This window comes from Dermacentor silvarum, chromosome 10 (assembly GCF_013339745.2).
Source record: "Dermacentor silvarum isolate Dsil-2018 chromosome 10, BIME_Dsil_1.4, whole genome shotgun sequence".
NCBI classification, from domain to species: domain Eukaryota; kingdom Metazoa; phylum Arthropoda; class Arachnida; order Ixodida; family Ixodidae; genus Dermacentor; species Dermacentor silvarum.
In genome coordinates this window covers 7,536,406-7,658,301 of record NC_051163.1, presented here as the reverse complement: position 1 = coordinate 7,658,301, position 121,896 = coordinate 7,536,406, and the positions used below count along the sequence as shown (strand labels likewise).

Sequence of the window (121,896 nt, the reverse complement as noted above, 5' to 3'; positions counted from 1 at the left end):
ATGAGTGCCATGAAGGAAAAATCCGTTTCGTAGTTCTTATTGTAAATAACCCTATGAGCGGCACGGGCTATAGAGTGCATGCGGTATATATAGTTTCGGAAGGCGATTAGCATATCTATTGGGTGAACACGAAACGCAAGGAACTCTTGAAATGGACGGAACGTGCTTCGACGCGTAGACAACCCGAGCACGCGTTACTGAGCTCGCCGAGATTCCTTATGGAAGTAACTCGCGTCGTGCTGCAGGACTGGTCAGCGGCGAGGGAGAAACAAAATGGCGGCCGCCGCTAGCAGCGCGGCGCGGATAGCCGTGACGCTGCTGTGCTTCCTGGTGTCGTGCACCCTACGCTGCTAGAAGCCAAATCCTGAACCCGCCGTACTTCAACCTTGCCGAGGGCCGCAACATCTCGGCCACGGCCACGTGTGGTGACCAGGGCACGCCCGAGCTCTACTGCAAGCTCGTCGGCGCCAACCTCGACAAGCAGGACAACCCGAACATCAACCTCATCCAGGGACAGGTGGGTGTGCCTCTGTGTGGCGACGCTATATGATAAGGCAGCTGCAAATTCTATATAGGGAAAGAAGTAGAATGCGACAGCCTTTTTGCATTGTAGACAAGGTACAAATTACAAGTCAGGTTGTGATGCCGCCTGAAAGGTTCAGCACCACCCTGCGATGACGTCATGGATTTTGGCAGCGGCTGTTCGGCGATGGTTGTTTATTAATAGTCATTATATTGAATTTTAGAAATGGGAGCGATGAATCACCTAATCTTGGAACGTTTGTAGATTTTTTTCTTGCGCGCAAAGGGCTCTAAAGAACGACGCGAAAATTGGCGTCAGGCTGACGGTATTTGTGCCGCGGTTTCGGTGTGATACTCAGTAAAGGTGTATTAGCCTTTCATTTTACTCGCAGGAGTTTAAATAGAGCAACCTTCCAGTATATACTGCTTTCTTTTATAATAGTTCCTTGTACATTCTCGGGGCTTATATAGGCTCAGATATCGCGCAAACGTCACGACGTTCAATGGTGGGTTTTGCCTCTCGCTCGACGCAAATCGCTCAATAAAATTGACCATAATTTATGGTCCAAGGTCCAACCTCTGAACTCCCATTTGAACCTGTTTGGATTACAGAAGGAGGGGTTAAATGAGTCCACAAGAGGAGCTGTAGCCACCCTTGATGATTTTACACCCTTAAGGCGTAATTTTTTGCCAAGCGACAGTAACCGTCAGTAACCTCGCGGATCTTTCCCATTTTTAACAGTGCGACAGCGTACCAATTACTTCCTTCACCGAGTGTCCTTACTATAATAGTTACGCCTTGTGATGCGTACCAAAACAATAATCGTACTCGTACATTACTGTTGGGAACGCTGCGGCGACCAGAAGTGTTCGTGGCAGAAAAGCATCCGGTAGTTGGGCCTCACGCTGGACCTCACGGGAATTCGAATTTACATCCAACTGGCAGAGACGCCATCGTTTCAGTTGAGCTACCAAGAGTAAAGCAGATGTGTCTGTTTAATGCAACAGCGCCCGCTTCTTCAGCCGAACTGTATTAATTTGTCCACTCGTCGTGCAGGTGTGCGACTACTGCGATGACCCCCGCCGCGACTACCCTCCGCACGTCTTCGAGGGCGACCCGCTGGACCAGCGGCGCGAGCACCCGGCACGCTACGCCATCGACGGCACGGAGCGGTGGTGGCAGAGTCCACCACTCTCCCGTGGAACGCGCTTCAACGAGGTCAACCTCACCGTCGACCTCGGACAGGTGAGACTCTCTCTCGTCGCGCTCTCGGCATCTGCAGCGCGCCCGTTGGCGTCGTTCTGTGTGTCCTTCTCTTCAAGTGGTCGTTCCCTTCCCTCTAGCTGCGCTGTACAACCCGATGCCCATTGTACAACCCGCGATGCCCATTGGCGTCGCGGCACAGGATTGGGAGGTAGGCAAGAATCGGTCACTTATGAAGAAACAGTTCGTCAACGAAACGGACAAACAAATCGGCCTGTAATAGACTGAAACCACACACACACACACACACACACACACACACACACACACACACACACACACACACACACACACACACACACACACACACACACACACACACACACACACACACACACACACACACACACACACACACACACACACACACACACACACACACACACACACACACACACACACACACACACACACACACACACACACACACACACACACACACACACACACACACACACACACACACACACACACACACACACACACACACACACACACACACACACTAGAGAGAGAGAAAGAGAGATATAGTCATAATAGTCAGAATCATAAACGAACAGACAATGACACCAGGAAAGCACAGGGAAAATTATTTGTAGTTTATTATTATAGTAAACTACAGTTTATTATTAGTACCAATGCGTAGGCGAGTGCATCCCGAGTAGGGTACGTACTCAAACGTACGTCAAACGTACGTCAAACGTATGAACGTACGTCCGTACGTATGAACGTACGTATGAACGTACGTCAAAGATTGGGCTAGTTGGTTCCGCATGGTTAAAGTTATAACAGCGTGACTTCTTGAACGAGGGCAAAAGAAAAAAAGAAAGAGTAAGAGAGAGAGAGAGAGAGAGATAAGGCCAGTGAACAAGGGCAGCGCTTCTCTTTGTCTGTGTTATTATTATTTTTTTTCCTTTGTTCTCGTTCCAGAAGTCGCGCTGTTATATCCTTCATTTAAGCTCACTGATGCGCTTGTGCACTTAATTCTAGGATACACTTATAGCCCTGCGGGTCAATTCATGTTTCTCCTTTGTAAACAAAGGCGCTTCAGTGGTAAAAAAAAAAAAAAAGAAAGAAAACAATAATAAAAGAAAAGAGGATGAAGCACATATCTACTCTTGCACTCTGTCCGGCGCTCTCGAGTCGCCTTTGCACGGAGTGATCCCCTTTTTGGCGGGACGGAAGCGCGCTCGCTTTCTTATTTTCTCTTTGCACTATCTCCTCCCGTCTCGCCGACACAGCCCTCCCCTTCAGCAAATGGTCCAGGGCCGTGGTGCTGATTCTTTTTCTATCTCTCTTTTGTACTTGGTTTCGAACTCTCCGCAATGTGCCGTTTTGCCCGCGGCGTTTTTCTTGCGAGGGAGGGATGGGGCGCGCCCCTGCGGCCGACTTGCGGGCTCAGCGAGCGAGGACCGTTTCTGGGAATAGCAGCGACGCCGGCATCCAAGCAACGGCACCCCAGGAAGGGCCGCACCGTATGCGGGGGCTGCTACGTGGTGTGCGTGCGTGCGCTTGCTGCCCCTGCGAGTGGCGGGAAGTACGGGCGGCAGACATTTGCGTCTTGCAGTGTTTGCATTTCTTACACGTAAGATGAGGTATACAATGTCGGTTCATATGTATCTTTATAGCACACCGATCTGTTAATAGAATCGTTAATTCTATATTTGACGAATTGTTTGGTTTACCTTTCATTGATTCAGTCATTCAGTATATATGTACCACTGGTGCGTGCCAGTTTAGATCGGTGTGCTTCTTAGATATGTGTGAGCTGACGTTATACCTTCATCTTTTATGTAGGAATCGTGCATGGTGGGACGTGCCCATTGTGGAGGATTGGCAAGAAGTGGCACAAAAGTCCGCTACAAAAATATCACGCGACTAACCGTCCGCCCGCCTAATAAATTAGGCAGCGCCCTCAAACATGCTCCGTGACAGTTAGCAGAGGTGCCGGCGCTCGTCCCGCAGCGACACCAAGGCTATAGAGGCCAAGGCGTCGCGCTGTCGCGGCCGGGGCGCGACAGCGCTATAGCTTTATAGTCACGTGATATTTTCCATTTTTCGCGGGCTTTCTTTATCAGCCGGAAAAAAAATTACGTGCAAGGAGTACGTTCCTTCCTGAAAGTAGGCCAGTTTTAAGTTTGAATGGCATCACCAAAATATTACTGGTGGCTTGCTCTAATAGACTGTAAACAATATGCAAGTGGGTTTAACACCGTAGCTGTTTAAGCTCGAGGTTCGGCTACAAATCGTTCGCAGAAACTCCGCCCAGCTATGACGTTACTGCGTTGTCTAGCAATCACTTGGCACTGGTGCGCCTGGCTTGTCGGAGCTACACTGTAGCAGAGCTCCGCACAGGTGCCGTGACGTCACCGCTCCGACTTCTGCATCGCTTCTCCTAGCTGCGCCTAGCTCTGACGTCACTATGCGTCGCCTAGCAACCACCTAGCATGTCTGCGCCCGGCCGCGCCACGCTGCACCGCCGCTCCCCAAGCACGCGTATGCGTTGGCTAACGCATGGAGGGAATCTGTAGGGTATGCTCGAGCTGTGCTTGTCTAACATTGCTACGTGTATTGTCCGTGCAGTACCAACACAACTTCTTGCTAACGCCGCCAAAGCAGTTGCGTACCCAGGATCTCTGCCAGGGGGGGGGGGGGGGGGGGGGGTTGACAGTTTGCCAATACCATCTAAATAGCACTAATTTCAATTTCTTCACGGGAAATTGTAAAACAAAAAATGCGCTTTTTGTGAGTGTGCAGACGATTGCGCGTCTTAAATCTTAGTTGCAGTACTCAAATGCGCAAGGAAAGAAAAGGGGTTAAACAAAGGAAGGGGATTAAGTCGGCCTCAGGGGGGGGGGGGGGGGGTTACAACCCCCGAATCCCCCCCCCCCCCCCCCCCGTCGTTGCGCCACTGCGCCAAAGTGTCTTCCCCCCCCCCCCCTTGTTCTTTTTCGCCTTTCTTTTTGTTTATGTGTTCTAAATTCAGGTTAATGGTGCGAACAACCGCGCAATTTCTTGTTGGCGCTCTTAGGCGACGCTGTAGGGTTAATTAAACGCTGAGAAATGGAATACAGGAATATGCATGCGCATTTATATAACTACAGTTCCGCAGACGAGATAGAGAGAGAGAGAGAGAGAGAGATAAATGAAATTCAGCGAGGAAGCACTGTTTGCACAAGCATATGGAACATAAGCGTCGTGACGTTGAAGCACCCAAGTCATACAAGTAATACGGTAACTTGCGCGCAAAATACATAACGAAAGAGTAAGTTAGCATGTGCCCTAAAGTATAACGCGGCGCTACGCAGAGCAAACCCACGTGCGGACGGTTTCCTCGGAAAGAAAGCGTCGCAGTTTTGTTCAGAGATCGAGATTCGTCGTGGCAGCGCGCGCCGTGCCTTTGAGCGTGACTGCCGGCCGGTCGTTCTCGTCGGTTCGCCGTGTCGTAATCGGCGGCGGCGGCTCATATGCAGCCGCTGAGGCGGTCGCCGGCGCTATCTTCTCACGGGTCTTCATCGTAGCTGAAATGTGACTCCCGTGCGACGTCGGCGCTCCCCCGCCCTCTCCACACCGCACTGTCGCGCAAAGGCGTTCGCAGCGACCGCCAAGTAAAACAAGATCCCCGTATACACGCGGCGTTGAGGGAAGCTAGGAGCGGCGCGTTCCTGTCGTGGCGAGAAATGCGAGGAGTCGCGCTGTAAGAACGCCTCCTTATCGGACGCCGCGAAGAAGCGGTCACTGTATACGCGCGCGCGACTCGCATGAATCGGTCTGTGCTGGCTTATCTCTGCGGCTTCTTCGCCGACCGCAAGCACTGCGCGTCCGCTGCTCAGCGCCGTGATTAGGGTCCACATGCATCTTATCGTCCGAACGTTGACGCCAACTTTCTAGTATCTCTTGTGCCTCGAAGGTGGAAATGAAACACCCGCGTCGGTGCAATATGCCTCGGGTGTATAGTAGCATATGCTGCATTCCCGGCCGGGCGGCAACGGGCCATCCAGATATTTGATGAACACCAGAACTGCATAGGCTATGATGATGAAAGGACTCTCTTATTGTGTGCTTCCGTAGCGTTCAGCGTACAGATCATAACATATGTCAACCATTATTCGCTGAACTGAAACACTGACAGATATAACGAATAACCGCTGTTCTCCAGAATCGTACCCGCTCAGTGGTAGAACAAACAGCAACGACTTGCAGTCGTGAATTATTTCGTGAACAATTTTTCCTTGCCTACAGGGCAACGAAAAATTTCTCACGATCAGCTGCCGCGCAGGAGTCTTATATAAAATGGACACCATTTTGACTCCCTTAGCACACCTTCAAAATAGCTCTCTCGTGTTGCCGCTTGTTTTGCCTACTCCGTATTTCTTTACGCTTTTCCTTGTTCATGGAAGAAGGGATGATGTTATATTGCCATAGTAGAGTGGCATCTACAAGATTTCAATCTTGGCTGAATTATGCAATCTCACCTCTCCTCGCAAGAAACAGAAAACAACAATTATCACTCAGCCAACATTGAAATCTTGGCTGAGTGATATATATATATATATATATATATATATATATATATATATATATATATATAGTCCAAACTCGCTGAGATGCAAGCTGGCTTACTCGATATGTCTATACCGCTATTTAATTGATTGAAACAAACGCGCACACGGAGCGGGCGTACGTTGCTGTGTGATGCAATTCATTCTATGTTGACCTATCCTAACTCGCACGGTTCAGTACTAGGGAGTAGCCAGAAACCCGACCACCCGACCTTTTTGCGGCAGCCACTAGTTCTGAAACCACGGCGCATGCGCGCATATAGAGCCACCATTCGATCGACCCGTCTCATCGGCCTCGCATTCGGTTTCCGGCCTGCTGTGCAAGCAACTTCAGTGTATCAGCGATGTCTTAGCCCTTGGGGCGCCTTATCGACTTCGTTAGAATTCGAATTAGCGAACGTTGCTCACATCCGCGTTCCTCTAACGCGCGTTTTCCTTGAACCGGAACGGTTTCCACAGCATGTGACTAATCGCTGTCCTCGCCTGAATTTCTTTTTGAATTAGAGGTTGTATTTAAAACAGAGATATCTTTAATTCGGTGCCACCCGAAGAAACGACTGCACGTCGACTGCATACAACTCAGAGCACTGAGCAACGCGTGATGACTGCTCACAGGTCACAGACCCCAGTTCGAATCCTAGCCAGATAAAGCCAACTCTTCGCTGGACCGGGACAAATAAGTAGTAGAGTGTACTAGAATGGGTTACACTCTATAAATAGACTCATTTTCCGGCCTCTTCTGCCGAATAATCATGCTGATGATGATACTTGCTACTGACGGCACGCAAATATAAGCAAGCGCGCATCAACGTCGCCCGCTTCCGACTGGCGTGTCTTGTCTGGAGTATGAGCTCGCAGCGGTTTCTTGCGGTCGACGTCGCCAGCGGAAGCGGCCGGATGGCGCCGGATGCGGCAAATTGGCACCAATTCCGCCTCGAGGCCGCCGTGTTGCGCGCTGCGACGCGTTAATTAGTTAGACTTAATTGAGACGTCGCTATGGTTTTCCCGCAAGGCCGCCGGTATCAGTCGGCGACATGTACATGCCCGCGCGTGTTCGTGAAATACCAGCAATGACATTCATCGCTGTGAATTGATGAATCGTCAGGGTCCGAATCCTGCATGCAGAATAAATAAATAAACGAACAAATGAATGAATGAATTGAATGAATTAATGAATCAATGAATTAATGAACAAACAAATAAATAAGAAAGAAAGAGAAGGCAATGGTTAACCTTTGCACACCGTTAACATGGTTTTCTAATGAAAACATAATGAAAAGATGTTTTTGACGGCACATTGCTCGCGCTGAAAAATAACTTATCTCACTCTATTAGGGAGAACAAAGTAGACACTTCGTGTAGGCTTTACAAGTATATACAGGCAGGCGCAAAAGGAGGTAGGGATGAAAGTATAATCCCGACAACTGTGAGATTGACCTGTAAAGTCAGATTTATAATGCCGGATGCCTTTTTTTTTCTTTTTTTTTCGGCAACATTCCTGCATGCGAACCTTGACATGGTTTTGAATGTGTCTGCACATTTGTAACGGACCTACTCCTTGAAAGCTCTCTTCTCCGCAACAAGAGTTCTCATGCAGAGAAGCCTTTCTCTGTAATTTGCTGTTTCTTCTTTCGCAGATGGTAGTCACTATATCATAAGTATGTGTACCTTTCTGTAACCAGAAATGTTAACATATAACAATGGTAGGCACGGTTATAGGTAAATAGAGGCAAATGTATTAACTGAACTCATACCTCGGTCATCACGCACGAGAGTGGCGCTCTACTGACTGCACCATCAAGGCAATGGAATCCCTAGCATGTAGCATGTGTGCCCCACTCTGCTTCTGTTGAAAATTGCAATGTCCAATAGCAAGCACGTGCAGCTGCAGTGGAGCAAGCATGAGCAAGGTAGTGCAGACAGTGAAAGCGGATATGAATGCATATGCAGAAGTATACGGGCAAATCTAAAGACAAATAAAAAAGTCATAGATAGTTAGGTGAAAGGTTGTTTAGTCATTTGAAGGATGTTCAGATGAGCATGAAATGTTTGAAATGGAGTTGGCTATACTGTTACCTGGGCATTTCTTGCTTAACATACTGGCTGGCATAAGGTCATGGTTACACAAACCAGCTCTTCCTTTGAGCGCTACTTCCTGGTGTTTCTCAGTGTAAGTGTACATGGATGACCAACATGCTTGATCCAGAATTGCATAACAAGCATGACACTTTGTGGTTTGCAGGAATTCCACGTGGCCTATGTCTTCATTAAAATGGCAAACTCCCCTCGGCCGGGTGTGTGGGTCCTGGAGCGATCAACAGACAATGGCAAGACCTACAAGGCCTGGCAGTACTTCGCTGACAGTATCGATGACTGCAGGACCATCTTTGGACCAGATGTGGAGGACTCCATCAAACGCGATGACTCTGTCATTTGTGAGACAAAGTTCTCCAAGGTGGTGCCCCTTGAGGGAGGGGAGGCAAGTACTGATGCTGCCTGTACTTTAGCACGCCATACAATCAAAATGACCCTTACCCTATTGGTAACATTGACGTAAAATTTGAAACATTTTTGCTTTTGTAAGTAAACATGGAATGACGCTTTCTTCTCATGGTTTCAAGATATGTACGCCACTGTGAATATAGTTCTTATGAAAGCAATATGTGCAGTTTTCTTAGATTCTTTCATAACTTTTGCAGTGCAGTAGGCCTTCAATTGAAACCTGCTGCTGTGCATAATGTTTGGCAAATGCACGAGCAAGCTCTATATCTTGTTTAGAGCCATATTTAAAATTTATCTATGGCACTATAGTCAACACTGCTTGTAGTTTCTAGAAAGATTTACATTTTGAAACCCTTGTTGGTATAAGATCTGCAGCTTACCAGATTTCCACTTTAACACCACTCATGCAGATGGTCATCTCTCTGCTGAATGGCCGTCCGAGTGCAGATAACTTCACATATTCACCTGTGCTGCAAGAATGGACTAAAGCAACCAACATACGAATGCGCCTGCTGCGAACGAAGACACTTCTCGGTCACCTGATGTCAGTCGAACGTCAGGACCCCACAGTCACCAGGAGGGTGCGTGACTCCTAAGAACTTTATGAAATGTGTGTTACGAGGTTTTTGACTTGCATAGAATGTGTGTTACAAAAATTTGATGTGTACTAATTTCTCAAACACAAATGTGTATGGAGGCACATAAAATGTAAGTAAAAGTAAGTAAGTTTACTCTAAGTGAAACTATCTTACCTTGTTAATCACGAAGTATGCAAGCTATCATGGTATAGCGACTAATGTGGATCTGGTGATGCACTTACATACTCTTTAGTTATATACATTCCTGTAATGCAATTTATTGACATTTGTTAGCACTTTCAAGTAATTACAAGTGGTGAGGTAAAACATATAGTTTAGCAAAATGTTAAAGCGAGGAATAATTGATTTTTGTCAATTATGTTCATTTTATGACAACAAAGCTATTCAGTATCTAATGCAGACATTGTAGTGGTGTTCTGCCCTACATAAGCTGTTCTTGGTTGTGGTGTTACATTGCTATCAACTCACAACTGTTTCTCACTTGTTTCTCTGATTACACTATCTTGCACCATCACTGATTATTTTTGGCTAGAGTCGCACATTCATTTAGCTACAAGTAGGCCTACATTTTTTTTCTGTTCTGTGCTTATGTGGTCGACAGTCATGCACATGTAATTATGATTCAATGCTTGCCATATAGTCACTCTAATCCTATTGATATATGTCGACCGCAGTACTTCTACAGTATCAAGGATCTCAACATTGGTGGCCGGTGCGTGTGCAACGGGCACGCTGACACATGTGACATCACTGACCCAGCAAACACGTACAAGCTCAACTGCCGGTGCCAGCACCACACATGCGGTCACCAGTGTGAGCAGTGCTGCCCTGGATACATGCAGAACAAGTGGCAGCGAGCCAGCATTGACAACCCCAATGTCTGTGAACGTATGTGCACACTTATCATAATCATAAGGATATTATCGTGAATTCTATAAAGCCTGACGTATATTTATTACTGTTACTGTATTACAGAAACATACAAAATCTGGTGACACTGTGATGCCTAGTAGTGCTGTGGCCAGCCAAAATGTCCAGAATGAATAAACGAATGAGTGTACATTCTGTTTATTTATCGGTGTTAAGTGTTAAAAGTTTAAAGTTATAAAGTTTACAGAATTTGATTGTCATTGAACCTATAGCTGGAAAAGCTAGTACAACTTCAAAAATAATATAAGTATATGATAAGCAGTAGTTTCGCATGTCAACAGGAAAACAACATGACAAAAGAATGTTAAAATTGCAAACACTCGTTAAAGCACACGTGATTCTGTTTCAAAAACGCAATTCTGCTTGAGAATCAATAGTGAAATTAGCATTTATGTTCACAGTGACATAATCTTTGTAAGGCTACTTCTGGCCTTGTTCCTTTTGTTTTTTTTTCTTAGGAAATTAGTGCAGTGATAAAACAATTTTTTCAATGCATTATAGTTAAAAATGCTGTTACAAAGTGTCATCACAATCAATGCTACGATCTTGCATGCACCCTGCCACTCTGGCAATGGCAGGGAATTTATACCAGTCTAGAACTTTCTGTTGTCAGTGAAAAGGTGCAACTCATACATTTAGTTCATGTGGCTTGTTCATCATGTAATGTAGCACATTTATTGTGAAGTGTGTGCAGGGATTGTTTTGTATTTGTTTCGTGATGTCTTCAATCATCTGTGTTTATTCCACTGATTGCTGTTCATATATTGCCTGTAAAATATATATAATCAATGCAAGATGAAACTGAAGTGAAAACGTGCGGTACAGTTTAACCTTGTTATAATGAAGTCTCATCTGACACAAACATACCTTTGTTTTATCCAATATTCGTTATATTGAGGTCTGTCTGTAATTGTTTTGAGTATCTGAAATTTTGAAATGCTGGAAGTTACTTTTGCCTGTATGGTCTTGCTCTCGCTTTGTCTCTAAGACGGAGGTGCAAGCTGAAGCTATTGAAGATGTTGTAATGCAGATACTATGTCTCATGCTTTTGGAAATGTCATGCCTTAGCTAGCTTTTGCTAGGCTGACCCACACAGATGTTTGTATTACTTTTGCTCTAGACCCTGTATACAGATGTATCAGACTGCAGATAACTTGAGCTTCATGATGGAAGCTTCAACACATGTTTTCGTCTTGAGCAGCACATCAGGGAAGTGAGATCATTCTTTGATGTTTCAGCTGGTCCCCTTGGTCTCATTGGGGTCTTAATTCTTTCCATGGCAATAGACGCAACCAGAATTGTGCTATGTCGCTAGACTTCTCACTCGTTGCAGTTATGGTCAACAGCATGCAACTGAGGGTCATATGCTGAATTTCACTAAGTGAAACAGTTTCTTCTGTAGCCTTACTGTGCACAGAAATATCAGCTGTAGCAGAGTGACGAGTCTTGATTCTCATTGGTTCTCTGTACAATATGTTTGATTCCATGGTGAAACAGTACTGTTTCTATTGATGTGCAGCCTGCAACTGCTTTGGACACTCGAATGAGTGCTACTACGATGAAAAGGTGGATGAACAGCAGCTGAGTTTGAACATTCATGGCATTTATGACGGAGGTGGAGTCTGCCAAAACTGCCGGCACAACACAGAAGGCATAAACTGCAACAAATGCAAGCCTGGCTTCTATCGCCCTTACAACAAGCCCTTGAATGCCACCGACGTCTGCCAACGTATGTAGTGTGCTATGTGCATGTAGCAACTATGCAGAATCATCATGTGTGCATGTGGGAAGTCCTCTGGCTCTTGATTCTCAAGATTGCAACTAGCATTAAGGCATATGAAAGTTGGATGGAATACTGCCTGTGATCTTACTCATGTTATTGTGTTGTCAATAGTTATGGTGCTTAAAGAATTATTGGATATCAAAATCCATGTGGCCTCATTGTTTAGAGACTAACTGTTCCTTTCTGAAGCAGTACTTCGGTTTAACTTCTTAGTAGCCTACATAATATGTTACTGACATTTTTGCATGTGTTGCACAGGTAATGTTTGTAAATGTAGTTCTGAATCTGAACTCATTGCTGATGTCTTTAATTGTTACTGTACCTAAAGAGCCAGATGCTTCAAGGATTTGTAATTCGTTGTATGTTTTGCCATTTGGAAAACGAGCCTGCAGTTACACAACTTGTTGCGCAGTGGTAGGGCATTGATTTTAACTTTAAAACCTGCGATACTCACCAACAGCTTGGTGAAAATTTTGCACCAGAAAGACTGAATGAATGTATTTTGTCTGTACTGTGCAGCTTGCCAGTGTGACCCGACATATTCCTCGGGCAACTGCTCAGAAGGGTCAGGTCAGTGCGAATGCCGGCCGGAGTTCCTGCCGCCAAACTGTGACCAGTGCAACGTAGGCTACTATGGCTACCCAACCTGCCGTCCTTGTGACTGCCATGCAGAAGGCACTCAAGGTCGTGTCTGTCAGGTCAGTGGAGACTCGGCTGCTAGAAGCATCCATACCATGTGGAACCAACGCGGAAGGTCATTTTAGCTCTGGTATGTGGATGCGATTAACTTGATTGCCAGTCTTTTATCTTCGGTTTCCTCATGTTGTAAACAACACTGCTGACGTTACATGCAAACTTGATCCAAAGTCAGCAGGGCGGTTTTACTGTTTTCAGACTGACCATAAACATTTAGAGTTGCATATAATGAGCAAGTACCCGTATTAAAATGCTTATGTTACAATATCCTAGAGCTCTTCACAAAAGAAAACGATCTGTGGCTATTATTTCACGTCTGAAAAATATTGTGGGTACGGAAAAAGTCTTCTACTGCTAGAATCTCTATTATGAGAACAATCTATTTAACCAGCTAATTGAAAGACATATGAGTACTGTATGGTGTCTTCATATCTGCTACCACATTTCAACGATGAGGTTGGCAGCCTTTGGCCTGTGAAGTGTGTTTCTTTCCAACTTCTGAGGGAACACTGAGTGTAACGAGTTATCTTCCTTTTTTTTATGTTTTTTTTTATTTGTTTCAGGTGAACGGAGGCCAGTGTCCATGCCGCCCTTACTATGAGGGAAAGAACTGTGACCGCTGTGCTCCGGGCTACTATGGTTTCCCAAACTGCCAACGTGAGCATAATATATGCTCTGTAATAGCTCTGTAGAAGTCGCTTATGCAACTTAGATGGAACATTCGCGGAAGAGTTGCTTTGTTAAAACCACTTAGATTTAGAGAGGCTCTGTGAAATGATTTTAGGTGAAAGAGGTGGCTGAAAAAAAGTATGCTTGCAGCACAACACTGTTATCATTGAAGCACATGCCATTTAGCATTTCTTATTCTGGAGCATTTTTCGCTTGTTTTATACATGCATTAACAGATATAGTTATTAATTTGTGTAGAATGCACAGAATTGTCTCCTGTTTTTCATTGATTTTCCACAGATAAGTAATCTTTGCTTATGTCCACATTACACTGATGTCTTTGCAAATCTGCACAGCCTGTGACTGCCACCCGACGGCTTCCTTGGGCAGAACCTGCGACGACACCACAGGGCAGTGTCAGTGCCGCAACAGCTACGGAGGACGTCAGTGTCAGGAGTGCCAAGTGGGCTTTTACGACTACCCGTCTTGCAAATGTGAGAAACTTGTTCTTTATTTCTATATTGGCTGTGGCATTACCATATTTCTTGCATTGGACCCACACTGAAATTCACATATCACTCAGTGTGTAGTATGCGCATATCTTACCTTGCGGTGCATCATCGTTTTGTACAGCATTGTGCAAAAAGTGTACATAGGATAACCTAGAAGCAAAGATGTGACACCTTTCCATTGCCTTCTCTGCTGTCCTGCGCGGGCCCCAATTGTGCTATGTCGTACAAAACCCATTGCCAACTAGCTTATCACTATGTCCTTCTAAAAGCAGATTGATTCTATGTGAAACTCTTGACTGCATCACAATATCTTCTTCTTACCATAAAGCCACACTGCACTTTAACAGGAATCGAAAGCATAAACGGGAATGGCTCTGCACATAAAGCTATGTTATTTCTGCACATATTTTTGTTGCCCATAGTGCTGTCAAACTTCGCTATAATGAAATTGCATCAGACAAAGAAATACCTTCATTGTAGCAGACGTTCATAATAAACTCGCATGCTGTGCTTGGGGGAAAAAATTTGCAAATTTTAGTTTTACTTCATTGTGTCTGATAATTCATTAATCAGTGTTTCTTACAGTGAGGTTCTACTGTATAGGATACTTGCTTGCTGTCAGTACTACACAATATCTGCTTCCTACAAGAGAAATATGCTAAACTAAATTTGCTGCCTACTTTTTGTGCATGTGTGTGTGTGTGTGCGTGTGTGTGTGTGGGGGAAGGGCATAGTTACAGAGTGGAATTTCTTTTTGAATGCCCCAGGGGTATTTCGTGTACAATTTTCATCCTTGATCTCTTTTTTTTTATTGTCCAGCCTTTCATTTTCTCACCCCTTTTTCTGTGCCTTTCAGAGCACAAATAGGCTATTTGTCTATTAGCCTGAACCACACAGGATGCCCTAATTTGTAAAAATTAATTAACATGAATTGTATATCAGATATTCTGTTAAATAGTTATAAATAGTACATAGCACATGGTTCTGGTTTCCAATTTTTTGACACACAAGTTGTGAACTTAGTATATGTTCACATGCCATATAGATTTGGAATTTGTGATAAATTTTCTATTCAAGGCATGCAATGAGGGAAAATAGCATTTTCTGAATGTTTTGCACAATATATATAACCAGAACATAGTAGTTAACACATTCGGTTTGATGATGGCCATTGCAGTGTGTGCCTGTGACACCACGGGCACATTGGACGATGTCTGCAGCAACCAGACCGGCCAGTGCCTGTGCAAGCCTGAATATGGAGGGGCACGATGTGACCAGTGTGCACTGGGATACTATGGCTTCCCCAACTGCATCCGTGAGTGGTCTTTGAGTGGTGAACACGAGGAGTACATTGAACGTTGCCTACTATTGCGTGGCTATCAACTTGCGTCATTGGTAAATTTTTAAGAACAGTTGTTGAGAATAATTGTCACAAAAGTGACTTTGTGAAAATAGAGGTGTTAAATTTTGTTGTTTTTCTGACCTGAATTCTCTTGAATCTGAAGCATTGAAGTTTGAACATAGCTTGTCGTAAATGTGCAGCTTAATGGCTGAAATTTACAGATTGTCTGATGAAATGATGAACTTATGACTAGCTTCGAAGTTAGTTTGAAGAAGTTAGTTTAGCTTTATCATCATCATCATCAGCCTATATTTATGTCCATTGCAGGATGAAGGTGTCTCCCTGCGATCTCCAATTACCCCTGTCTTGCGCTAGCTGATTCCAACTTGCGCCTGCAAATTTCCTAACTTCATCACCTCACCTAGTTTTCTACTGTCCTCGACTGCACTTCCCTTCTCTTGGTATCCATTCTGTTTCGTTTAGCTTAGTTAGGTAGCTTAGAAGTTAGCTTGAAGTTGAAGCTGAAGTTAGCTTTGAGGACTGCTGTGTGATATTTGGCATTGTCTGCCATCACACAGCTGTAAACTTGTGTGGGGGATAAAACAAAATAAAACATTTCTAAATTGGGAATGAGCACCACAAGATTGATTTCTTGGAAACTGAGGTATTAAATTTCACCTTGTTTTCTCACCCACAATTGAAGTTGTGCAAAGCATTTTACAGGTAGCTGGCTATGGCATCGACCCTGCAGTGGTGCTGCTCAACCAGTTCGTTGAACCAGTTCTTTGACTCTCTCAGTGACTTTGAGCAGGTGTTCGAGTAGAGCTTGGACATGCTCAGGGTCAGAAAGAGTGTGGGCTTGCCTAGCTGCTCAATCACTGCGAACACGTTCGTCTTCCTCTGCACCCAGTAGTATAACCCAGTAATATGCCATCCTCGAGTTGCTCAAATAAACCCCTGAGGAATGCAAAGTCCGATTCGACACTCTTTTCAATGAAGCTGTGGCTTTCTAAGAGCTTCCATGTTAGTGTGAAAAGCCAGAGTCGCTGTAATGACGCTGCCACAGTAGCGCACCCAGGATCTCTGCCAGGGGGGGGTTGACAGTTTGCCAATACCATCTAACAGCACTAATTTCGATTTCTTCACGGCAAATTGTCAAAAAATGCGCTTTTTGCGAGTGTGCAGACAATTGCGCGTCTTACATCTTAGTTGCAGTACTCAAATGCGTAAGGAAAGAAAAAGGGTTAAACAAAAGGGGGGGTTAAGTTGGCCTCAGGGGGGGGGGGGGTTGCAACCCCCAAATCTCCCCCCCCCCCCCGTCGGTGTGCCACTGCGCTGCCATGTTGGAGTTTGGCACAGTGTTGTTGTACTCAGACTTCATGTGCAGCACCAAAGAGCAGAACTCAATGCTTGATTAAACAGCCTGGAGAGAAGAGCCATGGAAGACCGGTGCGAGCAATTAGGTGGCAGCGGTTTGCTGTCTGGTGATCGAAAATCAACGCTCGTGGGCAAACTTGCTTTTGAATCGCTGTTTGACGGAGGCAACCACCACTCGGTGTTGCACAGCCGAGATACCCTGATCTTCTTATGCGCACCACCTGGCTCAAGCACAGGTAGTATGCGAGAATCAGAGACGAGAGTCAGAGGATGAAGCTCAAATGACGACGTTGCAGTGACGACGCCATCGCGAACATGAGCCTAAACCCAGCGACTTGTGCTAGTGCTAGCTAAGTATTAGCTAACTAGCTGACTAGTGCGCTAGCTAGCTATCTAGATATATCTATACTAGATGAATATATATATATATATATATATATATATATATATATATATATATATATAGAGAGAGAGAGAGAGAGAGAGAGAGAGAGAGAGATAGATAGATAGATAGATAGATAGATGGAGAGATGGATAGATTGATTTATAGATATATAGATAGACTGATTGATTGATTGATTGATTGTTTGACTGATTGAAAGTGGCTGAACTTGGCAAAGAATGTTCCACATTGAAATCGAAGATTGAATTTAGCTTGTAGTAAATACTTGGCTTAACGGATATGAAATAATGAACCTGTAGTCTGCTTTGGATACACATTCTGCAATGAATGTGCTCCTATCACACCTTTCAGTGTTGTTTTTAGAACCTGAGCGGTGCTTCTCTGTATTTTTGTGCAGCTTGCCAATGTGACCCCAAGGGCTCCCTTAGTGAAGTCTGTGATGCCTCTGGAAAGTGCCCCTGTCTGGTCAGTTTCACTGGACTTCAGTGTGACCAATGCGCACCTGGATACTTTTCTTACCCCGAATGCCACTGTAAGTCTGCCATAGCTGAGTGTATACAAATTGACTACCTCTAATGACAAATAATTTTGCAACTCTTGCTGTGAAAGTCCAGCTAGTCCTCTGAAACATCGTTGACTGGCACGTGCAAGCCATTTAGTAATTACTGTAATTTTATATGTGAAAAACAGCTCATTCTTTTTTATTTTGTGATCTCAGCCTTAGTCTTGATATTCTTCTGACTATATGTCTATATTATGAGTGGTTGAGATGGTGCCAATATAAGAAGTTTATTTACCATATAAGTACACTGATGTACATAAGCGGTGGGTATGGCTGAGGGAAGACAATAAGGGAGTGTTTGAAGGCTGTAATTAGTATGTGGGTGTGGAACTGTCCAGTGTTCATTGTAGCGATTCAGGCAAATAGTGGGATTCTGGTGTAAGTTTGCAGCGTTTCTGATATGAATAGTACCTTTAATTATATCACATTTAAAAGAACCTTTAAGTTTATATATATATATATATATATATATATATATATATATATATATATATATATATATATATATATCGACCTAACAAAAAAAAATTGCATTTCCAACTTTCTGCAATTGTCTTTTTCTTTTAAATTTATTCTTACGTGTGTGGCACCATTTGGGTAGGATTATATCTTATGCATATAGCAAAAGTAGATATGTCACATCCTAATACTCTTTGCCAGTGTACAAATTTCGCTCTTTATTACACACCAAGTTCCTCTGCATAGACAAAAGGACAATTTGAATGAGGTTGCAGCCTGTGCCGTGTAAGTTGGGGGTGTGCATTGCTTGTTGCCTGCATGTAGCAATGTGCATCTGTGGCAGAGTACACATAGCTTGCAAGTGAACATACAACACTATTGTGCATTGGGACATTTGGACTCTCTGTGCTATGATATGCAGTAATGCTAGCTGCTGGACCAACATACACAGAGTGCTCGAAATGAAAGGCTGGGCACAGGCAAGAAAAGACAACTGGCACTTGTCAGTTGACAGAGCTTCACTTGTGATCTCATCTAGGGTGCCTCCATAGGAAGCTCTGCTTGTATGTTGTGGGTGTGTGGTAACTTCATACAACCTACTCAACTGTCAACACTACAGAAGCAACTTCTTTGCTTCAGGAGTATGTAATTTGAAATGGCCTGCTGGTCAGCAGACCTTCAAGTGGTCACCACATGTTCTTGCTTTGATTAAGAAGTTGCAGTCGCTGACCAAGTTAAGGTGAAAAACACAGAGATGTTTCGAAGCTCGTACGGGTTCCTTGATCACACCAGTCTTCATCATCATGTTACCTGCACCAGACAAACTTTCGTCAAATTCTTGACTACGTTCTTGCTTTTCTTCCAGCTTGCGAGTGTGACACTTTCGGTGCTGTTGGTATCTCCTGTGGCAACGATGGAACATGCTTCTGCAAGTCAAACTTTGATGGAGAGAAATGCAACAGCTGCAAGAAGGGTTTCTACAACTACCCGCTCTGTGAAGGTACAGATCCCTGCTATTTTCTTTATTTGAACATGCTCTCCTTAACTTTTTCAGTTGCATAATTACATTGTGGTTTATATTGTTAAAATGAACATGTGAGTGCTCATTTTGTGTAAATTGCCATGCCATAGAGTAACTTGTAGTGCACTTTCTGCGATGTTGAATTGTGGGAGTTTGTCATATCTGAAATGCTGATGAAGAACCGTGCAGTAACAAAAGTATTTTGCACAAGCTAACATTTTGTAATGTTTGATGTATTATCAGCCTGTCTGTTGTTCAGGTTTAATTGCCAACATTGTGTTGCTTAGCTGAATTCAGTACACACATTGGCTACTTGCGTGTACCTTAAAATGCTTTTTTTTTTAACCAGGCTGCAACTGCAACCCTGCTGGCATTCTGCCTACATTTGGTGGATGTGGCAGCCTGACCAGTGGAGAGCTGTGCGAATGCAAGGAACGTGTCACGGGTCGAATCTGCGACCAGTGCCGCCCACTCTACTGGAGCCTCAAGCCCGCTAATCCTCAAGGCTGTGAAGGTTTGGACATCTTTTTTGCTCCTGACTGTTAGCCACATGAGCGAACATGCCACAGCACTGTCGCATACGTACCATTGTGGATAGATTAATTGCAAATGGAAAGTACAAAGTTGAACATGTCGTATGGGCTATAACTTGAGAGAGTGATTTTACACTGCTGTATATTTGGTTGCCAGAGATGGTGTGGGCCCAAAACTCAAAATCATGACATCAAAACAAGTCAAAATCACGACGACACCACATAAAGCGGCAGAAGTATAAACGAACAAGTGTATTCTGGTTAGTCCTTAATTGTTCGCACTTTACTTGTTCATGATAGAACAACTTGAGTAGGTAAATTGATCTTCATTCAGGCTGCCCTGTGGAAAACTATCTGGGTGAATTAGGTCCATAAGGAGAAGAGTGCCTTGCTCCAGTTGATGGTTAAAATACTTAAGTATCCAGTTGATGTGGTTAAAATACTTATGTATGATGCTATGTTAAAATAACAGACTGCTCTGTATTAGTTGGATCAACTGACAGATATAAATGCTGTCTTGAATTGAAAGTCACTACAATGCTCCAATATTTACCTTTATTTAACAGCGTCATGATACAGAATTGCTTCAAGAGAAATCACAGTGGGAAGTAAAAATCTATTGCTGGTCCTTTAACAATTGTGTGAAGGAACATGCATTCTGGCCTGGTAAATGAAAGCTTGAGTGGGAATATTTGATTTGTTAGCACTGTGTGCTTTGCCATATCTGTGAAAATGTTACACATAAGGCACTGGGTATTCTCAAAGCTCTTTCCCATCTTGGAAGTGTCGTGTCATAAATAATTGACAGCTATAGCTTCTAAAAAGTGGAGGCCAGAAGGGATGTTGAGAACACTGATGTTTTGTTGCAGAGTGCGAGTGTCACATTCCTGGCACTGTGGGTGGCCTTGGTGTATGCGATGGACAGAGTGGTCAGTGCCTGTGCAAGCCCAATGTGGGACAGCGACAGTGCACAACTTGCCTGGATGGCACTTTTATGCTGCGGGAGGACAACCTGCTAGGATGCCAAGGTAGGCTAACACTTAGCATCGTCTTGTGCCATCATTGCTCATAAGGGAACGTTATAGCTGCCTTTTTGTAAGAGGCCTTGAGGGCTGCTCCGTGTGCTAGTTTTCATGTGCAAGGGTGGTATTCATAAATAAAATACTCGCCTGTAATAGTGTGAGTGAGCACAATAGTATGTTTCGATGAGGAGTGACTTGAAGTAAAATTGTGCCACATATAATGACATTTTACATAGACAGTGCGCACATAATGTATCAGGTACACTCTACCTGTGGCTAAAGCAGAAGGCAAGCTCGGTTTGAGTCACACTCAGTTACTCCACAAAGATCCGCAACTTGTAGTGAAAATAAATTGCAACTATGCAGGTTTCGGCAAATAAGGCAAAACAATGGCATACACTCAAACAATGTTTATTGTCAAGCACAAAAGTACTGAGCAGTAGGTGGAGGGACGTCTTCTACGTAAATGATAGTAGTGAAGGGTTCAGTTCAGGCCTCGTCGCATGTGGCCAGGGGCAATGAGCTCGCCTGCAGGAAGGGCAGATAATAATCCAGGTCATTGCCTTTGTAGCCAGAGAGAGACTGTTTCCCTTCATCTGGAACGCTCTTTTATACCGTTTTGCTTTCCTGCTACAAGAGGGCCATCCTCTGGAAGCAAGTGCCACAGTGTTACGAAGATGATGCCCCCCCCCCCTCCCCTTTTTCGTTTCAACACCACGACTTTCGTCAAACAAACCCGCCTAATCCCATGAAATTGCTGCTGCTGCTGCTTAGAGGATCAAAATGCCGTGCATTCAAAGATGAGCGATGTTGCAACAGTGATGAAGTGTGAGCATCATCACCTTGTCTTAACGCTGCAGCTGTTGTCAAGCGAACCTGCTCAATCCATAACTGCTACAGACTGTCTGCTGGTGCCATGGCACGAGCACCTTCTCCAGAATGCCCCCTAAAAAAAAAAACACAAAGGTGCATTGAAGTTGATTGTAGCTACATGCTCTCGGTGCTTTTCACCAGGCGCACCGCATCTTTAGTGGAAAGGTAGTCGGGTAGCTAGTGTGTTGGTCGGAAAAATAGAATGCTTGGCAGGGCAGCTTACTTTACTAATTTTGCACGTACCTGTTGAATTTTATGAGTTTCGCATTTGTACCCCTACTCACCAGTCCAGCAAGGGGGGGGGGGGGGGGTAATTAAGAAAAAAAAAAGGGAGCCAGGGTGGCATTATATAATCAGGGTTTCCAGTCCCATTGCAAAAGTGGCAGCATGCAATACACAACCGAGAGTGGTGCAACAAAATTGTACCTGATGTAAATTAATCAAATTGTGCTGGCATATCCCACTGACAGATCTATAAAACAATGCAACGGGTACTAAATAGTTGGGAGTAGAATACCAGAGCTCATTATTTGTGTACCAAACTAGGTTTTGCGATTAGAATATTTGAGCCTGATATATAGGCCTTGGCAACAATCCATGACACAGTTTGAATCATAGTAACAGGTTGAAGATACTGTACTGATGAATAGTACTGCTTCTTGCATGTTATCATTGTGGATCTTTGATGTGAGAATTGGCTTTTGACTCAGCTAAGCAAACTGGCTGTGGTGTTGTTGAAAACATTTTGATGAGTAGCCCTGCACTGGCAGTTAGTTGAGCAGCCGTCTCACAGTTCGCATGCTTGCTTTGCAGACTGTGGCTGTGACGTGGGTGGATCGGTGGGCAGCACGTGTGATCAGCGGAACGGACAGTGTCCTTGTCGTCCACGGATCACCGGGCGCCGTTGCTCAGAACCTTTGCAGGCGCACTACTTCCCCACATTGCACCAGCACAAGTACGAGGTTGAGGATGGTCACACGCCAAGCGGGGTGAATGCCCGCTTCGACTTTGATGAGGTGCTCTTCCCAGGATTCTCATGGCGAGGCTATGCCATCTTCTCTAATATCCAGGTGAGGTGAAATCCAGGTGACTTGTTTTCATTGTGCTATATCAGTCAACATGGTGTTAAAAAGTGCAATAAGGTGGAATGAGCGCACCAGCTGGCTTGTAACACAAGGATCATGTAGGGATCACACGATATACTACATGGCTGCCATTTCGATTCTTTGCCATGTGCATGACAAATGATTCTGGCTTCTCCTAAGTTGAGTGTCTTCTAAATGCATCTAAAGATTGTTTCATAAGTGCTGCTTATTACCTATTGTGAAGCAAGTTATGACTGTCTTTCTTTTTGGATGTATCTTCTCGAGATTGTTGACAATAGAATAATAAAATTAGTGTGTATAATTTCCACCTGGAGAGCAGGCAAGTGAAATGAAATAAGCTCTTCATTTTTTCTTAGCAGTATGACAGATCAAGCTGTCTTGTGGCAATTACCTCTAGTTGATTTGTAGCAACTTTTTCTGTTCCACAAATCAAAATGTAGATTTGTTTGGTTGTAGTCACACAGTAGTATGGCTTGTTGGTATATTTGGCAAAATCTAATTTGGTTCTGTCAATAAAATGTCTTATTTCTCATCTAGTCAGTCATACAAGCTTGCCTTTCTAGCAGATGAGAAAGGAAAAACTTTTCCAAGTTAACCAGCGGAATTTGCAGCTGCAGAGCTGAACCACATTGCAGCACAGTGCTTGCCGATATTATCGTAGGGTGCCTGTTTTCAGCTGCATTGTTTCTCTTTTCAGAAAGAGATCCTGCTTGATCTGCACATCCAGAAGCCAGGGCTGTACCAGGTCATTGCACGTTATGTCAGCCTCAATGGTGACAATATGTACTCCAACATCACCTTCACTCCCGACTTTTATGGAGGTAAGAGCAGTGTGCACAGTCGTGTGTAAGTTATCAATGACCGTTTTGACGTACAGTTTCTGGAGCGCTTTCCTTATAGGATAAAAGAAAAAGCAATAGGACTGCAGTGACATTTCGATTCCCTTAATTAAGTTACTGTGAACAGAAACCTTCAATAAGTATGCAGGCTATTTGAGCGTAGCCACCAGCCGCCTGTACTTGGAAAAACCTCATCTCCCCAAGCTGAAAGAAACTCTATGCATATTAAGAAAAAAATTTACTCGCCATCCCGGCCCTGCGAAAGGGGATGTCCAGCGAAGCTGTTGAAACTACAACTGCTGAGGGGGAATGCTTCATTGCTTTAGAGTAACAGTAGTAATGGTAATTTAGAGTAATGCCTAATGGGAGTAACGGCAATTTTGGCAGCACGCTGCCGCTGGTCGTAATGCCGTTTCCTTTTCCCTTTGCCGCTCCTCGTAGTCACGCTGCTCCTCAGGAGTCCTAAATATGTGTTGCGTACCCATAGCAGTGCTACATCAACAATGAAATCAGTTTCTAGGCTGTTTCTTTTATATATGAACAGCTAGGGACGTCATTCCACACATTGCAAACTGCTGTCAGCGCGGCAGCTTGCACAACAGTAATCTTTACTGGGAAATTTATTCAGGGAGCACTACGTGCTTCACATTGTTATCAGGAGCACCTTATTATCAATTATGTGGTTCGGATGCTTGTTTTGTGCTTGTTCTTTATTGAAACGAAGTATGTTCTGTATGTTGTATGCGTGATTCCAAAGAATGTATGCACTTTTCGCTTCACTTTGCCGAGTGCTTGAAGCCTCTGCCTTATGGGGGTGCGAGCCACTGCTCCTGGCCCTGCACTGCTACCGGTATCGGCCCACATTTTTGCTAACGGACACGTACACGAAAAATGCCAACCAACGAGAGGCTAACAGCTTCACTGTAAAAATAGTCTGGACAGGCAGACACCAGACAGTGGTATCTTCAAGAGTACTTGTTGGATCCTATTAAGACGACGTCTTGCTCACTAATTCTTGTCATCAGCACCATGATTGTATGAATTGTTGTCATTGATAAACTTGTCCGTCCTCTCTTGTTTCATGTGGAATTTGCAGAGACCAGGCAGAGCGAGATACTCATCCTGCCACCCAGCAAGGAGCCACGCTTCCAGGCTGTCGTTGGCCCAGATGGTGTAACTGCACTGCCATTTGTGCTCAACCCTGGCCGCTGGACCCTGTCCATCAAGGCACAGAAGCCGGTGTTCATGGTATGTTCACATATTTGTAAATTACTCTTTGCTGCGCATGTTCATTTTCACGAAGCACGTTCATCTTTGTTGCCAAGTCATTGCCTCGTTTCTTCTGCTTCCTTATCTTTGAGCTATCTTGACATGCCTGAGCACTTGTTATGAGCAAGTTGGGCAAGCTTTTTGCTCTTTTTGGAGTGTCATTTTGGGTGCTAAATGCACTGTGGCACCATGACTTCCTATGAATGACACCAGTATTCCACACACCAGCAAATGTAGAAAGAGAAATGTGCATCCCCTGTTTGTTTTTCCTGCATTGTGTTTCACTCCTACATGGTTGTGTACATACACTAGTTCGATGAAACCATTCTAGGTGAGGAGGTGAAATTATGTCATTTGCAGGCATCATGCATGTATGCCATATTGTAAAAAAAAAAGAAAAAAAAAGAAAGAATGAGCTGCCCATTGCTGACAGTGACTAGCTAGCTGTTAGGTTTTTGTGATAGGGTGTACACAACTGTTTTTCAATTAATATATCATTCGACCACCATCACATAAAACAATGGGAAAACCTTTGTTTTGGACAGGACTACATTGTACTTCTGCCAGAAGCCTTCTATGAAGCCACACTGCTACAGGAGAAGGTCAAGCAGCCCTGCCTCCAAGGGCAGGCACCTGAAGTGGCATGCCTCCAGCTGCGCTACCCAGCACTCCCTGACGGCGCCGTGCCTGTTTCAGCAGCTCAGGCTGGTTATGTTGAAGACAATGGACAGCAGAACCCCATCAAGCTTATGGATGACCAGGACATCTTGGATGTGAGTTCTTGGGCCTTTGATAGCTTTGACGACTCTTTACGCACTCATCACAAGGAATTGTGCCATGTGAAACGTGTCTAACCCTCATAGCTTAGGATATTGTAGAGGGATATCACTTTCAGTGCATGCCAGTTTGTTTAACTGGTAGAAATAGATATGGTGTGAAAAGTTCCCGGGCAAGAACATTTCTCCTGCTGCTCTTATTATCAGGTGCACTGGCAGGATGGTAACAGAAATGTTGTAACGTAAAACATCTCATTTGCTACAGCAGTGCATGTTCTGGATGACATTTCCTGCTAGAATGACAGTGATGATGATAATGGCAGTTTCATAATATAATATCTGGGTGACCTGATTGTAAGTTTGAGCCAGGCAAGCTGAACTGCACTATGCCTCTAAACTGGCACTAAATTTGTTGGGTTGCATCAATTAAATTTTAAAATTTTAGAATTCAGAACATGAGGGCTTGAAGTAAGAAAGCAAAGAGTAAGAAAGTTATTAAAAAGTTAATAAATATTCAATCTCACACAGTGAAAAGTAAAACTAGCTCTCTTCTTACAGGAACTTCGCAGTGGCCCAATGGCACATTTGACAGAAGAAGAGCACGCCATGACCTTGGAACTGAAAGCTCCTTCACCAGGACGATATGTGTTCCTGCTCTTCTACCACTCGCTCGACAGCAATGACTCCCTGCCAGCAGATGCGACCCTCTCAAACTCCGACGCTTTGGCCACGGGCAAAGTTAATCTGCATCGGTGCAAGTACAACATGGTCTGTCGACAGGTATGTGCTTGATGCCTCACCGCGATGCTTCTTTTTGATCTCAGAGAATGAATCAATTCTTTTCTAGTGCAGTGATCACCATTATGCCATTTTTCACTGACCATTCTGTTTTCAAAAAAAGTCTTGAAAGACAATATAGTCCATTGCACCGCCGCCGGTTTTCTGTTTTTGATGTCTCAAGTTTGAGATGTGGTTAGTGAGCTTTTCTTGTGTTCAGTGCCATTTGTGCACTTCAGAACTATGAAAGATTTGATCGTCGGGCACTGTCGATGCAGTATAGCTTGGATTACTGCAGATCCAGTAAAGCATTGATTATCGGTAATCTGGGCTGACATTGAGGTGCTACAAAAGTTGCATGCAGAGTTTTCTAGTTGTATCATATGCAAAACTTCATAGCCCCCATGTTTTGGAGCCCAGACAAGCAAAAAAGAAAAAGAAAAGGAAAAGAGCCATAGGCGTTAAATTGCATCTCCTATGGACAACAAAACTAGCTAAAAATGCCACTCTCCCATGCACCATGGTAGTAAATGAAAAAACTTCAATAAGCCTAGCAGTAGCACTATAACTAAAATGAATTAAACAGAATCTTTAGTCGGCATTCTTTTTTTAAATTGTTTATTGGTTATTTCAGTGCCTGCCAACAGCTGTAAAGCCTTGGCAACAGGTCACTAGTACACACAAGAGCATGAACATAGTAAAATATGAATACAGAACAGCATTTACACCATTATTGCTTTCTAAAGTAAATACATATACAAGGCATGAGTTTGTATAAGAAACTTATGAAAAATATGTACTTGTTAAACTCATTTGCGTCAAGCATCCTAGTTGTGCACCAACTTTACGCAGACACTCAATTGAAAGCATCCATGTCAGATGAACTGGCACTGTACACTTGCTACAAGCATGTCATGGGGCAAGTTAGAGAAGGATTAGGGTAAAACACGTCAGAACACCTGCTCGCTTTCAGTGACAGAACCCGAAACTGCAACAATGCTAGTAACATATGACAATGAGCCCACGCGTCACTTGTCGCAAGAACATTAAGTTACCCGTGAGTCTCCTGTCATTCAAAGAAAGCATACTTAAGTCAACTAAAAGGCTTGAGTAATATTATCGGTGTTATCGAATATATTGGTCGTAGTAAATGCTAACGAATCGATGCTGGACGGCTTCTAGCTATTAAGTTACTTTGATGGGTACTAATAGGATTCCACACAGTAGAAGCAAACTCTAATCGTCCTGACTAGTACGCAGAACAATATTCTCAGGATATGCCAAAACTTCTTTATAAGTCTAGATATTAAGCCTAAATGCCTCATGGCACGACTGACCGTACAGGATACATGAAGACGAAAATCCAGCCTGGAGTCTACGTAAGCCCCAGGGTCGTGAACATCAAGCACACAAAGAATACTATCACCTGACAAAGTGTAATTAAAATTCCTCTGCACACGCCTTCTGGTAAAAGACACTGCACTCATTTTCTTCACATTAATTTCAAGTCTGTTAGTAACGCACCTTTGATGGATAAAGGAACTGTCCTCCTGCAATTTATAGCAGTCATTTATGAAATCTAGTCTTCAAAACAATTTTAAATCATCAGCAAACATCAAAGTTTGTGACTCAATTTCGGAACAAAGCAAATCATTAACAAACACTAGAAACAAAAGTGGTCCTAAATTGGAGCCTGGAGGTACTCCCGACAAAGACGTAAATGGGCTGGAAAATTTATAAAAAAATTTGACCAAATTTACTCGATTAGAAAGGTAGCTGTTGAACCACTTACGGCAGAAATCACACAAACCTTTTTTGTGCAGTTTAAGGAGCAGTAGCTGATGACACACTGTCAAAAGCTTTCACCAAATCAGAGTGCACTGTGTCCACTTGACTGCGGTTGAATACGGCCGGAGCAGTGTAACTGACAAAAGCATTTATGTTGGTTTCTACTGATCTGCCTTACACAAACCCATGTTGAAGGGGAGAAATCTTGCCCTTAAAATATGCATACAATCATTCATGTATTACCATTTCAAACACCTTTTAAAACCCTGAAAGAAGAGAATCAGGCTGGAAGTTTTTCACATCACAAGGATCGCCGCCCTTGAACGCAGGGACTACAACTGTTGTTTTCCATTCAAACGGGAAAAACCCACTTTGTAAAGAAAGATTAAATACGTAGCTCAAAAGAAGAATAAAGATTTCTGCGCAATATTCGATTATAAAGTTAGGAATGTTATCATACCCTGTCGAAAATTTCGCCTTCAGCTTTCTTATGCAATGAGAAACCGCGAGCTCACTGACAACAAGAAAGACAAAAAGCCTGAACCATCTGCCAGCATGAAGTCATCTATCGGGGCTATATTTAGGGATTGCATGATTACGATGCTGAATAAAAAATAAATAAAAGTAAAGCATGAAAGGAGGTTGAAAAATGTCAACTGGAACAAGGAACATCAGGTGCATCACACATGGGAAAAATTGGAAAGTTTCATAAAAACAGGTCTAAGACACTTTCAGCGCAATCAGGTGTCACATTGTGTGGACAGAAGCCATTGTAGTTTACAAGGTCGACAAAAAAGCCTGCCTTTTCACGAACTAAGGCACACTCGCTTCCAGTTAAACCTGTGCACCAGTCAACCTTTGGCAGATTAAAATCTCCATAAATATGTGCTTTGTCTTTTGAAAATTCAATTCGATCCTGTAGTGTTCTAAAGTAGCTTGTAAAGACATGGACATTAGAGCTCGGAGGAAAGTAAGCACAGTCAACCAAGTAGTTTGCAACATCAGACCCTGGTAATTTCAGCCGCACACATTTGTTGTACAATTCGAGGTCTTTCCACCTAAATGGATGACATTGCGACTTGCATGCTGCCGCCAAACCTAACCGCATTGGCATACTTTCTGTCCGCTCTGAATGCAGCAAACTGATCAATGAAATAAGACTTACTTTTGGACAACTCGTATAACCATGGCTTCAGTATGCAAATAATATCATAACTATACCCAAGTAAATTTGCAAAAAAAACACACACTTTTAGTTCTCAAATCTTCTGTATTTTGGTAGTAAACATTAACCTGACTCATTATCAGATTGTTATAACGTTGGAAGAAAATGCCAAGAGGGAGACGGCCTTCCGCTGAAAGGGCGACACATGCAGCCATTTGTCCAGACATCGGGTTTGTTGACAAGTTCGAAAGATTCATTGTTTAAAGATATATGAAACGAACTGTACATGGGGTACCTGGTTTTCAGACTGTGATGCCATTTCAAGCACTTTCTTTTTGGCAGCTAATGCATCGAACTGAAATTTCATTCTTCACTCACTGGTCGCTTATATAAGTCAATTACCCCCCTCATATTGACAAACAGAATTCAAACCAGATTTTTGGAACTGGCATGATTGAAGAACTCTCATATGTATGTACTTGAGCAGGAAATACTCTTGTAATCATTCCACATTCTTGAATGGTCAACTTGTACATTACTCTCTGATGATTGGTTTGATATATTTGATGTGACTATAAGAGCAAGAGGTGATAGTGCATATCAGAGTACTACATTGAAGCTATGCCATTCACATTCAGGTTGTTGTTGATCACCTGAATCGCGTGCTGGAGTTTGGGCTGAAGGATGATCCAGTGCGCATAACCATCGACCTTGGCGAGGACTCCAACACTGAGCTGGCTGTGGAGAGAATAGTGGCTGTGCCAGCACTCCAATGGCATACAGACTATTTGCTTCCTGGCAGGGAGTGTGTCTTGCGTGAGGGAGAATGCCAGGGACTGCCTTTCCCTGCCTTCTCTCCTGCTGCAAAGGTATGCATGAGCTGGTTTCCTCCCCTCAAGTAGTATTTGTTAACCCTTTAAGCATTGAGGACGAGCCTAGCTTGTCAACGCGACACTGGTAAACTTTGCTTCGGACGAGCTGAGCTCGATTGAAGCAAAGCTTGTCCATGGCAATATTCCCGTTTTCAAAGCAATTCGGACAAGCAGAGCATGTCTACTTACTTTTTGTTTTACTTCATGGATGGCTGCACAGTGTCACTGCTCAAAAGCAGCATTTATCGCACACTTTGCGTTTTACCACATAGATGGCAGCACTTTGCCAGCGCTTAAAGACCAAATTTTTGAAATCTCGCCTGCAGAATTGTTGATTTTTTAAGCAATGCAAAATAAAGCAAAATAAATCATTTTCCTCATTTCCTACTGTACCGTATATGGCATTGACAAATAAATATATATTGCTTAGTGAAGAGCTAAAATGAGGTTTGCACACGTAAAGAATGAAGTAAATTGGCTGAAAATGCTTTAGTAGTGTTTTAGAAAAAGAGCAGCTTAAAAATATGCCATTAAAAAAAGAAACAACATAAGGCCACTTTTTGTCAGAATAATAAAACACTTAAGGGGTTAACATAGCTGACCTTTGTTATTTTGATGAGCTTTACTAGTCAATACTGCTCAAAAGCATCAAAACATTCCTGTGTATGTTTAGTGCATCTCTTAATAGAGTGAACTCATGCCACGTACAGTGCTAGTTTGTGTAATCCTTAAAGATATAAATGGCAACCATGACTATCAGTGCAGAATAGAACTTGTAGTTGCGCTATAGCCCAACTACGTCATGGATGGTCTGCCACCAACAGTATAATAAATGTGTCTACAATCACCTACTCAGTGTCATACGCACAGTCATCACTTGACGAGGTCAATCATGTGATATAGTTGTGATCAGAGCAGTGGCAATACTTGGTAAAATCGTGCGAGTTTTGAAAGCAGCTAGTGCTGGTTCAAGATGGCAATGATGAGCTGGTTTTAAAGGCACTTATTGTCATCACATTAGTGCAGTCTCATAAAGTTAAAAGTTCAAATGTGCCTATTGTCTAGCAACGTTCCGATCTTATTCAATGAAAATGTCTTATGCACGTGGTCGTTTTCCCCAAATGGTCATCAGTTTTATTTTCTTGTTTTGAAAAGAAACCTAGAAATGTGGATATAAAAGTGAAAGTGAAAGGGAAATATGAGGTCGTGTGAGTCTTTTATGCTTTTATAATTTATACTATTCATCACTTTAATGATTCTGCACGGTGATTTCATCTGGGTAATGCTCACTACATAAACTGTGCTGTTGCTTAAAGTGAACAAGCAAGGAAAGTACACCAAGGACTGTTCTTACAAAGCAGGCAGTGGGGTTCGCTGCACACAAAGTGCTTGGCTCTTTTGCCCACACAAGATAGAAAGAAATTCAAAGCTGCCTTGCTGTCTCCGTGGTGGGAATATTTACGAATTTAACTTCTCTGTCACGAGAGCAGCGCCTTCCCATTTCTCTTTAGTTCTTGTTATGTTCCAACTAGTGATGTTTTATCTGGCTTTGTATTCTTTATACAGGTTGAATTCGAGAGTGCAGAGGATGCCATGGTGGCAACTGACCTTCCAACGACCCTCAAAGACAATGGAACTAGCCTGGTTCTTCTTGACCACCGTAATCCAATGGTCACCCTTAATGACACTGTGCCAGAACCGGGACCTTATGTGCTAGTTGCACACTACTTCCAGGCAAGTGTACTTTTACTACAGCACTAGCTCCTTTAGTTCAGTTTCAGCAATGCACAGTGTGCATTGCTGAAAAGATACGTAGTAGAGGGCAAGAAATCGAGAAAGCTTTTGACTTTTGTGTGTGCATGAAGTTTGTAGTTTGTACAGGCTTTTAGAGCTAACTATTTTGAATTCTAAGTTTACATATCTGCAGAGGCTTTGTTTTGGAATCTGTGACTTAAACAACTTCCTTACTTGGTGTGCCTTCTGGCATAGCTAAAAACACTCTTCATCACCTGGGGCATGTTACTGCTTCTGGAATAGCTGTTATCTCATCTGATGCTTCCACATACCTACCTAATTGTTGGCTTTCCGATGATCACAAATTCTCACAGTTTCTCAAAGCTCTGTGAGAACACAGCACTTTCATCACTGCTCTATATAGAGTGGTCTTGCTGGCCAAGGACAGGGAGCATGAAGCTGTGATAGCTAAGTGTTTGCATAGAGGCAGTTCTTAAGAAGCACATGCTCATTTAACATTGTGTGGGTTTATGTGCATTGCGTTTGGCTTCACAAATTTTGAATTGTGCAGGACTGGTGCAGTTTTTTTTTCTTCTTTTTTTGTGTGTGTGTTGCCATTGTGCGTCTGCAGCTGCCTAAGGTGCTTTGACATCAAAAGTGCACTGCAATTTCGTGCAGCCTGACCACCCTGCCTTCGAGCTGACGACCGTCCTGGAGAGCGGGGGTCACCAGCGTGAGACCAAACTGCCCCTGGAGCACTGCCCCTGGACTTCAGGCTGTCGGGCTGTGCTTCAGAACCCCCAGACAGGCCAAACTGCCTTCCCCCTTGTGGACAACTTCACGCTCACCTTTGAAGTGCCAGACCAGAAGTCAGCCTGGCTGGTGGGTGCACATCACTGTTCTCAATACACTCTCACTGTTGTTTATCTAGATATGATAAAATCATATCGGACGTTTCAAACATATAGCCCCAAAGTTGGTGCTTTGCAAACATATAGCTTTGAGGTTGGTGTTGAAAGCAGCGGCCACGTTGTTGAGTATTACTTTATTAATTTTGTGTTGTTAGCGCCTCCTAATACATCAGTGCCTTGCATGCAATACTCTACTGATAAATGAGTGAGTGATAAAAGGTCTTTATTAAAACTAAATGAAAAAAAAAGGGTGTTTGGATGGCCTCAGGGCCTAGGCACTAAATGCATTTATAAAGCTTGTTGCTCCTTATAAAACCTAGGATGCTAAAAACTCAAGTGTGAGCTTGTGAATACCAGTACACAAGACACCCTAATAAATGCAGATTACCCACAAAAAGAAATATACAAGAGAGTACAACATAGACATGTCACGTACCTATGATTGCAATAAGCAAACAAGAGGGTATTTCACTAATTAAAAAAATTATAGCTACAGTGAGAACCAATACTAGTAAAGTTTTTATAAGGACAGGGCTTCACAATTTGATGCCTGAAGGGAAAACTAACAAAGAAAAGCTGTACTGCACAAAAGTTTGGCAGGCCAGTGGTGTTGGGCAAGACTTTGCCAATGGTCTTGTGACTTACAGCCTAAATAGGAAATGATAGAGTACTTGTTTTTTTTTGTTTTTTTTTCACTCAGAACTGTAGGCAGAAGGTTACCTATTGTATGGTATACATAAATAATGGGACGGTGCACATGAATAGAATCCATTGTATATGGCCGCACATTATATTTTCATATGATTATCATTTGTGCCAAAACAATTATTCAAATGATTCTAATAAGAAGGTTTACTTTATCATCTCTTCACTTGGATCGCAATAAGAAAGTTGTTGGGCATAATCAGAGACCACCGAATCCAAATGCTCGTGATGAAATTTTGCCCAGTTTTTTTTATTAATGTGAAAGCATTATATTGCTCATGAAATGGAAAAACTGGTGGCATTCCTGGAGATGGTACAGAAAGTCACGTGGTCATAGCCAATCAAAAGGAGGCACCCGCCATGTGGGTGCTGGGTTCCTTCAAGCACCGCCAAATGGCGCTGACCTTCGCACATCTGCCACTGCTGGCTGTGCTGAGGAAAGAAAAAAAAAGAACCAGAAAGCTCACCTTCGTGCATAGCGTTTGCCGCAAGCGTTTCCCGGTAAACATTACAGTTACACAAGCTGCAGTTGCCGGGAAGAAGCAACTGTGTGGCTGGTCTATATATAGCGCCGCGCGTCACAGTGCTGCCAGTCAGTGTGGTGATTTCGGTGAGTTCTGTCATGCAATTCGAAGGACAAACCTTTGACTTCGACTTCTCAATCAGTAGCTGCACCTGGCTCCTTTTGACGTTCACGCAAGTACGCGAACGAGTCCGCAGCGTCATCAGAGAGATGTCACAATGCTTTTGCATTCATCCACAAAGGGATACCTAAGTGCCCTTGCATTTTTCTTATTTTGAAGCCCCAAGAGTGAGCTCCTGAAGTGAAGAAAATGACTCCTCACAGTGTTTCCAGACATTCAGTTCAATCTAACTTTCTGGCCTTAAGCAGGCACTACACAAAAGTTATCAGAAGCACCTTGTGGGAAAGTGCGAAACGTTTGACAGTGAGACAGGAACAAAGCAACACGAGGACGAGCGCTAACTCACAACTGCAAGTCCTCGTCCTCATGTATTTGTGTTCCTGTCTTTCTGTCAAACGTTTCACGCTTTCACAGAAGATGTTTCAACACCAACTAGACCAATCAGTTACCTTATCACAAGTACATATTTCATGTTTTTCCCAGCATTTCTGTTGACACCTTGGTCATTAGGAGAATAGGTAATTATACTTTTAGTTGGTTTGGGTGTTAAATAATTAAGTGCAGTTAACAAATTCTCAAGACTAAGACAACTGGGAGTAACGCACAGTTGATTTCATTTGTTGCAAAGCCCTCCATTACTCTTCATTTCTTGGTGACATTTAGCTGGAAAAGCTAGTTACTGTGTAGCCATGATTTGTCCTAGCAATCATTCTATTAAATGCCACATACAAGCACTTGAACTAGCACAGAAATGGGCGGTCTGTTTAAGCAGACATATCTGGCCATCTGTGGTGTAACTCAACATTTTTCACATGGCATGCAGGACCACTTGATGCTCATTCGTGAAGACCAGTTTGACAAGTCAATGCTGCAACCTCTTCCCCTGGATAAGGCTGTTGAATTCATCAAGCAATGTGGGCAGAACAGCCTTTACATCAGCACCGACACCAGTGGTATATGTTCCTCTAAGCCCTCTGCTCTTAGTTTTATTTTGCAACTACAGGCAGAAAATATAGAAAGCAAGTGATAAATATTGTTTCTGATATCGGAGTTGTCTGATGTTTTATGTGTGGAAGTAATGACAGATCATTTTCAAATTTGCTCACAAGGCAAATAAAGAAATGAGAGGTGTCGACAAAAAGCACTGCTATGTCAAAAAGTACTCACACAGAATTAAAACGTTTTGTGCATGATAAGCATGCATGATGTGCACACACTGAGCATCTTCTAATACAGTTAAAGACAAGTGATAGTGGGATGAATAGGATGGCTTAAAACATTACAGATGAATAGCTTAGCACAAGGGACGAAATAAAAAGAGGCAGTAGCTAGCTCCTCATACATTTGTGCCTCATCTAAATCCAGCTACGTTTTGCAGTGTGTCAAACACTGCATAACTAGTGATGACAACTGCAAACTAGCTAGGATGACAAACACTAGTGATGTGTCAAGCACTAATTGGCATAAGGTGATTTCGTGTATTATAAAGTTCATTGCTTGAAAGAGTACAGGCACTGGCTATTTAGTTTAGAAAAGGGTGATTTTGGTGATTATGCAGCACGATCATGTGTGTATATAGTGACAAGTAGTGTGCTTTTGCAAGTACGTGCCTAACTGTAGGGCCAGGTGAGTGTTGACCTCACATGCACTAGTCTAGCTCTTTTCATTTCTTAATCTTACTGGTCACGTGTGTCACAAGCCTTGCAATTAAGAAAGACAAACAGGAACTGCTTTTTAGACTGAAATGCATCCTTTGTTTCTTTTCACAGACTTTTGCAAGGAAGCGGTATTTTCGGTGACTGCTGAGTACAACAATGGGGCACTTCCCTGCCAGTGCAACATCGATGGCTCATTGTCTTTTGAGTGTGAGCGTTTCGGTGGCCAGTGCCAGTGCAAGGAGAACGTGATCGGCCGCACCTGCTCCCAGTGCCGCACGGGCTACTATGGCTTCCCTGCGTGCCAGCCATGCGACTGTCCCAACACTGCTGTGTGCCACCCGGTCACTGGCCAGTGCATTTGCCCTCCTCGTGTCACTGGCGAAAAGTGCGACACCTGTGTGCCCCTCACCTTTGGCTACACTCGCATTGTCGGATGCGAGGTGCGTCTTCTCGCAGTGTCTGTCTACTGTTGTTGGCTGTATATGAGGTGGGCGATGTTTGCAGTGCTGGGCTTTAAGCTTTTTTCCTGTTGCCTCTTGACTGCCTTATCTTAAGGAACTTTTTTTGCAAGATTATTTTATACTCCATTTACTTGCTTTGAAAAACTTTAATCAAGTTTCTCTGCATCGCATCTTGCAAGTTACACACACATTTAAGCATGTTTCTAAAAAAAAAAAAATGCGGGTCTGTCTCGCACTTCTTCTTATTTCATTTTCTTTGAAGCAAGTGGGCCGTGTTCCTCTTTCAGAGCTAGTTACCAGCATCTCTCTAAATCTTTTCTCTGTGTTTTTCAATTTCATTATTAATTATAATAATGTGCAACTTATAGCAAATCACACACATAGGAATTGCACAGTGTCGTCATCTTTTATGGGAAACACATTATTATTATTCACAATGATAAAACTTCAAATATTTATTAGAAAAATATGCCCAACGTGATGCTTAACACAAATATATAGGGTGTTTTTTTTTTAGCTGCACGAAATTTTTGAAAATTGCCTGTGGAAAATAGCACAATTCTAACTCTTGATCTAAATTACTCGATGAGGCGGCCATTATTTCTATGAAAAATCTAAATGCTTAATAGAATAATTCATAAAAGTACACTAATTAACATTTTGATTAATTACTTTACAGCACATATTTTAATCTACGAATTATAGCCGATCAGCTCGCAAGGTAGATCAACTTGAAACGAATTCTCAGGACTGCACCAGTTTTGAGAGATTAATTTTCAATGTGTCCGACGAAATGCATTGGTGTTCCAGTTACCCTTTTTAAGAAAATACTGTTTTATGCATTGAAGCACAAAAGTAACTGGAACACCAACGCATTTCATCGGACGCATTGAAAATTAATATCTTCAAACTGATGCAGTCTTGGAGTATTCGTTCCAAGTGGTTATGCCTTGCGAGCCCACCGGCTATAATTCATATATTGAAATTTGTGCTGTAAAGTAAATTAGCATAGTGGGTTTAATTATTATTTAAATAAGCATTTTGATTTCTCATAAAAGTAATGGCCGCCTTATCGAGTAATTTAGATGATGGGGTAGAATTGTGCTACCTGCCACAGGATATTTTTTAAAATTTGGTGCTGCTAAGAAAACATCCTGTATATTTATGGAACATTATTTTTGGAAGCTGTAATTTCGCAATGAAGCTCCTGTGAGTGCTTGAGCACTTGATGAAGTGCTTGCCCTATATTGGATGACCTTGTGCATCAGGGAAGTGATTAAAAGGCAAACGAGCATGTGCTGCCATTGGATGTGATTTTTCACAATGTTAGATTGTGCTAAGACTGCTGACTGTTTAACACGACAAAAATTATTGCTTTGAGATATGGCAAGGCATTGTCCGTTATGGCTCTCATAAACGCTGTGATACAATGTGTAAAGCTTTGTTGTGCTCTATTCAGCCAAAGAATAGATATCATACTTTATCACTAAATCTTGTACAGATGTAGCTTTCCATGTGCAGTTGTGAAAGGAGATGTGCTTTCCTGTACACAGGAATGTAACTGCAACCCTCATGGAGTCCAAGGAGGCAATCTCCAGTGTGACCTGCAGAGTGGACAGTGCAGGTGTGTGTGCAATTTAAGGGCCAGCTCACATAGCCACCAACTACAGGGGTGGCAGAGCCGCCTATGATGCCAATGCATACTACACTCCCTGCGACCCAATTGTAATTGTCAGGCCTCTGTCGTCCACATCTGAGGTTTCCTTTAAGTTGTCCCTAATTTATCACTTGTGAATGTTTTCAATTGACTAAAATCTTGTTTTATTACTGCTCGTGTGGGCGTGCTCCGCTTTTTATTAAATAATTTTTTCCCATAACTTCTACGAATACTGATAATCAAGGGAAAACCGCATCAAAGAGGAATTTAGCAAACTAATATTAATTTCTAATGGCATACGGGCGGCTTCTACTACAGAATAAATATTTTGCTAAATGTTCACATTGCTTCCAACATTGCTCCGCAACTTTTTACAGCAAAGGAACTAGTGCAACTAGAAGCACATGAAAACGTTATATGCTTGCTTTAATGGTGTCCTGGGAGAACTAGATCATTCACAGAGTTTATGTCTAAAGCTTTAGACATGCTGATAAGCTAGTTGGTAATTCATGACTTAGTTATATATAGGAGTGTACTTGAAAAAACATGAACACAATAAGTGAGAACATCCGAGCTCTTCATTCCTTCATCAAAATTTATTCATCAACAGCACGAATGCATTATATGGCTATTATCCACTGTGGTTTCCAATGTCCCGAAAGGACTCTACGTCACAACATGTTTACATTTGCTGAAAATGGTGGCCATGTTATGTACAATGTAAGCAAAACATTAACGTTTCTAAATTAATAAGGAACTCTGCAATGAATTACTGAACTGTTGTTTTCTCCCTATTCTCATGCGTTATAAAAGCACCTGTGGTGTCCTCGATGAATAAATGAGTCACCTTGTTTATATGCCGTAGATATGGGGGAATGATATGGGTGATGTGCAGGCAAAGTGTTCCATTCAATTGCAGTGTAGAGCTTAACCCGCCATCCACCGATATCAAATTTGGTAGATGGGTGAACATCATAGCCCATATGCATGCGAAGTTAAAAGTGCATTGGTGAAGTACAGCCTTGGCTGGAAATTTCTTAAGGAAAAGTAAGAAGAGCTGGGCGAGTTGTTGCAGTAACATGATGAGACAGCTCTAAACACGAATCCAAAAAGAATAAACAAATAGCAATCAAGTGCTTGAAAGCATTGTAATCTGTGGGGAACGGTGCCAATGCACAAGTCATATTCTGGCAACGTTTTAAAGTGTGTGATTTTTTTACAAGCAACTGAAATTTGTAATGCAACGTACTACTCAAAAGAAAAGCTTCCCTGGAAATTTGGCCATGATTCCACAAGATTGCACGAGTCTGCTGTCTTTTTTTTTATTGGTGGAAAAGTTTACAAGCATTTTTGTGTTTGTCTCAAAGATCATAATTGAGAAGCAAAGCAAAGCTTCTTTTTTTTTTGTGTTGATGATGCATTTCTTTGTTGTTCAGGTGCAAGACCAGCATTGTGGGCCGCACGTGCGACGAATGCAAGTGGGGTTATTGGGATTTCCCGCGCTGTCGCCTCTGCAACTGTGACCTCCGTGGAACAGTGGAAGAGATCTGCAACCAGGACACCGCGGAGTGCTTTTGCAAGGTGCCCATATTTTTCTCAGGGCCAGACCTTTTTATTGGTGCAGTCAAAGATTCAAAGTGTCAGTCAACAGAACATCCATGCTGAGTGGACATAAAGAGGTTCGAGGCACTAGCTTGGCATTCTACATTTTGGAGTGCACATTAAGTTCCAATTTGCACCAACCATGCGTTAAAAATGTTGTTATATGTTTTAAAAGTAGGCCCTAGCTGATTGTGAGGTGAGTTCAAAGTGTGTGCATTGCATGACACTTCTTGTACATTTTATTCAGTGTTACGAAAGCATTTTCTCAGTGGTCTTGTTCCAGGAAAGAGCATATTCAAGGTTATAATCATACTTGCAAGTGCACTGAATGAACAAAACAAATAAGTAGGAAGCAAGTTACCTGCTAGCTACATTTCGAAAGGGTGGCTGCTTGGGCTGGTTGGTTAAACATCCTTTAGACTAGGAAAAATCCTTTTTAGTGTGCAAAACGTGCAAAGGAAAGAAGAATGCAACTGTCCTGTCACCTTCTTTCTTCCTTTCTTTGTTTTGCATGCTAAAGAGGATTTTTCCTTATCTAAAGAATAGCTGCATTTGCTATTGGATACCCAAGTTAGCAAAATTTATCACCTTGTGATTTTTATTGCTTTTTGTTGTTCGATCTTCACTGATAGGTTGTCAGCAACACAATAAAGCTACAAGTACATCTGAGAGCATAGTTGATTTCTTTTTATTTCATTCCAGGAAAATGTTGAAGGGGAGTCATGTGACACTTGCAAGCCAGGAACCTTCTTCCTGGAGGAGAGCAACCCTGTGGGCTGCACGAAAGTGTTTCTGCTTTGGCACTACAGACCGCTGCAACAGTGCCCTGCTTTTCCGAAGCCAGGTGGGTCTCAAGGGGTCTTTAAGGCGGTGCTTGTATGGTAATTTTCACCTACACCAATTGCATAAGCAGTGTGAAAAACAGGACAAACAGGCCGGTGATCAACACTATAGTCAGTGAATGGTCAAAAACACAGCTGAAAATGCCACTTGAACAGTACATGCTCACATGTGCATCAGCATTTTTTTTCACCTTGGTGCCCATGTCCCTCCCTGCCTTCACCTTGATCAAATGTTGCTGGGGTATGTAAGCCACTTTTAACCTTGGGGAGGAGAGGGAGGCTGTTGTTAGCTAGTGTAGGAGGATTAATCCATGGAGATAATCCTCCTCTGTAGGAGGATTATCTTTGCCACCAGTGTGGTGCATATTATCAGCTGTGGTGCACATGTTCATACTCCTGCAGAATGGCAAGGGGGTTCTTTGAATCCAAGGCAAGGTCAGCATAATTCTCCTTCTAAACCTTTTTTAAGCTTCCCCACAGCACTGTCAAAGACAATTCCTCTTGTCGAAATGTTGATTTCAGTAACATACCTTGTTCTACCATTGTTAATCATTCCATAGTACTGTGTGTATGATTGCACTGTGAACTGTTTTCTTTGTTCATACACCTGCTGATCATGGCTGATTGTGCAGCTGTACACAAGTGAGACTTGTCAATTACTGCTGACCAACTGGGGCACTTCCTCTTTGTGCTTGTGTGTTGAACAGGGAAGGGTATTCCAGGGGTGCACAGGAATGGGGAGAAGATACGCCACACTTTTTTTTTTTTTTGGGGGGGGGGGGGGGAGCTTCTCCAGCATTGTTTACCTGCCAGAGACTGTGGTGCTTCATACTACCAGCTCCTTTGCATTGTTTATGCTTCTCATCATGAAGCAACAACCATTAATCAAGAACCTAGTGAAAACCTATCTTGGTTGTTTCTGTTCATGTGTTCTCCGACAACCACTACCATTTTTTTGTGTCATTTTTCATGCTGCTTGCACAAATGAACAATACGAACAAAACAAATAAACTACAAACCTGGTCAATGTTAACTAATATCAGCAGAATGCATGAAAGCCACGAATTGTGCCTTTTGAAGATGCCACCCAAGAGATTGCCACATCACTCTTGAAACTGCATTTTAAACTGTTTCAATTCTTTAAATAGTTTTTTTCATGGTTAGCTGCATTATCAAAGAGTGCGCTTGACTGAGTGTGACTGCATGTCAATAATGCAAAAGGTGTGCACAGTTAGGTGATGTCTGCTTAGTATCTGCAAATCGTATAAGGAAGGGTAAAGCAACCACTGTACTGCATTGCTTGACATAACATCATGTTGTTACATCCATTGCTCATTGTGTTGCCATCAGAATTATGTGCATGAGGCAAGCGGGTGCTGTTGCTTCATCAGCCTTTACAGCAGCCACACTTAGCCTCACCTTGTGGGCATTGTGTGCAGATTGTGGAAATGGATGGCTGGACATCTACCGGCCTCAATGTGCTTGGTGAGTTGACACGTGAAGAACTGGAAGCACCTGTGTCATCTTCACCCAGCAGCGTGGAGCTGACTCCACCCGCAGAGTTGCCCGTGGGCTCCCTGCTCTATTTTGTGGCTCCCTCACCATACCTCGGAAACAAGGCATGTGCCATTCCACCTGATGCCATCTTTCCTTTCTCTGTTCAAACATCTTTTCAATTTGCAACTGCCCTAAAAAAGTGGTGCACCAGGCTACAAAATCTAAAATTACTCCTGTAAGCAAGTTTCTTGGAATGAGAAATGTTCTTGAAACACTGAAACGCTAGATATAGCAACGACTTTATCTGTTCAGAGTACACATTCCGCTCTGCAGCTTCCCCTACATTGAGTCTTCATTCAAATATCAGTGCCATCAAGCATTGCACAGCATCACCTGTGTTTTGTATTTTGCACTACAGAGGTATCATGGAACTACAAGTTATTCATTTAGAAGCAGAAATATATTTATCACACATACATTTCATACTATAGACATTAAGTTAAACCTAAAGGGATCTAAAACATAAGTTCTTTTGTCAATTCAGTCAATCCAAGTCAACTTAATAGAAGTTCACTGAATCTCTGGTGAAATAAAAAAGGTCCCCAAACTGTTCAGGTTGTCATGGAATTCATCTTAACACAGTTCATCCTATAGGGATGGTCTAAGGTATTTTGACTGCAGGCATTTAAACACATTGCCATTGGGTAATGACATTATAGTCACACTGTAGGGTACAGCAACTTCTCTAATGTCTCTTCCAGGTTACGTCCTATGGCGGAATGCTGTCCTTCAGCCTTTCAACAACCGTGGATTATGCTGTAGACTTTGGCAGCGTTATTGGTCCAGACATTATCCTTACGGTACTTCTTTTTCTTCTATGCTCTCTCCTTCCTTGAAGTGGTAGCTTCAATCATTTTAACAACGCCTTCGCTTTGCAGGGAAACAACTTCACTTTGGTGCACGAGCACTTGGAACAACCCGCGGCAGGTGTTCCACTTGAATTCAGCATCAAGTTGGTTGAGGTAAGCTGTTAATTGATATTGTCAGAAGGCTACATTTCTTTATTGCATCACGCACATGTTATGGCAGCAAATCAGTTGGTTTGAAGTGAATGCGAAAACTGCCACATGTTCAAAGAGTAGTTCCTGTGGAATTGCATTTTGAGCAAAGTGGGACTGTATTCTTGGTCGGTCATTTTCAGGGATACTTCACTTCGGCATGACAGCACCAAGCATTCTACCTCGCTGGAGCCATATGGGTGTCCTGTCAATGCATTTGAGAGCTATAAGACATAAATGCAATGCTGTGGCAGGTGGTGTTTAGTAAAACCTGTAAATTTATAACGCGATAATACACTGGCCCACTGAGCAGCTATTGCTCCATCGTGGACCTAAAAGAAAAAAAAAGAATAGTTACGAAGCTTGGGCAGCATGCGCTATGACAAAGCATGGTGCGCTAAGGGTTAAGGACTTACAGGCTGCTCTGCGAGCCACTGTATTATCACTCCGCGAAAGAAAGCATACGGTGTAAAGTACAGGGGTAGGCACATTTCTGGAATGCCAAAATCCTCTCCAGTTTTTTCTCAAGAGCGTAGCTGCGGCCACGGCTCGGATGTTGCAGCTCATATTGAGTGCAATAATACATAGAGCAAAGTGAGTGAAAGGCACATTGTCTGCTATGGAACACAGAGTTGCATTTTCACATGAATTGTTCTACATTTTCCTACCAGGGCGAGTTCCGTCAGCTAGGTGGGCGCAAGGTCACGAGAGAACAGCTTATGGTGACCTTGGTCAACCTCGATGGCCTGTACATTCGGGCTTCCTACTTCCAGCCATCTCTGCAGGTCAAGTACGTAAAATGAATAATTGACTTACGCAGTTCACACTAGACGTGCGATACAAAACCTGCATAGCTCATGTTCATGGTCTGCATGGGCAATTTTAAGCCTCAGTCGTACTAAGTCCTTAGACTGCTAATATATATACTTGTTGGAACTACCATAACTTTGAGCCACATACAAATCTTGGAGAGTATAGTTTCAGCTTGGAAGTATGTCTTGTGTCTGCACTCCTTTCAGGTTGAGCAATGTAGCTCTGGACACAGCACTCTCGACGTACCTTGCTGATGCTGCCCAATCCTTGACTGTGGAGCAGTGCCACTGTCCGCCTAGTTACAAGGGGACCTCTTGCGAGGTTTGTTTTTGTCGCTCACTTGAGGGACATTTTCTACACTATAATTCTCAAGCTTTCGGCCATTAAGATTTAGCGCAGGGCCAACTCCAACTCCAGTCGATAAAACAAAAGCATGCAAAATTATTATTATTATTATTATTATTATTATTATTATTATTATTATTATTATTATTATTATTATTATTATTATTATTATTATTATTATTGGTGCTTTTAATCAAACTTGTAGCATATAGTAGGAAAAATGACATTTCAGTGACTTTCCTATGCACATATTTTTTAATTAGACCATGGATCAAATTAAAAAAAAATTGATTGATATGAGAGAAAGTTTGGAAATAGTTATATTAACAAGCTCACAACTCGAGTTTCTCATCAAATAAGATATTGTAATTCTGTAAACAGTACATTCAAGGATGCCTTAAGCAGACAACTTTGACATATATTTCTTTGAAGGTTATTAAAATACTGTTGTTTTTAGTTATTAACAAATGAGTGGTCTTTTTCACAGTCATCTGCTGTATGTCAATTTTGTCCAATTTAGACATTAAAGCAGATGCTGTTTACAGAACATTTCTATACTGTAAACTTTTATGACATAGTCATCGAACTGTTTACTTGATGCCTTTTTTTATTTTTATTTTTTCTTAAATTTTAAATCACTCAGTTTAGAAAAAAAGCAATGTGATACCATAAATGCACAAGCTCATTATTTGTGGTCACAACATGCATGCTTTAGGACTTGATTCGACCGTGATATGTCATTACCACTTGTAAATTGTCTCATTTTCCAAATGCCAACCTTGCCACACCATCCGCAGGAATGTGCACCTGGGTACTACCGCTCAAGGACGGGTCCTTATCTGGGCTTCTGCGTTCCCTGCCAGTGCAACAACCATGGGGACACTTGTGATGTCGTCACTGGGAAATGTTATGTGAGTTGTTTTTCTGATAGCTCTGACAATTCCATTTTTTCATTTGTCCTTATAGTTTATGCATCTCTACCTTGTTTGTGTCCAATGCTCTGAGAACTTGAGGAACTTTAACTATTTCCCCGAGAACTGCCCTACAATAAAGGCATTTTGTGGTCTTGGATTCTAATTGTTCTAACCGTGTACTTTTTTTCTCATATTTATTTTTAGAACTGTCGAGACAACACCTATGGTGACCACTGTGAGAAATGCTTGCCTGGCTACCATGGTGATGCCACCAGAGGCAACCCTGATGACTGTCTCATCTGTGCCTGCCCAATTCCATTGCCATCAAATAAGTACGTGGTTCAGCTGACTACCTGTTAGCTAACATATTGAACATGCTGTCGCAGCTCATTGACAATCATAGAAGTGATGATCAACTCCGCAGCCACGTTACAGTGCTCAGCTTATGGTGGCTTTTCATAAAGCTTTGAAGGTGTACATTTTGTTACGGATAGGGAGAGCTTAGCTCAATCTTATCACGTAATTGTGAAGTAGGTTGCTTTGTGACTTACTTTTTCATGTCTTTTTAGAAGCTTTTTTAATCAAATAGGCACTGATGTAGATGTATCAGAATACGAATGCATTGAATAGTTATGCTATAATGTTCTATCTATGTTGTATCTGTATGTAAATACACTTAAACCTCAATATAACGAACTTCAACGTAACGAAATTCTCAATAGAACGAAGTATTGAACTTTTTATCACTTCTTGTCCACAGAACAGCATGTATTTAGCACTTCAATATAACGAAGTGCGTTTATACACAATTTCAATATAACGAAATTTTGCTACTACCGCAAAGGAATACCAAGACAATAAATGGAAACTAACGCTGACGCATATTGTCAAATGGTTGAATTACAAGCGGCTTTTTGTGAATGCACCTCTCAAATCACTCTCCACGCGACCAAGAGCTACCACCGAGGAGCAGCGTCATGTTGCATGATAAGATCTCATCGCGCCCCTCGCACTGCATGCTTTGGGTGCAAGTGAAAGCTTGCGAGGGTGAGCTGAGAAGCATGGTGGCTTGATGAGTGCTGTCTTCCCGCACGAGCAAGGGAGAGGGTAGCGAGAGGAAGGGCGAACGGAGTGGTGGACAGGTTTCTTCTTTGCTAGCATGACTGAGCACATACGCAGCCCTCACGCCCTGTTTTACATGTCATCCGCTGCAGGTACAAAAAGTGGGCATGCCGAGATGCCGTGGCATCATGTGTGCTGTCTTCCTGCGCGTTTACTACTGGAGGTTTTGTAATCTCGAGTTTCAGAGATGCATTGAAGCTAGAGGCAGACAAAGCATTTGCTCCCTGCTGCTGGCACTTTTCATGACAGCATTGTCCCACTGCGGGCAATGCTATCAGCCGTGGGGGCAGAGAGTACGCAAAAGCGGGCTGGTCTTGCTTCGTTTGCCGATGTAAACATATCATTCACACGGCATGAAATTGTATCTTTCGTCACTGACTCTCAAGTTCAACAAATTGAATTTATTTTTGAATTAGCTTTCTCCGAGTGCCTGATAATTTGGAAAATTTTGCGGCCCCTTCCATCTAAGAAAAATTCATCAGCCACTGTACTTATTTGCATAAAGGGTTGAATTTTAATGCAATAAAATTTCAATCTAACGAAGCAAATTGCCGATTTTACAGACTTCGTTATATCGCGGTTTAACTGTAACATGTTTTTTTCTGGTGTCTGCAATACTTTTTTCTGTGCTATTGCAGCTTTGCCGAGAGCTGTGAGGTGTCTCCAAGTGGACAAGAGATCAGCTGCAACTGCAAAAAGGGATACTATGGAGCTCGATGTGATGTGTAAGTGTGTACGCAGGACGAAATTATGGGACCATTTATTTTCGAAGGCTTTCTTTCTCTATTTACCGCAATTACTAATAATTGGGTGCAGGTGCGATGCTGGCTACTTTGGTCAGCCAGATGTGATCGGCAGCAGCTGCGAGCCGTGCCATTGCAGTGGCAACATCGACCCTGAAAACCCTGCGTCTTGCGACTCGGTCACTGGTGAATGTGTGCTCTGCCTGAACAACACCTTTGGCCCAGCATGTGAACTCTGTGCACCTGGCTTCTATGGTGATGCCATCATGGGAAAGAATTGCCGCAGTGAGTGGCACTCAATCCTTTCTAGAATTTTTCTTCTACTTCTTCAGATGTGATAAGCGAAGCAGATGAATTTGTTTAGAAAACTGTTTCATTGTCCCAGGATGCTGATCTAGGATGCTCTTGATAGATATTATGCTTTATGCATTCCTCTTATAAGCGTAGAGTCACAGTCTGATAAAATTGCTGGAAATTTACTTTCTTTACTACAGGACATATGTATTTATGTAGCTTTTCTTCTTTGTTTCTACAGAGTGCTCCTGCGACAAATGTGGAATGTACTCCTGTGACCCAGCTGCAGGAACCTGCAGGTGTCACGACAATGTGATTGGAGAACTCTGTGACCAGTGCGCTGTGAGTGCTTATCCTGCATCTTACATGCCTCGGAACTTATCCAATCGTGCACATATGTCAAAATGTCACATTGTTGTACCATTATCAAAATATCACTTCAACACACCAATCTCAGCACTTCTTGACTGGCTTAAGTGCGAGGACATAGTACACTGTTTGCAACATTTTCAGTCACACATAAGGGCACTACACATCTAAGCCCTCCTTAAAAGAAGAAGAAGCAACTGTATTATTTACAAACTGCCATTAGCAAGCATGTCAAGTTTGGTGCCATGCACTGCTGTTCGTAGGACGCATGCCAATAATTTCATAGCTTCAGAATAAGGCTTAGAGGGGCACGATCATTAATGAGAAAACATTTCAAAAGAGCTGTCCTTCTTTGACTTGTATCAAAGATGCAGGTAGTAAATAGTACAGGTGGATTTACCCTTGTAGGTCTGCTGGCTATTACTCTGTCAGCACGTCTCTGCCTTTAAAGAGTTATTGCCACATTAGCGGTCTGATGCTGAGTCCTGTCCTCGAGAAGTATGGAAGTGGCCTCAGCTCCTTCCAGCTTGACAATGTGGGACCATGTAAAACTTCCATAGTGCAACCATGGAGAGAGCATGCATTCAAAAGTGATTCATGATTTGTGTTGTACAAGGGACAGTTTTGGAGAAAATATATGTTGCCAGAGTGATGTTGCAGTCAGCCCACTGTGCAGAGGTGGTGCAGGTGTGTTCATTGTGTCACTGAATTGTGGTGCAGCCAAATCACTGGGGCTTCAGCAGCTGCCAGGGCTGCCGCCCCTGTGACTGCGGCTTGGCTTCCCAGTCCAAGCAGTGTGATCTGGAAACAGGCCAGTGCCCCTGCCAGCCAGGTGCTGGAGGTCTCCGCTGTGAGGTCTGCGAGCCAGGATTTTGGCGTTACTCCACCAGCGGTTGCATCTGTGAGTGTTGTGATGCCCATTAGCCGCGATTGCATGCAGATGCACTTCTTCTTTCTCATCATCAGCAGCATTATTTGCCTATTGGTATTAAGCTCAGTAATACCTCGTTATGTGCAATAACATTGGTTGGGTATGTGAAGGAGCAGTCGTTAAGTAAACCAAACACAAAAGAGGGTTAGTACATAAATTAAACTTGTAAAGACAGGGCAAGCGGTAGCTGTGTAATAAACAAATACAAGGCTGGCAGTTTTATTGCAGCTAAAGGCTGGAACAGCTAGTGAGAAAATGTCTTAGTTTTGTTGGGTTGTGCTTGTCCACTGTTTGTTCATAAATTTCATTCCATTGAACCGTCACCTTGAAAGAAATTATTAGACAGCTCTGCATTGTACTGGTATATTTCTTATCATACAAGAAAAGAAACGCCAGAAGAAAAAGGAAAGCTGATATATGCTACATATTGCGCTGGCTTTAAGGCAGTCAGCATTAATTAAGCAGAACTGTACAAAGCTTGCCATATTTAGATGTGTTGTGTAAAAAAGAAAAATGTTATTTCTGCCTCACTTCTGTTCAATCATCTGGCATTGTGCTAAACCCCATCGTCATGCAGTTTTATTGAGTTTCCTTAACTACTTGTGACAAATTGGTTTTACACATGGTGAAACGCTGTACCTGTAAATCAATTAGTTGTGCTTATGTGAGCTTCTCATGCTGTATCATGTGAGTCATAGTATCAATGGGAAATGTGACGAAATCCAAATGTAAATGTGTGTATGTCAAATGTGTCACATAGACTCACTGTCACGTACACTACTACTGATGCCCAGGCAGCACAAAAGGCAAATGGAGCATGTCTGTAGTCTAAGTGTTTATGTGCAACTTAGCGATAGTTAGCAGCCGAGCTGCAAATTAAGCATCTGTATGGCTAATTGTGGCCACATCCCAGTACTGCATTTCATGCAGCTCTCTCACGCACAAAAGGCAAATGGAGCATGTCTGTAGTCTAAGTGTTTATGTGCAACTTAGCGATAGTTAGCAGCCGAGCTGCAAATTAAGCATCTGTATGGCTAATTGTGGCCACATCCCAGTACTGCATTTCATGCAGCTCTCTCATGTGGTGTGGTGACATGCACATGTGAATCCGAGCTCTGTAATATGCCAGTAGCACACACCACTTGCAGTCTTTAATAATTCTGTTTTAGATATCCCGGCTGTGCTACTTGCATGATTCACTCTCCCCTGCACATTTATATCATCTCTTTTGTAGCGTGCAACTGTGCTGCCAAGTTCTCGGCTGGTGCTGTCTGCAACCAGGAGACGGGTCAGTGCCAGTGCTTGCCTGGAGTAGTTGGGGAGAAATGTGACAGCTGTCCACACCGATGGGTCTTTGTAGAGCGACAGGGCTGCCACGGTGAGTATGTAACATTCAGTGAGAAGTGGCTATTCACTTGTTTTTTTCTTTAGTGTCATTCCAGTGTGCGTTCAGATACACAAGACTATAGCTGACACTGCAAGATTGCTGCTTCCACTGTGATAGCTTGTGTTGTGCAATACAACCAACTTGTAATATTTGAACTCAGATAATTCAAAACTGCTGTTAATTCACAGTGATTTCAACATTATTGCTCCTGGAGCACTAAGATCAAAGCAACTAAGATCAAAAAAGGCTTTTTGTTAATTTGGTATATGTAAAGTTTTTCGCTTCCCAGGGTTAAAAAACATGTCCAAAGGCAGCCAACAAGTGGATAGGCATGCAGCATGAGCGATGGAAAGATAACCATGTTTGGCATTCAGGCTACTGTATCACTGTGAGATTGTGTCACTGACCCAGCCAGTAACATATACAGCAAAAGGCATAAAATTGTTTTCTTTATATAGCTTCTTATCATAACTCATAGTTCTGTTTATGAGCATATTTTATTAGTTTGTGACTGAAGTGTACCACACTGGATTAGGCCCGTCTCATTCTAACTGCTCTATTGATAGTGCCAAGCAAATTTTGTGTCAAGGGATGCTGGGATAGGGTACTGCTGATGCATCCCATCAGAGATTTGACTGTTAATTTAGTTGTATGAACGTACATCATGCGCTGTTTAAGGGAACCTTATCAACACTGGCACATTGTACATCATATGTGCAGAATGTGGCGAGTGTGTGCATGCCCTACTGGACGACACAGACCAGTTGGCAGGTCTTTTGGGGATATCCAGTTTGAAGTGAAAGACTTGTCAGCCACATACCTGGCCAACCAACGGCTGCAAGTGGTCAACCAGACTGCCCATGACCTCCAGGTATGCACAGGCAGTAGTATGCCTACATAGTTTCTAAATTTACTTGTTGCATGTCATTATTTGGTTTATTTTGGTATTTGGTATTCATGTGCTGAACTGTTCCGATTGTTCTGCATAACATGGGAATTATGCTTAATAAAATATAAATGATACAGTCTGTGCATGTGAAAATAATGCAGTGTTTATCAGGCACTTAGCAGTGTTGTTAAAAGCACCATAGTCTAGGTAATTTCACTGCATGATGAATTCAATTCAGCCACTTTACTTAATAATTGGCAGTGCTCCTTTGCATACAACATGCTACAAAGCTCATCCGGGTTTAGGCAGAAAATTGCGTGGTTACAGAATATAGCATCATGTGTTTTGAAGCTAGTAGTGCTTTGCACAGCTTGCTGGACATCGATTTTTCTTTTTTATTACAGCTTCAGTTTGAGACATTCCAATTGGAACGCGAGGCAGAAGATGCCAGTCCCTTAGGACAGAATGTCTCTGACTTGGAGACTTTTGGCAATGCAGTTCGCAAGAGTGTGAGTGAACAGCCCTATTTCATATGCTTTGCTCCTTTTGCATGAGATAAAAAATTTCCAGAATTCTACTTTCATTCTTTACATTTGTAAAGTAGAGATATGCTGATGAAGCAGCGATACCTGGCATTGATTCACATGATTGAAATCATTCATGTGCTTTTATCTTTGAGAAATTAGGTTTCTGGTGTCGTCAGTAAGACTGACCACCCACGTGTTTTATTAGCTTGTTAAGAGACTTCCTTCTTTGACATAAAGGGAACAGCAAATTAATTGGTGACTCTAATAAAACATGCCAGCTTAAAGAGTAGTACCATATTTACTCTTACAAGTACATTTGCTTCCAGAAAAATGTACACGAAAACCAAATGCGTGTTAAATTCGAGCACGACTCCACAACTAAAATAGTGGCGGGCTACCATTATTGGCATTAGAATTTTCTGTCATCCAATCCTGTTCACACGTACGCCGCTGCAGCTGTGGCAGCAGCCCACCCTGTAAGTGCGTTAGGCTGCCGTAGTGTGCAAGGCATTTAAGGAATGCGATATTTAAAAGTCCCTACACAGCACTGAAGATGAGATGCTCTGTCAGTGTTAGTCATATTGAAATGTTCGACAGCAATGACAAGTGATGCCTGGTTTAAGTAGCTCCGATGCAATAATTTTCCAAGTCAGAAGAAGTCGCCATTGCTCTCCAACTATGAAAAACTGATGAGTGGAGTAGGAAGGGCATCGCATTTATTATTTCTTGAAGTGTGAAAATCACTATGCATGTTACAGTTGAGGGCATTGCAGTTTTTATTTGTAGCCATGAAAATCATGTGCACGTTACAATAGAGTAAATGTTAAAATCAAGTAAATACAGTGAATCTATAAATACGGTGAAGTGGTAAAGGGCAATCATTGTCATCCACTTGACAATTGCAGGAAGCTACGAAGAAAGCTCACATTTGTCTCTCAGAAAGAAAGCTGCCGAAATTCATAAGAATTTCTGCAGAACTGATTTGCTACATGCAGTGTCCCAGCTGCACACTGATTTGCCAATTAATTTGGCCTCGCTGCGATCTATTAACCTCCTGGTAAGCTGAGATGGTAAAGTGAGCAGTCCAGAAAGGCATTTGTCTCCATTGTGGAGCTTTCTTTTTGAGAAACCAGTATGGATTTTCTTTGCAGCTTTGTGCTGCTGTCAGCTGGATGACAGTTATTCTCTTTCATGAGATTTATTCCACCAAGAGCATTTCCGCAGAACTTATTTGTTGTAGTTCAGCAATGTTGTCACGGCTTTATGTGAATTAAAACTTTGCATCTGCTTGTTAGATGTCGGTGATCCTCTCTTCGGCCAGGACAAATGACAATGCTGCATTTGCAACTAAGATGGCGGCTTTACAAGAGGAAGCTGATGTCAACAAGACCATAAAAGAAATGCAGGGTAAGAGCACATTCGCACTCATAATGATTGCAGGTTTGATCATATGAAGAACAGGCCGTGAATATCAGTGAGAGGATGTGTCACGAAGCACATGGGCATTCTTCTGTGCAGATATTCTGTACAACCTGATGACATTCTCGGAAGGCATTAGCACATCATCTGCTAGCAGCATCGAGCCCATGCTTCAAGAAGCGAAGCGCATCACTGAGCGGCTCAACGATACAACCTTTGTTCCTGAATTTCGGCTGTCTGAGGATGAGCTGGCCGAGACCCGTGAAGGTGTGATTTATTTATTTGTACTGTAAACTCTTTATAGATCCATTGCATGAGTCACATTAACCATCATATATAAGCACACACACAAAAAAAGAGGTGCTCCTATGAATTCACAGTGGCATTAATGATTATAAAGACAGAGACGATTAGCAAAAGAGTCAGTAAAGATTTCTTTTAAATCAATTCATCTGTCTGGCTGATTAAAGAGTCAAATATTTACAGTCTCTAACCTCTGCGTCTGTAATTCGCTACATATGAGAGGATCAATTTTCCAAGACTGAAGCTTCACCATGATGCTTGCCGTGGCAAGGGCTATTAGCACACTAGCCAATCATTTTTTTAAATGCAATTAATACTTTGGACATGCCCAACACATGGCGCAGCTATGTGTTGTATAGGGCCAATACATGTGCGGATGATGGCAATGAGACAGATTGAAATCGTGTGTGATTTTACCGTGTGTCTAATGCCTACAGTGCATAGAATACCAAAATCATGTGTGGGAGGATTGTTCTTTTTTTATCCATTTCATTACGCCTAAATATCTAAGCCGAATCTGTTCTGAATATTCTGATTGCCATCCGATTTCTCAACTTCCTCAGTCCTGGAGCAAGCACAGCAGTTCTCGCTGCCTGCGGTACAGAACAATGCAACACTGGCCGAGCTCAGGCGCAGCATGCAGCAGGACCTGGAAGACCGTCTGCACGAGTTGGCTAACCACACGGCACGCGCCAACACCATGATGCGCAAGGCTTCGGGGCTGCTGCACAAAGCTAACAGCTCACCATTCAGGGTACCTTAATTGCGTGCAATTTAGGCTGCATGTTGGATGCATTCCATGGTGGCAGGATTTTCATGTAGTATTTGTGCTTCTTTGCCTTTACAGGGCCTAGTCGCTCAGAGTGAGGAGCTACAGTCCAAGGCCCAGGAGCTCTTGAGAGAAGGCGAGGAGTTGCTGCGCCAGTGCTCTGGCTTTAACTTGGATGCAGACAAAGCCCTTGATGTGAGTACCTTGGGGCTTGTATGTAGTACATACCAGAAGACTGAATTAAAATGCATATATTACATTTTCTTCTACATATTAATGACAATTAGCAATTTTACAACATTTTGCATATTGTCTGTGCTCAGATGACATTTAGCCAGTGTTGTATTCATCTTAACGAACAATCATTGATGGCAGTGGGAGTTCAGACATTTCAAGGGAGAGAGTTTAACACCTAATTTGTAGTGGACTAAAAGTACTAAGGTCAGTACCTTAACTACTCTGGACTGTGTGAATGCGAAAGTAGCCTGTTGAATTGGGCATGTTGGTACATTCCTGAACTTGAAGAAAACAGCACTAAGAACAACACGACAGGAGACACACATCTTCTCTCGTCATCATCCTGTTAGCATTGTTTCCTTCAAGTTCAGGAATGGAATAGACAGCAAAATATAGGATGATTATGCTAAAAATGCACTCTATCCCTGGGAAGTTGTGAACCAATTCTCAGTAAGCAGATGTTATATCTTGGATGGTTATGAGGAGAGAGAAGGAGTAATGACCCGATTGCATTGCATTACTTTAGAAATAATGACCAACTGTTGGGCTGAAGACATCCCATGGTGTGTGGTTACAGGCGCTGGGTGACAATGAGCGTCGGCTGCGTGATTCAGTGGACGAGCTCAAAGAAACCTTGGCCAAAGTGAAGAAGCAGACTGACGACGTTGAGCCAATTGTCCATGATGCCGTTGACCACGCGCAACAGCTTGAACACCAAGCTGAGGAATGCAAGAAGTAAGCTTCAGTGCCAATAGAACTGTTCCCTGAGCAGGTTGAACAGGCTGTCATTTCACAATTAGCACCAGGCCCGGCCTGTTCATTCTGGCCGGGCTCTTTACAAGATCCACCTGCACATGTGCAAACATCTTGTCAAACCTAGGTGAAAACGTTTTTACTTCCAGCTGGATTATGGAACTGAAAATTTCATCCAGCTGGAGACTTTTCTAGCTGGGAAAGCAGCTGGAAGAAATCCAGCTGGATGAAATTTCTGGTTCCATAATCGAGCTGGAATGTCTCCCAACTGGAACATTTCCCAGCTGGATCCAGCTGCAAGAACTGCCAGCTAGAATTTGGCTTGAAGAGGTTCCAGCTAGAATCCAGCTAGATCCACAGTCCGGAGTGGTACACAGCACCGGTCGCTGCAGCTGAAAAATGTGCCATTTTTGCCTTTAGATAAAGTGATCCCGGTTCTAATGCTGCGCTCCCCCAGATTGATCACAGACGACTGCTGACGTCAGTGACTTTCAACTTACTGGAAGCTAGAAAAAAAATAAAAAACAGCTCACCCGGCTGGGTGAGCTGTTTCAAACTGAAATTTTCCAGCTGCAGATGAAGGCTCCCGCTGTACTGCATTTTAAGCAGCTGGAAATGGCAGTTTCCAGCTGATGTAAGCACTTCTTGGCTTCAGCTGGAAAAGTTGGAATTGTCATCATCATCCTGCTGGGAAAAATGCAGCTCCAGCTGAAACATGTTATTTCCAGCAGAACAGTCTTAAGTTTACAGCTGGAATGCACCTCCTCCAGCTGGATATTGGTGCTCCCGCTGGATATTCAGCTGGAAATGCTCCGTTCCAACTGGAATCTATGTCTTCATTTTCATGTGGGAAGGTTCAAGCATGCCTGCTGTTCAGGCTTCGTTGTGCCTTACTTAAAATGTTCCTTATAGTTATAGGACAACTTGGCACAAATCGTGGCAGTGTGATTTGCTCTCTTATTATGAATTGTGCTCTGTACTAGTTTATTGATTGCCTATCTTGTAAGTTAGTGGCGATTGGATGCTGTGGATGCTGTGTGTGCTGTGGAACTTGGATGCCCCCAGGGCCCCCACTGTTGACTCACCAATGCCATGTCTTTTAATTTCTCTGTTGCATTGCTACTTGCTTATTTGATGTATTAGACACTCAAGTTCTTGATTTGATGAGTCATCTCGTGTTTGTAGCACAACCAGTGTTGCAAGAATGTTGCATCACCATGTACCAATTAAAGAAACATACTGAGGTGCAAATTTGGTTATCAATGTACTTAATTTATATTTTAATGTGAAAGCATTATTTGCCCCAATATGCTGAAAATCTGGCGGCGGTGGCGGCGGGACCGAGCGATGGTACCAAAAATGGCCGACGGTGCAAAGAGTAAAAACACATCAGAAATTCCCGGATTGACGTCAAATTTCTCAGGAAGGTTCCGGTAAACAAAGTAAATTAATTGCTTTGAAAAGAGAATCTGGTACATTTCGGTCCGGGTGGGAATCTAACCTGGGCCGCAGGTTGCGAGATGAGCACGCTTCCCCGACACCACAGCAGCTCCACGATTCTGGCTGACTAAAGGTGTGGCTAGTTCGTGCGTGATTGCCCACGTCACGTTGCGACCATCTGGCTGACTAAAGGTTTCACCGAAGGGATTATAATGCTTTTGCATTCCCACACTTAAGCAGTCTTAAGTGCCTCTGCCGAATTTTTTAATTTTGTTGTGTCAAATAGATGAAGCAAATTGAGAAATACAAATTGTGGAAGCAGCAAATAATGATGACATGTTTGTACACTTACTAGAATGTATGCATAAAATGCCTTGTTTCTTTGTGTTTTATTTTGCAGCATCTTATATGACACAAAACAAACATCTGCGTCAGCGCTTGCCTATGATGAAATTGTGAAGGCAGTTGATGATGCTCTCAATTATTCGCGTGCTGCAAAGGCTGCTGCCGATGAAGCTCACTCCATGGTAACGTTTTCTTGTCCCAGTTCTTTCAAACAGATTTTGAAAACTTTTGATCATTTTTATTCTTGCTGTCCTGTAGGAAGATAAGTCAAATTTACTCCTCTGATGCTATTTGTAGTCAATGAATAACCAGCAAGCATTAAAAAAAGAATGGCACAGAGGGCTGATACCATCATTTACATATGTGTCTTGCTGTTGCAGATAGCATAAAATCTCACAATAGATGAGCTGCCTGTCCGTGTAGTACTTTTGCATCACTGATGCCTTGAGGAAACTATTATGCTGGCATTTGCCTTGAATGTGACTTACATGGGTTTGATTGTCTTATATTGGTTGTTGCTGTATCTTTAATCCTTTGTTTCCCACTAGAATATCGTGGAAAGTGCATATTTTTCGCTCCTCCTTCCTTTAAAGACATGAAGGCAGATAAAATTGATGCTTTTAAACCATGAAAGTCTCCCATATGTTGATTTAAAGTTGCGGTTTCTCACCAGACCCACAAGGCCTGCAATGTGGCAACAATTTGCCTATGCTGACGGTAACATTTGTTGCCATTGAGAGGTTAACAGGGAAAGACAGGAAAGTTAATCAAAGGATATGTCTGGTTGGGCCATCCTGTACTGGGAAAAGGGAAAAAGGAAGTAAAGGTAAATTCAGCAAACTGAGTCTGCAATTGCTTAAGGTTGTTCAGCAGCACTTGAGATATATCAGAACAGTTTATGTGACCTTGCGTTGTAAACCATGCAATTAACCGAGTATTGGTGACAGTGACAAATCGGTCAAAGCACAAAGGGGACTTAAACCTCTAAATAAATGTTTCAGTCTGTTGGTATCATCGACCGTGCTTCCGACTCTAAGGGCAACAGTGAAGGTCTCCTCGCTGATGCAAGGGAACTGGAACAACATGTAGAATATGGTAGGTGTTAATAAGATGCTTACTATTGGCAGTATTGATGTTACTTTTTTTTTTTTTAATCTGTGGTAGAACTAAATAGGCAGCTGTAACTAAGTCGCCTGTAATCAATACATGCTTGTAATGAACATCAGCTATAACAAAGGTACTTTTGTGTTGTATGCTATTTCGTTATAACGATGTTTGACTGAACTGGCAAATACTACTTCGTCACTTTTAGTGTTGTAGAGCTTACGTATGCGGTGGTGCTTTCACAGGCTTTATTTGCACCAAATTTGTTATCGTTCAATGACTTGGATAGCCAACATTATGAGCAGCTGGAATGAGCAAAAAGAATTTTATAAAATGCCACTTTTTTGCATCAAAGTGAGCACCAGCTAGAGTGTATACAATATTTATAGGAGCTTGCTGTAGAATTTATGAAGTCAAGCTTTGGGTATCCGACATGCATTTTTATTTTTCCACTCTCAGAAATGAAGCCAAGAGTAGGAGATGCTGTTGAAAAGCTTGCAACCATAGAGCTTCACAACAAAATGAATGCCAAAGACTTGCAAGACTTGGCACGTGACATGGACAATTTGCAAACAGGTAATTTTATTCAGCATACCTGTATTCTGCACTGCAGTTTTTATACTACGGAGTGCCAAATGATTCCTTGCTGTTTTTATGTTATGAAGTGCTGAGCAGTTTCTGCTGCATTTACTGCTTTAAAGTCACAAGCAGTTTTCTTTGTAATAGACCATCATTTGGATTATTTTCACCACTTGGCTGCTGTGTATCAAAGATTGTTCACTTCTACACATCAATGAGCTCTTTAGTAGCAAATTATGTTTACTCAGAATCACTCGAGAGTCGCATCTATCACAAATATTGAGTAAAAATAGAGGAAACTGCAGTGTACTAACAGGTGTGAGTGTAGTACACACCTCATTAATTAGCAACACTTCACCATTGTGCCAGAAAACAATGCATCTTAGTTGTTTGCTAATGGTTTGCGTGCATTCTCCCATCACCATGCATGGCACATTCAGGTATGCTTCTGTTTTAGCATGCAAAGCGGTGCTTCTTTGTACATTTAAAGGGTCACTATTTATTAAGTTGAGCTTAAGTGCTATATTGATGTACGAAAATGTCCAGTATTTTTATATTACTGAACATAAAGTCTTCGCAAGCGATTACAGTACATAAACATAGTGGTTCACCTGTAACTGGTGAAGTGTGGTCAACTCTTCATAATAAACATTGGATTTCACCATTAAAAGGGATGTAGTTGAGCTAATTTTGTTGGATAGCCCTACCTGAGAACTCAGTAGTGCTACCTGTTCACATTGCACTGGTGATGGTTTTTAGAATAACACAACTCTGTATGGGGGCGTCAAACCGAAAGCAGGCAGTCGTGGCTAGAAGAGCACAACTTCTGAAACTGCTCGCGCAGCTACCTAAAAGACCTTGGTAATTGCAAGCAACTTAACTGCGGCAGAATTGTGTGGCCACTTCAGTTGCGGCCTTCTCTGCAGCTAGGTTTCTTGGCGTAAAGCAAATGTTGCGAGGTTGATAGAAGGGTAACTTTTGATAAGTTCTGGCATCTTCTCATCCTCTCTCTTCTTTTTTTTTTTTTCTTCTGCCTTGTGGTTTCGCAGCTGAAGGCCAAGAAGCCCTGCAGACCTCCGTGACAGCTGTGCGGGCAGCAGCTGACCAAGTGCAAGAAACTTCAGACAAGATTGATGCCATCCTCCAGCGACTTCCTGGTGAAAACACCCATGCTCAGGAACTCTCCAGCGACAATGTAGGCTATCAGCAGGCTCTGCTAGCTGCCAGCAACTACAGTGAGTCTGCATTTCTTCTTCTTTCTCTCTTTTTTTTTAAATTAAATGAAAACAAAGGTGATTTATTATTACTATATGATTAATTATTCAAAGATATTCACCAAGTGAGCAGCGACATAATGAAAAGACTACATGCCATATTTTGTAAGCTGTATGGGTGTTGAAAGCTTTTTAAAGCTCTAAATATTGTGGTTGTTGAGTGTTTAAAATCTTTCAGCCAACATTTTGTCTGTCCTCTTCATACTGCACCTAGCACAAGAACCACTATTTGATCAGGCTGGAAAGTAAAGGCCAGTCCAGTTTGCATACTTCTCTGTTCCCATGCTGTTTTATTTCACGTTTGTACTACTAGTAAGTAAGGGAAAGCAGTTATCTAATGTAAATTTATTTATTCTTTTTGGTACAAACTACATTAGCATATAAAATTGATGCAGGAATGCAGAATTTGCGCTATGACATATTCAGAGTCGAAAAAGAGGCACCTTTTAGCTGCATCAGGGAGATGTGTCACTAAGGCGTAGTGGTTATTGATGTCATTATACCCAATTACACCATCATTTAAATTTGTGCTTGGTCACCCCATATGTGCGCTTGCGGTGCTACCCCATATGCTTACTTGTCTTCAGTTGATCGTGCCATGGCTCCTGAGCCAGACTTGGGCCGGCTTGCCAACCGTCTGCTGCAACGACACAATGCCATGAAGGACCATGCCATGGACATCCAGAACCAACTGGAAGAACTGCGTCGCAAAGTGGCTCTTGCCAGGGATGAAGCTAACAGGGTCAGTGCATGCGGGCTAGGCATGCAAGAAAGCAATTATAGAAAAAAACAATGTGTATAGCTTAGTGATATTGAAGCAAGTATGTCTAAAAATGTTACCTTTTGCCATTGCTCTTTTTTTTTCCGTAATGGATCAAACACAGATTTTTGAGCCACTCAACACACATTGCAAGCTTCCTGTTTCATGCATAGAGTTGAATTCATCTAAAATATTTTTAGTAAAGCTTCAAGGATAAAGTGTCATAGTTATGAAGACATTAGGCAGCCATATGCTGAACATGGATTTATCATATCAAGGATCCTTTACTCACAATTTTATAACCTGCAAAGTATGTAAACAAGGAAATTTCTAGCAAGATTCTACTGTAAGCTGTATTTGAGACATGCACTAGGAGTGAAAGAACCTCCATTTTAAGAAGGCTTATGATGGCATTTGTACAGCAACACAGAAGCAGTCTGTCCGATGACTGCTTATTTGGTGAACATGAGCAAATATTCCTCATTCGATATGGGAATGATAGTAACAGTACAGGATGCTTTTGATGACTACTCATATTAAGGTTGACTCATACAAACAAGTGTGTTAGCTCAAGCAAGTATGTGCACCACTTCAATAGCCTTTAGAAGCTATCATACCGAAGCAAGCTGAAGGCACTGCAATGACACAGCCTTTACTGTTAGCCTAAATGATGAGCGTCAATATGTGCATGCCACACTGGCTCAGTGGCTATGGTGAATGCTACTGAACACAAAGTCGCACCTTTGATTCCCGACCATGATTGCCACTTCCCAAGTGGGGTGCAGTGCTAAAACACCTCTGTATGACAAAACTCTGAGGCTGAGTTCGTGTTAACGTAACCCCAGGCAGTCAAAACTAATCCGGCGCTTGCCACTCCAGCATCTCTGACAGACTTTGTGTCACACAGGGATGTTAAATACCATCACTCGACCATTATACACCTTGCTTGAATGTTTCTTTAAATACAGAAAGAGAGATTTGAAACTACTGCTTGTGTGCACGCTTGCAGGTAAAGATCGGCATGGAGTTCAACGGGGAACAGTGGCTGCGGCTAAAGAACCCCGAAGACTTGCAAGAGGCCGCTACGTACACCCACCTGTCTCTGCACGTCAAGACAGATAAGCCTGATGGCACACTCTTCTACCTTGGAAATGGCCAGAACCCTCAGCCAAGGGCTAAGCGCTCTCGTGAGGTTAGTACATTCTATAGATGCATTCTTTAGGCTCAAGTGATGAGAGTTATGTTGTGTATGTTTTCGGGCAAGTGGGATGCTCTAGCTGAGAACCTAATGGCTGACACAGTTGTTGCTAATGTACCGTATTTCAGAACCCCACATATCTCCTTAACATTCATCGAGAACACTGCGAGGACCAGAGAAATTAAACTGCACCTGAGTAGCCGCTGCATTTAAGTGATGCTTTCACAGGCAGTGCCTGCTAGTAAGAAGATTGATGAAAAAAAGAAAGAAAAATGAGTTTCTAGTATTTCAGCTATTAGATTTCTTTTTTTTTTTTCATTAACGAGATTTATTTGGCAAGAAGTGGAATCACAGGAAGTTCATGTTGAAGCTCTAACCTTTCCTCTGTGATGTTGTTTTTAATACTGATACCTTTTGTTGTTTGGTGAAATTTCACGCTGCAGATGTGCTTTTCAGGGTGATTTCATGGGCCTGGTACTGAGAGATGGTTACCCCGTGCTTCTCGTCAACCTTGGTGATGGCATAGAAGAGATTCGCAGTGATAAATATGTTGCTGACAACAGGTGGCACCATATCATTATTGACAGGTAATCCTGCCTTTGTCACTGTGCAGGCTCAAAGTGAATCTTTGTTGTTGTTTTGTCTCCCAGTTGTACTATGTGCATGCACGCACAGATGAGCAGTGCTATGCGTTCTGAAGCAAGAACACAGTCTGGACCAGGTGTGAATCTGGGGATGATGTGCAGGCTTCCTGACCATGCTCTCAAATTTTTGTTGTCCTGTGTGTCATAAGGGCTCTGTCAGGTCATTGTGTCGTTTGTAAATTTTGTCTTCAAGTTTTATACTGCTTAATAGCCATACATGTCACTACTATCTAGAAGGCACATATGCATTATCTTAGCTATTGATCAACACATTAAATAATCAAATATTTTGGACAGAAAGAGGAGTAGTCTAGGCTGGTCCTCTTCTACAAACGTAACACAAGGGCCCATTAAATCAAGAGTAAGAATGGACAGTTTTCCTGAAATTACGGAGGTAATTGTTATAATTTCTTAGAATCGGACCTCTCCCTAAGTGAAATGTTAGGCTCTGCTTTTGGTCAGGAGGAGCGATCAAGTTCTATGGGGGGTGTTGCCCTGCACTGCAATAACCAATTGATTCTTGCTGCATTAGTGAGAACTGTGCTCATCACGCATCACTTTTCACAAGTATGCCTTCAAAGCAAAAAAAAAAAAAAAGCAGAAAGAAGGTAACTCTATACCGACACTGAGCATCTTATAAGCATCTGAATTTCTGGTATTAACTGAAAACTGTTGACAGACATCTGCTGAAAGAAAATGAACCATTGTTGAAAATTTATTAACGCTGATTCTTGGAAGTATTCCGCCCCTGTGAAGTTTCCTTCAACTGAGTAATATGCACCTACATTACTACAACAGCCAATGTCTATATTATAACGGTATTACTTAAATATGTGCGTGCGGACTTGATCCTTTTCTGTATCGCACCATACCAGTGGAACGGCAGTTGTTTGCTAGCACTTTTGCAGGAGCCCTAACAGTCAGAGCTATGACACCTAACTCGCGATTCGCAGTGAGTTGTGACCACGGCGAGTTCAGGCCATGGGGACAGAGCGAATCTTTAACTTGAGACTTTTATTCACCTTTCTTATACACATCGACAATGCCAACAACAACAGACACAAACGAAACCACAGTGGTGGAGTTTTCTGCACGGCCGCGGTGAAAACTGCAAAATGGGGGAAACACACAAAAGGCCAACAATGGCTCAGCTCATCTAGCATGAGTTCACGCTCAGGCCCTGGGGCGGTCAGTTGCTCGCAAAGGCCGGGCACCGCAGGCAGACGGCATGCGGCGCTCTCCGCAGCTGAGTTGAGTTACTGCCGTAACTCAACTCAGCTGCAGAGAGTGCCGCAGTAGAGCTCAACTCCAGGCAACTCCAGTTGAGCCAGGCAAGCTCGTCAGCCGAAAGACAAAAATGCATCGGGGTAACTGTGCTTCTCCTGAGCGGTGCAGAGTGAGTCTCCTCGGTTTGAAGAAGTGGGAAAGGAGGGAACAGGGTGCCTTGGCTGCTGCGTTGCAGAGAGGCGCGAAAAGCTGCGGGAGCAGCGCAAGTGCCCTCTCCATGCAACCTTTCTGTGAGCTCGCGTGTACTTATCTCGTGATAGCCACGCGCCGCTGCTCCGAAAATATCAGAATGCGCTTGTATTCCCACAATGTCAACACAAGAACAGCCAGATTACCAGAAGCTAATGGGAAGCTAATGGGAAGCTTAAAATGAGTCTGAAGATATGAAAAAGTTTCATACAATGAAAAATATTTCCAAGAAATACTGGGCACTACAGACCTGTGACATGCAGCAGGCTCTTTATAAATGTGCAAGGCATATTTTGGGAGCATGTGCCTTTATAAATCTGATATTCTCATAGTGTCAACCTTAATTCTCTTCCCGACAATATGTTCTCCAAACTTATTGCGGATTAGCTGCATGCTTTTGCCAACGGCAATAATCAAGAAGAGTCATGTATAAGCATGTGTGACTTTTAGAAATTTTAAATTTATGTGCATCGTTTAGAAGTTCATTTGAAGTCTATCACTGGTTGTGATGAACTGTGTCAGATTGTCAGCAGCACGCTCTCCAAATGAATTTTGCAGCATTGTACATAGTGCTTTCCAGCTGCCACAAAACTTCATTTGTAGTATGGCAAAATTTAATTTTTGCTGATGCATGGTTTCAGGGAAGAGGAAAGGGGTAAGCTTTCTTGAATATTCAAGTGTATTTCAGTCAACTCCTGATGTGTTGTTAGAAAAGGGGGGTGGGTGCAGGGGACTGCCTTTATCTATATATTGCAGACATCAGCAGTAAGGTGTGTTATGAAGTCAGTGATCTAAGGACAGGGTCACCTAGAGATATTCCATAAAGAAAGAAAGCCTTTGACATGTTATTTTGTTCTATCATTTTCGTTTCAGGACTGGCAAAACAGTCAATCTTGAAGTGCGCACAGAGGGTGAACCCGACAGCACAAAGACGAAGTATCTTCAAGGTACCAGCAGTGTCTTCAACTTGGATCAATCACTGTCTCAGTTCTATATTGGAGGTGTGCCAGACACTGAAGATGTACGTATCACATTGTGTACGCTCGTTATTGTGGAGCATGCAGATTCCACACGTATACCCACCGTGATGACTATGGCATTGTGACACTGAGCAGGAGGTTGTGGATTCGACAGTAGCTGCATATAAATGGGGTGAAATCTTAGTCTCAGGCGCGTGTTAAGGAACACTGGGTGCTCATAATTAATCCTGTGGCACCCAGCTAAGGGATCAGCCATAGACCAGGTCATGGTTTGGGACATTAAACTCCCTCAATCGATCGATCAGATCTCACACCTGAATCTTCTTTTAGCCTTAGCTGGTAAACACCAAAATTTTTGTGTACTCATTGGGGAAGCTGCATATCTAGGAAGTGAAAAAAAAAATGCAGGCATAGCTATTATGGATAAGAACTGCCAGCACATTTTGTTTTGTAGCTGTACATTCAAAGCAGCAATATTGAATTGATGTGTGATTTTTTAGGAAATGGTGATACTTTTTTTAGAAAATGCATGTTTAATTTATTCCTTATGTCGAGGCTTAAACACTTGTAGTCTCATGACAATGGAAAGGCCAGAATGGCCTTGTCTGAAACCTCTATTAATGCTTGATTTTTAAGTAAACTTCCATTCTCGGGGTAGGGAATTAGTGTTAAAATTTTTATGCTATCAGGAGTATGTTTGTACAAAAAATGTATTTTTTAAACATCTTGCACATTTTCAGCAGCTTTGACATTACATTCCATTCACGATTAGGCATATGCTCTATCCGGCTACTCCATTTTCATTTTATTGTCAATGCCCAGGTTCAGCTGAGCCCTCGCGACACTGTGCCATTTGTTGGCTACTTGGAAGAGTTGCAATTTGGTGGATTGCCTGTGGGTTTGTGGAACTTCCACAGCCATGGAGGAAAGCTAGAGGGATGCCAAGAGCGGGACAGCCTCATCGAGATTCCGAGCGGCAGGGGCCTTCGCTTCGATGGCACAGGCTATGCCATAGTGTCCAAGGAGCGTCGTGATTTCAACGATGGCATCAGCATCAGCATGAAGTTCCGCACCTATGCGAGGGAGGGACTGCTCTTCCTCATACACAATGGGGTCAGTGAGCCGACTCATTGTTGTTGAATGTTGCTCGAACTCTCTCTAAATCCTGGAATGACTAATGGCTGCGATACCTTCACTTTTGAGGGAAGCAGCATCCAGTGCACACATTAAAAGAAATGTTACAGCGAGAGCTAATATAGGGACATCCTAGCATGTAAGGCTCTGTGAGTTTTTATAAAACCGGCTTTCAGTGGATTACGTTCAGCAGCTGCTAGAAGAATGTTTAGAACAAATACAATACTAGCATGTATGTATTTGCTACGAAGCATGTATTTGTTCTTGTGTCTTTCTTTTCATATGCCACTGAATGCAATCAAAAACAAGACTCAACCTAGCTAAAGCCATGACTCTGCTGGTTTTTAGTTTTGTCTTCCGGGTGCAAAAAACCAAGCTTGGAGCTGAGCCCACACTAACCAGCTTTTCCTCTCCTTCTAGTGATCTAGTCTTCTGTCTTTGAAAGTGCTTCATAAGGACCACTGTACCCTTGCAGGGAACGTTTATGGCCCTGGAGTTGCGTGATGGCCATGTTGTGTACAAGTTTGACCTTGGCAGTGGCATGATGCAGATGAGGTCCAATGCAGCCTACAATGATGGTCAGTGGCACCAGCTCAGAGCGGCCCAGTTCCGTGGAGATGCTGACCTCACTGTGAGTTCAACTGAACGACTTGCCTCCCTTGAAATGTGAATGCCATTTTGATGGCATGTTATCAAAGAGGCATGTGTTAAAGAACGGAGTCGGGCTGGACTGGTAAATTACACTCTCAGAATTTTCTTTCTCTTTTTTTCATTGAGGGAGATGCCTCACTAATGGAGAAAGTGAAAACCACGCTTCCCTATCTGAATTCCACTCCGAAAATGGCTGCGTGACGATGTCAGTCTGTGATGCTGGAATATTACAATTAAGGTTGTGTGAATAGTGAAATTTTCTAATCGAATCCAGTTCCAATATATATATATAAAATACAGAGACTTTGAATATTGAATATTTTATCATTTCTAAAGAAAGTAAAATATAAAAACTCCCAAAAGGCTTACTTAGGTTATTTGATACATTTAATGCCATTATCAACTAAATTTTACCTCATTTGAGTAGCTTGTCAATGAGGACAAAGGAAATGTAACTGTATCTGACGCAATATATGACAATCACAGTAATTCAATGAAGAAAAAGCACGGCAGCTAGCAGATGCACGTAGAACTGTAGTGCTCATTTATGTTTAAAACAGTGCCAAAAAACACAGACAAGAGAGAACACGGGACGAGTGCTGTGTAAGGCTCTGTGAGTCATAGGAGCGAAGCTTGTTATCATACAGTACCGCACATCGTTTTAAAGGGATTCGAGCATGGTTATATTGCCCAAATAGTTAATCGATTTGCTATTAATCTGGAGAGAAAAGAGAGAAAAGTCATAAGGGAAAGGCAGGGAGGTTAACCAGGCTGAGCCCGGTAGGCTACCCAGCACTGGGGAAGGGGTAGAAGGGATTGAAAGAGAGAGAAGTTTGTGTAAATGTGCAAGGTGTGAATCTGGAGAGAAAGTTTGTAGGCTGGCAGAACATGCATGTTTAGCAACTGGAAACTATTTTGCATAAATGATTTCCGCCATGCATTCACTCACAAATGTGTGCATCTGTGCAGCAACCGTGGTTCTCTTGCAGTCTTTGCATAAGTTTTTCCTCCTGCAGGCTTCAAAAACTCTTTGTTTCTTAGTATTCAAATGAAACGAATATTCAACAACTTTGAATAGTAAACTCGCAAATTGAATACAAACTGCATAGTAAACCTATTACGTTCATATTCGAAATATTGAATATTCGCACACCCCTGATTACAATACTTTTGCGTGTGTGGGTGCTCTTTGTGCAAGAAAAAGACTGTAGTTGTTTCCATGTTGAGCTTTTGCTGATTTTCAAATATGAAGTATTCTCTTTTTCTCAAAAGCATTTAATACTCTTTGCCGGACATTGCCAAAAGCTGCAATGTCAAAGGATGCTTCCTTTAAAATTTTCAAAGTGGCATCACTACGTGTCTTTCAATTAGCATGATGTTTTGCTGCACCAAACTTCTATGCTTTTACTAAATGCCAGCTCCATATTTGCTGTTCCAAAAGTGCAGCCTACCAACTTAATTTGACTCACCTCTCTTTGATAAGACACCAGTATCTCTGATGACATGGCTTGAAGTAAAGACTATCTATTTCAACAAGTTTTCTTTTTGTCAGGTGGGAGGCAATGATTCTCAGACTGACACTTATCGAGGTCAAGAGATGGGCATCGACTCCAATGATGACATATTCATTGGAGGCCACCCAACTTTCCATGGTCACATGTGAGTTGCTATCTTGCCCTCTGGCTTAGAAATGCATCTAGCATATACAACTTTTCTTTTGTTATCTTTAAAGGATAACTGAAACCAAATTTTGTACCGTATAAAAAGCCTAGTTTCAGATCATGTAGATATGGAGCAGTCTCTGTGCAAAAATTTTGAATTTGAAATACTAGTGGATGCTTTATGAAAAGCTAGCAAATATAGACGTTAGCAAATATAAACGTTCTTAATACAAGAACCGGAGGGGGAGAACCCGCTGACATTACTGCTGGACCTGGAAAGACGCAGAACTTGGCATGTTGAAAACCAGCACGACTCTTTGGCATGACCTCCAAGATTAGGTGGTGGCTACAGCATGCTGAAAATCTCAGAGGCCATGATCTGAGATTTGTGCCACTACCACTAACCACCACCACCACCACCACCACCACCACCACCAGGTTCATGTCTCATCTGCTTAGGTGCATCTGCTTATTTCAAGGCTGCTAATAAAAAAAAGCTGGACAGTTACTAGCCCTGCAGATTTGCCAAGATTGCTTCACTAGTATACTATACTTATACATTGCCAACTTATCCAAAGGGAAATTTTGTTGCAGTTGGCCTTTAAAGATTGCGTTGGTTTCTTAACAACAAAGTTGAAAAAAAAAAATCGTGGAAACATATAGGCTTTTTAAATGCGTTTGCACCTGTGGCACATTATGCATGTGAAAGTGAAATTTACTTTCAACTTTTTCACTGTCCAGTTGACTTTGTCATAGTGACAGTCCCCTGTGCTTGCTTGCTTTTTCAGTGAAGAGGAGAAAGTGATCCCTTGCTTTGTTATCTAAACGATCCAATTCAGTCACAGTGAAGTTCTCCTTGAAGTGTTTTACTTTACTCTTTCTCAATTTGGTTTCCACAGGGAGGTGACCCGTATAAACTTTGAAGGATGCATCGAAGAGTTGGAGCTAGACACAAGACTAGTGGACCTACACAAAACCAAGGAAGCCCTGGCTGTAACAACAGGTTGCCCTCCAAACGTGGGTGACTTCTGTTGAGCCTTTCTGCTTCATGCTTCTTCTTGCTGAGACAGCAGTTAAAAGCTCGAAATGGCATTTTCTGTCTCAATGTGCTGTCGAGTAAAGAATTTTATTTACACATAGAAGACGAATAAAATGGAAGATGTGCCTTTTGAATTATGGCGAAAGGAGGCCAACTTATTATAAATAGAAACAGTGCTGTTGAATGCCAGGCTTTGTTAGAGTGAAGACTAGTGCTTTGAATTACCAGAAATGTTATTTTTCTCTATTTTATTTCTATATAATGACTGAAATATTGTTTGTGAGTATCTGAATGAAGAAATTTATCAACAGATATTCAGACAGTTATATCCAATTATTATTCTGTGATTAATTGTAATTATTTCTTTGTACAGGTGGCACGGGTGGTATCATTCTCAGCGGAGTCTCCTGGCTTTGTTGCCATGCCATTCATGGACTTGACAGAGAATGCTCAGCTCACATTGAAGTTCCGCACTAACCGACCCAATGGTCTCATTTTCTACACAAGCAATGAAGACCACTCCAAATTCCTTGCACTCGGATTGCGCGGTGGAAGGCTGTTCCTACAAGCACGACCAGGTGGCCGTGTGGAGACTGAGGGCACTTATGATGATGGCCGCTGGCACTACGTCACTGCCAGCAGCTACTCCAACCGGCTGAGGTTGGACATTGACGATGCTCTTGTGGTGAGCACTGTCTTGCAGTTGAGCAGCAGCAAACACTTGTTTTACTAGACTGTCATTGTGTGTTTGCTGAAACCTGCACAGTGCAGACGACACACAGATAAAAAGGAAATCAATAACATGGTCGCTGCTGAAGAATATGCCAGGGTGTAAACAGTAGGACTTGAAACAGAGGGCAAAAGCACACATTCAGCACTATAGCACTTTTTGTTATGAGCAATTCAAGTGCTCTTGCCCACCATACATGATGTGCCATCCATATAAATTGAAACGCAAACAAGTCAAAATTGATTACAACACATGGTTGTGATCTTCCTACACTTACCATTGTTGATGACACTTGTGCAATTCAGGCTTTTACAGATAGCATTGGGAGTGCAGCATGTTCAGAAACTGGCTTTGTGGTGATTTTGCATTACACTCTGAAGGAATTTTGGAGAAAGGTGCTCCAGTATGTTCTTTCTTGCTTGCATTTTAATTTATGTTGATGGTACTAGCTAACCTGCTACTGCTATGCACATCTCAGCATCCGGACCAGTTTTGCAGTGGAGCTCTCGATGTGCCTGCATTTATCCCACCACCCCAAAACTTAACATATCTAGTGCTTGAGATTAGTCATCAATATAACTTCTTCCCATTCAGATGACTACCGATGGTCCAACAATTGCATCAATCAAGCCTGTGCCTAATATGCACATCCTTACAACCTTAAATGCTGCAACATCAAGATGAAAACACAAAATGGTGCCAAGAGACAGGACTTAGTGTCCTGTGTCTCATCCAAGTTTTGTCTCTCATTGTGCTTTTAATTTCTTCCAGATCAACGTTAAACCACCTAACAGCCTTGTTACACATATCCCTGTCTGTACTATTACGCCACTTACTCTCAGAGCCCTAACTTATGCATTGTTCACAGAAGCGCTGCTTGTTTTTCGGTGTTATCCTCAGGTGCAAGAGAATGCAGTGGAGCCTGTCTTGATTCACACCACCAGCCCGCTCTACTTTGGAGGCCTTCCCACTGGAGTCCAGGCCAATCCTGAGCTTCAGCTTGATGGCCGCACCTTTTTTGTTGGGTGTCTCGGTGATTCCACTGTGCGAGGTGTGCTCCAGAATTTTGCTGCTACTGCAGATCGAGTTAATGCTGTCCTCACCAGCTGCCCTCTGCCTGGGGAGGAGAGTGGTGAAGAGGGCGTATCTACAGAGGACACAACACATGTTTATGAAGGTAATGGCCTATTTCAGATGCACACTTCCTGCTTACAGTTTATGTGTAAGAGCTAACTTTTGCTGTGTGCTCTCATGTCCTGACACCAATTACTCTCATTTTTTGTTTGTGTTAGTATCCCCAAACATGTAGTTCAGCAACGGTTGGTAGTTTTGTAATTCATCTTTTTATGCATGATATTTGCAATGGACTAGGGACAAGTTCTGGTGGTGCAAAATTAATAGAAGTCTTGAGATGAGGTTGGAATGATTGTTTATTCTACTTATATTTTCTGATGACCTTATTTTGAAGATGCAAAGGACAGTTTGAAACAGGGTGAGGGGAATAAGAGGAGTCATTTAGAAGAAATTTAAAAGGAAGAACTCAAGGAACCTAGAGGCTTTATGCCAAATCATTCCATGAAACTATCCTAACTTGCAAAGCAAGAGTCCGAAAGTAGTCAGGCTAAAAGTGGTGGAACAGGAGATTTTCAACCGGGAAAAGCTTAACTTATGTTATGTATAAAGATTTAACAAGCTTCTGCCTATGGGCTTGTTGACACATTTTCAAATATCTAAAATATTGTCTAGTATGTTGGTGTGAAGAAAATATATTAGCACATTAAAGTGGTGACAAGAAATGCAGTTGCAGTCTAAGTAATTGTTATCCCAGTGTTTAGGGATGGCTTGATACTATGGTGATCTTTCTTACGGTATGAAAAGCTTTCCACTTGCAAACTGAATTTGAATAAAGACCAAACTAAGGAAACCAAAGCAGTGCCTATTCTGTTGCATGCAGGGAACAGTATCATCAACACAGAGTGCCAGTATCAAGGAAGTGTTGAAGGACCACTACAATTATAGGCTGTTAAAGTGGTGATAGAGATTTGTTCAGCATGCCACAGATGCATTAACTTGTACATCGCCATGCGCAAAAGCCAGGAAAGGTTGTTCTATAAGCCCACAGTGGCAGCGTTCGTGAGTCAGAATGAAAGAGATTGAAGGAAGGAGGAATAGACGGAAAGACAGGGAGGTCATCCTGACGCAGATTATTCTAGCCAGCTACTCTGCATTGGGGCAAAAGGAGAATGGAAAGAAACATGGATGTCAGAAGTGATGATGAGGACAGAAACTATAGGTACAAGAATGAGCAGCCACTTATACGTTGGCCTTGAGCCCATACCAAAACAAAACTGGTGTATTACATGCATCTCGGGCTTTTTACAGGTGCAGGCAGGCATCCCTCGAGCGGTCCACTTCCTGGCTGTGTGCTGCCACTGGAGCCAGCTCGCGATGCTGATGTGACACCCGAGAGTGGCCTCCGGTTTGGCAACAGTCCCGAGAGCCGACTCGAGTTCAGACTTCCCACAGACCTTGCCAATAGTCTGATGGAGCACTCAACCATCTCACTTGAGTTCCGCACTCGCCACGAGGACGGTATCTTGTTCTATGTCACCAACAGCAACAAAGTCGACTTCATAGCCATCTTCATGAAGCAAGGAAAAGTGAGTGCTTCAACATGAATGTTGTTCTCTGGAATAGCTTGAGTCTCTGTCTCTGTGCATATGTTGCTCCTTGATAACACATCTGTTGCAATGCTGTGCATGATCAGGGTGCATTTTCGTGCACTATCTGTACTAACAGAACCACTTGTGCAGGCAGGGCATTGAATGTGGCTTTTGTGACTTGTAACGGAATATCAAGTGTTATAGTGCTGAAGGCACACCCTTGATCAGTAGATTGATGAAATGAATTCACCCTATGGACAGGCTCTCTTCATATCAGGCACTCGCAACTGGACCATTTAACATCATCCATTTCTTCCCCCTTGCTAATTTTATCACGTGATTGAGCAGTGTTTAAAAGGCATAATGCCATCTCAAAAGTGGGTAGCATAATGCATGACATTGTATTCTAATTGAAAAAAAAAATCTATAACATCAAAAGAGACAAGTGAATTCAGGTAACTTTTCTTTTTCTAAGCTATCTTTTTTTTTATCAAGAGAGCACACATAATGAAAAGGAGTCTTGTCTATGTGTGATGTAAATGTAACCAGTTCTTGCTTGCGCAATCGTGATGGCAAGGGATAAAAGGAGCACAGCTAGAAGCAACAGAGTGACCAAGCTTCATAACTGAAAATATGGCCAATGAGTTAATGTATTGCAGACTTTTCAAGGTGCTCATTACATTTGATTAAGCTGGTAATTTTTACTGCACAGAGCATCAGTGTTTGTTTTTCTATGCTGGACATTGAACCTCTGAAATTTGAGTTTCTTGGCACCTTCTGGGTTCATTTTATAGGTGAACGTCATGTTCAACTGTGGCACGGGCCCAGGCCTGCTGACTACATCAGACGTGTACAATCTTGGAGAGTGGCACTCTCTTGAGTTCAGTCGCCGGGGCCAGATGGGTGTGCTGTACATGGACAATACCACGGCAGCACAGGGCAGCTCCCAGGGAACCACCAGCTCAATCAACGTCAAGAGCCCCATCTACCTTGGTGGACTTCCACGCAACGTCTCTTCTCAAGTGAAAAACAATCTTCGCGTAAGTCTCTCACAAGTTAGAAATAACATTCATGTAAGGTTGTGCTGCTCACTAGTGCAGTGCTGTTACAAGTCAACTTTGTGCTGTCTCCACCTGCAGGGAGTGACTGCCTCTTTTCCGGGATGCATCCGTAAGCTGGAAGTACAAGACCGGCAGATGCTGCGACCTCGGGTCAGCGTTGGTGTCACAGGCTGCTCGCAGAAAGTAGAGACAGGCACCTTCTTTGGTACCAACCACAGCCACCTCATCCTCTGTAAGTTGACAGCGAGGCTGCACTTCTCTGCTGTTATGCATACCAACATGATGACCAGGTACCAGAGTTAAGGGACTACTATACAAGCTTATGAACATGAAAGATACCCTTGTATTGCCGACTATTTGATTTGTAAGCCTTTTTGGAAGTCTACAAGATTGCAGCACAAGGGTCAGGGCTGATCTCGCAGATATTTGTTGTGTCTTGGAGCGCATTTATCTAATATGTAGGTCTGCATGTCAAATGTATTTTTACTTCTACTTTTGAAGGTATGTACTATATTCATTGCAATGGTCAACAGTATAAAGATTATTGTTATTGCCTTCTGGCTCCAAGTATAATTTATTCTGCTACAGTTACATTATTCAGCTATCCAGCTGTGCATGTGTTGTATACGACTGGTTTCATGTTGCTTAAAAATGTAGCTCTCTCGATCTAAGACCACCCACAGAATAGTCAGTTGGATAAAATAAGTGAAACCACAACCCATGTGCCCACTGATGGGTGTAAAAAAATGGCGAGGGCTTTGACTCACAGCTAACAGCCAATGCATTTCTGCAGACGACAGCTACAATGTGGGCAAGGAGATGACTGTGGAACTGGACATAAAGCCACGAAGAACTTCAGGAATCCTGTTTGCAGTTCACAGCAACAACCAGAAGGACTTTGTACTGCTGCAGATGGTCGATGGCAACATCATATTTAGTGCCGACAATGGTGCAGGAATTATCAAGGTCTCTGTCACTGCAGGAAACCTTTGCGATGGAGAGTGGCACACTGTGAAAGGTAAAGCGCAACTTTCATCACCCCATTTAACAACCCGCATTCATTTTTCTGTTCCTTTTTTTAATGCTGTAGAAGCATGACTGGATGATAGTACTTAATCTTCATGACTGCAGTAATTAATCTGACATTACATGGTGAATTAACTTGATTCATCTGGCCCGTGTTATACCAATGAATTGGATATGAATGCAGTAGAAATAAGAGATGTTCACATTTCCTAGCCTCTTCTATGTCTTTTCATTGCAAATTTTCAGAGCCTTAAAATTAAAACATACAACAGTGCCTTCAAGGCACTGTACTTTGCTGGAAACACAAATGTGCTTGAAGCAGTGTACAGTGTATTTTGCTTTTTAAGTGACACCTTAGAGTATTATAACAAAAGCTTTACACATGACTATGTATCGTTTATTATGAACAAATGGCATTAACAGCTACTGTTGCCAGAATAGCAGCAATGGATTACAGTTGGACCTGGATATAACGAACATAATAAATAATTGGATATAACAAAGGAAACCTAAAATATTTCACGCCATTACCAGTGTATAACAAATATATACTTACAAGAAATATTAGATATACCGAAGATACTTTCGTGTCTGGTGTGACTTTGTTATGACGAGGTTCAACTGTATTCACAAACTCAATTTGTTGCAAGCAGTCATTCTTTAACAGCACAGGACTGGAACGTAGTACCCCAACTATTATGCGGCAAAACTAGAGATGCAGTTTTTTTAGTGGATAAATTGCAAAGGAATGCATGGCTATAGCACAGTCTTAGATTGACCACCAGGTGTTGTTTCCTTCCAACACAGCTGTGAAGAACAAGAACATTGTGTCCCTTGCTGTGGGCGCTACCAGTAACTTGGCCATTGGGCGAGGAGGAGTCACTGCTACAGACACAATGAACCCACTCTACATTGGTGGTGTGCCGGATCCGACCAAGACACGAGCCACGGCCACACACGAGCAATATGTTGGCTGCATTCGTTACCTGCAGATCAACGGCAAACTCCAGAGCATGGCCGAGAGCACTGTTTACGGCAACGTCCAGTTGAATTCGTGCCCCACCATCTAAGGAGTTGAAATCTGCTTGTGTTATTCCTTGGTAGTAGTACTCAGCTCTGTGTCAATTTTTTTTTAATCATTGACCTGGAAAGTGTTATGATTGGTATTACAAATTCTCACTTTTCTCACCAGCTACAAAAGTAAACTTACATTTCATTGATATGCAGTATGTGCAGATTGCTTTTATTTTTAAATGAGGTAATGATATTGGATTAAATTGGTGTTAAACAAATGCTATACTGAGGATTGCAGTCTTAGTGAGGTAGAGGTTTCTTTTATTGTCCTTGAGAAAGTGTGAAAGTTTTTTTTATTCGGCTACTGATGGTAGAAACAATAACAGCTTTGCTAAATTAACATCATTGTCCTGCACTAGTTTGGTTAAATGAGATTTGTGTGACTGAGGTCACTCTAGACCTGAATTGGAAGAGAATTGGCAATTTTTTAAATCCAGAAAGTGTTAAATAAAGATTGGTTTATTCATGTCATGTCAGTGTGTCTCCATAAAACAGCAGCTCAAGAAAATTGCCTTTGACATGTTTATGGTGGTTCAAACTGCAGATTGTTTGCTTTATCGCATCACAAGTTGCAGTGTTGTGATCATCATGAGAATTTTCCCGAGTTGTTTTTGCAGATTTACGCACATAGAACGCAGTACAAAGCATGTCATCAGTTGCAGTAATGGGCTAGATAGTCTCTAAACTTCTTGCACAGATAGTACAGCTACTAAGCGCAGTATGGTTGGTACAACTGAAAACTCTACATTGAAATAGAACTCTGTATAGCTGACAAAAAAAAAAAAAAAATTAAGAACCTGCAATTTCACCCGAAGGAAACCAATAGCAAGGTTTAGCATTGTGCCCGAACTCCTCATGCGGTGTTCCAACAATACGTGCAGGTGATATGGAACGAGGCAGCACATGAAGCAACTGCTGCTGTGCAGCAGGAACAGCACCCTGGCAGATAACAGGTGTGCGACAACAGGGAACGCTGGCAGCGCCGTTACAAGCATCGCACCACCATAGTGCACGAGGCAATAAGACAACAGAAAACCATTGGCATTCGTCAGCACCGAGTGAAATATTAGATTATGTTCACGTGACGTTTACTAGTCCATTCCCCTCAGGCCTGTGCATGTACAACAGTTTACAGCTCCTCAGCAGGTATGTACAACACATCGCTCATGCCAGCAGCAAAAGGCAGCTCTGGCTCCAGCAGAGCCGACTGAGCAGAGTGAGGTGGTACCGAACACACTGTGCGTCTCTGGAGGTCTTCTAGCTGTCCGCATGTGAGCCACACATGAGTCACAGATACCAGGACATCACAACGGCAGTGGCGTGCCTTGAGTTTCTGTGTAATTGCTATCACAACAAAGAGACAAGCTCTTGGTCGATCCAATAATGTCAGGCGATACATCCTAGCGCTTTGATTTGACTCGCTATAGTTGCTCAACATTTTTCGTGTTACACTTTGCACCCGACAAACTTTTCACTCCAGTCTCTAACCTGAAGTGCCTGAATATAAGTGGGTTTTATTCTAAGAGACTTTACCTCTCACCTACACCAACAGCTGCACGTGCAGTTCGTTCATGTTGTGGTGGTGCAGTCATATGGAGCATCCAGTTACAGATTAGTGAAGTGTTCTCACTGGCACTACCCAGTAATTTTTCAAAGTGACCCCATTTGGTCCAGCTGGTCCCATCAGGTCCTATGGAGACCAACCATTAGGACGAAAAATCGGAAAATCCCCAACGCTTGTCATATATATGTACACTGGGTCATAGAATGCAAACACTCAACTTGAGAACCTAACTCATAGATGAACATAGAATGGCTGCAGTTTCGCAGAATGTACTATCGACCAAAAAAGTTTACGCACCAAGGGATCTGACAAAAAGCTGAATATCTCCGCAGCCTCAAAACACAGCCTGGTATTCCCATTTCCAGCCTCTACTAGTATATGCGAACAACATTGTGATGTACGGTTTTACTGGCTACTTTTAAAGGCTGCTCAGACATTTAGCGTTTTCTTAGATCCCATGGTCCGTAAACTTTTTTGGTCGATAGTATGTACTTCGGTTATGTACGTATGACAGGGTGTCCCACCTAACCCAAGCCAAGCTGTTAAGTGATAAAATATTCAGTTATGGGGGACCAAAGGTGTTTGGTTATGAGTTCCACCACCAGGATATCTTGTGTGTGTTAATTACTTAATTAATTACATTAATTAAACAAGTTTTTGAATATTGAATTAAGGGCATGATTGCAAATGGGAAAGCTATTAATTATTGAATACTAAAACATCCCATTCTGTTTTCAATGTGCTATGTCCTGCATAATTAATTTTTACATACTAGTAGTGAGCAAAGTACGTAATGTGCCCACTTTACATGCTCATGCACCATAGCAACAATGAACCCAAAAGTGATTTGAAGAAAATAACTCCGCTCAATGTCTGACTTGCGAATCGCCTGCTTGCCAATCGCCTGTATGTGGCAAGCTGTTGGTGTTGGCTTCTGTTGATTGCAAGGTACGTGTAACGATTGCAGTCTGCACATTGATCAAGCATTGCATTTAATGCAATGTTTAAGACATCAAGGTGCATTAATCAAGTGGTTACTCAGTCAATGGATGAGTGAGGTTAGTTCTTTCAAATCACATTTAGGGTCACTGCATGGTGTTGCAGCGCGCTTGCATGTAATCATGCAGCACTTTTAGAATTTTGTGTTCGATGAGTAAAGCACGGAAAAATCATTATGCAGTTGTAGTGAACTGAAAACAACTGAATGGAATGTTTTATGACGCAACAATAGCTTTAATTTCCACCTAAAATTGTGCCCTGATTTCAAAAATTAAAAAGTTCTTTGATTAACCTTCCTATACTTGAAGTAGTACACAGAATATGATCCAGGTGGTGGGATAGGAATGATGACCAAAAACAGTAGGTATCCAAATCGTATATTATTGCACTGACTCTTTTTAGTTATTTATTAGCAGTTTGTATTTACCCAGTTGAAATGGTCTTCGCACATTGGATCTACAGTAGGTGTGCAACTAAAACCAAATGGATTGCAGAGAAATTTGGAATAAAATTATCGGAATAATTGTCGGAAAGCCTTCATGCTTTCCCTTCCCCGAATAGGGGATATCACACTGAATTGATATAAAATTAAGTGTAGTATGTGCATGGATAGTATGTGCACGTCATCAGACCATAGGTTAGTGGGGTCTAGGATTTCTCTCAGTTTGAAGAGAGAAAGAATAAAGTTAGTCATGAAGAAACAGGCCAACCTAGATGCAGTAAAGGTAAAAGCAGACCAATTCAGGCTGGTGCTCACAAACAAATATGCAGCTTTAGAATAGGAAGATAAAGACAACATAGAGGTAATTAAATATGAAACTGTAACTAGGTTGATCTCAGAAGCAGCAATTGAAGTGGGAGGTAAGGCACCAAGGCAACCAGTGGGTAAGCTCTCCCAAGTAACAAAGGACCTATAAAGAAACGGCAAAACATGAAAGTGTTAAACTCGAGAGGTCAGATAGAATTCGCTGAACTGTCGAAACTGATCAACAAGAAGAAAGTAAGGGATATCCGAAATTATAACGTGGAAATGATTGAGGAAGCAGTAAAATATTGACGTAGCATGAAATCAGTGAGAAGAAAACTAGGCATAGGACAAGGCAAAATGTATGCACTGAAAGACAAGCAGGGTTATATCAGCAATTTTGATGGCATAGTAAAAGCAGCGGAAGAGTTCTATACTGACATGTGCAGCCAAGCAGCCAAGCTACTTTCATTGATGAACAGGATACAGAGGCCCCCTCTATAACTAGCGATGAAGTTAGAAGGTACTTGAAAGACATGACCGGGAGAAAAGCTGCTGGAGAAGATGGAATAACAGTCGATTTAATCAAGGATGGAGGAGGATATCATACTTCAAAAGCTTGCGGCCCTTTATACGCAATGCCTCACGACTTCAAGTGTACCAGAAAGCTGGAAGAACACCAACATTACACTCATCCATAAGAAGGGAGACGTTAAAGAATTGAAGAATTATAGACCCATTAGCTTGCTCTCAGTATTGTATAACATATTCACTAAGGTAATTTCAAATAGAATCAGGGCAACACTTGACTTCAGCCAACCAAGAGAACAAGCTGGCTTCAGGAAGGGATATTCTACAGTGGATCATATCCATGTCATCAACCAGGTAATAGAGAAATCTGCGGAGTACAATCAACCTCTCTATATGGCTTTCATAGATTATGAAAAGCCATTTGATTCAGTAGAGATACCAGCAGTCATAGAGGCATTTCGTAATCAAGAAGTACAAGAAGCATACCTGAGCATCTTGGCAAATATCTACAAGGATTGCATAGCAACCTTAGTTCTCCACAAGAAAAGTAGAAAGTTACCTATTAAGAAAGGGGTCAGGCAAGGCGACACAATCTCTACAATGCTATTCACTGCATGCTTAGAAGTATTCAAGCTCTTAAACTGGGAAGGCTTAGGAGTGACAATCAACGGTGAATATCTCAGCAACTTTCGGTTTGCAGTTGACATTCTCCTATTCAGCAACAATGGGGACAAATTACAGCAAATGATTGAGGACCTTAACCGAGAAAGTGTAAGAGTGGGCCGGGTTGAAGATTAATATGCAGGAGACAAAGATGATGTTCAATAGCCTGGCAAGGGAACAAGAATTTAGGATCGCCAGTCAGCCTCTAGAGTCTGTAAAGGAGTACGTTTTATCTAGGTCAATTACTCACAGGGGATCCCCCCTGTCATGCTAAGGAAATATACAGAAGAATAAAAATGGGTTGGAGATCATATGGCAACATTGCCAAACCCTGACTGGGAGCTTAACACTGCCATTGAAAAGAAAAGTGTACAATACTATCATTGCATTCCACCGCGGCTAACATATGGGGCAGAAACATGGAGGTTAACAAAGGAGCTCGAGAACAAGTTAACGACCGCACAAAGAGCGATGGAACGAAAAATGTTAGGCCTAACGTTAAGAGACAAAAAGAGAACGGTGTGAATCAGAGCACAAACGGAGATAGCCGATATTCCATTTGACATTAAGCGGAAAAAGTGGAGCTGGGCAGGCCATATGTAATGCGTAGGATGGATAACCGGTGGCCCATTAGAGTTACAGAATGGATACCAAGAGAAGGGAAGCGCAGTCGAGGACGGCTGAAAACTAGGTGGAGTGATGAAGTTAGGAAATTCGCAGGCGCAAGTTTTAATCAGCTAGCGCAAGACCACTGCAGGATCACGAAGGCCTGCAGTGGACATAAATGATGATGTGCATGGATGACAGTGGAAAACAGCTAGCCTTGAAGTTAACTTAATTGTTCAAGTTGTTCACATTGTGCCCAACGCGATCCACATCATGTTAATTAAACAACACAGAAAAAAAAAAAAAACTAAAAAAATGCTCCCCGTCGGGGAATCGAACCCCGGTCTCCCGCGTGACAGGCGGGGATACTGACCACTATACTAACGAGGAGGATGGAAGGCGCGTCGTTTAGAAGGCTATTTATGTATATATGCGACTGCAAAAATTATTTTAATAAATTTTTTAATAGTAGTTGGAAATATCGTGTGTTATATTCTTTACGAAAGACATGTTGATTAAACTGTGACCAAGCGCTGTTTTTTTTTAATTGTTGATTCGTTAGTTTAATTCGTGCTCCTGTTAGGAGTTCGCCTGATGTCTAATGATAATATCATATATGGAGGAAAAAAATTGTGAAGAAGGTCAAGCATTCCAAAAGAAAGCTAAACCAGTGGCGATTCCGTATTCTCACAATGTGGCGCACAATCTTATTAAACACGTCTCCGTGAAATACAAAATTGCTGTGTTTTTTTCTGCGCCCCGAAAACTTGTTACTTTGTGCCGCCTGATTGGTTCTGATGACTCTAAGGAAGTATAGGGTGTTCTATTAAACATAAATACCCTTTTGTGTAGGGGCCCTTGCGCTGCCCAGGCGGCACTGCAAAAATGGTGCTAAAAAGCGCCCTCAATCCGAAACTGGGTAGTAACCAAGATCGGTCGTCTGCTTCGGGAAGCATGTTTACAATATGGACCCGCCACTTTCGGTTGTGTTGTACCATGGCTTGCAGCGAATATCATGGGTGGCATGCTGCGTAAAGGCAAGAAATTATGCAACGCCGAATACGTGTACGCCGTTCAAGAAATAAGCGGCGAAGTTTTAGCGCGGTGTCAATCGCAAGTGAAGCGATCGAGTCACGCACGTGCGAAGTTGAACTTCAGGTAAGGTTTGCACGCTGCTAGATTCAGGCGCACAAACGCGAGGAAATGCTTTCTTTAAATGAATTCGCAGCAGTGATAAGCAGACATGTGTACGGAACTGCTCGAGCGCACGACGGTACGCCCCGCGACGGCAGCGGTCTTTCAGCATGCCGCGGTGTACGAACTGCTCGAGCACACGATCGTACGCGCCGCGACGGCAGCGGTCTTTCGACATGCCGCGAAACGGCGGGTCCTCCTGCAATCTTTGTTGACTGCATGCCGCTAGACAAGTAATTATGCCTGCGCTGTAGTAGCGGCCATCTGTCCCTTTAGCAATCGATAAATAACTGATGCAATGCATATAAGCTCGCAGTAACGTACGTACGTGCGAATCGCGCTGCAGCGCGAGCTCGTGCGCTGCTCGCTTGATGTAGCTTTTAATGACAGCGCTCGGACATCGATGTGCTGTAATCAATACTACCTTGCTGTGCTGCCTCAACGTGCTGGCTTGAGGTCAAGGATGAGCACATTCAACTCTCTAATTGCAGTTCGTCGCGCTGGGTAAGCGAAGTGGAAGACCGACATAGCAGCAGGCATGGCATGGTGATTCACGATCCGAGACCCGGCCACAGCGACAATTAACAATTCGACCGGTGCGAAATGGTGAAGTGACCAGGTGTGTGCAAATGACCACAATTAAATGGTCGGGCTGATTCGGTGACAACTCGATCACTACCGCACTACGAGCAGCACAGGTTATAATATTATAACCTGTGCTGCTCGTAGTGCGGTAGTGAGTTGTCACCGAATCAGCCCGACCATTTAATTGTGGTCATTTGCACACACCTGGTCACTTCACCATTTCGCACCGGTCGAATTGTTAATTGTCGCTGTGGCCGGGTCTCGGATCGTGAATCACCATGCCATGCCTGCTGCTATGTCGGTCTTCCACTTCGCTTACCCAGCGCGACGAACTGCAATTATCCAGCGCGCCCGATGCTCCACTTCGTGAGGCCTTGAAGGAAAACGGTAGAATCTGATGTTGGGATTCAGGCCTTCTTGTTCATGGCAGCCCACGACGCAGCAAAACGACGGTGACGCTTTTTCGAGGCTGAGCTAGGTCGCTCCGGATCGGCGTCGCCGATGTCTTCTGTTTCCAGCATTACGTCTCACGGCACACGGAGAGTCCGTTTTCGTATAACTATAGGCTGCGGGCTCATGGTCTGTGAGAAGTGACGAGCCTTTTCGCACTCGAAACAGGGCAGAAAAAAGTGCGAATAGACGCAAAACGCGGGCTAGAAACGTGCTTCGCCACAGCCAGGGCTCTATCCATGCTGGTACTACCCAGATGACGTTTTTCGCCGCCACCAGGCGCCGCTACTATACCTCAAACTCGGTGTACGACCTATAACCTATACTATAACCTAACCTATACCTCAGTGTACGAGTCTGGCTCCCAGCCTTTTGCACAGGATGGCATTCACTACAGTGGTGCCACGGGCGGGAGCGTAGGTAGTAGGATAGGGCGCCAAGCTACGGCTTTTTTGGGGGGACCCAGAGCCCTAAGACCACCAGTGTAGACGAAGACGGACCCAGCGAGGCTCCAAGATTCAAGAAACGTAGAATCGGTAGAAGAAATAGACGTAAGCACCAGGGGCAAGGTCATTCTGACATAGGTTACATTAACATGCAAGGTGGCAGGAATAGGCTGAAGTGGGAGGAGATAGACGAGCAACTAAGGCAAGAAAAGCTGATGGTATACGGGTTTGTGGAGACACATCTTAGGGACATGGAGCAACCTCCCTGTAACCCTGACTATACATGGGAACATTGCAATAGAACAGAGGGCAGCAGAAAAGGGGGTGGAATTGGTGCATTTATTCATAAAAGTATGAACTGGCAAAGCGTCAAACAGGAATGCAAGGAGCATTTATGGCTAAAAGGGAAAGTTGCAGGAGAGCAGACACTCCTTGGCTTTGTATACCTGTGGACAGGAGCAAATGCCAAAGAGGAAAACAAAAAAATGCTGGAATGCATATCAAGTGACATTAATGAGCTAGGAGAAGGGTGCGAGATTATTATACTAGGAGATATGAACGCACACATAGAAGACATGGACGGGTACACAGACTCAACAGGCAACATGATGCTGGATATGTGTGAAATGCATGACTTAGTTGTATGCAACAGTACTGAGAAGTGTGAAGGGCACATAACATGGGAGGTAGGGAGCCTGCAGTCGACGATAGATTATGCACTAATGTCACATAGGATGCACGATAGGCTAAATGTAATGAGCATAGATGAATATGGCTCCAGAAGTCTAGGTAGTGATCACAAACGTATTAAGGTGAGTTTTAGAAGGGAAATGAAAGTAGGTAGGAGGCAAGATGAACAACCAGGTGGGATATTTTACTCGGAAAAGCAGCTTGAAATAGCAACCCAGCAAATTGAGGAAGTAATTTCAGAGGACACAAAAACAGAATGGACATATGCAAATTTAACAGGACTATTTGAGCTAGAGCTTACTAAGGTACGAGTCAGGACAAAAGGGAACAGAAGACGTAAACCCAAGAGCTGGTGGGATGAGGAGGTTAAGAAGGCCATAGAGAAACGCCAGGAAGCATCCAGGGAACACAGATATTCAAAGCAGAGGGGTGAACCAGAAGCTGATGTAGGCAGAAAATGGAACAACTTCTTAAGCTGTAGAAGGGAAGCATCCAATTTGATCAATGAGAAGATCAGAAGAAAGGGGAGCCAATGGTTGTCAGAAGTAAACAAAAAGGATAGAAAAGCAGCGAAGAAATTTTGGAAACATCTCAACTCCTTGAGTAATAAGACTAGCCTAGAGCAGAGGTTTATAGTTACAGCTCAAGGTGTTCGACTAGAGGGAGATGAGGCAATGGAACATATAAGAACAATGATGACAGAAAAATTTAAAGAACGAAACATAGCATGTGCTCAATCAGGTGAGGATGGACTAGTCAGTGCAGTGGCTCCACTGGCACAAAGCGAGTGGGAAAGGGCAGAGAAGAGGGTTCCTAGTAGCACGTCGACAGGTCCTGATGGCATCCCAATTATGTTGATAAAGACATTGGGCCCAAAATCTAAGAAAGCATTAAGAGAGGCAGTGAGCAAAATGATAATGGGCGGTAAAGCCCCTGACGGGTGGAGACTGAGCAGGATGAGCATGATATATAAGGGAAAGGGGGACAAAGCCGACATAAACAACTACCGTCCCATAACAGTGACGTCAGTGGTTTACAGGGTGGTGATGCAGATTATAAAGGACAGACTGCAGGCATGGGTGGAGAGCGAGGAGGTGCTGGGGGAACTACAAAATGGGTTCCGAGAACAAAGAAGGTTAGAAGATAATCTGTTCTCATTGACACAGTGTATTGAAATAGCAGAAAAGGAACACAGGCCCCTATGGCTTGCCTTTCTGGATATCAAGGGAGCCTATGACAGTGTAATCCAAAAGGATTTGTGGGACATACTGGGCACTCTAGAGGTGGAAGATGGAGTAAGAAATCTTTTAAAAGATATCTATAAAAGTAACAGGGTGCTTATAAAATGGGAAAACAAGGTATCTGGGCCTATAGAGATACAGCAGGGGCTTAGGCAGGGGTGCCCTCTGTCACCTCTGTTGTTCATGCTGTATTTACAAGGATTAGAGAAAAAATTAGAGAGGAGCGGACTTGGCTTCAACCTTTCCTATTCCAAGCAGGGAGAATGGATTAAACAGTCATTACCAGGACTGATGTATGCAGATGACATTGTACTTATGGCTGACAGCAAGGAAGACTTGCAGAGATTAATGGACATCTGTGGTAAAGAGGGAGATAGCTTAGGTTTGAAGTTTAGTAAAGAAAAATCGGCAGTCATGACTTTTAATGATAATCAGGGCAGCGAGCATAGGATACAGGAGGTTACGCTGGAGGTGGTGGATAAGTACAAATATCTTGGAGTGTGGATAAACAATGGGGCTGAGTACCTAACGGAACATGAAAAATATGTGACGGCTAAAGGTAGCAGAAATGCAGCTGTGATGAAAAATAGGGCACTGTGGAATTACAATAGGTACGAAGTGGTGAGAGGGATTTGGAAAGGGGTGATGGTCCCTAGTTTGACTTTCGGCAATGCGGTCCTGTGCATGAAATCAGAGGTTCGAGCAAGGTTGGAAGTTAAGCAGCGAGGGGTAGGTAGACTGGCTCTGGGAGCACACGGAAATACACCAAATCAGGGGGTACAGGGTGACATGGGATGGACGTCATTCGAGGGCAGGGAAGCCAGCAGCAAGATAGAATTTGAGGAGCGATTGAGAGAGATGGCAGAAAAGCGGTGGGCAAGGAGAGTTTTCAGTTATTTGTACATGAGGAATGTTGATACAAAATGGAGGAAGCTGACCAGAAAACTGTCAATCAAATATTTGGACTGCAGGAGGGGTGCAAACCAGGAAACAGCGGTTAAGAAAAAGGTTAAGGAAACAGAGAGGGGTCTGTGGAAAACAGGGATGCAGACGAAATCAGCACTGGGCACATACCGAACTTTCAAGCAAGAAATTGCCAAAGAAAATATCTACGATAATTCTAGGGGAAGCTCTTTGTTGTTTGAAGCCAGGACGGGAGTATTGCGGACTAAGATGTACCGAGTCAAGTACCAAGGTATAGACACGTTGTGCTGTGCGTGTGGAGAAGAAGAGGAAACGGCTGAACACCTCATACTTTTCTGTAAGGGGCTTAACCCTACAGTGCAAGGCAACGGGGCTGATTTTTTCAAAGCATTGGGGTTTAGGGACAGTGAAGGCAAAATAGACTTTAAGCGGGTAGAAATAACCAAACAGAGGTTATCTGATTGGTGGATAAAATTAAGGCAGGGGTGAAATTTCACCCACCACCAAGTACAAATTATGTTAATAGCCATGGCTAGGTGGCGTATGCCACCGCCCGATTTAAAGGGTTCAGCCTCATCCATCCATCCATCCATCCATCCTCGAGTGGCGAGTGGGAAGGGAAGAGCGAGTGGGAAAGGGCAGAGAAGAGGGTTCCTAGTAGCACGTCGACAGGTCCTGATGGCATCCCAATTATGTTGATAAAGACATTGGGCCCAAAATCTAAGAAAGCATTAAGAGAGGCAGTGAGCAAAATGATAATGGACGGTAAAGCCCCTGACGGGTGGAGACTGAGCAGGATGAGCATGATATATAAGGGAAAGGGGGACAAAGCCGACATAAACAACTACCGTCCCATAACAGTGACGTCAGTGGTTTACAGGGTGGTGATGCAGATTATAAAGGACAGACTGCAGGCATGGGTGGAGAGCGAGGAGGTGCTGGGGGAACTACAAAATGGGTTCCGAAAACAAAGAAGGTTAGAAGATAATCTGTTCTCATTGACACAATGTATTGAAATAGCAGAAAAGGAACACACGTACAGGCCCCTATGGCTTGCCTTTCTGGATATCAAGGGAGCCTATGACAGTGTAATCCAAAAGGATTTGTGGGACATACTGGGCACTCTAGAGGTGGAAGATGGAGTAAGAAATCTTTTAAAAGATATCTATAAAAGTAACAGGGTGCTTATAAAATGGGAAAACAAGGTATCTGGGCCTATAGAGATACAGCAGGGGCTTAGGCAGGGGTGCCCTCTGTCACCTCTGTTGTTCATGCTGTATTTACAAGGATTAGAGAAAAAATTAGAGAGGAGCGGACTTGGCTTCAACCTTTCCTATTTCAAGCAGGGAGAATGGATTAAACAGTCATTACCAGGACTGATGTATGCAGATGACATTGTACTTATGGCTGACAGCAAGGAAGACTTGCAGAGATTAATGGACATCTGTGGTAAAGAGGGAGATAGCTTAGGTTTGAAGTTTAGTAAAGAAAAATCGGCAGTCATGACTTTTAATGATAATCAGGGCAGCGAGCATAGGATACAGGAGGTTACGCTGGAGGTGCTGGATAAGTACAAATATCTTGGAGTGTGGATAAACAATGGGGCTGAGTACCTAACGGAACATGAAAAATATGTGACGGCTAAAGGTAGCAGAAATGCAGCTGTGATGAAAAATAGGGCACTGTGGAATTACAATAGGTACGAAGTGGTGAGAGGGATTTGGAAAGGGGTGATGGTCCCTAGTTTGACTTTCGGCAATGCGGTCCTGTGCATGAGATCAGAGGTTCGAGCAAGGTTGGAAGTTAAGCAGCGAGGGGTAGGTAGACTGGCTCTGGGAGCACACGGAAATACACCAAATCAGGGGGTACAGGGTGACATGGGATGGACGTCATTCGAGGGCAGGGAAGCCAGCAGCAAGATAGAATTTGAGGAGCGATTGAGAGAAATGGCAGAAAAGCGGTGGGCAAGGAGAGTTTTCAGTTATTTGTACATGAGGAATGTTGATACAAAATGGAGGAAGCTGACCAGAAAACTGTCAATCAAATATTTGGACTGCAGGAGGGGTGCAAACCAGGAAACAGCGGTTAAGAAAAAGGTTAAGGAAACAGAGAGGGGTCTGTGGAAAGCAGGGATGCAGACGAAATCAGCACTGGGCACATACCGAACTTTCAAGCAAGAAATTGCCAAAGAAAATATCTACGATAATTCTAGGGGAAGCTCTTTGTTGTTTGAAGCCAGGACGGGAGTATTGCGGACTAAGATGTACCGAGTCAAGTACCAAGGTATAGACACGTTGTGCTGTGCGTGTGGAGAAGAAGAGGAAACGGCTGAACACCTCATACTTTTCTGTAAGGGGCTTAACCCTACAGTGCAAGGCAACGGGGCTGATTTTTTCAAAGCATTAGGGTTTAGGGACAGTGAAGGCAAAATAGACTTTAAGCGGGTAGAGATAACCAAACAGAGGTTATCTGATTGGTGGATAAAATTAAGGCAGGGGTGAAATTTCACCCACCACAAAGTACAAATTATGTTGATAGCCATGGCTAGGTGGCGTATGCCACCGCCCGATTTAAAGGGTTCAGCCTCATCCATCCATCCATCCATCCTCCAGCGCAAGACGCCAAACGGAGCGTTCATTGAAAAATAGTTATGGTTCAAACTTGCCTCTTTATTGCAAGGCCTGTGGGAATGAGAATAAACAAGTATGCGAAGCAAGGCTTCATAATACAACAATCATGTTTAAAAGTATAGATTCTGTGGCGCGTGAATTAATTGTTGGAGGCAAACTAGATTAAGAAAAGAGGGGACGCCTGTGTTAGCACCCCGTCTCTGAATATTTACACAAATGAAAGCATGTTTTTAGATAAGTTCTAGATTCGCGATTCCCTTCATATATATATTCAGTGTTCTCGCGCGTGCGCATTCACATAATCAGTGTTCCTCCTTTTTCGGCCACCTTTGCAAGTAGCGCTTTGTCCTGTCTGTGTTCCATATCTTAGTGTGCCGTCACTGTTGGCGCTTCATCTTTTGAAATCCAATGATAAAACGTTATATTTCGCTGCTGCTGTGCTAGAGTACATTAAACTAGAATGAAGGAGTAGGTCTAGCGGACGCCACATGGCAAGCGCCGATGCTGAGGCGATCTCACGAGCCGGGTCGCTGTTTCTCCATTTTCGTTACAACACGTCTGCGGGAAATAAAATCACTGTTTCAGCCACCGACTAGCAAAACTGGGTACAGCAGAGTGAAACGAGTGTCCATGCACCACGCAGCTGCGTAGACCTGCCGGAGCGCATCACCTCATTCAGGTGAAGGCGATGGTGGCGCCGCAAACATTTAAACAAAGAACGCCTCAGCTACCTCAGCGAGGCTCTCGCGTTGGAACCAACGTTTCTTTTCTTTTTTTTCATTTCCTAATCTAAAAACGATGGTTGGAACCAACCTGGAAGCAGCTGCTTCACCCGAGAGCACGGCAGGACTGAGATGTGTGAAAACTGGCCGCTCCAAGCTTGCCAATATGCGGGTACAGTGATGCGGGATCCCGCTGCAGTGGCGCTGTCACGGCTGTGAGTTACTCAAGGCTCAAGCAACCACCAAGATAATCTGAAAATAAAGGGGAAGCGGAACGCAGCAATAATGAAACACAGAGTACTGTGGGGCCACAATAAGTATGAGGTGGTGCGTGGAATCTGGAAAGGAGTAATGGTGCCAGCGCTAACATTCGCAAATGCCATTATATGCTTAAAATCGGATATATTGGCGGGTTTGGAAGTTAACCAAAGATCAGTAGGCCGGTTGGCTTTGGGAGCCCACGGTAATACCACAAATGAGGCAGTGCAGGGTGACATATATCCCAGTCAAAAAAACCCATTGAGTCCAGTTGGATTTTTCAATGGGACCCAACTGGTTCCAATTGGACATCATCGGAGGCCCAAGTTCCAATTGGGCTTCATGAGAAGTTCAGTTGGTTCCAATTGGTTCCAATTGGGCATCATGAGAAGTCCAGTTGGTTCCAATTGGACATCACTGGAGCTTGGTATGCCAGTTGGTCCCAACTGGACCCAATTGGAAGTCACTGAGTAATCTCACGTACGAAACAGCAGAATAGTTGATAATAATAATATCACAATTATATTGTTAGTTTTAAAGTAAAAGATATTTGTATATTGGTGTGATCAATGGAGAAAAGCATTTAGCTTTCTGTCAAGCTAAAAATCTATCTTGAAATTTTACGAATTTCTCATGAACCACTGGCACCACTTGGTCAACCAAATTTTGCTCACATATATAGCACCTGACATGCATATCCCATAGTAAGTGGTCAGTGCTGGTACATTTCAATGAAGATAATTGCCGTAGTGTGTTCATGCATGAGTATACGCTTCTCGAAAGGAGTTTCAAGTATATCCATGTCATATCAAGGTTAAGGCCTATCTAGGCTTTTGTTTTCCTTTCCTTCATTTTTATTGTTGGTCACAGCGAGCCCAGGTCAGAGACCAATTGGGACCAATTGTGTTAAAAAAAAAACAATTGGTCCAATTGGACCTGTTGGATTTTTCCAATGGGTGTCCCAAAACACAATTGGAAATATCCAATTGGTTCCAATTGGAAATTTCCAACTGGTTTGAGGAACTTTTTTTTTGACTGGGATGGGTTGGGCCTCTTTTGAAGTCAGAGAAGCACAGAGCAAAATTAGTTTTGAAGAAAGGCTCAGGAACATGGATGAAAGGAAATGGGCGGCTAAAGTGCACAAGTATCTCTACATGAAAAGCGTGGACACAGAATGGAGGAAGAGGACAAGGAAGTTGACAACCAAGTACAGGATAATCGAAACAGTAAATAGACAACCAGGGGTCATCAGAAAAAAAGTGAGAGAAATAGAGACCGTGAATTGGATGCAAAGAATGGAAACAAAAAGGGCAATGGGGATTTACAAGAATGAGAAGAAAGAAATTAGAAGGGATAATCTGTACGATAACACAAAGGGCAGTGCCTTGCTATTTGAGGCTCGAGCCGGTTGCCTAAGGACGAAAACATATCGGAACAAATATTCAGAACTAGATGAGACATGTGTATGCTGCAGTAAAGATCCAGAAACCACTCAGCACATCCTGATGGAATGCGACGGGATCCACCCAGCGAGAACCGTAGGTAACGTGAAACTCCCAGAAGCGCTTGGGTTTAAAGTGGAAGGAAACATAAACAGATCAGCCGTAGAGATCAGCAAGAGACGATTAGAGTACCGGTGGAAAAAAAGCAGTGAAAAAGATGGATACGACCTGATCTCTTAAAATCATAGGCAGCGGTACAAGGTAAATTTTAGAAAAATAAAAATAATGAGAGGTATACAAAAATGCTAGATAAAGAACATGTATAGTAAACCTGATTAAATCAAGCAGGCTAGGTGACTATTTGTCGCCGCCCAGTTTCAAAGGGGATGCCAATAAATCATCATCACCTTCCAGAAGCGCTTGAATTTAAAGTAGACGGAAGCATCAACCAGTCAGCTGTCGAGATAAGCAAGAAACGTTTAGGGTATTGATGGGGAAAAAGCAGGGCAGAGATTGATACGACAGGATCCGTTACATGCATAGGTAGCGGTAAAAGGGAAAAAAGATTAAAGAAATGTATGCAAAAATGCTAGAATAAAAAGCCGACAGATCCCACGCCCTGTGGGAATCGATGTTACGCGAAGGTGTGCGGGGAGCTAGCCTACCAAGTTAACGAAATGACCATGAGAGCACCAAGACGTAGGCGGCTCTTTCATGACCTACACGACACGCACGTCATGACATTCATGTCACGAGTCCTCAGGAGTACCTTTAGCTATGCCTGAGAGACCCTAAGGCGAAAGCCTTAGTCATGCTCATGACTATGACTTCGACCATCAATCTCTAGCCTTTTCCGTCACTTAGTACCACATTCGAATACATTCCATTGGTTATTGAGTGTTAATCTTTTTTTTCGCAGACTCATACTCATTTTTGCTGAGTCATGGCCATGACTATGACTTCTACCATCATCCTTTAGTGTTTCCTTCACTTAGTGCCCACGTCGGAAACCATTCCAATGGTTTTTGAGCGTTAATATTTTTTCTCTGAGTCATTGTCATTTTTGCTGAGTCATGCTCATGACATGACTTATACCAGCATCCCTTTGTGTTTCCTTCACTTAGTACCCACGTCCGAACCCATTGCAGTGGTTTTTGAGTGTTAATATTTTTCGCTGGGTCATTGTCATAACATTCATGTCATGACATATTATTCATGTTCGTCATCACTCCTGTTATACTATGCCAATTTTGGTACCTACCAAGTTAACGAAACCACCATGCGAGCACCAAGACGTAGGCGGCTGTTTCATGACTTACATGACACGCATTTCATGACATTCATGTCATGACATATCATTTATGTTCGTCATACACTCTTGTCATACTAGGCCAATTTTGGTACCTACCAAGCTAACTAAACGACCATGAGAGCACCAAGACGTAGGCGGCTAGATAGATAGATAGATAGATAGATAGATAGATAGATAGATAGATAGATAGATAGATAGATAGATAGACAGACAGACAGACAGATATATAGATAGATAGATAGATAGATAGATAGATAGATAGATAGATAGATAGATAGATAGATAGATAGATAGATAGATAGATAGATAGATAGATAGATAGATAGATAGATAGATAGATAGATACTGTCAAAGTAGCAAATGTTCGGCAAGAAATGCTTCGCATTTAAAAGTATGTATTGCTGCATATACCTGATTAACTCTAGCAGGCTAGGTGACTTTTTGTCACCGCCGCGTTTCTAAGGGGATGCCATCATCATCTGGCTAGCTCTGTGCTAGCTGCTCGCGGCGTCTGTGCATTGCACTCACGCCTCGTGTTGCTTGCTTTGCTCATGTGTAAGTTATGTTAACATTCAACATCAATATGTGAATGCTGCCAAGTGTCTGAGGCTCCAACATCTGTTTTGAGACTGCACTCTATACGCGCATCAAAGCGAAAGACGCTGTCTTCGACGCTAGTACAGCTTTCTAGTCACTGGCATTTATTGCGAATGACTGTGTCCATTTATGGCATTCTCTTTTTCTCAATGCATCCTTGAATGGCACCAAGCTAATGTCGTGCAATCGTGGAGTCAGATATATGCTCAACGTTGTAGAGAAATTGAAAATGAACTTTGTTTCATGTATTATAACACATGAGACATATTTTAATTATCACCAACAGTGAGTGAGTCTTTGGTAGAAGTTGTCTTAAGCTATGCACGCCTTCGTATCCTCGTGATTTTTTTTTCCTGCCTGCTGCTTGGTTGAGCTCATTTAAAAGAAAACTATAAAGGAGCTCAACTAATCAGGTTAGTTCTTTACAATGCTTGGCAGCCGGTTTGTGGCACGCTACCGCCTGCAGTACGCTGGGCTGCTTACAACCTTTCATATGCAGGTAACGTTTTAAAGTGCGTAATTTAATTGCAAGCAACTGAATTTAAATTTGTAACGCGGCTGCTCAAAAGCAACAGCTTTCGCGCCGGGAGTGCAGAAAAGGCGGCTCCGCTATCATATCAGACGGAAACGCCCCGTGACGACAAGCGCAAGGAAGTTTGAAACTGAACGTCTCGGCTTGTCGCAGCAGCCACACGATACGGGACGCTTCGTCTGGCAAGTATGTGCGAATATGTGCCGGGTCAGGATTTGCCGCGACATACTGTCATTCAAACTTCGCCCCACAATTCTTTACGGGCCGTGGCCGTCTGACACGCAGCGGGACGCACTCGATCTCTATATTGCCTCGATTGACCTTTGGAATTCGATGATGAATATATGGAATTAGTCGAGTTTTTCAAGATTTAAAAAAATGGATGCGCATTAAAATGCGTCTGCCTCCAAATTTCCCATTTGGTTAACCTGTCCCCAAGGCACGAATAAAAAAGTTAATTAATGCATTTTTAATTAGTCATCTGAAGCTCATGTTATTAGCAGCAAAGTATATATCCACCTCGCCTAGTAACTCGTCTCCGAAAACGTCACGATCGCTGCTGCGCTTGGGCCGTATTCTGAAACGTTCGCCTAGGCGAAATTTCTTTTTTCGCTTTCAGGCGTGCGCTGATTGGCTGTTTTAGTAAAATTGGATGAGCTGATTGGGTGGTTGAGCCCGACGTCATTCAATTTTGCTCAACCAGCTAATCAGCGCGCACGCCTGAAAGCGAAAAAAGAAATTTCGCCTAGGCGAACGTTTCAGAATACGGCCCCTTGTTACTTTTTCATAAATAATCTGTAATGTCTAAAAAATGACATGTCATTACACTGCTGTGAAGGTTGATTACCAGCGAAGCAGTTTAGCACACGGCATAGAGATGACACAGCATTTAGATCGAAGGTATGAGCAAATTTGATTTCTCTTGAGCGGCGGCGGCGCTCATTCCGAAGACACACGCACACACACTTTATCTTGATCGGCGACATACATTGATGATAATGATTTCATGGCATACCCTTTGAAAGGGGGCGGTGACAAATAGTCACCTAGCCTGCCTGATTTAATCAGGTATGCTATAGATGTTTTTTATCTAGCACTTTTGTATACACTTCATTAATCTCTCCCTCCCCCCTCGATATATCTATCTTGTACCGCTACCTATGACGGCCATTGGATGGATGCATGGACGGATGAGGCTGAACCCTTTCAACCGGGCGGTGGCATACGCCACCTAGCCATGACTATTCGCGTGGAAGACTACCGCCATCTCGGCGAATCGGCGGGAAGTAGACACGTGCGACGGGACCGCCACGCCGGGAGAGCGGTAGGAAACGCAAGCGCTTGGAATGACGGCAAAGGGAGGGAGGTGCGAGCGTACACATGGCTGACGCGGGTCGCACAGCGGCAAATCTTTGAGAAACCATTATTATCTACATGAGAGTCTACTGATTTTGAAAATGATGTCTATTGATAACTAATCTACTGAAAATGCATATCCAAGTGATGAGACGTATAAGCTTTTGCATAGGATGAAGCGATTTTGCATAAAATTCGGGAGCGGAGTTTTTGCGCACGCAGATCTGTGGACGGACACGAAAAAAATTAGCTCAGCTTGCACTAAGTTGTACAAGGCTGGAGAAACAGCGGAGCTGGTGATTACCTAGCTTTTTTTCAGTTTCGCTAGGCTCGGCTATAAGTTTAGCTAGGCTCCGGATGATACTCCGGATGAGCACGCAATCACCGCATTCGTTCTCGGCTGGCGGCACGACGAGCTTCCAGTTGAGCGGCTACTTCTTGGGGAGTCTTGTACTTCTTCGGGAGTCTTGTACTTCTTCGGCCGTCCCGTGTTACATTTATTCAGTGTGAAGTCTACGAGAGTTGTGCGTGTCGCCATCGCGGCGACATGTATGATCGTTATACTCAGTGTGACGTCATGACCCATCTTCACAAAGTGTTGTCATGACTAAGCAAAGCAAGAATTGCGGCGCGAAACAATGACATGGCTGGGCGAAGCTGGGTATAAGTGATTGCTAGGTGACCGCATTGACGGAGCGGGTCTGCTGGTACGCGGTGTCGGCATTGGAACCCGGTGTCAATGTTGCAAGCTGCGCTATGCAACGCGCAGTGACGTCGTCGCTGGCGCGGCGGTGGAGGAGCGTTGTCGGAGCTAGAAGCGAGGCGCAGCTGTGGCAGGTGGTTGCTAGGCAACGCAGGTGACGTCATCGTTCAGCGAGGTTTTTTATTCGCGACACACGGACTGACGGTCGGCTTAAACAGCTCCGCTATTAAAACACCCGACTATAATGAACACTAAAACATTAAACTTCAACAACTCTCCTTTGTAAAGGTTTAACGAGACGACATTTTTAGGCGTCTACCTTGACAGTCAACTAAAGTTTCATAAACATATCCATGAAACTACACTAACCACGTATAAGAAAATCCCAATACTGTATAAACTACGTTACATTTTCCCTTTGAACATACTCCGTATAGTCCTTATGTCAGTTTTATACATTCGCATATTACGTATGCTATTACCATATATGGACTCACGTACCCCACCACTTTATTGCCAATTATTGCAGCACAAAATACAACACTTCGAGCTATTCTTTTCCTAAAAAGAACGGACTCAATCACATTCGCCTAGCCATTGCTTAATATCATCATCATCATCGTCAGCTTATATTTATGTCCACTGCAGGACGAAGGCCTCTCCCTGTGATCTCCAATTACCCCTGTCTTGCGCTAGCTGATTCCAACTTGCGGCTGCAAATTTCCTAACATCATCACCCCATCTAGTTTTCTGCCGTCCTCGACTGCGCTTCCCTTCTCTTGGAATCCATTCTTAGCTCTAATGGTCCACCAGTTATCCATCCTACGCATTACATGGCCTGCCCAGCTCCATTTCTTCCACTTAATGTCAACTAGAATATCGGCTATCGCCGTTTGTTCTCTGATCTGCACTACTAAAATTTTTCGTTCTTAATATACTACCCGTGAAACATTGCATCGATTACCACGTTCTCGTTTGCTTTACAAAAACATGCACAAAGTTACATTATGTCTTTCTGTAAAAAATAATTATCAAAATACCACTTACCATTTACGATCAGTCACCTCGAAAACTCTAACCTAAAGCCCCTCCATCCACGTGGATGGAGGGGATGGAGGGATTTTTGAAAGTGTTCGCGGATGGAGCGAACACTTTCAAAAATTTTTAAGGGTAGCCTGTGCACGGCAGATAGCACAATTATAGTTCATGCGCTGGTCTACTCAAATAGGCGGACATTACTGGCAGAAATAATTAAAATTCATAATCAAATAATTAACAAAAATCACTAACAATGTTTTTAACAAATTACATTAATGCCCATATTGCAATTTACAAATTCTAGCGATGGAGTTCGCAAAGCGGATCCACTTGGAACGAATTCTCAGGACGACACCAGTTTCGAGATATGCGGAGAAATGCCTTCACATTCCAGCTACTTTTGTGCTTCAATGCATACTAAAACGACGTTTTGTTAAGAAAGAGCACCGGATTAAGAAAGAGCACCAGACACCAGTGTCGTCGCCGGCGTCCCGTTAGTGAAAATTCCCGTATATATTTAGGTATATGTATATGCCACGCCTTGCTATATGACATGCGGTGTATGCAGATTATATTGCCACCCTATTCTATCACTAAAGTTGTTCATACCTTGTCTTAGATTCTTGACAAAGCTATTCCTCGGAATTTGGAGAATGTCAGCCACAACCAAATGTCATGAAACAAAACACCGACAGCGCATGCCTTTTATGTTAAATCTTCCCAGCCTGAAATATTAAAATTGCGTAACAACAGAAACCTGAAAATGATGTTTTTTTTTTTTTTTTTTTTTTTTTTTTTTTTTGCGCGGCTGTGCATATACCTCCGGGATCGGCCCACGCAAAAGGCCGCGTTTCTACCAGAAAGCTCCCCTTCGTGAATATGGCGTACACCAATTGCAAGAACGCCATGCACGCCTTCAAGAGCCACGCATCCAGCAGTTACCACGCCACGTCAACAACGCTATATCTGAGAGCTTTCTAGCAGTCCGGTCCCGCTCACAGCATGGCATCTTAACACAACTTGACCACGGCCTTAAAAAGTAGCCTGTGACTTGTCTCAAGCGTGTGATCACGTAAAGAGTGTTATAGACGTTCCTTCTAGAAATAGGGCGAGTGCGGAAACCGAATTCAGTAAGATTTTTCAGAAGTCGCTCTCTGTTCCACATCACAAATGTTGAGACGGCCCTACCACGCATCACCGGAAGGCAGATGCAAGAAGCAACGTACGAATTCCTGCTAGTCCCGAAGAACACTATATATGCTGGAGGAATGTGTATTTGCTTTTGCTAGCGGACTTCGAAAATCAATTAAGAGACCAGTTCGATGCCCATATAGGAGTGTGGTTGGGCTTAACATGCTGCTGCTGAAATTCTGTGCATCGGCTAGCCTTTCTGCTATTGATGACGCAGTGAAGTTTTACCTTGGCGACATTCCTTCGGCTGATGCCATCGAAGCAGAGTTGACGCTGTGGATCGGAGCAAATGCTGCCAAATCAAAGCAAAGGGTCGCCCAGCTTGCGCTTTGCTGGCCTTAGGGATGTGTAGCCGCAACTTTTTTCCTAACATCCACGACCTGCTTTCTATCCTGGTGACATTACCCGTGTCGACGTCGACCCCGACACCTCCTTTCTCGACACCGAAGAAGGCTGAAGATCCACCTCCGGAATCGTATTAACCAAGACAGATTGACCGGATTAGCACTGCTCAGCGTCCATCGAGTGACCCCGGAACAGGTCCTTACAGACTTTCGCAAGTTGCCGAGAACTTCCTCGTTGAAACTTCTCTCAATGTTTCAAGAGTCCATTAGAAGCTAGCTCCAACAAGCTGCAACCCTTCTATGCTCTCCGCGATCCCGAGGAAATTTCTCAGCATGCAGAATGTGCGAACGGTAACAAAAAGATCTGAGCGCCGGGCTACTTGTTTGTTTGCTTCGAAACTTTCATACCTTTCTTGTATCGCGGTTACATTTGTTATTATATGTTAGGAACCGTCGATAAACGGGGATCGGGATCTCGTCAAAAACAAACAGAACCTAGCGAAACACTTAACATATATGCTCAAGTAATGGGTCTGCACGCCCAACAAAGTGCAAACAAAACGTAATTAGATCTACCATCAGCATTCGCGATAAGCATTCATCTGCATAGAAATTGCAACTATAGCGTTCGGAACTGCAGCGAAAAACAAATTTCGCTGACTGTGGACAACTATGTCGCTTACAGCTTCCATGCAGTAGAGGCACGGTGCACGGTAACGACAGGGCAAAGGCAGTTAGTTTTCGTTCATGAAACACAGGCTGTGGTGGTCTCGGCTTCGGTGGTGTTATAGTCCTAACTTTTATTTCTTGCCTTAGCCAGAATACAGCAATTTTTTTACTTATTTAGGTACAACTAATTTAAAAGTACCGTCCAATTATTACATGTAAGCGATATGCTTGATGCATACAAGAAACTAAGCCCGTATAAATCCTTCAAAATGACAGCCGTTCTACACACAAGCCCCCCTCCCCCGAAAAAAATTCCTTAATTGGTACATCCCCTGGATACAAACATACATATAAATAGATAGTTGGTCCCCTGAAATGGCGTTAAGAATGCTAACGCATTAAAGATGCCCCAATGTTAGTGTCAGTACGTATACATACATCTACCAAACTGCTTGCAACTGGTTGTCAGCAAACTTAATTGTTTTCCCGAAATGACCCGAATTGACGTTCTCTGCATTTACGCAATCTGCACGTTCAGCTAGCGCGGCAGGAGTGAAGGCTCGATCTTTATAAAATTATACTGTGGCGTGCCGTATTTGCTTTCTTATAGACCTTTTCGCTGTTTACAAACATGCGCCCTGGACGGCTTCCGGTTCGGCTCAATGACGTAGTCCGCTAAATATAGCGAGCAAGAAAGGCAATGTCGGTGATACAGATTAGCAGGGCCGCGATTTTGTAGCGATTCCTTCTGCTCGATTATATGCCACTCTTATAATCCACCGTTCACGGCCGGCTGATCGCTTTGATAACGCGGGCGGCACATCGCTCTGACCACTGAAAAAGCGCGAAAAGTGCGAAATGGAATATCATCGGAGAAGGAATCGCTACAAAATCGCGGCCCAGGTTTCTTGGGAGCGCACTATCGCTGCTGTTATCAAGCGAGCGAAATCGTCTATAGCCGCTGAGAGGAGATTTTATACTTCCAAGCTCGAGTTGTGTGCGTGCATCGATGCGTTCCCGAGCTTGCGCTGTTATCGTACCATCTGAGTGTGTTCGACCAACGCCATAGAAGACGTTAGTTCAACGCGACGTTTCATTCGCGTATCTCTGCCTACGCCGTTGCCGCGCTTTATATCGAGAACTTGTTGCGTCATATTCGGTTCTGATTCGGCGATCGTCGACTGGGCTCGCCGCTATCGTTGCCACTCGCGTACACAGCTTGCTATTCCTTGGCGCGATTCTCCCAAAACGCGTCCTCTGTCTGCCTGTTTTTCTATGATGATCCGACGTATAGGCGTGCCTCAGTGTCTACGGAACCTTCGGTGAGACGCAAGACGAACTTCGAGGTTGGTTGGTAAGCCGTGTATCGTCAGGCGGGTGTTCATTTTTCGTTTCGACGCAAGACGAACTTCGAGGTTGGTTGGTAAGCCGTGTATCGTCAGGCGGGTGTTCATTTTTCGGTTTCGCGCTCTCACGACTCACGAGAGACGCCGGATAGAGAGTGGCGCATGGTGCGTTTTCGAACCCATCACCACTGTGGTCGCCGCGGTTACTTCCCAAAGGGCGAGGAATTTCTAGGGGGATTTGTTGTTCACGTTTAAATTGGCTTGTATTACGCAGTTGTTAATATAATTATGTAGCCGTGAGTGTATATAGATACGAACAGCCAGCTCGTCGATCCGCCGTGCTCAGTGTCTACGGAACCTTCGGTGAGACGCAAGACGAACTTCGAGGTTGGTTGGTAAGCCGCGTATCGTCAGGCGGGTGTTCATTTTTCGTTTCGCGCTCTCACGACTCACGAGAGACGCCGGATAGAGGAGTGCGCATGGTGCGTTTTCGAACCCATCACACACTGTGGTCGCCGCGGTTACTTCCCAAAGGGCGAGGAATTTCTAGGGGGATTTGTTGTTCACGTTTAAATTGGCTGTGTATGTACGCAGTTGTTAATATAATTATGTAGCCGTGAGTGTATATAGATACGAACAGCCATCTCGTCGATCCGCAAGACTGTCAACTTCTGCGCGCGTTTTCGGGCTCGTGCGTTTGCTTCCTTTGGCCCCATTCCCGATCGAGACGCTCATCGAGGAGCCACAACTATGGAGTCATCCTCCGTATATGCGAGAGGTGGGGTTTCGCTGTCAAAATACCCCCCCCCCCCCAAAAAAAAAAAAAAAAAAGAAAAGAAAAAAATATTACACACATTAATCCCCGCGAAAGCAACAAGAAACAGTTTATAGAAGCTGTCCACAACTTTCGAGCTGCCGCAGCGTCGATCAGCGTCGTGTTCAACTTGCGCCATGTTTCTCGCCCCGCCAGTGCCATTTTAATTCCAACTCACTTCGCAATCCTTCATGGTCGTCGCGCGGCCGCCGCCGCTCCCACGCATGTATGTGGCAGAGGGACGGCGTACGGCAAGGCGAAAGAGAGCCGTGTTCGCGAAAATGGTGCATAACCGCCGCCGCTACACGTGAAGAAGGGGCAGGTGCGTTGCCGTCACGCGCGCGCCGAACGTCGGGTCGGCCGCTGGCCCGCACTGCGTTCTTCCACCGCCGCTCGCCGCCACGGTAACGGGCCGGCCCGGAAGGAGACATCCTCGTCTCGCCACTGCAGCCCACCCAATTCAATCGGCCCTCCCGACCCACATGGACGCCGTACGCCGACAACTGGGCTTGGAAGACAGCGTCGTCGGAGGCGACATGGGCTCCGACCGGGTGAGTCTCGGAATGAATTAGCGGATGAACGCGCTCGCCATGTTGGTCGTTTCGGGGAGCTCTTTCCTAAAGCACCATTCAGGCAGGTTCACCGAGTGTTCGCATGACAGAAAAGCAGACGACACTTCATTGGGACATCAACGAGACTGCAGGCTCGCGTTGAAAGCCTGATCTCTTTGTTTTAATTACGTTTTTTTTTTTCGAACAAAGAGAAATTAAGGAGCCGAGGATGCATTTGCTGCCTCCATCTCTCCACAGCAACCTTTCTGCAACAGAAGTGGGATATTTCACTGTAAGGATTCCCGTTTCAATCTCGCGAATCGGTCCACGCCAGTGCAGGAGAAAATCGGTGAGGGTGACGAATGACCACATGGTATGCGCTCCGCAGGCTCAGGTGGCAATTTAAACTGATCCGTCGCGTCAATCGCTTGTTCTACTCGTGGACAGAGCGCTACGCGTGGCTCGGCGTGTGGTCGGCACCGAATCCCGCCGTGCGGGGAAGCTCGCACGCGTGCAATGTCGCCGAGCAACGTCACGCTCTGTCCGTGGAATGGATTCGCCATTTGGTTGGGATTGTGAATGTAGTGCCTTCATTAAAGCGCAAGACTTAGATGGCTCATGGGTGGAAAAATTGACCCTCCGGCGTTATATGGCACCAAAATTATGGCACCAAAATTGATGGTGCCACTCATGACCATTGGTGGGAGGCGAACCCATGACCTTTGGTGTTAATTAAGGCGAAGTTAAATAAGGCACAGTTAATTAAGACAGAGTTAAGGCACTCGAACCCACGACCTTTGGTGGGAGAAAATAGGAAGTAACAACACATTCGAACGAGAATATCAAGTAATTTAATGAATGTCTCGTGAGAATGTCGCGCAGGCTTTCGCCTTCATCCTCTTTAGCGTATGCTAAAGTGACTTTTTATAGCTAGGTAGCTGATGTTTGTTCGGAAAACAGAAGGTGTGTCATAACGGCGTCTCGAGACTGAATTAACTTTATTCCTGAGAGATGGCGCAAGCGTGCTTTCTTATGGTTGTCAGGTTTGCCACGCACCCGCAAAGGCTATCGCTATCGGCACAGCGTTATAGTTGATGAGCGCTTACGGTTCGCTCCGCTCAGGCCGATGAATAAAAAAAAAAAAGAAAAAAAAACGTTTACCGGAACGTTTACGCTCATGCTGGGAGCGGAATTAGAACACTGCCCTCGCTCCGCTGCCGATTGAGAGGAGCGTGACGGTGTCGTAGTCAAACTGCCCGAGTGCGTGAGATGTGAGCGGAACGAACCCTAACAAGCGACGTTCAATTTGGGTACTGCACTATACAGTCAATCATCACATGAATAAATAAATAACGAGCGTTTGCGGAAGTCTTCTTGCTGGGTATACACAGGCTGTCCCAGCTAAAAGTAGCCAATGTTTTAAAAACGACGGAGTGTGCTAGGAGGCTCAAACCAACTCAGTGGTTTTGAGGATCACGTGTCCTATTCTGCGGTATTTCTTTAGTTTTGCAAAGTCAATTAATCAGTATAAACTATTTGCCTAACTTTTTTAAATATTGGCTAGACCAAGAAAGTGTCAATACGAAAGTTGTAGATCACATTTAAAAACGGTCGAATGATGTGTTTGCAACTAAGTCCCATTGATGGAGCTTCTTATAATTGCCTTTAAATAAAGCCCGTGAAATACAAGAACAACCACGTGATAGCGCCATTATTTCAGCGCCCCCAGATGACCGATCAGTAAAGGACATTGTTTGCATGCTGTTTTCTAGACTCACTCGCGTGCCCTGTCGCGATCGGGCGCACAGAGCGAGCGGCGGTGATGAAGACGCGTCGCGCTTCGGCGTGACATGGCATAAACATATCATTCGCTCCACTGGTGGAATGAAGCTTGAACACACGAGGCAAGAAAAAAAAAAAAAGAAGCTCGGGCTTGAGTAAATATTGATCGCAGAACTGTTTAATCGGGAAGGAAAATGCAATTGCCATGTTCTTCTATTCGTTCGCGATTATATCTTACTATAGAAATAGTTGCTGGCGCGTACTTTGCGGCCACATGAAACGCCAAGCCCGTCGCGGAACCGCTGTACAGATATGTGGATTTCGTTTCTTGATCGATCGTCTGGGAGCACTGAAATAGTGGCGCTATCACGTGGTTGTTTTTGTATTTCGCGGGCTTTCTTTAAAGGCAATTTAAGAAGCTCCATCAATGGTACTTAGTTGCAAACACATCAGTCGGCCGTTTTTAAATGTGATCTACAACTTTCGTATTGACACTTTCTTGGTCTAGCCAATATTGAAAAAGTTAGGCAATTAGTTTATACTGATTAATTGACTTTGAAAAACGAAAAAAAAAATACTGCAGACTAGGACACGGGATCCTCAACACCACGTGAGTTGGTTTGAGCCTCCTATAGCACACTCCGTCGTTTTGAAAACATTGGCTACTTTTAGCTGGGACAACCTGTATACTTGCAGTGCCCAGCTGTAAATATGTAGAGTTTCCGAATCCTTCGAGGATGCACGGTTAATAATAATAAAAAAAAAAAAAAAAAAACTAAGTTCTGAGGTTTTACATGCCAAAACCACGATCTGATTTTGAGGCACGCAGTGGCGGAGGACTACGGATGGTTTCTTTAACCGTGCACCCAATGCACGTTACACGGGCGTTGTTGCATTTCGTCCTCATCGAAATGCGGCCGCCGCTACCCCGTGCTTAGCAGCGCAACGCCATAGCCAGTAAGCCATCACGGCGGGTATACGCAGGGGTCAGCGCTGAATATATAGGCTGTAAAAGGCGCGGATATAGACCGGCGTTTCTAGCGTGCCAGTAGTGCCAGGCAGCAGGTCGGATACGTCACGCCGATGACGCCAGGATCGCTGAAAGTTTAGACATGACCCGCAGCAGCGCCGCGATGAGCTGTTGACGCAGCGCATGCGCGCTCGGGCGCGGCCAGCGAGGCATAGAGAAAGAAATTCAACAAGAGGGACACTCGGCAAAAACCGGCAACAGGGAACACGTCACGCTATAGTATTGATGCCGAACGTTAGCTGCCGCGAGCATCGAAAAAAAAAAAAGAGTGAAATTAAGTTAACAGACATTGTTTTATTATTTTAATTCTTTGCCGCGAAAACTAAAACTTTATGCGTATAAATGAACTTAAACTTTGCGACTTATTTTTCTTGCGTTACCTAGCGACAGGCCAAGGACGCGCCAGATGTATGCGTAATCCGTCAGACACTCCACCGAAGCGAGCGAGGACGGCTGCGCGCGCGTTTGAGCGCTCGCCCGCGGCGACGCGTCTGTCTCTATCTCTCTTTTTTAAATGTAGCCTGCTGGTTTCTTCGGCTCTCGGCTTATTCTTGCGTTCCTTCTGCACTGGGACAAGACACCACTGCCCTATTGGACTACGGCAAGGTGAGAAATTTTGTTTCACAGTCTTCGACGCAATTAGGCTTACAGCACGGGACCGAGACTTGAGACGCAGTTAGCGAAAAACAGCTCGGCCGTCCTGGCGCAGTTAGTTTGAGTTAATGAATCGTGCTGGGACATGTTTCCGACGCTTCATATGGGATTATTGTAACTTATTTTGGTTCTGTTGTTGCACACTGGCCGCACAGGGCGCTGTGACGCAGTTAGCGATAAAGCCCCTATATATATAGGGGCTTTAGTTAGCGATAAGCAGCTCGGCCGTGGTGACAAAGTTAGTCTGGCGTGTAATGAATCTTCGAGGGACAAGGTTGTGACGTTTTTTGTGGCCCCGCAACAACATATACCTTCTGTCGGTACTCACGTCTGTCGAAAACGCGATGGGCGATTGCCAAGAGTGATAACATGGGAGTGTGTTGCTGGCGCCGGCAGAACGCCGAGGAACATATCAGAAACTTGTAATTCGAAAATTCCATCTTCTATAAAGTGCTGAAAACAGGCTTTGCACCCACGCATTTGTCTTGAGTGTGAGAAGGCATTCTGCGAACGTCTAGCATGGTCCGGCTGGGAGCCTCTGTTACGTCCGTCTCTGTGTATGTATAGCGTATACCGTCGCGTCGCCCGAGGCCAAGTTTTGGAAATGCGAAGTCGCCCGTGTACTTGTGGTGCATGCTAAAGTGCAGGACATAATGCCCGGAAATGGGGAATGCTTGGAAATCATATTTATGGTATTGCTTGGAAGAGAGAGAGTAAACTTTAATCAAAAGAGCACGCGAGCGTAGGTAGCTCCTCCGCTCTGCAGTGGGTGGTCCCCTCAGTCCAGGAGTCCAGCGGCCTTAGCTGTCCTTCTCGCTCGGTTGACCAGGTTGAGCTGGTCCGTCGAGTTGGAGCTGGACAGCGCTGCCTCCCATTGCCGTGTGGTGGGGTGTGTTATGGGTGTGAGCTGTGTTATGGGTGTGAGCTGTGGTGTGTTTGCGCAAGCCCATGTCATGTAAGCGTTGCACATTGATCTCATTGTGGACATTTATAGGAATACAGCGCAGGGTGTATGACGTGGTAAAGACTCAAATGTGGATATGTGTTTGTTTGGAGTTTTCGCCATATTACGGCTTCCTCTCGCGTCAGCGCATTATGCGGTGGGGGTATTCTTCGTGAAATGCGATAGTGTTGTAGGATGTGCGTGTATGTTAATGGTATGGGCTCTGGTTGGAACTGCTCGGCGCGGTCATCTCGCGGCTCCCGGTGTGCATGCGCTCGGGCGTAGGCGTGTGCCTGCTGATTACCCCGTAAGGACTCATGCCCCGTAGTCCACACGATCTGTATGTATGGTGGCAGCTGGTGCACTCCATTCAGAATGCGATGTGCGGCCCTCGAAATTTTGGCCCTGGAATAATTTCTGCATGCCGTCTGAGAGTCCGTCAGAACTATGACGCAATCCCACTGCGGTCTCGTCGTGATGGCTAATGCTATCGCTAGTTCCTCTGCTTCCGCAGCGCTCACTCTGGAAACCGACAACGCATTTATTTCGGTCCCGTGATTGTCGACTACGCTGGTGACGAATGCGGTGCTTCTTGCGGTGCTGGCCGCGTCGACGTACAAGACATTGGGGTGGTTTCCATACTTTCTCGCGAGCGCCTGCGCTCGGGCTTGTCTCCGTCTGATGTGGAAGTTTGGGTGCATGTTCCTGGGAATCGGTGAGACGTGCATAGTTTCTTGTATTCGTGTTGGGATTTCGGTCAGTGCGCCGGTCTTCCGTACGGAATATCCAAGACGCAGCGTCCCGCTATTCTGCGTAGTAGTCTTTCCTTCTGGCTTACCAGGTGGGCCTCTATGATTTCCCGTGCGTTGTTGTACATACACCCCTGTCTCCTCGAGGCGAAAAGTAGCCGTTCCGGGTGGGAGTCCGAGCGCTTGCTTATACGCCTTGCGTATCAGCCGGTCGAGTACCTCCACTTCTGCGTTACTGAAATTTAAATATGGTGCCGAGTACGTAATGCGGCTCACAATCAGAGCCTACACTAGTCGGATAAGGTCCTGTTCCTTGAGTCCCCTCTTCCTGCTGGTAATTAGTTGAATCATGCGCAAGATCTGCGTGGTCGTGTGTTGGCTTCTGTATGGCCAACAGGCTTCTGTATGGCCCGTCCTTTTGTAAGTGTAAGCCAAGGATCCGAAGTCTGTCTACCTTGGTAATTTCTCTGGGACCTATTCGCAGGTGGATGGTTGGTGCCGGGGCTGTTGATCGTCCTCGTGAGCGCTTCTCGATTATGAGGAGCTCCGACTTCCCCGGCGCGCATTGCAGTCTGCATGTCGCCGCGTAGCTTGCTACGACGTCTACTGCCTCCTGTAATGCCTCTTGTTGTTCTCCTATGGACCCTCCGACTGTCCATAGCGTCTGCGTACAAGGCATGTCTCATCCACGGTATTTTCTCGAGTAGGGCTGGGAGTTTCATCATGGCCACATTGAAAGGTGTCGGCGACAGCACTGCTCCTTGTGGCGTTGCTCTGTTAGGTGTGTCTATTCGCTGTGACCTCACATTTCCCAGCCCTATTGTGGCTGTGCGATCTGTGAGAAAAGCCCTCACGTAGCTGTACGTTCGTCCGCCGCAATTCGTGTCACTGAGATTGGCTAGTATGGCTTCGTGCCCCACGTTGTCAAAGGCTCCCTTTAGGTCTAGTGCGAGGATTGCTTTTGGGCGGCACGGCGTTGCTGCAGTCAGTACTTCCTCTTTGAGCTGCAGAAGCACGTCTTGCGTTGACAAGTTGGGCCGAAAACCAAACATCGTGTTCGGCATCAGTTGACGTTCTTCGAGATGCGTCTGTAGCCTGTCTAAGATAACACGTTCCGTCAATTTACCGAGGCAAGACGTAAGCGAAATGGGTCTTAGGTTCTCAAGGCAGGGCGTTTTTCCTGGCTTTGGCATAAGCGTAATATGGTATAAGCGTAATCGAGTTAAGAGTTCCAGTATTGCCTGCACGGTTGTCGTCCAGGTTACGTAGCAACTTGTTGGTGATTCCGTCCTTGCCAGGAGTGGTGTTTCGAGTGAGTCTTGCGATCGCTCGTGTCAGCTCGGAACGCGTTATGTCCCCGTCGAGCTCGCTGTTTTCCAGTCCGGCGTAGTCAGCCGCTGGCTTTGCACCGAGTATCGGCTGGCCAATATATCTACTTTGTAAGGCACACAATAGCTGGCCGTCTGTGCCTCCGAAGTTGGGTAGTACTCGGCTCATCGTGTTCTTGCTTTCTCTCTTGGGTCGGATCTAGGAGATGTCTGAGTATGGTCCACGTCTTCGCAGTGCCCAGCGTTCCTTGGAGGGAGTTACAGAACTGGTCCCAGTTCTGTCGTGCAAGTTGCTCTGCGTAGCGTTCTGCCTCGTCCGTTAGTTTCGCGATGCGTATTTTTAGCTTACGGTTGTGCCGCTGCCTTCGCTATCTTCTAAGCAGACTGTGGCGCGCTTCCCACATGTGTAAGAGGCGCGGATCCACTGCCGGATTGTCCGTGGTGAGTGCAACCTCCTTGGAGTGTTTGGCTACCGATTCCTGCAGTTCTCTAACCCAGGCCTCTAGATCGGTTATCGCTTAGGCTTCTTGAGTTTCTCTTTTGCTCCGGAACTTTGCCCAGTCCGTGATTTTGGTGGAGCGTATCTTTCTTCTTGGGAAGTTTCCCACGTGTACCGAGATGTCCAGTATGAAGTGGTCGCTCCCTATAGCGTCTCGTTAGTGTTTTCCCACTCCACGTTCCGAAGTCTGGACGCGAGCGCAAGATCGGGACAGGTGTCCCGATTGTTTGGGGTGAGTCGGGTATTTTCTACGCCATGTATGTAAAAGCGAATTGATTTTGTTTGTAATGCCACCCATTCACCGCTTTCGCACGTTTCCCCTCTACACGCAGTATTCCTATGTCTAAATACCAAAATGATACATGCTTGTAATATGCTGTTACATGCTTGTAAATGTAACATGCTTGTAATTTACTTTTTTTTTCAGCTGATGGTGTCCGGTGGAGCTTCATACGGGAACTACTGCTTACCTGGGGTCACAACGTTGGATGAACGCACAGAAAGCGCGGAACGAGCTTTTATATAGAGCAAAATTAAGATTTCCTCATTTCACAAGGGGTCTTGCGTCTACTTTGTGAAATTGCACGTGGTAGAGATTCGGTGGAACTTGACAAGATCGTTCGCAATCATTTTTACGAAATAATACACCGATTTCGCACGACGACCTTGCGCGGTTGAGCAAAAAAAAAAAAGGGGGGGGGGGGGGGCGCAGCCGGCGTGCTAGCTATCGTTCAAAATGCGCTCGCCCAAAACCGAAAACGGAAGCGATTGATGCCGACCGCTTGTCGCGATGCAGTCAATTCGGCCGCTGGGCTCTGTGGGAGTGTCTGCTCTTGTTGAATTCCTGTCATGTTTGATCACGTGGTGAGGCGTCCATTACTTGGGGAACATTAGACCACCTCTCGTGCAGGGTCGCAGTGGCTCTGGCTTCCCGCTGGACATGAACATGTACGCGACGCGCAAGACCTTGGCGCAGGGCATGCTCGACCTGGCACTGCTGTCCTCCAACGCCTGCCAGCTGCGGCGCGTGCTGTCTGCGCCACCGGGACAGCGATACCACGGCACGTGCGTCGCCTTCCTCGCGCTCTCCGTCTCCTTCCAGGTATACATGTCGTCGTGAATTTGTTGCGTTGTTTGGTCTGCATGGTGCGAAAGAGAATGTATGTTATACTTTTTATTGGCATTATTCGAATTCATAACCGCGAAAAGTAACGCGCATGGTTATAAGTTTCTTATAATGAGGTTGGGAATATTTGCCCGTGCCTTGCACACGCAGCTGCTGGCGGGCCTTCTGCTGGTGCTGCTTGGCCGATGGAACATCAACTGTCCCTGGGAGCAGCGCAAGGCCGACCTGGTGAACAACGTGGTCGTGCTGCTCACATTTCTCATCAGCGTCGTCAACGTGCTGCTCTCGGCGTTTGCGCCGGACTCGCTGTTGGGTGACCACGGCCTGAACCACCACCAGCAGCACACAACCGGAGAATGGGCAGCGCCGCGCCATTGACTGCGTGGCCGGGAGTATAGACGACGTTAATTGCAGCCCTTTGGCGGCTCTGCCGTGTTTGGGTTTGTTAATCCGAGAACCTTGTAACTGTTACCCCCGCAATCGGCAGGTCAACAGAACGGTTCGAACAGACGTCTTGTGTGGTAACCACACGGCGCCTCGAAAAGGGGCACGCATCGGGGAAGTGCGCCAACAAATGAGTGCGCGGGTACCTCTAAAAAAGAAACCGGGACATCCGGAACACAAACCCGTGCTCATAAAACAAAACAAAACGAAAAAAGAAACTACACTATATAACTGCTCGCATGCATGAGTACAGATGCCAGTCGATCGTGACGTCGATCACACCATCAGCGGCCAGCCAGTGGAAAACAGCTCTTACGAAGAAAACACTTTGTGAATTCGGCTTCAAGTCTTCGCGTTTAGGATCGCGGGAAAAGTTTAATAAGCTTGTGGTTACCTAGCTGCGCACACCGATGTGTGCGATAGGGATGCCGTATATATACTCTGTTCTACCACCGAGCGAAACTTGACGCGGGTGCACACATATCTACCAGCTGGCCTCTCGAAACTCTGCTCTCGCGCGGAACGTGGTTCGGACATTATCCGCTGGGAGTCTCGAGCTACTACATAGTCTGACCTGTTCTGTGCCATACCGAAGTGCCGATAAACGCTCGAGTGCGCCATGAAGAGCTTCGCCGTGATGACTCGTTTCTCCGCGTCACGCGGGGCAAGGATAAGCGCAGTGCGAAGGAATAAATGTGAAGAGAATCTATAAGCGTCCGTCGCTCACCTATTTCATGTGACCCAACTAGTACGCCATGTTGACTAAACTAAACCGTTGCTTTATATAACACTGATAAACGGAGCGGACGCGACCGAACACAACTGAACCAGCTAACAGGCGAGAAAGTTTGGTCCACTCTTGTTCCTACTGAGCTTTGGCATGGTTATATATACCCTTTACAGAGGTTAGTTTTCGAAGCGTAAAGAAGAAAGCGCTACCAGCTATACAACGCCATCGCCCGCCTTTACGCTTCGCAAGCTAACCGCTGTAAAGCGTCTACCTATAATCGTGCCAAAGTACCAGTTCAGTAGGGACAAGAGTGGACCAAACTTACTCGCCTGTTAGCTGCATGGTTCAGTTCTGTTCGGTCGTGTCCGTTCCCGTTTGAAGAGTGCAGCCGCATCTCCGCAAGTAATATATATATATATATATATATATATATATATATATATATATGAAAGACTGTTGCAAGATTTTCCTGTATTCCTTGAAAAAGGTCGGTCCACCGACCGAAACTGTTGGGAAAATATTAAACCTAAGATAACCGCGAAGTTGTGCTTCTGATTTTCCTAAATACGCTTGGCCCATTGAAAAATCCAGTTACTACTATATATATATATATATATATATATATGCAACGTACGGGCTTGTTGTGCTAACTATAGACCGTACATGTTAACATGATGCGCACGAAGAAGAAAAAGCGTGGCGTTGTACACCGGTAAAATGTATCCTCTGAGACTAGCTCTGCCATCTCTGCGTCCCCTCCGAAGACGAACACGGAAAACGCGAGATTTCATGCGTAATGTGCAGACAGTGCTTTATAGCTGGTGCTGCATGCTCGCGATTAACAAATATTTGCGCTATAAAATACATTATTGTCTATAACACTGCAGATGAACGGGTGTTCTTAAATATTAACTGCTCCATATATTAGAAGAAAAGAGAGATCCGATATGAGCACTTGTGAGGGTGCGAGAGAGCGAGGGGCGATTGGGTGCCCTCTCGTTAATGTTTCATATCGCCGCGCTGCCCTGCTTATTCAGATTTCGCGTCGATAGACTATTTTACGGAAGCGTTTAGGTGCCGCCATATTGGGTTGACAACGCTTCTGTTTTCCGTCTTTAACACCGAAGTTTACGGTCCTACAGTCGATTCGCAAGCATGAAAACAGTTGTGTAAATGCGTTCAGCATTTCATGACCACGTTATATACGTGACTTAACTTCTCATAAAACTAAGAAATTGCTTGTGTAACAGCAAAGCATGGCGCTGCCCATGAATCGAAAATAAAATCGCCTATAGTGATGCGCATTTTAACATAGTCAGTTCTCGGGCGCATGCGTAATCGCCCAGTGGACTGCGCATTCAGTCATACAACCGAAAACGTCTTTTTGGCCGGGTTAGCATGTTTTCCTACTTACAGTTATGGGAAGTACAAGCATCACGTAAAGTTTAACGAAATGTTCTCAACCGAATGCAGCTTCGCTGCACTTTCGGCGCAAAATTTAGTGACCTAATATTTTTCTTTATCAGAATGACTCATTCGGTGACCGACATGCAGGTTAATAATATAACTAAATCTACATACGTTTATCGCTACTTATGCTTGTCCATGAATGATCAGTCTCCTGCATGTTTATGACCGATTGTGGTAATTGGTAGACAGTTAAAATAACAGGTTCCGCCCACATAACCACGGTCAAGACGAATTACTCACTGCTGAGGACGTAAGAGAAAATACAAGACTATGGGTGTTCGAATAGTGACATATTTCCCAATATCGAATCAAATATAGCATATTTTCGATATCGATTACAAGATCGAATTTCTGAACAAAATGAACAGTTTGTGAGGAGTCCGTTTCGGTAAAAAGAAACGCTTAACCTTGCACTCTTCCGCGCAACGCTTGAAACAGCGAAGCTGGGCGATCGTAGCCAAGCATTTTCCGAAGTGCGCGCGAACTTTTTCGGGTGGCTTCAACAGCGTCGCTGTTAAAGAAAAATGAAGAAAAAAAAACACCGATGTTCAATTACATTACGTGAGGCACGCATGTAATGCCGATCGCAACTGGACGTCCGGCTTACTGAGCCTTTTCAATATACGTATCATCTGCTTTCCATTATCCGGTGACAGTGACAGTCACGAAACAAGCGAACGGCCTTGTCTGGCCTGCGTCTATAGCTGAGTTTCCCGTGCACGCCACACATGCAGTCCGAGCTGGCTATTCGACATTTCGAATATTCTCGCACGCCTAGAAAGACTGGCGTGACGAGAAAACCTTCTATTCGGGCTTTCGGCAGAGAGAATCGCCTATCATGTCGGATGGCACTCGATGGCGACGCGGTCACATGTTCAATGATGACAGTGCCCATGCGGAATCGCTGTAAAGGTTACGTAATATCAAGTTTAAGCAATGTTTAAAGGGTTTGTTTATGCAGTATTTTCTATACAGTGCAGAAAACATCTGCGCCCCCCTCGCGAAGCCGCTGTCATAATGTATATCGATTTTTTTCCCTATCGGTATGTTTTCCACACACACACACACACACACACACACACACACACACACACACACACACACACACCAGGAGGAGGTATATAGGATATAAATAGGCCAGTTGTTATTTGAAGAAATGATGGAAATAAATGAAAAAAAAGTTTATTTATGCCAACATGTTCGAGAGTGGAACTCTCTTCGTTAGGGCAGCTTCAAATCAAAGTTTGTGTGGTCTTTCGTCGTGGTAGCATGGTGTCTCCACGGCGGCGATCCCTCTATGGGCTCTTCATCAGGTACGGGTCGCCCACCGCGCACGCTCATGCAGATACGAACATTGCGTCGAAACATTGATGCCACGCGTTCAAGTTTCCGTAACGGCCTCCAGTGAGTGCGCCAAAAGCGGCCGGGTGGACGGGCCGCCCTCTCATTCACATGTGTTCGAGGGTGAGGGGAGTCGTCGCCGCTTAGACACCATATGGGTGTTTCAGCGAACTGGAACGCCGCAAAGTTAGGGAATTACTGGTGTCATCCCGAGAATTCGTTCCAAGTGGATCCGCCTTGCTAACTGCACGGCTACAGTTTGTAAATTGCAGTATGAGCCATCGGGTAATTAGTTAAGAACCTAATTAGTGATTTTTTGTTAATTAGTCGATTATGCATTTCAATTTCTTGTGCAAGTAATGTCCGCCTCTTCGAGTAGACACGCTCATGAGCTGGAATTGTGCTATCTGCCACAGGCAACATTTAAGAATTTCTGAAAGTGTTCGCTGAAACACCCCGTATATGGTGAATTCATGGTATGTGCAAGAAAAGCTGCCACTGTTTTTATGACTCCGTTGTATGTGCACCTGTCATTGCGTTTGATTTTTCTACAGTTTCTCTTCGTGCGAACGTTCGGAATAAATAAGCAACTCTTCGACGACCGCAAGGAGTGTGTATTCTTTAGCCGTATTACGAGCGGAATAATTTTTGCAATATTTATTTTTATTTCCCGACCCAACTGCCCTCGTTTTTGTACTACATATATACTCGCGAGATAGTGCGGTACAGCAGAGTTTATGTCGCGATAAGCTAGGCCTGATCACATTCATTCTGCCCATGAGTCACACGTTTTCTCATGCACGTGTGTACTGCACAACTGTATGGTGCTACACGCTATATATATGGACGTCTGGCATCTCACAGGAGTGCTAACCCCCGCGGATTCGGGCTCAGCAAGCCTCAGGGCCGCATCAGCCGTCGCTTGGCGTAATATATAGCCGCAAAATGAGGGCACCGAGCGATGCGTACGCAAGAAAACAAAGTGTTGTCCTAAGTTAGCGGAAACAGTTTATTTGTAAGACATGTTGTTGGGCTAGTCGGTTCATGGATTCAGCAAAATTTTTAAACTGCGCGATGAAGACGGGACGTAAATAGAGCCGCCTGCGTGCGTCTGTTTCTACGTTTCTATTCACGGCCTGTCTTCATCGCGCAGTTTAGATTTTGCAGTTTGTCTTCGGCGACACCCAACACTGCACAAACGTGCGGTCCCGGGCCGGCACGGGAATCAAAGGACCCCGAACCAAGGGCGATGTCGCTGCATGCGGAAGGATGGCTCTCCGCGACGCGCCGCTAGGGGAAAGTGTACCCGTGGCTATGCTCGCGATGACCAAAGGGCCCACTCACGAGAGCTAGGACAATCTCCGTCCACGCGCGAGCACTATACGCATATAGGTACTGCTCTTCGGCTTAGCGTTCGGAAAAGGAGCAAACACAAATTACGCGTTCGCCGTGGGTACAAGGCATCGCAGGTGAGCTCAAGTCCGAATGATGCCCAAAACAAAGGGGCCGGCGGACGAGAGGAAAAACGTGCACAGTCGAACGTCTCGACAATTAACGAAAACCTCTACAACAAAATTGCCTGTACAACGAAGTATTGCGCGAGTCCCGGCCAAATTCCTATATTTCGTGTGTATTGTGAACGCATCTACACCGAAGACCACTACAACGAATTTGCCTGTACAACGACGGAGTTTGGGCGTATACCCGACGGCTACTTCCTTGCTTTACAATGCGCCTATATAGCGGTGTATGCCGCCACTGAGGTGTGGTCAGCGCTATAGGAATAGCGGCGTGCTTTAAACGTGACAGCGAGTATATGTTACTCCTGCTGCAAAGCTCCAGGAATCGCTCAACTCATACCCTAGCTCTTGTTGCAACACAGCAGCGAGTGTGACGGCTGACAACGACGTGAGTCACTCGGAACTGACGACTGCATGATGATGTCGTCGAAGCCAACATGGACGAAAAAGAGCCGAAGGCAACCGTAACGCAGAGCCTGACACAATTTTGTTTTAGCGGCAATGGGGGCAATCTGACGCTCTGAAGCCGCAGCTTGCGTGGACCTCAGTGACACAAGATTGGCTTCACTCGCACATTCCGTCGGTGGAAGTGTGCAGAAGATAATTATCAATCAATAGATCGATCATTTTATTTCGTCTATTTGCGCAAACAGCTCGAGAGAAGGAGCGCCAGATAAAAGCTGCCATTACGCAGCTTGACGAATAAGCGACTTCTTTCACCAAGTATCTCTTGAATTGATGTTAAATAAACGTTTTATTGCGATAGCAATTATATGGACACTCAAAAGCAGATTTCTGCCGTCGGCGTCGCCGTCACCGTGAGGTTCCGTATGACGTCATTTGGAGAAGAAATCGTCGCCGCGCGCCGAACGCTGTATGTGCGAGTGAAAGGGCGCGAGGGGCGCGTCTTTCACGGAGAGTGAACGCACGGCGGAGAACAAACGCGCGTTCTGCGCCGTGCTCGCTTAAGGGCTGCAGAAGTAGGCGTCTCTTTTCTCCTTTACAATCACCATATATGTAGAGCAAACGCACCTTCTTCCGACGCGCGAGAAGCCGTGGGGGAGGGGGAGGGAAGGGAGGCGACGTTTAGCTGCGGCACCAAGTGCCTATTTATATCACAGGCTCCGGCAACAGTCACCAACGCCGCACGCATTTTGAGCGAACGCGGGCAAAACGCCGATGGCGTCGACAACAGTTCTGCGTGTTGCCGATGCTGCTGCATGTCCAAGTTTATACAGCTGATAAAGCTAATATCATTACTCCGTATAGCTCTCTACAAGTTTGCTATCGCAATTGATGCTTCGCCTTTCAGGTGAAACTGCGACCACTTTTTTTTTTCGTTTCCTTTTTTTTTTCACTCTTTTTTCTTTTCTTTTTCTTTGCCGAAAGTGCTTCGGCTGCTCTATCGCAAGCGTGCCTGGTCTTTACAACGAAGTGACCTATATAACGTTGGATTTTGATCGAGGTCCCGAGTAGTTTGTTACAAAGGCGTTTGAGCGCACATTTGCCCGTGCTGTCCACGAGGTCTCTCCCGTACTCGTTCTGCCGATAGCGCCGGCTAGGGTGTGCCACTCTTCGAAATGGGTGATGCAGTTTTAGAAATGGTTGGATCATGTCTCCCTAGAGACCCAAAAAAATAACACTCGTATGCGTCGCAAAAAAAATAAAAAAAGGCTATATCACAGCACTGCCGAATTCTTCGCGGTCACGTTTGTCGTTGCCCGTCTGGGCTTTTCATCTATAATGTTGATGGAAAGCGTTGTGTCAGGGAAGCATTATTTGGGCTATTTGTTGTTCTGGCAACATGTCTAGCTTGAAGTTTCATTGCACATAAGCCAGCCTGGCGTTGGCCGCAGGATGCGTCTGTTCCTGCACCAGGTAGGACGGAAAAAGTCCCACGTAGTACTAACGAATTACACAAGAGCCATCGGTGTTTCCAGGCCGTTCATACATCTCGTCTCCTCGAGCGCATTGCATTTTTACTGACTCCGAGTCACCAAAAGACACGCAGAAAGTGGAAAATACAAATAAATGTCAACTAAGTAATGTAACACGAATAACCCCAGGTGGTCCAAATTATTCCGGAGTCCCCCACTACGGGGTGCCCCGTAATCAGATCTTGGTTTCGGCAAGTAAAACCCCCCTTTTTTTTAGCCATTAGGCCACAATCGCACGGATATACTTCTGTGCTGTCAACGCCTCTCTGAGATGATCGCCGCGTGTGTCACGCGTTGCGTAACACTGGTGCATGCATGCGTGCGCACCAGTTTCCCTTACACCATGGACGCGTACATGAATGGAACGGGCAAACTATTAGCACTCGATTAATCGCTTCACATAAATGACAAGGTGTGCGTTGAATCTGCATAATTTTTTTAACCCTGCCAAATTGACCAGCATGCTTCACGAAAGCATGCAGCTTCGAACAACTATATAGTGAAGGAAGCTGAAGCCCTTCACAGAAGAGGTGACCGCTCGTTCTCTGCATTGGGCACAGCCGTATATGGCCGAGCATTCAATTGACAATCCTTCCTCCTCTCTGGGGTTTTACGTGCCAAAAGCAGTTCTGATTATGAGGCACGCCGTAGTGGAGGGCTCCGGATGAATTTCGACCACCTGGGGTTCTTTAACGTGCACTACAACGCAAGCACACGGGCGTTTTTGCATTTCGTCAATTGACAATGGCGCATATGCAGGATACTTGTGATGCAACCATTTTCGCGCTAAGCACACTCGGTCCCGCACTGAACTTTTGCAATGAGAATGCACCTGTATTATATTCGCCTACTTTTCATTTTGATTAGTATGTTATGAGCGTAGCATTGAAGAGTAAAAAAAAAAAAAAAAAAAAAAAAAAAAAAAAAAAAAAAAAACTATCAGCGAAACGATGCATGCGTGCTTCTGTTGCTCGATTGTCCCATTGGGAGCCTTTTCTGACTGCCAGCCTGTATACTGAAAATCGAAATGAGGCATACAGTTTCGGCTGAGCTGGGGAAGCAACTTCTATAATGAAACGAGAAACAGCACCGCAGAGCAGGAAAAACTCTTATAAAACTGAAAGCGGAACTAGATATCTTGGAGAGAACACGCGGTTTAATCGTAACCACCAGAGCAGCCGCTCATTCTTCCGCTCTAAAGGGGCAAGCGTTATACGTAAACAGCGAAGAACCCTCCATCGCGAGCCGTGCTCCCTCAAGGGCTAATAGCGCCAACCTTTCTTTTTCTCATAGCAGTTCCGCATCGCCCCGCGCCGCTACGCACGCACGCACGCACGCACGCACGCACGCGCCCGAATACGCGCACATGTACATCTGCACAATTGTACGTCTTCAACAAGGAATCAACCTGAATATTTGTTTAATTAAATAATTCTGTTAATTACTTTACGGTAAATATCGCAATTTACAAATTGAAGCCGGGAACTTCGTAAGCCGATCCACTTGCAAGAATTCTGAGGATAACACCACTTCCGAGATATGGATTTCCAAAGTTTGCGACGAAATGCGTTGGTGTTCCAGTAACTTTCGAGCTTCAGTGTATGAAAATGCGTTTTTTATAAAGAAGTATATAAGTGGACCAGTGCATTTTTACCGCAAATTTCAAGCGTTTACTTCAAAACTGATGCTGGTTTCAAAATCATTTCCAAGTGAATGTGCCTTGTGAAATCATTGGCTTCATGCATTCCAATGAGCCTGCCTCGATCTTTGGGTAAACCAGCTTATAGTGCAAGGCTATGGCGTAAAGCGCTGCTGAGCTATATAGAGGTCGCGGGTTCATTCCCCGCCGCGACGGGGCCACATTTCGATAAGGGCAAAATACCAAAACGCTCGCCCATACGTGTACCTATAGATTTATGTGCACGTTAAAGAACCCCACGTGATCAACAGTAATCCGGAGTACCCCATTATACGGTATGCCACGTAATCAGATCGTGATTTCGACCCCGAATTTAATTATTTTTAAAACTGGTGCTATACTCTCCAAGCGCTGGGTGGAAGAATGGCGCATCAAAAGCAAATGCACTGATGGAACAATAGTGTTTAGAACATGTCGCGTACATATTGAGACATTTTTTATTGGTCCTTTGCTGCAAATCTGAATAATAAAAAATTATGGAGTTTTACGTGCCAAAACCACGATCTGATTATGAGGCATGCCGTAGTGGGGGGACTCCGGAAATTTGGACCACCTGGGGTTCCTTAACGTGCACCTAAATCTAAGTAAGCGGGTGCTTTCGCATTTCGCCCCCATCGAAATGCGGCCGCCGTGGCCGGGATTCGATCCCGCGACCTCGTGCTCAGCAGCCCAACATCATATAGCCACTGAGCAAAATCTGAATAATATGTGTGCGATGTGTTTTATGGAAAGGTCTGGATGCTTGATATCGGTGCAAGTCTGTCGTTCATTCATTGTTCCAGCTGGTAATGCATTACTTCAGAAATGGCCGGTCGGGTGCTTTTCTATGCTATAGACACGTTATAATCGATGTCCTCATATATAACGTGCCTGTAGATAGTTCGTGCACGGACGGGGTACAGATTTTGTAAACTTGAGGACAGTACAATGAACGATTAAAATTCTTGTTCGCTGCTGCCGCTTAAAAAGTGTCATAGCAGCGACGTATTGGCGGCGCGACTTACGCCACATGATGTGCTTGCCTTGCGGCGGTTCATGATAGCGATAAGAATAGCAGGCAAGGCTATAGTAGGATACAACTTTAAAAAAAGCGGGCAAGTTTGCACTCGATCGTGCAAAGCTTAGGCACAGCGAAAGTGTCAATCCTGAAGTCTTACTGGCTGCTACTGCTAGGTATTAACTTGGTTGCTGCTAGGTCTTAACTTGGTTTAACTTAACTACGCACGTAGGCAAGCTATTCTCGAGCGATCATTTTCGGAGGTACCTTCCCTTTCGCGACATCTCGCGTGACTAGGGCTGGACGCGTCGGCGCCTACGAGCGACAGCGTTCCTGGTATGCCACAAACGCAGCCAGGCAGACAGGAGCTGTGTCTGTATCCATCGAAGCGAGCGCGCACCTGCGCCGGCGGTTACTAGGCAACGCGAGGTAACAGACAGTTTTAGTTTAGCGTTAGCGTAATAGCGGGGTTACGGGAAATAGCGTTACCGTTCCGCAAACAAACTTTACAGAAAGAGAGTTTTAGTATAGCGTGATAGCGTAGTTTACGTGCGGGACGCTAGTCCATGGGCCGTATTCTGAAACGTTCGCCTAGGCGAAATCAGCATGCGCGCTGATTGGCTGGTTGAGCAAATTGAATGACGTCGGGCTCAACCACCCAATCAGCTCATCCAATTTTGCTAAAACAGCCAATCGGCGCACGCCTGAAAGCGAAAAAAGAAATTTCTCCTAGGCGAACGTTTCAGAATACGGCCCCATTACGCTTTGAATTTCGCATACATAGGGCACCCAAGTCTATGTGTGTGTGCGTCCAGAAAGTGCGAGAGGCAGCGCAATGGAAGCCAGGAGCGCGTTGTATTTTTACTTCACATGTCCGTCGATCTGCAACGAAACAGACAAGCAGTACAAGCTGTCTATCATAGCCTCCCATCTCAGAGGCCATATGCCGTCGTCGCGCTTATCTCCCGACTTTACCGACAGGTGGCGCTCGCATCTCAGAGAAAATTTATCTCGTTAGGCTTAGGGGCGTTCGAAACGAGAAGCGATCTCGAAAACTCCGCTAAATTATCCATAAAAACATATTGTCGATCCTGCCTGAAGGTAAGCGAAAGCCATTTACGCAGTCATTTCCTACCAACGAAGTGAATTATTCAACATCAACTCCAAATTCAGTTCGAAGCGGGCGGCCGGGACCGCCGCCATGTTTTACGTACACTACGTAAACACGCTAACACGGTAACGTTAACTCTGAGAAATAGCGTGCGCACGGTAAACGGTATGGCTCGTTTAGCGTTCTGCGCATGCGCATTTCGATCCCGCTATTCCGGTACGTCCGCTATTCCGGTAACCACGCTAAACTAAAACTGTCTAACATCATCACTACTGCTTCGGCGCATGCGCGGCTAGGCAACGCGGGCGGCGTCTGCAGCAGCTCTGCGCGTTGCCTCGTCGGTGCTGCTACAATCTGTTTCTCTATCTCGCTTTCATTTTTTCTCTTTCCCTCTCCCAAGCATTGCGCGCGCCGCGCGCATGCTCTCCTTCCCTCTCCTTAACGTCCCATGTCAAGGCAACATGTGCCCGGCACGTATAGAAGGCGAGGCACACGCCGCTCCGCGAGGTGGTTGCTAGGCAACGCAGTGACGTCATAGCTCGGCGAGGTTTTTGCGACAGCAGGCCCCACTTTTTACGGTTAGCTAGAACAGCTTCGCTAGAGTGTACTAGAATGGGGGAGTGGGTCCAGTGGACGCCTTAGCAAGCGTAGAGGGTGAAGCAAAAAACAGCGGAAAATGTGGCGGCGCTGCCGTCGCCTTATTCCGAATCTCCGGCCAATAAACGTTGCCTCCGGCTGTTTCGGCAG

The 121,896-nt window shown here is 44.1% G+C and overlaps 2 protein-coding genes and 1 non-coding gene across 3 annotated transcripts in view; 2 read left to right on the top strand and 1 right to left on the bottom strand.

Moving 5' to 3' along the window:
• Positions 1 to 319: 319 nt before the first annotated feature.
• On the top strand, positions 320 to 76,117 carry LOC119466105 (laminin subunit alpha-like; the record flags this gene model as incomplete). The annotated part of the gene is given in 67 exon segments (XM_049657432.1): positions 320 to 517; positions 1,580 to 1,768; positions 8,591 to 8,827; positions 9,261 to 9,431; positions 10,124 to 10,337; positions 11,899 to 12,108; positions 12,682 to 12,860; positions 13,422 to 13,515; positions 13,884 to 14,021; positions 15,217 to 15,354; positions 17,559 to 17,693; positions 19,048 to 19,182; positions 19,553 to 19,717; positions 20,606 to 20,764; positions 22,445 to 22,701; positions 23,435 to 23,558; positions 24,673 to 24,824; positions 25,391 to 25,618; positions 26,180 to 26,401; positions 29,990 to 30,220; positions 31,790 to 31,957; positions 32,636 to 32,839; positions 35,041 to 35,170; positions 35,987 to 36,315; positions 37,890 to 37,960; positions 39,430 to 39,574; positions 40,298 to 40,378; positions 40,380 to 40,439; positions 41,877 to 42,056; positions 42,696 to 42,794; positions 42,873 to 42,956; positions 43,664 to 43,782; positions 44,012 to 44,126; positions 44,948 to 45,061; positions 45,269 to 45,396; positions 46,825 to 46,911; positions 47,003 to 47,214; positions 47,465 to 47,565; positions 48,313 to 48,493; positions 49,758 to 49,901; positions 50,631 to 50,687; positions 50,690 to 50,781; positions 51,204 to 51,308; positions 52,622 to 52,733; positions 52,845 to 53,012; positions 53,612 to 53,802; positions 53,896 to 54,012; positions 54,632 to 54,789; positions 56,648 to 56,774; positions 57,594 to 57,687; positions 58,156 to 58,272; positions 59,325 to 59,510; positions 60,137 to 60,291; positions 61,319 to 61,501; positions 61,964 to 62,094; positions 64,501 to 64,648; positions 65,430 to 65,720; positions 66,217 to 66,372; positions 67,945 to 68,051; positions 68,953 to 69,070; positions 69,466 to 69,777; positions 70,723 to 70,999; positions 72,205 to 72,482; positions 73,280 to 73,525; positions 73,625 to 73,778; positions 74,340 to 74,564; positions 75,380 to 76,117. Coding segments are annotated over 67 exon segments (10,896 nt in total), but the record flags the coding sequence as incomplete, so codon positions are not given.
• A 4,955-nt stretch (positions 76,118 to 81,072) lies between these two features.
• On the bottom strand, positions 81,073 to 81,144 carry Trnad-guc (transfer RNA aspartic acid (anticodon GUC)). The gene has a single exon. It is a non-coding gene; the product is annotated as a tRNA-Asp (tRNA).
• A 20,177-nt stretch (positions 81,145 to 101,321) lies between these two features.
• The window catches only part of LOC119466595 (ninjurin-2), a 56,884-nt gene continuing 36,309 nt past the window's right edge, over positions 101,322 to 121,896 (top strand). The window contains exons 1-3 of the transcript XR_007464075.1: positions 101,322 to 101,789; positions 109,685 to 109,876; positions 110,051 to 110,340. The gene's annotated coding sequence lies outside the window, so the exon portion shown is untranslated. The remainder of the gene's footprint in view (positions 101,790 to 109,684; positions 109,877 to 110,050; positions 110,341 to 121,896) is intronic.